Below are 144,179 nucleotides of genomic sequence, written 5' to 3'. Positions count from 1 at the left end.
AGGTTCTGTTTAAACAATTTATGCATAAAATTGACGACACCAAATCACTCCAGCAGTTAGTATATATTTGAACGACGTTCATGATTTACTCATTATCGCATATTACAACATGATGCATTGTAAGCACCGCTCTAATTTTAACAGCCTTTAGATATATCAAATGCTCAATAAAAACCCAAACGTTAGATTCTGCGAAAACTATCCTTGATTAACGCTTTATTCCGGTATCTACGACGTTAAAATGGAAGAGTTCGGACCCTTTCATAAAACTCTTAGTGCCACACATCAATTTAGTGAAAAATCCTAATTTTTGAAGAATTCTTTTTTAATCTCGTCTGATTTTTTGTTATATTTATTTCATTTTTGATTAATGATTGTTATTTTTTGTTTATTTTCTTTTGATTTATGTTAATAAAGTTAATATTACCAATTTGCTTCATGGATACAGCTGTTTATTGAAACCTTAATATAGTATGCCTTTTATGACTGGTTTACCTTTGCGGGTGAAAATCTGCATCATTGAAAGAGACATTCAACCTTTTCAACTGCGAATTGACATGATTACATATAGTTTACAGGGACAAGTCCAGTAGTTTAAAATTTTACCAAAATCCTCTTTAACGTAACAAGGATCAAGGCCACACATATATAAAACAACAGACGCAACACAACATGGCGGCAAATGCTAACCATATAATAAATACATTCGGGGGTATCGCCAGAAGTGAAATCAAAGTAAGAACTCACTTAATTGAATAAACAGGCATCCTCACACTTGTACGTAAAATATGTAGTAATCAAAACATAAAACAAAAAGGTTTCATTGAAATCAGCTTTAATTCGATAACAATTTAACAAGAATATCTTGTTAACTACTGATTTCACATCAGGTATTTCACTCCCTTTAAACAAAAACATGATTCTTGATGAATATAGGCTTAATTTCAAAATTTATTTCACCTAGTCGTTAGGTAAAACAACATGTCAATATACTTTACGATCCAACTACGATATAAAACCAATGTAAACGTCAACTGTTGAAACAGAATGAAAAATGCAATTGTATTTTAATGGTCGCGGTTACAATTTCGCCGTCCCTGGGTCGGGCAAAACACCTCATTAAAAGTCAAATGAAACTGTCAACATCCAGAGTAAAATGACACGGCCCGATCAAATATCGCGGGAAAGGTAGTATGGCCAACAGATAATATGAAGAGAGTTAACTGCTCTTATCGAATTGGTTTTCTTAAGATTAAGCATCCCTCGAAGTTGTATTTGTGTTGTTTCTAGATACGCATATCATTTATATGCTTGAGATGTGTCAAACCCGATCACTCTTAAGAGTAAATTGTTGTGAACTTTGAAATTCAAACCGATAACAAAAGTGTACTAGTAAGTGAGTGTGTTGCAATCAAATATTTAAATACTGTTTCGTCCATTCCTCGTAATTGTATGTATTTGCAATATGCTTTAAAAAGATATGTGTTTACTTTTTACCCACTTTTGCCGAAAAGTTTTAAAATAATAATTCTGTGGGAAATCTCGAGGCTAATGTTTTTATTCGAATCTGACATATTTTATTTTGACCCTTTTCCGAACTAGCTCGACCCTTATGTTTTTATTGCCATCTGACATGTTTCATTCTAACCATTTTTCGGCCTATCTCGACCCTGATATTTTTCATTCCAAACTAAATTGTTTTGTTCTGACCGTTTTCCGACCTGCATATACCGTAATGTATTTCATTGCCATCTGACATGTTTCATTCTAACCATTTTTCGGCTAATCTCGACCTGTATGATTTCATTGCCATCTGACATGTTTCATTCTGACCATTTTTCGGCTAATCTCGACCTGTATGATTTCATTGCCATCTGACATGTTTCATTCTAACCATTTTTCGGCTAATCTCGACCTGTATGATTTCATTGCCATCTGACATGTTTCATTCTGACCATTTTCCGGCCTATCTCGACCCTGATATTTTTCATTCCCAACTAAATTGTTTTGTTCTGACCGTTTTCCGACCTGCCTCTACCCTAATGTATTTCATTGCATCTTACATGTTATATTCTGACCTTTTCCCGAACTATCCGATGCTAAAGTTTATGTTGCCATGTGACATGTTCTGTTCAGACCGTTTTCCGTTCATTCCTGAACCTAATGTCTTATTGTCATCTAACGTGTTTTGTTCTGACTGTTTGTTTCCCGACATTTCTCGTCCTTATTTGCCTTATTTGCCATCTGACATATGTTAATTTTTCTTTTAAAGTACATCTTATTGGTAGTTTCTTGCTTCTTAAAGATGGTTCAATGTTTATTTATATTACGCAAAGGTTCGTGTAATTCAAGACCAATTTGCGCTGTTTTGAAGTAGAAGATGATATTCAGACATAATTTAACTTAATACCTATAACAATAAAGTCAAAGAAACCCCGAACTATCTACCAAATTTCTTGTGGAAACAGTAGGTTTGGAAAAAAATACTTTAGTTGTTTGGTATGACACTGATATACGGTATGTATGCTTTTTTATAATAAACAGCAAAGTATCTTCTAAATAGAAACTACTATTTCCTGCGATATTAACAAAAGCATTTCTGGTATATTCAAAACAATTAAAATATAAGGGCGTACAAACAAGGGGCAAATGTTGGTCATATACACGCGGTATAAACCTTCTACTTTTGTTTAAACTAAATGCACTTAAGAAAAAAATAATTTGTACTCTTGCGTTTTGCAAGGTGTTGTATAAAGTAGTCCGTAAAGTAGGATCCGTTTGAAATCAATCAGAACGTAATTAACATAAGGCGATGTTAAAGAAACTCGATCACGAATTGAAATTATACTGGCGAACAATTTTTTAAAAATGTGTCTTGATTTAGTCATTTGCATTAATATTTTTGAATACTAAGCAGTTGTAGACATATATTCAATTGAACAGAAGTTAAAGTAGATTACGCTCTATATCAGTCAAAGTTTAAACTGCTAAATACTTTTGATGTCGGAGGAAAAGAAGAATTCTTGTACGCTTATTCTAGCATGTATGAACAGTGTGTCGGTTATTTAAACTTCTTATAACAAGTAATCATTGTTTCAAGGACTGGTTTCAGATTATAGAGGAATGTTTACACAATACCAGACCCTATATAACGTGAATAAGTCTTTTTAACATTAGCTGTAAGATAACAAATCTATAAATGCTCTTTCTAGAAATGTATTAAAGCATACACATAAACACTAACACAGAAGTGTCCGGGTTTGCCACTAGAAATATAAGGAGGCTTTCAACTAATCCAAACAAAATCAACAAAACAAAGAAGAACAGAACGGAACGAAATATAACAGGACAGAACGTTCTTTGCTTCGAGTATTCTACAGACAATACGCGATGTAATACAGTCCATTTGTGTTAATTATTTAACATTGGCGTCAGTTTGCTACAAACGATAACATATACAATGATAATTAATGTATGCTGAGAGAAATATAATCATGCGTACGTTGCCATTTAATACACACATTTATGAAACTAAGTTCATGTAATTCCTTAACTCGTTTTTTTATTGTTATGCAAATCATGTAAGATCCTATATACAGACAGACAGCCATTTAACTGAGTCGAATCAAATGCGCAATCAGATAATAAGTATCTTCAATGGGCGGCTAACATATTTACACCTGGAATCTTCTCACCTTCTGACGCATTAATATTTATATGAAAAACTACCGATACAAATCCATAAGACACAAGTTTAAACTTTTTAAGACTTCGACAACCGGTATGAAACGGATAGAGAAGATCGATTGAATTTTGATCTCCTTTAAAGGATATAAAAAACAGTACAGTTTGCAGTATATGAGTATGTATCACATTTCACTTAGCTTTTTTCATGGAAGGAGAAACATAATTTAATATATATGTTTTTGCTGAGTAAAGCAATTTTAACTTATTGTGTATACATGTGATGGATTTGAAGTACGACCGTTTTCAAATATAATATTATCAATATGTTTCTTTATCAACAGCAATGTTACTTGGTGGAAAATAATGGAGTGTATGAAGATCCCTGCGTCGGAACATACAAATGCATTGAAGTGAACTTTTCCTGTATGCAGGCATAAAACAGCCGGCAATTATTAATAATTATCAATGATTTAAATCATGTGTTGTTTCAATGTGTCATCATGGTATTTTTTTTTCTAAGACTTGTATACTTATGACGACGACAGAAGACTTGCCACGAGATATAAGAAAAGCATGTCTTGTTCACCTCCATCAGTTTAAACATCAACGTACATACGGAAAAGTAGAATTTATTACCAGTGACAAGTCTGGCAAAATGAAACCATAATTTAAGTGGTGTTTACTTAAGTTTATTAAAACAGAAGGTTTTTTTTGGTGGCGTAGTAACTTTATTCCTGTAGAACGTATTGTTAAATATCAAATTGAATATGAATTTAAGCAAATTAAGTACGTGTTTACATGTCTTTTCACCTGGATGAGTTCTGATATTTCTATCTTGTCCATTTGGCTTAACATTTAAAACTAATTCATTTTATGTTTCTGCATGATATTCTATCACGTAAATGTCTATATATATATATATATATATTGTTTTCGATTTGAAAATAAAATATTAATAAAGACAACACATTTGTCTAAGTTTTGTGTCAAAGCACTTGTATGAAATAAATATTCGAAAAACAATGTTAAACTTGTTGAACATGTTCTGTATATAGTTTGAAAAAAATGAGTTTCTCATAGTTTTCACACCATCTACGATGGTACTCGGGCATTCGCTTGAGATGATAATGAAGCATAAAATCCTTTTTTGGAAGAACATAAAATGAGGACAATAACAGTTTGTAAAATTTACATTTTACTGACCGTTCCAAGGCGGTACCTAACAATCCTTGCTAAACATACCTAGTCTTTATATATATATATATATATATATATATATATAGTTTACAAAGTGCATATTTATAAGAAAATATTTTTTTCACATTCTCGGTATTATAATTTTTAGATTTGAATTATAAGATTTTTGTGATTTAAAAAAATGATTAAGTTTGAAAATCCGGTGCCAGTGGTTTAAACGTTTGAAAGTTGCCAATACAAATAAGCATATTATACACTGAGTTTTTTTAATAGAAAATGTTTATGACTTCAAATGGTTGTCGCTTCTATTCAAGGCAGCCCGAGCTCGATTCCCGGCCTGGGCGTATGTGAGTTTGGTTGGTGGTCACCTAGCCGGACAATTGGGTTGTCTCCGGGCACTCTAGTTTTCTCCACAATACAAGACCGCACACACGTGTAGCATACTGAGAATAGTGTCAACGCGAGAGACATTGCTTAAGTTAATATATGGCCCTCTTCATAATCCTTGTAAAATGAAAATAACTTAAACTGAATGTGTTTATACAATGAGCATTTGGGTTTTGTAACAGGTCATCTTATGACATCCAAACGGACAAGCTCATAAAGGTAATACATATGACCAACACGGATAAGTGTATCGTTTCACGTTAGTACGGGTTATGGGCAACCAACATACACAATGTACAATTTAAAGCGTATGCACTAGTTTTAAGTTGTGGTTCTATTTTAGTGCCACTTCACTGCATCAAGTATGTGTTTCAAGGTAGCGGTAGACTGAAGTGTCGATACTTATGTTGTGTTGATTCAGTTGTAATGTCTTTTCGTGCATACACTTATTTAGGCAGTCGCATGCGAAGTACTCAAAGGCGTGGTAAAACTTGTACGCAAACATTCCAGCACTTTGGTAAGCCCTAGTAAACAACAAAAACAACTTACGAACGGAAGTAACAAATTAAAAACAGTTATTAATCACCAGCATCATCTCAAAAGCACAAATTGCAACTAACATATCATTTCATTTTTGTAAACTAAAAGTACAAGCTTAGTACAACAACATTAGGTTAGACTAGTATTTTAACAATGAAAGTATGCCATGCTGCGCATAAACAGAATAAGCACTTCATTGCACGATACATAGCACATGAAAAGTTATGACGTTTAACCATTTGATAACATAAAGAAGGATGGTATGTTGAATGTACAATACATGTAGAATTCAGCTCTTGTTTGAGGTGTGTCAAAAAGTGTCAAAATGGGCATCATCTTTTTCTCAATTTAATGTCTAGACGAAACACTCATCACCGAAATGTGAATGTAATTTAAATAACATTGAGTTTCACTCAAACACTTGTTGAGATCACATATATCTAAAAAACCCACTTCGCGGACGAAATTACCTGAGCACACGCCGCCCTAAACCCCAGAGCTCAGCTTCTGCCAAACCTTATAGTTCGTGATTAAAGGTCTGGTAGTCGACCTTCGATTATTTCTGCATTAAATGTCTTTTTTCCGGTCTACTTGTACCCATCATCAAAGAAATTATGGCGTTATATCGCCATGTTAACTAACAACAATCTTTGTATTTTTTATCATTTTGGAACCATAAGTGACACGACGTTGGCTGTCATTTGACCGTAAACCATCAAGGATTACTGTATCGTCAGTGAAAAAAGTACACACACATTTTTTTGTGTAATTTTAAATATTTTCTTTTGTGAGACTATAGGACACATTCCCCAGATATCGGCAATACAACATTCAGTCGAATGGTAATTTGCTGATGTAAGGAATGACTTCGACTTTATAAACCTAGCGAGATACGAAAAAATAATTTCACTTTGACTTTGGAATTCAATGGGAAATCTCAAGAAATAATTTAGACAGAATGATGGATATTGCTACTTATACAGTATGCATCATTTTTCATGATAATACATTGCGCGATTGTATAGTTATTGCTATACTCATGCAATGATTAAAGGTTTAATAGTGTATATTTGGATGGCTTTATGGATTTATTATTGTCTGTCTGGAGGGCATTATGTAAGGTAATGGTTTCTCTGGGTGGTGGGTGTTATATATACGTTAATGATTATTTGGCGGACTTTATGTACAGGTTATATTTATTCGGAGATAGTTATGTTTAGATTATTGTCTATAATGGTTGGGGCTTTATGTAAATGTTATTCTTTATTTGGAGAGCTTTATGTATGGGTTATTGTTAATGGGGAGATCTTTATGTATAGGTTAATGTTTATTTTAAAAGCGTTGTACATATTTAGGGGGCTTTACGTAAATACTAGTATTATTTAGAAGGCTTCACATATAGATTACTGTTTATTTGGAGGACTTAAAGTTTAGCTTTTTACCTATTTCCAATCCTTATATATAGGTTATTGGTAATATAAGTGCTTTTTTAATAAGTTTTGGTTTAAACCCCCAGTAAATTAAAATTTTACTGACCGTTCCAAGGCGGTACCTAACAATCCTTCATAAACACGTCTAGTTTTTTTTAAAATATGAATAGAAAAATGAAAAAAATGAAGAATTCCAATTAAAACGAGATCATGGCAATAACTAGAAGGACAAATGCTGTAAAAAACACCTATAATTTGACGAGTTCAACCATTTACGTTTTTACTTTATTCGGGATTGATTGGATGAGAGTGAGGTTTGTGCATGTAAACTGGTTTAAACCCCCAGAAAATTTACATTTTACTGACCGTTCCAAAGCGGTACCTAACAATTCTTGATCAAATACATTTTTTTATATATATATATGATATGTATGCACTGTGCTGCTTGTGGAATTTTGTGCTGTTCATCCATGTTTCTCGTTTTTGATTTTTGTTTTTGTGTTCTATGTCTTTGGCATTTACCCTGTGCCATTAAACCGGGTTTATGTTTAAACAAACTTTTTACTACTGTGCTTGTTTCTGTAGTTTTTCACATTTGTTTTGGTTATTTGGAGGGCTTATTAGTTTCTGTTTATTTGGTAGACATGTATTTTGTATATTTTAATTACAGGAGTTTACGTATTATGTGTTTATTGAGGGACATGATCTTCAGGTTTTGGTAAGTATTTATTTGGAGGGCTTTATGAATAGGTGATTCGATATTTTGGGGGCTTTATGGAAAATGAACGTTCAAACCCATCGAAACAAGGCAAACGATCTGTTTTTATTTAGACCTTCAAATAAATGCTTACACATTGTTGCATACGACCATGGCTATTGATATGATATATATTGATATTGATAAATATTGTTATACGGTTGTAGATCGAATGCCTGTACAAATTAAATATCGCAAATGAAATATATGATCATAAATCACGATGTTTAATTCAATTTTATGTTTCTGTTTGCTTATGGAATCTGTCATTTGTTTCATTATTTTTCAACCTCGGCTGTTTTAAATACTCACAAGCTATTCACACTGTATTTGAGCACACTTTTATTTACTTACACAAAAAACATTTTATCCTGTCACCTGCATACAAATCGGTCCAATAACAAGGTGCCGTGTAAACTTTAGTTTATTAGGATAGTAGACCACGTGATGTTTATCTACAGTCAGGTGGTCATGTGACCGCGAAAACGAACTTCTTTTATATATTCTGCAATGTCAGAAGAAAAGCAGAACTGCCGTTTCAGTATCTTATCAATGGACCACTAACAGCCGACCTCAGCAATCACTCGCCCATAAAGTCCCATCATTATGCAAAATAATGACACTGGCAAAACAATCGACCTGAAATCTTCATGAGATGTGAAAATCTTACCCCACCCGCAAATGCTGGAAACTGTGAAACAGCATTCAACGATACTCGTCGATAGTTTATTCCATTTCTGTGGTGAATGACAAAATCTCACTTACAACAGAAATGAATGATCTCTTTGCCGGTGCAGTTATGATCATTCAACACTATCAACATCATTTAAATCCATTTAATATGTTGCGATTGTTTGTAAACACTCGTGATCTTGAATTTTGACCTGTGTACTGTACTCTGACTTGCGGAATAATTGTTACATCATCAGATAATGTTCAGAGACTGATCCATGCTTATGCACGTTTAAAAGTATTTTTATGTTTTGAATTGATATTGATGTATTAAAATGCAATGACTTTGAATATAAACGTACTAAAAAAGTTGAACAGTTTTACGAACTATTTTGGGGGCGATTTAAACATGGATACCGAGTGTGATGACGTCAACAGGGAAAAACAGTTGTCCCCCTTACTTTTAAAGATTCTTATTAATTTTAAGGTTTTATAGTGTTTAATTAAACAAAGTAACAGGATAAATAGAATACTAGGTTAGTGCCGTGGGTGGAGAAAGTTTATCTGGCTCGGCTGCGGATTTTATCGGGTTCGCCTTCGGCTCACCCGATAAATTCCTCCGCCTTGCCAGATAAACTTCCTCCATCCACGGCACTAACCTAGTATTCTCTATATCAACGAACAACGAACGTATAATTTTGTTGAATAGAGAAGATTCTAGATCATGAACTAATTAAATAAATATCCGCCTTTTATTGATCCCAATTTTCGAATGTGACAAACAAACATGTTTCATATAGGAAGTAAATGTGGTATGATCGGTGCGGCAATTTTATGTAAATAGAAAGTGAATGCAAAACAGGAATACAACGGTGGTAAGTTAATATTAATATACCTATGGAATGTCCATAATAACATTGAAACGTTGAATACGATAGGAAATATCTGGTTACTTTACCCGCGATCGCAGTCGTGAGATGTTGGCTGAACCCCATACACCTCCTTTTTTGGTACGTGGTCTTCAGGGAGAACGCTATGTGGGGGTAAGACGCGTTATTTCGGCAATTTGAGAAATATCATCACCTCAGTTTGCGAATCGACCCCAGAAAAAATGCTCAATAGCAAATGCTTAGTAAGGCACATCACCAGAGATAATAGAAAATTTTACTTTTCGGGTTCAATGAGATATTTTAAATTTATAAAGACAATCAAATCGCTGTTAAGTTGGTCAAACATTCAATTTTAATTGACATAAAGGTTCGTCCATTTAGCCGACACACACCAGTATTCAACTTGTGATTGCTGTCATTTATTTCATTATTTCGTCTTTAATATAATTTGTGTTTTGTGTCACTAAATAGAGTAAATCTTTTATATTTCGACCACTGGGCATGCCCCTGTATTATTGTATATTATTGTATAAGAAGATATCCTTCGAAAGTGAAAACTACATCCAAAGTTAAAAAAATGCATTTTTTGTTTCATTGAATCTTTTTATTGACAGCAATCAAATATGAATCACTGTAAACAGCCCTACCACCGGCTGAAACTGATAAATGCATTAAAATGTCAGGATAGGGAAATAGCACATAGTGATGATAGGCTTTATTTGACATTTACGGACACGTCGCCTCGAATTGAAGTAAGAACCGTGAATAGAGAACTTTTACAATCCATTGACAATAAAACCCTTCAACAGGCAGTGTTTGATTTTCCGCATTATTTCACCATAAGCCACGACGAAGTCAGCACCATTTGCGTATCAAACAAGTACAACCACACTGTAGTCCAGCTGAGCCTGCAAGGGGAACTGCTTCAAACTTTCTCACACAAAGAGCTGTCTGATCCTAACGGTCTCGTGGACGTAGGCGGTGATCAGATAATCGTATGTTGCTTTAGCAGCAACACAGTGATGGTGATTATTGGGCGCGACGGAAGAATAAAGACCATGCTGAGGACGAACGATAGGATAAGGTTTCCGTATTCTGTGACTTACTCTCCGACACAGAAGACACTTGGCGTTGGAGGGTATGATAATGGCTTGACAGTCTACAAGCGTATATAAACTTTCGCTACGTATTTTACAAGTAGCATTTATTTAAATTAAGTACGAACCAAGAAAAAAGCATTCTTGATTTTATTTATATCACGGAAACTGAAATAATTACGTAAACGAAATCAACAATGCTGTCTATCAAGCCTGAACTAATTTGTTAGTTTATGTATTACATGCATAATTGCCAAACAGAAAAAAAAGTTTCAACTTATTAAACGAACGAATGGTGTTTGTGCTTGTGAAGGGAAATTGATATGCAATTTAACAATACATGTTTCTATACTGTATTATATTATATAATATTTAATATTGCATATTTTTCTATGTTAGAATCTGTATTATAATTGCATGTTTTACTATGATTGCTTCTGTGTTGCATTGCATGTTTTACTAGGATTGTTTCTGTATTATCATTGCATGTTTTACTAGGATTGTTTCTGTATTATCATTGCATGTTTTACTATGTTTGCTTCTGTGTTGCATTGCATGTTTTACTATGTTTGTTTCTGTAGTATCATTGCATGTTTTACTAGGATTGTTTCTGTATTATCATTGCATGTTTTACTAGGATTGTTTCTGTATTATCATTGCATGTTTTACTATGTTTGCTTCTGTATTATCATTGCCTGTCTTACTATGATTGTTTCTGTATTATCATTGCATGTTTTACTATGATTGTTTCTGTATTATCATTGCATATTTTACTATGATTGTTTCTGTATTATCATTGCATGTTTTACTATGATTGTTTCTGTATTATCATTGCATGTTTTACTATGATTGATTCTCTTTTATTGTTGCATGTTTTGCTATAATTAATCATGAAGTATTATTGCATATATTACTATGTTTGTTTCTGCATCATTAGTTTATGCTTACAAACATGTATTTTGTTTGTTTCTGTATTATTATTGTATGTTTCACAACGTTTGGTTCTGTATCGTCATTTAATATTTTGCTTTGTTTGGTCCGGTATTATAATTGCATGTGTTTTTTTGTGTATTTTTTTGCAGGAATAATTCAAGCCCGGAAATCCGTATGTGGGTTTTGCCAATATTTGCGTCACGTGACACCGGTACAAACAAAGTCAATCGATAGCGCCAAATTTAAACGCTGTTTTTAGCAAAACAATCGTATTTTAAGAGTGAATAAACACAACATGGTTACAAAACGCGGCAGTTGGGGAACTTGCAAAAGTGACAGTCGGTATAAAGACAAGCCACACATGAAAGACGTTTATTTTAAGCCATTTCCTAAACCAACAAAGAGCCAAGACCGTTGTTAACAGTGGATCAAAAATTGTGGCAGGCCACATCAGGATCTATCGGTTGAAAAAAACATCATTTCGTATGCTCGAATGTTTGTTTATGTCCTGACGTAAGACTAAATATTAGTTAAATGAAGAATTCGTATCGGAAGTGCAGTATGCAGGCCTATATTATTGACAGTGGTTGCTTGATATTACTTTTTATGAGTATTAACACTGTCTTTAAGTTTATTTGTCAATGTATTTTGGTAAAAACTTAAATACTTTGTAGCTGATACAACAATGAATTTATTTATTTTCAGTACTTCCTTGAGGGAGCCATAGATCCAATACCTGCCATCTACCCCACCCACACCTCAACACCCATTGCCACTTCAAGTCGCAAACGACCTTCAGAGGGGAGAACACCTCAACAGCAGTCGAAAAAGTCTAAATTGACATATTCCAACCGTGATAGTTTTAGCACTGATAACAGCACACATGAAAATATCTTTCCATGCAATTTAAACCTACCTGTGTTTCAGGATATCATTCAGTGCGAAAATAGCCCAGCTGTTAAAATAGAGAGTATTAGTAGCACAAAAGACTTTGGAACACAGACATCTGATAACACATCGGTTGACTTTATTCACCATATTTAAAAAAAACAATGCTACATGTTTTCAATATACTGGTTTCCCAACAGTAGCACTTCTTCTCTGGCTTTTTGACTGGATATTGCCTACAGCTCAAAATACTAAGCTTTGGGATGGTAAATACAAGAACACTCCACGTTCCAACCAAACCCGAGGGAGAAAAAGAACATCACAATCATTATTTATAGAAATGTTACTCTGTTTAGTTAAAATTCAAATGGGATTTGGAAACAAACACATGTCATACCTGTTTGGTGTATCTAATAGTCATGTCAGTAGAATTTGTATCTCTTGGGCCAATTTGTTACACCAGTGTTTAAAGGCTTTAATTATATGGCCTTCAAAAGAAATAGTCAAAGTAAACTTACCCCAATCATTTGCTAGATATCCAAGAACACGTGCAATTATTGATTGTACTGAGTATTTTGTACAAAAGCCATTGAGACCAGCTGCTCAAAAGGCAACCTGGTCAAATTATAAGCATTCAAATACATTCAAACAATTAATTGGTATATCTCCATCTGGGGCTATTACATTTATATCTAACATTTACCCTGGTTCTATAAGTGATGCCAAAATTGTACAAGTTTCAAGATTTACAGACAATATTGAAGAAGGCGATGATATAGTGGCTGATCATGGTTTTAATATAAGGCACTTGTTACTTCCAAAGAAAACTACACTAAATATACCGGCATTTACACATGGAAACTGCCTCAGCAGTAAAGCAATTAAACGTTCAAGATCTATTGCCTCTGTTAGAATTCATGTTGAAAGAGCTATCCGAAGAATGAAGACCTTTAAAATTTTGTCAGGCATAATTCCATTGAAGTTTCGATTTCTGTTGAGGCAAATTACAACAATTGTTGCAGTTGTTAGGAACTTACAGCCATGTCTCGCCTAAAGTATATGCCACATTCTCTTTTTTGCCAAATAGGTTTATGAGTATACAGTCTTTTTATGTATAAAAATTAAGCATTTTATATACATGTGTTCTTATGTCAGGGAATAATGTATACTTCTGTATAAAACCAAAACCCAAAGTGGAAGTATGAAATCAATATGTATGTACCAATACTTGGTAATAAATGTGTGATTACATTCTTGAACCTGAATTTTGAATTTCCACTCAAGCATTAAAACCTACATCTTGTAGGTAAAGTTGGGTACAAGTACACAAAAACAACTGGATCAATTACTCCCTCATTAAATAACTTGCTTTTTTATCATATCATAAGATAGATGGACTATACAATAGATGCAAACATCGAACAATGTTTAATGGTATTTATACATCAATTATGGTACAAAAGCTCATGCAGAGAGAGACTTGTATGTTTCAATATGAATATGTTATTCAATAACACATTAATACAAATATGAATTTTGTTCATTTAAAGATTGCTCCAATTGTACTTGAAATATTGAACAAAACAATATTTAACAATAACTTTGCCAGTGTGTAACATTTGTCATAGATAGCAGGTCAGCATATTGCAATATTGTGATTGTTTTCCTTGGACCATACTATTGAATATTGTAGATATATTGCCTTTCATGGTTTTCATGTTTGAATATCAGGAAAGCAATATACTTGTTGTACAAATTATACCAAATGATTATATAAATATATATATAACTTATTGATTTGGTTTCAGACAGGGGTGAGGGATGTTAATCAAATATTTTATAGCCTTTAATATTTCATTAAAACATGTTACAAAAATCACAGTACATCAGGTTTCTAGTTAATAGGGGAGCAGTTTTTGGTACATGTAGTATTATGCAGATAATTTTGAGTTAATATAAGTATTAGAAAAATAATTTGTGTGTACACATGTTTATCAAAAAACATACAATGCAGGAGAAATTATTTTTTACAATTCTTATATTAACTCAAAATAGATACTTGGCCTGTGCTCATCACTAATACAGACACAGCCTGGTTATTTTTAGAAAACATTTAGTTCACCTATTACCTCTAACTCAATTTCATATGGTGGGTGCTAAATATAGAACTTATCTTAAAGTAAATTAACTAAAGACAAATGAAATATACCTGGGCTCCACCATAATTGAAGTCTCAAGTTGTGAGGCAGGAATAGGTTTGCCTAGTTGATCGGCCTGAGAAGCACGCCGAACTCACTTACATGGCCCTGAAGTACAGCTGGTCTTATTGAAGTCTTGTACAAAGTCAAGGACTTCGAAGAGGGTTGCCACAACATGTCGACAGCATTGATCAATGCTATCAAAAAGCAATGGTATTAAGATGAGCAGCCACAAATCATCCATGCCTAAACAAACTTATAGATAAATATGTGGCATCAAATTATATCTTATAATTTGTAGTGGGTTTATATAAGAGTATCAATAAGTAAGCTATGATAAAATATGATCTAAAATAACAAATTAAATATAAGATTATATCTATGGATGTTTTTGTATAACTCAAGTTCATAGTACTGAACTGTTATACAGATCAGAGAAAACAAGTTATCCAGGGCCGGTTATCTAAGTTGGTAGATAATGTTTTGTGCACAGGATGTCAAACTTTTCTGAGTATGTGAGAAATTGTGCCCAACAAGGGACCGTGGCCAGTACCCTGCATGTCAATGAGACTTGCACTGCAGTTTAACAAATAAAGCCAGTGGATATATGGTCCAGCAAGTTAGAGGGAATCTATGTCACAGTTCTATTAATTGAATATATCAGTTATCCAGGGCTGATTAGCTCAGTTGGTAGAGCATACAACTTCCAAGAACAGGTCCCTGGTCCGATTCCCGGGACAGGCCACACACTTTTCTGCATCTGTGACAAGTATTAAACATGAAGTGTAGCTAAGGAAGAGTAAATTAGACCATTACCCTCCTTTGCAACTGCAATAAGCAGATTGAATGGATCCCTCGTCACTGTTCTTCATCATGATCCAACAGCTGTAGTAGCCTCTCTTGGATATTGGATCTGTATCATTCGCCCGGGGTTTCACATTGGCTTTCATAGCAACAAAGGCTGCAACAAAGAATAAAACATACATTGTATGCATCAATGATTAAATATGCTGCTGAATTGTTTTCTCTTGCAATGATAGCATAACAATTAATTTAGCGTCTGATAAAACAATTGAAAAATAACCTTTCCTATTAAACTTCATGATATAAATTTATATGCACACATGTAATTTGTATGTTATTTAAAACATTATTTGTTTCAAAATGGTGGTAAATGTACATGCATAATGACAAGATTTTTATCATCATCATCATCATCATCATCATCATCATCATCATCATCATCATCATCATCAATATCATTATCAAATTATAGTATATAAAACAACTACATACTGACAGAGTCTTACCAGTATTTGGATATGGCACCGTCTCAATACCTCGTGTATAGCCATCTCGGAACATAGAATATCCCTCAAGCTGGTGATATGCCCTTAGGGAGGCGTGATCATAGTTATTTAAAGTAATTAAGTAATTGTAAATGTCAAAAATTGACAGAACTGGCACGATAGACAGATCGCTAGTCCCAGAGAGCCGTTGTGGAGACACAAGGCACATGTCACTCAGTATCAGCTTTTGACAGACGACTTCAGACCGATCTTCTAATAATCCGTCGGGATCAACCTCAATCCTCAGCTTTTCTGCCAAACTACAGAGTTCTACTTACGCAGGTTTCCTAGAATCACTGAAGGTGACACCCCTTTCTCTCAAATAACGCTGTAAGTTGGCAACAGAACGGCTACGAAACAGAACAGTACTCATTTTGATAATGAAAATTGCGGTTGTATTTGTACCGGCATCACGTGACCAAATTATTAGAAAAACCCCAAGTGAGTCATTTCCGGGTCACGACTATTACTGTGTTTGGTCCTGTACTTTGATTGCAGGAATTACTATGTTTTTGTCATGTATTATTATTGCATGTTTTACTGTTTCTTTTTTAATATAAGTCATGCTTAACTGTGTTTCTTTCTGCATTGTTATTTCAATACTTATGTGAAAAACTCCAGAAACAAGCTCAGTAGCCAAACTTAGTAGTAATATTTTACCATGTTTCTTCATGCTTAACTATGTTTGTTTCTGCATTGTTATTACAAGTTTTACCTTGTTTGGTCGTGTATCTTTTTGCATGTTTAGTATGTTTGATTCTGCATTGTTATTTCAAGTTTTGCTATATTTGTTTTGTGTTGTTATTGCATTTTTCACAATGTTTGTTATCTTGTTATTGTATTATGTGAATGCCTGTATGTATAGGTTATTATATTTGTTTTTTGATTTTGTATCCTAAATACATAGTTCTTTTCTGGTTAATTATACGAATAGACCCTTGTATACTTACAAATTGAGTCTAAGTTCAAGACTCAGATTCAGGAATGCAAAAAATTATATGTAATTATCATATTTTTAACATCTATTAGATAATGAATTTGTTATCAAAACTGACGGTTGTTATTTTGAACATGGAAGCTTTTGCTCATCACTGCTCTAATAGATGTAATGTTTCAATCAAAATTGTACTCTTTAGCCATGATTCATAGACTTAGAGAAATAGAGTTCAGCGAATCAGATGTTTCATCTTTTTGAAGAACCCATAATGTCACAATGACCTTGACTTTGACATTTGACTCAAAATGAAAAATAAGTTATGTTCTAACCATAAGAAATGCGCATACCAAAATTAATAACTCTTTCCCATGACTTTCAATCGAAAACACCCGTATATTGTTTAGTTAATGTCACAATGGTATTTGATATAGTGACTCCAGCATCAATATAGGTTATCTAATTACCATGCGCAATGGGTATATCAAGTGTGTATACTCTACATTAAGTCGTTCATAAGTAATTGAACGATTATCTTCACAGTAAAAGTCACCATGACCTTGAACTTTGACATTTTGGGCGTTTTTAGGGTCATCTACTAACCATGCCTAATGTACATACCAAGTTTAAAGACTCATACTTGTTAAAACGTATCAATTGGAAACGAGTGTGACACCACTGCCGACGACGACGACGGATAAGTTATCAACGACAGGCGAAATGAAAAGTACTCTAGTGAATATAGACCCTTGTTCAACTTCTCGATCAAGTCCCTTTTAACTTTATCTCAGCTCAGCATGGTATTAATTTTTTCATACTTTCACTTTAAAGAGTTTTGAATTATTTTTATCTTTATATATGTCTTTTGTACAATCATGTTTTCTAGCTAATCAAAATAAGGGTTTCCAAAAATTAGGCCTGCTTTCGGACTTCCTTCCAAGGTATCTCTTTTCATTACAATAAGGAAGTATCGCTAATGATTAGCGTTACTTTTTATGAATTTCTGTCACGTGGTTATAAAGATGAAACTTGCCCGCCCAGCAATGTGTGAGCGGTCGCCAAATGGTTACCTGAAGAAAACAGCAGAGTTTGATGGGTTGATGAGATTCCGCTAACGTTTAGTTTTCGTATGCAGTTTCGATGTTTGATAAGTTGCCAAAATTATCAAACATAAATCTGCTTAAGTCTGTCTAAGAGTGTTGAAAACTACTGACTTAATCTGAGATAGGTCCGAACATTGTCGCCAACCGTTGAGCGAAGATGACCATTCAGACCATGCAGTGACCGTTTATTTACCCTTTATCAAACAGCAATTATATTACCTATAAACAAGTGCGGGTTGATGTCGAACAAGCATTTTAGGCAGCCGCATATGTATGTTCGAAAATCATACGAGCAATCGGTCATTACTCTTCGTATTTGGATGATCGAACACCTTTCATATGTTGCGAAATTGAACCCGTAATCGAAAAGAGGTGCTTTTAGACGGGACCATCAATGGCATGATGTGCCACCATTTTAAATGAATGTCTGTAATTTAGTTGATTGATATTTGTAATCAAAACTTATAACACTAGTTATTAACATAATAAACTCATTCATGTTCTAAAGCAAGTTTTTTCCTTCCAGTTTTCTACGAAACATTATATATATACACCTTTGTAGTTAACGTTAATCTATGATTGCCTGTGTTTTGTGTTTTGCTATTGTATTTGTATAATAAAGTTTTTTTATATACTTCCTGAATTGTCTTCGTACGTTTGTTTAAAATATATGCACGTTTAGTAAGGGTTTTGAGACTGTCAATCATTTAATCAATGTTTGATTACCATCATACTTTTTGCGACCCAAATCATTTCCCTATTACTTTTATGTCTGTTCTCGTTTCTGTTTTAGTAGTTTTGTCCGGCGATATAATGATTTGACTAAAAGTTGAACATTTCATTAAAGATAACTTTTGCTGTTTAGTTTTTATCCTTTCTTTATTTAAAACATTTAACCATTTCAATAAAATATAGTTCTCTTCAAAATGTAATTAACTTTCTCAAAATGTATATATCTTCAAATTCTTCCATTGTCAGTCGCAAGGTTTTAATTTTAATATTTTCTTACGGCAAATTCTATGCTACATATAAGTATTACGCTAAAACAGTATTCTTCTTATTTGTTATTATTTTCATTATTGTTATGCAGACCTCTTCACGGCTAAGTGGAACCGCGAGACTGACATGAACATTAAGACCCCAGAAGACACAGATACCTGCAATATAACAGGCTCGGCCTTGCTTTGATCAGATAACCTCCTCCTCGCTGACTGTTACAACCAATAAGTGAAGACCGTTGATCTGACCGCTAGCAAGTTGAAGGCACATGATACAATTTATTAGCACAGGAAATGCACTGGAAACTTTAATAGTTTCGGAATGGTATATGGGAAATAGCTCACACTGATGCTTTATTTGACACGTCAACTCGATAAGAAGTAATAACCGTTATTGGAGAACTTTTACAAACTCTTGACAATACAACCCTTCTACAAGAAATATTTGATATTCCGAATTATTTGACTTGTTCCCGTCACATCCCCAAAAAGATGATATCTTGAGTGGCCACACAGTTGGTATTTCTCGTGCATTTCTTTTTTTAAAGCATCGTGTGGACCTCTGGATTTTATCCGACATTATATGAGACTCTATCATAGGTATATACTCACTTTTTTTTCTCACATTATTTTATCCTATGTGGCACTGGGACTTTAATTGATTCATATTGTGTTTCAATTTGTAAAAGTAATATAATGCTCACCATTTAGCAGTAATGATAAAAACTACGTTACGTAGTTATGTTCAACGGAATCAATAATTTAATGAAATGGTTCGAAAGTGCATGTGCCCATGATGTATTACCTTTGGCTTCATGGGCCTTAATCCTGTGTATTGTCAGTTAAAAGGGTATACATTGTTAATTCAATGTCACGTTATGCTAACTTAGTCTAGTCGTTACCAAAACATCAAATCAGCTTATGCAGAGGCTGACAAAATACCAAAAAAGTTGTTGGACATTTAGCTTTTCAAGACCCTTATTTTAACGTTTTCATTGCAAAGGATATGATCTCCATATTTTTTTAAAAAGGTATCATATACATACAATTTAACTAATAAACTAAATAAAACCTAATAAACTAAATTCATTGTAGTTGTCGTACATCGAGTGTCATACACGGAAAAAACATGAACTTCAAATAACTTTGAGATCGAACAAAAATGCGAAATGGTCATGAAATAATCGTATAACTTCGTAACTACGTCTTCGTTTTTTGTGCCATACCCGACGGCTAGAAATTGCCGATGGGCTATTCCTACCCCTCTGAGATATCGCAACCACAGGGGGAATAAAACTACTATCGTAATAAACGTTGTAAGTGCATTTCACAAGTAATAAAATATTCCCTTTTAATGGATTGTTTCCACGGGAAATAAGACATTTGACAAAAATAAAATGGACTTGTACCGTGATTTCCTGTAAGTTTGGAATTGATGTAATGAGTAATGTAAACGTTAGTTTAGTTAGGTCTTTACTGAATACGGCCCGAAAAGCTTTTCATATTAATTAAACATCACCTTGCGTATCAAAATTATATGTGGGCAAACATGAGCACCGCAATAAAATCTCTTGCAATAAGACGACAGTGGTCTGTTACCATTTGCAGCTTAACTGTTAACCAGGGGTATGTTCTCATGGCCTTTTAAGTAGGACACTAGTAGTTGTTTCTAGCAAGAAAACAGATTCGATGGTGATTTAGATTATATAACTTGGTATTATAAACTATCCATGTGACTTTACATTAATATCAGTCATTAACTAGTAAACCCCAATCTTTATATTTATTTTGAGTACTTTATGCACAGGCATTCTCTTATAATCAATCGGAAAATAAATTTTGCGTTAAAGACACTGTCAACTTGACAATTTGAAATAACCTTAAAACCATACGGGATGGTCTACTGGTCATGCCAAACCTCCATCTTAATATTGAGGAATGTACTCCTTCGTGCTCCCTAGTTATCATTCGGACATTCATTTTTAAGTTAAGGTCGATGTGACCTAGACCACTAACCTGATAAAAATTTTAACAAATCAGAATCATCTAATGGTCGACAGCTGCTTCTCTGTTGAGTTCGACGACTGCAGATCCTGGCGTCATGGTCTCAAGTCTGAGTCCAGATAAAACTTAAAACTGCAAGTAATTATTTCATAAAAAACCTCCTTTTTGAAATTATTTGTGAACAACACTGAATCACTGCCAGTCAGCATTTTACATTGAAAAAACAAATACCAATTTTGTATGAGATGTATGTGAATGATTTTCTGACAGTTAAAAACTTGATCTTCAAAGTCTTAGTTCAATATTGAGACTTTTCGTAAACATGGCCTCAGGCTTCTTTTAGTTATCATTTCAAGAAGCGTTTTTATTCTGGTAATTTCAAACCTCCGAGCCAAGTGTGAGGACCATGGATTGGTGGCGTTATCATGTTATATATCAGACAAGCTTTGGTCTAGTAACAGACAGACATGTGCAAAGCAATTTACCTCGCTTCTGTTAAGGGAGGCATACTATTTTTTTGCGATTATTATCTTAAAAATAGAGAGATGCAAAAAGACAGACTATTACAATGAATGCCAACCGCCTACCAGATGTATGATTACATAATTCACTTAAATTAACAGATTTAACTACGTTGAAAACCTGTTTAAAAGTAACTGTTCACATATGTAATCACACAGCATTTTTAAACACACTGACTCACGGATATTGGACACAACTACAACTAGTGTTTTATTTCACTTTTAAACTACCTTCTAACACTGTCACCAGTTTTTATCATGATTTAGATAAAAAAATAATCTGCAATAGATAGTGCTGCTGAAAACAAGATAATATGGCATAATTTTGATAACCCAAGCATGATTTTTTTTAAAATTTCTTTTCAATATGAAGTTTAAAACCTTAAATGCTTATACAGAAGATAACTTAAACACCATTCTCCAATGATGATTATAACATTCTTATATAAAGCCTAATATAAAAAATAAAAATCCTACCTACCCTACCTATTTTGAAAAGGATGTAACCCTAACCAAATAATGATGAACGTCACATTGAAGACTGATTGTCATTTTGACATGACAATTTTGCAATAGGATGTATGGCCAGGGTGAAGTAAACGTTGCTACTAAATGGAATTTATTGTAGTGCTTGGAGCAAAAGTCCATAAGTAGTTGTCTAAGATATCATGCAGACAAATATTTTAACCAAGAAGATAGGATAAAACTGTTGAATTCATTTAAAAAAGAAATATAATCTTTAATGCATAATTATAAAGATTTGATAAAAACTGTTTACTGTTTACAAAGATTTGGCTTAGTTATCTAACTTTTCAAAAAATGTATAGAAATAGCTTTGAGATCCAACTTGGAGAAGTGGAATCCACCACCAACTCATATATTTTTAACAAATATATTTATACTGTATACATATTGAAATATGCTTCATAAGGGAGGGGTTTATATGTCAAAATTTATTAAACGTGAACTAAATAAGACAAGTTATGGAAAAATTTTGATAATTGTATGGATACTGACGTAATATCTACTTTTTGACAAGTGAAATCAAATAAGAACTTATTTATTTTATTATGTGTTTTTTTTTATTGTACACATTGTTTGATGTGCTTCACACGCGGTTGAGGTGTTAACATCAACTATCCGCGAAAGATGACATAACATTCTCGGTGGTGTAATTAAAGGTCAGTACAAAGCAAGTATCTATTTTATGTAAAAAAGTATGAAAAGATAAATTAAGTGTAAAAATTAAATTAAAAATGGAAATGAAAGTCATTTCTCTTTTTATGACTTATTTTGTATACATGACGTGTTGGATATTCGATGTGTTCAGAATATTTAAACAGATTTTTAAGTGTTTGTGTTTAAAACCCCTTCTATTAATATAATTGTATATTTGTGTTGCATGTGTTCACAAAATGGGGACGTTCCCGTGTAGATTATGTGGTGATGCATGTGCCTTTGACAAATGTAAGTTGTGGTTTCATCGGACATGAGCATGGCTGAGCTTGACTCTTGGAGCCGAAGAATTGAACTTGACTGGAACCGTTCAAATAATGATTGTACTACTTCGTGTAGATCATACTGACAGTGTTTTCCTAGTAGCTATCTCCTAATAAAGCTATTTTTCTTGGCATATTGACAATCATATAGAATGTTCAGTGATTTGTATATGGTTTAGGTCGCTTCATAATCAACGCTTTTGCACTATATGTATATAGTAATATGTGCAAACTAAAGAAAATCGTTTATAACTAATGGATTAATGGAAATATTTGTATAATGTTTTCATTTTTTAATCAATGTCTATAAAATTTAAAATATAAACCTTTTATAAAGAATATCCCAATATGTGAACAATAAATAAAAATTGTTATTACCAAATGAGTGGATTTCACTTTTAACTTTGAATCCTCTATTACCCCGCACGGTTGCTTTTGTTGTCTGCAAAACTAACAATGCTGTTGCTTGTTGTTTTGTCAGTGTAGCTTTAATCGTAACACGTGCTGTAAAAATAATAGTATGTTTTCTTATCCGTTACGGAACTAAAATGACAACACACGCTATTGTTTCATTCATCTGGACTTCCGTTATGGTAGTGAATGCGTTAGGGTCGGAAAAGACCTAGATGGAGGAAGTTATTTTGTTATACTTTTTTAACACGGAGTTACGCGTGTTTATTTATTTATTCATTTATTTTATCACGATCAAAATTAATGTTCACGATAAGTAGATATTTAAATAATTTGTTTTGTTTGCAAAAGGGCAACTTATTGGGACAAATGACAAAGAAAACACGTATTACTTAGGCAGGATAATTTATTTTGTGCTCCATTTTACAAAATTGGCTATTCCTCTACAACTTTTTACCAAACATATCATAGTAAAGAAAGTTTGTTTTAAATTGAGGCTTGTACCTTCATGGCGTAGAACGGTTGTTCATACATGTAGATGTACGATCATCTCCCGTCGACTTAAACGTAGTTTGCAATGTGTCATTGAATGTATTGTCGGTACCTTCTATTGAGTCGGTGGGATTTTTTTTCTCATACACCTGTGCGATGATGCTACGCGTACACCATAGACAGATAGAAAGATTTGTCCTCTAATGACTGAGAATGGTTGGACTTGTAAGTGTTGAATGATTGTAACGGCGTAGCAATTGACACGGTTATATAATAACGATGTTGTAGTACGTGATGACAGCTTATGTGTTTCCAATGACAAAAAGACTGTAACATTTTGAGGCTCGCCGTACGTTTCATATATTCTTTCCTCAGTTCAATTTAATAAGTTTGTTTGTTTCATTGATAGTTCTGACACAGACTTGGTATTAAACATAAGTATGACTGCCTTGTACTGCTTAACAATGTCGATCTGTGTAAACGAAATACTCTGCAAATATTCCGTGTCTTCTTTAAGCCGGGTGAAAAATAAAGGGGTCGAAAATACGACGATACGAAAATACTCCAAGTAACAGGTCAAAAATACGCCGCACCCTACTCCTCCACTCGAAGCATATTCGCATTGTCGCTTTTACGTTCGTTCGCCGCGAAAATGCAAATGCACAAAATGGCATAATTTAGTAGTATAAGGTAGCCCTTGCTTACAGGAAGTAAACTAAGTTTGATCGATGCGGCCATTTCCCTTAAGCAGATAGTTAATTAAACATGGATATAACGGTGGTAAGTTTATATTAACATACTAATTAACTCTTCATAATAATTATTGTCTATCGTCAATCTAAAAACGGACTGGAATGTATTGAGGAAATATATTAAGGCAAAGCGTTAAATAAACAAAATCATCCAACATTGTAACATGTTTTATTTGGTTGAAGCGACCTAGGATGCCAAATGAATTCAAAGAACGGTTTTAAAGTACTGTATTAATTAACTTTAAGAAAATTGCAGATCTGCATGAATATAGTGATAATAAACCAAGCCATTTGAAACAAGTAAACGCGCCTCAAGATTAATTTAACCTTACCGTCTTTGGTTTGTTCGCCGACTCTACGGCCGTTTCTCTTGAATATACTGTCCTTGTCACCTTTATTGGAGACGGTGGAAGCTCCACATGAACAAAGAGAATGCAAAATATTTTGTTAAGTATTCATTACATTAGAAGTAATAATTTTGTAAAACAAGTCTTTCCATTTGGAACAAGAACTAAAGATCAGACCGTACTGTTAACGATTCTCATAATATCTTGTATAAAGCCAAGGCGTTGGTGTTTGTCGTATAAAAAGAGAACAGAAATAATTTTCGCTAAGTAGTCTTTTGGCATTTGCTGAATAATCTAAACAAAATCTGTGCGCACCTTTCAGGTGTAATATTCCACTCGACGAGTAGGTGTTCCATGTTTAACACACATGTATTGAGTCTTTAAGAGTAACGCTGAAATATATATTCTTCTCAAGGTCAGAGGGTTCTACCTTTTCGGATGTTACCCAAAATTCAGCACATTCAAGTACGTTACTCGTAATTTATTATATCATGCCTCCAACATCAATCACGCAACGTCATTGGTGCAGGACTGGTCACGTGTCGACCCCATATTTTTCCAAATTGGGTCACCAAATTTATATCGTACCAAAATGGCGTCTATTTTCCGACTCCGATGAATAGATGAAACATTAAAACATTTAAACAGGTTGTTGACGTGTTATATACGTTACGGGGTTAATAGGTGACCAGATATGGGGTATACGGGGCGCAGGGAAGCATATTCGGGTCCGAGCTACGCTCTCACTCGATATGGTTTCCTTTGCCTCGTATATCCTATATCGGGTCACTTTCTAACCCCGCTACTTATTATATGTTTCGCACATTGCTTGTTTCTATGAGAGTTGTTTGTTCGTTATAACTTGCATGCGGATATAGTGGTCACATAAGTTGATATTGTCTAATTCAAGCTCAAAACAGCGGTCAAATGTGATTTCGTTCAACACAAGGACTTTGCATTTATCCGGGTTATAAAATATCTGCATTCCGTGGAATATTGGCAACACATATTTTACATTTGGTCCATGTCTGATTAAGAGAATGATAATAGTACCATGTCATCTGCTACGTCTATGACGACCATAGATACACAATCACATGACACTTTATTCTGTTTGCCTTATTAGCAAAACGATAAACACCCGGTTCATACTCAGCGATCACTTTTAGCCCTGTCGGTATCCTTGTAACACGGGGATATCATCTGACAGTAGTCCTTGTATTGTCATGGTCAATGGCCAAGCGGCCATCTAAAAAGCAAAACAGCCGTTTTTTTTTGGCAAAATGTAGGCTTTCGCGCATGGCAAACGATGAAATAATACATGCAAGTTCCTTTTAAACCTGCTGTTTACTCAGGGTGTCTAAAAGTGTTCCTTTGCATCTTCACAGATGGACAAGATGAGGACAAGGTAATAGCGCGATAGTTTATAGGTTCAATCGAACGACCCTCACGAGGTGTATGAGCCGTATACTGTTGATTGCATTTGCTAGTAGAATTGTCCTCGAAAAAACGCTAGGTAACTGCACCGAAAGGCCGGACATGGAGTGGTAGCTGCAAATTTTTATCAACTGCAAACACTTGACTGATTTCAATTTGCGTCGTTTGAGTGCCTGATTTTCTGCCTTTCGCAACTTTGCTTCATCATCGGAATCAACGAGAGGTTTACGTGTATAGCAGTTCACATTGTCCAAGCAGCACTCTTGACTATTCCGCAATTCTTAGCAACTTTTGGCGCTGGGAAATCTTTTCAAATGCCTCAGAGACATGCTCCATGCAGTACGCTTGTTGTTGTTTTTATTTTACATTGTCCAGTTGATTTAGAACTTCCTGCACTTCACATACGAAATTGTACTAAATTTACTTTTTCTTTTTTTCAACTCTTAAACTAAGTCAGGCTTTTGTTTTTTTACCGTAATATCAACTAAAGCTAAATAACTGAAATCGGGATTTCCTGACAGATATATAGATAACAAAGATTTCCACATCATCCTGCATTCAAGAAATTTATACAGCTTGAGGTAAAAATATATTCCTGTCACATGATTAAGGTAAAAAAAAAATCCTGTCACATGATTGAGGTAAAAATATATTCCTGTCACATGAGTGTCGCACAAAGCATTAACAATCCACGCCAATACAAATAAAGTGATACAACTGACAACTGCTTTGCGGGTTAAGACCATTTTTTAGACAATTCTTTATAATGGAAATACATTAACTCTAATGAAACTAATGGGCACACCTTTAAACTGATTAACAAGTAATTTATGACTGTGTACAACAATACAGCTTTTTTGGACAAAAAGCCTGAATTGCTAATTATGTGACTTTCCCCAAAAGAACAATTCAAAACTGTTAAAACACTACAAACAATGAGCATTCCAATTGTACTCATTATGCAGATAACTTTTGCATGTAAAATAAAATAATTTTAATTAAAAGGAAAAGTATTTTGAGTGACAAAGTCATTACCCAAAAATAAGCTTTAAACGTGCGGAATACAATTAGTTTAATGAATCAAGAGTCATGCTACATATTCATTACTGTAACAATGAAAACTACAGGGACTTAAAACGTTATTTGCCAGCGTCATGTCAATATCAAATAATTGCTTATTTTTTATAATGATTATGTTGGTCGATTCTAATTTGATTTAATTCGTATTCCGTATTTGACTTTTGCAATGTAATAGCCTGCGTCCATACCTTGTAATAAACGGTGAGATAGGCTGACGAACCAAACATAAGTAGTTTAAATCCAAATTGATTAATTAGTATTATTTCCTATATGACTATGGCAAAGTAAATGCTTACCTGCCTACCTGTCGACCTGCATACTTACATCAAACGAACATCCAGGCAGACGGACCCCACTATAGACTGCTATATTCCCCAATCGTACTGTAGGGGTATAAACATCAACTATTTCTTTCTTTGATATGACGAACAACATGTTATCATGTATACATGTATATCAATGCTAATTAGCATTACGTCTCAAAATGTGCATGAACTAGTATCAGAATAACATTAAGGTGCTTATTTCCACATAAAGGATCTACTACAACAAAAGCAGGTCTCAAGAAATTATAAACCAACAGTTTACCAGCATTTGATGAACAAAGTATTATACATATATATGTGTAAAAAATGCACTAAAACCCGTTCTCGACTCGTATAGGAAATATATCATTTATACTACTTACAATATAATAATATAGCTAAAACATGGTGGTTGCTACATCTTTAAAATTAGATCCAAACTTCTTACCCACATAACGCGTACTCCCCTGATGGTTGGTCCAAAATTATAAATAATCTGAATTAAACTGCATTAATAAACAACAACAAACTTTATGATTGGTTAAAAGAAACACTTTTGTATGTGTATTTGATAAATATTTGACATCTATCTATAAATTATGCTATATAACTTCTTAACAATTAAGCCTTATATTGGAATAACACAAAAAAACAGCAGACAAATTTTACCAATGACTGTGTTGATAAACACAACGGAAATGTGAAAACAAGAGTTTGGATGGGGGAAAGAGAAATGGCATGATGTTGAATAAGGTTTCGAGTAATATGCCTCATGCATTTCCAAATATCTATGAATATGGTGTTTATAAAATATATTTTTTCATGTTTTTGGTCAGAATTACATTTTAAATTGTTTCCTTTTCTGTTTTAGGTACGCCATTTTCTGTAAATGGAAGTTTCAGGCAGAAGAGCCGACACAGATGTAACTGCAGGCTCTGCGGAAGCGACGCCCCTCTGCGAGCCATGTCGGACCGAAGGGAAAGAACAAGAGGCCCATGGATTCTGCAACAACTGTAATGTGTACATATGTCCATCATGCATCAATGTCCATGGGAAACTGACGGTCACGAAACATCACAATATTCTTGGCAAACAGAAAATGCCAACTCATTATCCGTCAAGTAGGAAGGCTGCTGACGTCTCGGGTTTGGATCTTTGCAAAGACCATCAATCAGAAATAATCAAGTTCTACTGCCCAGAACACGAGCAGTTAGGTTGCTGGGATTGCATTTTTCTAACCCACAGGACCTGCAAGGTTTCTTATATACCGAACGTCGCGCATTCTTTTACTGTAAGCAGCGAGTTCAAGGTTATAGTTGACAAGGTGGCAAAGCTTGAAGCAGATTTGAACACCTGGAAAAGAAAACTTCAATCTGATAAACAGTCGGTGCTTGATTTAAATCAAGTCCTATTAAAAAGGTTACAACAGTTTAAAGAAGAAATCAATGAATATCTCGACAAACAAGAAAAATCGCTTGTCGAAGCAATGGACGAAGCAAGAAAGAAAGACACAGACCGTATACAGAGATGGCGGGAAGATATAGATGCCGCGAAATTAACACTAGCTGAGACGAAAGCTAGGCTAGAAGCTCAGGATATGAACGCTAACCACCTGTATGTAACAGCCAGACATGCAGAACAGATACTGGGTGATATGCAAACATTGATAAAGAAAGTTGAGACGGAAAACATGGTGACGCGATATAAGTTTTGTCGAGATAAGAAGACCGAAGAACTGCTGTCCTGGGAAGACGCGATAGGGAAGGTTATTGAAGAAAAAGGTAAGTGCAGAAACTGAAGGAATCAGAGGAATGATCGATATCAAACGAAATACCACTGAAATTGAAGTTTTATTTTAGTGGTAAAGTAGTTAAACTAACTAACTCGTTGTTGCTCTCTGAGCAAACCTTCTGCCTGGATACATAATGTAGTAATACATCGTGGTTCTTTTATATGACCTGACTTCTTATATTGCTTTGTGATATGCCTATTAAGTTTAAAATAAAGATGCCTATAAGACCTTCTTCGTCTTCTTCTTCTTCTTCTTATTCTTCTTTTTATTATTATTATTATTATTATTATTATTATTATTATTATTATTATTATTATTATTATTATTATTATTATTAATAATATTATTATTATTATTATTATTATTCAGACTTCTTTACGACCAAGTGGCACCGTAAGAGTGACATAAACATTATGACTCCGGAAGACACAAAAACATGCTTGATAAGAGGCTCGGCCGTGCTCAGGCCCGGTACCCTCCTCCTTGCTGACCTTTACAACCAATGTCTGAAAACGTTAGACCTGACCACCGGTAAGGTGACGGCCCGTCTGTCGCTATACGAAAAACCCTGGGATGTCTGCGTGCTGCCGGAGGACAGGGCCGCCGTCACTCTATCTTATGGGCATCAGACCAAGGTTCAGTTTATCAACACAGGGAATGCACTGGAAACAGACACATATATTGTAGTGTCGGCATTTTGCAGGGGAATAGCACACCAGGATGGTAGGCTTTACTTGACATTTCCACACACGTCACCTCGAATAGAAGTAAGAACTATGAATGGGGATGTTTTACAAACCATTGGCAATACACCGCTTCAAGACAAAATATTTCATGGTCCGTCTTTCTTGACCATAAGTCGCGACGATATTAGCACAATATATGTATCGGACAAAAACCGAACGTTATTGCAACTGAACCTGCAGGGGGAGGTGCTTCAAAAAAAATCTTACGAGGAACTGGTTGATCTTGGCGGTCTCACGGACGTGGGTGGGGGACAGGTCATCGTTTGTTGCAGCAACACCGTAATGGTGATTTCCGGGCTTGATGGAAGAATGAAGGCTATACTGGAGACGAACGATGGGATGAAGCGTCCGTACACAGTGGCTTACTGTCCGACAAATAAAAAACTCCTCGTTGGAGGGAATTATAATCGTGTAAATGTTTACGACCTTGTATAATTTTTCGCTACGTGTTTCACAGATAGCACCTACAAATCAGTAAACTACAAGAAATACCTTGCATCCTTTACTTCATTTTATATCACAGAGACTTGAATAAATGTTATCCAACTGCAACAAGGACACTGTCGTCCGGATGTGCATAAACTCATTTGTGATTTAATGTTAAACATGTACTATTGCCAAACAGAAAACCGTATACAATGTTCTAACTCTACGCTTATGCTAACAAAAGGTATGCATAAAGTGCCTGCTTGTGAAGGGAAATTTATTGTATTTGACATATTCCTATGCACTTTAGCAATGTATTTTCTCTAAACTATCAACACACGTGTATATATACCTTTACAAGCAGGCACTTTATATACTTTGTGTTGTTTACTTCAGGCAAATTATGCGACAATCCTTTACTGACCAGTATTTGTTTCAATTGATCAAGAAGCAGAATAAATAAAAACAAGATTTTAACTTAGTTTTAAAATGTGAGTGTTATAGCGATATTAGAGAGCGTTTTGTAAATGACGACTCAACAAAAGTTCGAATGAGGACATTGTTAGAGCTGCAATCATTGAGCTATCCGGACATTGCTAGAGCGTCTATCATTGAAATGTGTCGATATTGCTAGAGTTGCTACCAGTGAGTTGTTTAAACAGAGTTTTATTATCGAACTGTGCAGACATTGCTAGAGCTTCTATAATTGAGCTATGTAGACATTGTGAGAGTTTTTATCATTGAACTGTGCATATATTGCTGTAGTTGTCCGTATTGAACTGTGAAGACATTGCTAGAGTTGTCAGTATTGAACAGTGCATGTATTGCTTGAGTTGTCAGTATTCACTGTGCAGCTATTGCTTGAGTTGTCAGTATTGAACTGTGCAGCTATTGCTTGAGTTGTCAGTATTGAACTGTGAAGACATTGCTGGAGTATTGAACTGTGTGGATATTGCTGGAGTTGTTAGTATTAAACTGTGTGGACATTACTGGAGGTGTTGGTGAGAACTGTGTAGATATTGCTGGAGTTGTTAGTATTGAACTGTGTGGACATTGCTGGAGTTGTAAGTATTGAACTGTGTGGATTGCTGGAGTTGTTAGTACTTAACTGTGTGGACATTGCTGGAGCTGTAAGTATTCAACTGTGTGGACATTGCTGGAGTTGTTAGTATTGAACTTTGTGGGCATTGCTGGGGTTGTTAGTGAGAACTGTGTAGATATTGCTGGAGCTGTTAGTATAAAACTGTGTGGACATTGCTGGACTTGTTAGTATTGAACTGTGTAGACATTACTGGAGTTATTAGTATTGAACTGTGCAGACATTGCTGGAGTTATATGTATTGAACTGTGTGGACATTGCTGGAGCTGTTAGTATTGAACTAAGTGGACATTGCTGGAGTTGTAAGTATTGAACTGTGTGGACATTGCTTGAGCTGTTAGTATTGAGCTGAGTGGACATTGCTGGAGTTGTAAGTATTGAACATTGTGGACATTGCTGGAGCTGTTAGTATTGAACTGTGTGGACATTGCTGTATATGTTAGTATTGAACTGAGTGGACATTGCTGAAGTTGTTAGTATTAAACTGTTTGGACATTAGTATTGAACTGAGTGGACATTGCTGGAGTTGTTAATATTGAACTGTGTGGACGTTGTTGGAACTGTAAGTATTGACATGTGTGGATATTGCTGGAGCTGTTAGTATTGAACTGTAAGGTCATTGCTTGAGCTGTAATTATTGAACTATGTAGATATTGCTGGAGTTGTTAGTATTGAACTATGTAGACATTTCTGGAGTTGTTAGTATTGTACTGTGAAGACATTGCCTGAGTTGTTAGTATTGAACTGTGTTGAAATTGCTTGGGCTGTTAGTATTGAACTGTGTGGACATTGCTTGAAATGTTAGAATTGAACTACGTGGCATTTCTGGAGTTGTTAGTATTGAACTGTGTAGACATTGCCGGAGTTGTTAGTATTGAACTGTGTTGAAATTGTTTGAGTTGTTAGCATTGAACATTTGGACATTGCTTGAGCCGTTATTGTTGAACTGTGTGGACATTGCTGGAGTTGTAAGTATTGAACTGTGTGGTCATTGCTTGAGCTGTTAGTGTTGAACTGTGTGGACATTGCTGGAGTTGTTAGTATTGAACTGTGTGGACATTGCTTGAGCTGTTATTATTGAACTGTGTGGACATTGCTTGAGCTGTTAATGTTGAACTGTGTGGACATTGCTTGAGCTGTTAGTATAGAACTGTGTGGACATTTCTTGAGCTGTTAGTATTGAACTATATGGACATTGCTGGGGCTGTTAGTATTGTACTATGTGGACATTGCTGGAGTTGTAAGTATTGAACTGTGTAGTAAATTGCTGGAGTTGTAAGTATTAAACTATGTGGACATTGCTGGGGCTGTTAGTATCGTACTATGTGGACATTGCTGGAGTTGTAAGTATTGAAGTGTTTAGACATTGCTGGAGTTGTAAGTATTAAACTATGTGGACATTGCTGGGGCTGTTAGTATCGTACTATGTGGACATTGCTGGAGTTGTAAGTATTGAACTGTGTAGACATTGCTGGAGTTGTAAGTATTGAACTGTGTTGACATTGCTGGAGTTGTAAGTATTGAACGGTGTAGACATTACTGGAGTTGTAAGTATTAAACTGTGTAGACATTGCTGGAGTTTTAACTATTGAACTGTGTAGACATTGCTGGAGTTGTAAGTATTGAACTGTGTAGACATTGCTGGAGTTGTAAGTATTAAACTATGTGGACATAGCTGGGGCTGTTAGTATCGTACTATGTGGACATTGCTGGAGTTGTAAGTATTGAACTGTGTAGACATTGCTGGAGTTGTAAGTATTGAACTGTGTAGACATTGCTGGAGTTGTAACTATTGAACTGTGTAGACATTGCTGGAGTTGTAAGTATTAAACTGTGTGGACATTGCTGGAGTTGTAAGTATTAAACTGTGTGGACATTGCTGGAGTTGTAAGTATTGAACTGTGTAGACATTGCTGGAGTTGTAAGTATTGAACTGTGTAGACATTGCTGGAGTTGTAAGTATTAAACTGTGTAGACACTGCTGGAGTTGTAAGTATTGAACTGTGTAGACATTGCTGGAGTTGTAAGTATTGAACTGTGTAGACACTGGTGGAGTTGTCTGTATTGAACTGTGTAGACATTGCTGGAGTTGTAAGTATTGAACTGTGTAGACATTGCTAGAGTTGTTAGTATTAAACTGTGTAGACACTGCTGGAGTTGTTAGTATTGAACTGTGTAGACACTGCTGGAGTTGTAAGTATTGAACTGTGTAGACATTGCTAGAGTTGTTAGTATTAAACTGTGTAGACACTGCTGGAGTTGTAAGTATTGAACTGTGTAGACATTGTTAGAGGTGTCAGTATTGAACTGTGTGGACACTGCTGGAGTTATTATTATTAAATGTTTAAATATCTTTGGTTCTGCATTATTATTGCCTGTTTCACCATAAATGGATCTGTATTATTATTGCATGTTTTACAATGTTTGCTTCTGTGTTATTGCATGTTGTACAATGTCTGGTTCTGTATTATTGCATGTTTTACAATGTTTGGTTCTGTATTATTGCATGTTTTACAATGTTTGGTTCTGTATTATTGCATGTTTTACAATGTCTGGTTCTGTATTATTGCATGTTTTACAATGTTTGGTTCTGTATTATTGCATGTTTTACAATGTTTGGTTCTGTGTTATTGCATGTTTTACAATGTTTGGTTCTGTATTATTGCATGTTTTACAATGTTTGGTTCTGTATTATTGCATATTGTACAATGTTTGCTTCTGTATTATTGCATGTTGTACAATGTTTGGTTCTGTATTATTGCAACATTTACTATGTTTGTTGCAGTATTATTTGTTAACAAACATGTATTTGTTAGTAGCATTTGTAATTGTATCTACATTTAAATAAACTATCTTTCCGTTATGTTAATTTTTGTGTCAATGCGCTCTTATTCCATTACAACTTTGGTCCAATTTGGGAATCAGATTTAGAAACGATTTTTTGAAATGTAACTTAACTTGTTTCTATCAAACTTTGGATACTTAATTTGTTGTTTTGTAGAATTGTAGTGTTTCATATACATATTGGATATCAAGGCGAAGGATGTTAGTTTGAACATCTGACGTTTTACTCATCAATGTTTTAGAAATAGTAGCGTTTCAATACTGATCTGAAACAGCAATACATAACACAATTCAGAACATTTTTGTACAATTGTTTTGTTCGTGAAACAAATTATTTTCATTAACATTTTATTCCAATTTCTACGTAACATTGTGACATGATAGAAACAAATGAAATATTATTAATGAAACTTTATTTCTGATGTTTCTATGTCTTTGGCGTTTGCCCATTGCCACTGAACCGGGTTTATGTTTAAACTGTTTGCTACTGAGCATGTTTTTGTAGCTTTTTGCATAATTATTGGAGTGAACCATAAACCATTTGTTTAATAATTTCCCAAAAAAATACCGTTCATTGGAAAGTGGCTTCTGGGACTGAATTACACATCTAGAGGCTGGTATGGGCTGTGCAATTCCGAACAAAAATGTTATTTTGTATTTGTTTAAACGTACAATGTCTGTTGTACTGATATAACGAAATGACGCTTTACAATAACTAGAACATGAGTTCACAACAATTGAGTGCAGAGTATACTTAGTGCTAAATGTTTTTACTTACTTGTTGTTAATTGTTTGAATTAAAGCATGTTTTACCATCACTGACCATTGGCTCCTTTCCATAATTGTAGGTCAGGAAGTTTAATGGTTTGTGATTTATAAAACGTGCTAAAGATGCAATTGTTGACATTTTCATTGCATTGTATGAGATACTGCGCCGGATGAGGTCACTTTATTGAATACACAGTGGTTACGATCAGTATTTTCTTTATAATAATTGTGTGTACACAAGTTGGATTTCATTATATCCTTATATGGTATTGGAGGTCGTGAAACACTAGTCAGTTTTATTTTTCAAATCGGTCAATTGACTATTGAATATATATGAAAACGTTTAAGTGATCTCTCACCTTTACAGAAACGATATTATAAAGCACTACCACAATTCGACTATAACATGACTTCGCATAGTATATTAGTATATTTTACAGATGATCACCTCAAAACCTACAGAATTTCGACAAGTGTTGTTATTTTTAGGAAATATATCGAATAAATAAAACATCTGAATCGAAGGATTTCACAATCATAAGCTCAACTATTTTTATTGTAAGAAATTGCAATGTAACTTTTAAACTGTTAAAGATATGCCCTTAGAAATGTTCACAGTACTGTATTGGGGATAGCCGTATTATGTACTGGGGATAGTTTAAAAGTTGAGAAATGTGTCCTGGTGATAACATGTAAAATAGGACAAAGATTGATAGTAACACTGTTAATATACAATATACATGAATGTCTAATTCGAACTATCAAATAATCTGCAAAAGGTGAGAGTACAATTTGATAAGAAATTATTGAGCAAACTTTAGTTAACAATGAGTTTGATCCATGCTCTCCTAATCAACGTATATATGCAAGCTACTTTTAAAAATATCACGGTTGATCACAATACATACTTTCTCACTGAAGTGAACGAGCAGAGACCATTATTCTGTTCTAAGTACAAGCAACATCGATCAAAGCTTAGAAAAAAGCTTCACGTGTTCCAAATTTAATCACAATATCTCATTCCCTACTGGTGACTTTCTGTGTGCAAAAACGTACCTACTTGATTGACAAAGCAATACTATATATATATAAATAGCAAACACCACATAAATTCTACGGCCATATATTTTGTGTTCCTCAATAAATCAGAAAACCGGCGTATTTCAAATATTTAGATATTTGCGACTCGAACGTTGATGCATGTGAAAACACATCATGGTTAACTAACCTGTATAAATAAAACAGTTTTAAGTGCATACAGATACAAAAAACAGCAACATTTGTTTTGCTCTCATCCCTCGATATGGACAACATCAAACAATTTCCCTCGAGATCGCGGATAGGTAAATGACCGTAATCATTATCACAGTCTCGTTATTCTAAATACATCGTGACTATCCTCAGTCCACTTAATAGCTATCCCCTTTGCAGTTATTTATTTGCTTCATCTATCCCCAGTACACCGCCAGGGCATCAAAAAGTATGATTTTATCCGTAACAACAAAACATATCGTATTGATATCTTACACATTACTAGAAAATGTAACTACATGAAATCGCTTGATTCAGTTTTTATTCTTATTTTCAATTTGTTGATTTATGTTTGAAATCGTACCACATAAATGAACATTTGTGAGCGATCATGCAACTTTCGGCGAGAATTGGCCTATTATATAAAAGAGGAGACACATTTCCATCAAAGTAGTATATTGCACAGGATCAAGTTATTCAAAACTCTTCAATTTTGATAAATATATCACCATAAAATACAAAAAAATGATAGAAAACTTTCCATGTGTCAAAATCAAACGCTTATCGATTTATCACTTTTTGAGCTATATCCGGTGTCCGTTCCCCCACACGGACGTTGACAAAAACGCATATTCATAGTAAAGACATCATTGTCAGTACTTCCTTTTGTTGCAGAAATTTCTGTAGAAAAGGAGAGAATAAGTAGAAAGAGCACATTTACGATAGTACTTCCAAACCAATATGTATAACAATGTTCTTTCAAAGAATAACATACACATATACTGCATATTCAAAAAAATTTCTTCCGAGTGATATTCTCCACAAAAAACTTGTATATATAAAACCTGAAGTAAATTCAACACGCTGGTCATCTCGAGTGGGATTTTATGTGTTGTGATTCATGTTTAGGTAACAGACGTCCAGTTATTTAATCAGGGGCTTCAACGTGTTTTGTGTTTTCCGAATTTTAAGTGAGGGGAATGTGTGATGCGGAATGAAATGGCGGTGTTCGAAGCGATTTTGGTGTCTTGGGAGGTTATTTTCACCTGGTAAGTGAGTTATATAAATTTTCTCGCCACAAAAATACGCCTACTCGGAGGCCACAGGTGTAAGCTTCTCTCAGCTTTTTAATCTATGTTTATAGAGGCCTTAAAAAAGAGGTTATAATGTATAAGCTGAACGATTTCTTGTTTACAAAGTGAAAATAGAAAACTGCGCGACTTGAAACTGTGTTTTAGTCAATGTGTACCATTTTTTTACCTATTATAGCTATTTTTCATTAATATTTTGCATATTGTTTTCTTTTCGACGGCATGTACACTTACATGGGCATTATACGGCCGATTTTTGTATGTTAAAACACCTTTAAAGTTGGGCAAGGAAGTTGTATGCATTTTTGTGTGTGATGCAGAATCAGAATAAGCGTGCGTTAATAAAAGTGTAATTAAGACACGAGCTGTAAGATATGTTTATATTTGTAAAATAAGGCAAATTGTTACCTAATCAGAACGTACCACGTATTTGTTATGCAAAATAACCTACCAGATACACATGTACACTATTTTAGCAATTCATATGTGTGGTCATTAAATTAATACACTTTATATAAATGTACGAACTCTTGATGTAACACGGGCGTCTCGCAATAGGCAAATAAAATGAATGCAAACATTATCAGTCTGATACATTATACCACGGAAATCACAAAAATACGTTTAAAAACAGTGGTAGTCTACCCCCACCCCCACCAACCCCTGCAGTTGTCTGACAATGGAGCATTGGGCACAACGCTAAATTACAAAATATATTCATTAAATAACATAATATAATATAATATAATATAATATAATATAAATGGTAAAATACATCGATTAGAGTAAAGCTGGGAGGAAACACCGGGATACCAGCAGTGCGCCAACACTAAGCTTACCGGGCGGCCGATCAATACTCACACACATTGCAATACTACACACTACACACATCTACCCATTAACCCCACTGTCACTCCTGCCGTTTACGACTGCAAATATTAGAGGAAACCTAGGAGGAAACATGCTTCCTGTGTGGGGGCTCGGACTCACGACCGCCAGAACACCAGCACGGTCCCCAAACCAACCGAGCACCCGGCGGCCGGTTCTTAGCCACTCACATTACACCGACCATATCTTCTGTTACAATCTCTCACACGGATGAGACGGGTTTCTTGGCGGGGATACCCCTTCCGCATCCTCACTAATGAACGTTTAGTATAATTCTTTCACACACGATCGTTTTATTTTTTGCAGGAAGAGAACCCTGCCACATAATTCCCTGACATTTTTTGGCTTAAATTTTTCAATCAGCCATGCTGATGGTTGACAGCTGTTTCTATCAGTTGAATTTTTAAGTCACAATATCTCCCTTAGCCAGGCGGTGGTCCGCAGTCAACCAATCCATCTTTCCAGTCACAATGCGTAAGTCATTGTGATGCACAAACAAATTTAACACGTCTTCATCTCCATCTCAGGTGTCAATCACTTTAAGTAGTGTTTACAAAATAATCATACAGTCCCTATCACGTGTCTGCTATGTGAAGGCAGTGGTCGATACTTTATCGGTTAACAAGGAAGAAAACATTTCAAATAATTTTTTAAATGAATTCTAAAATCCGCAATGACAACATCCGAAGAATACACAAATTCGTGACCTTCGTTTTGAATGGAAAACAGTGAGAATAAATATCTCCAAAATCATATGGAAATATGATTTTTTTCTGTCTTATATTCCCGAGAGTATTTGAATTCTTTGTTCATAACCATAAACCCATTACTAAAGGACTATATTTGGCACCTGGTAGTGTCATTTATATATGAATATGTTTTTTTTCTAAAATGTCCAATTTTGCGATGAATTTTGGGTGTCAAGCATTCACGCGCTCAATATTGTTTGTGAAACGAAAAACACTGGTTCAGTCACAATTATGTCATTTTTAAGGCTCAAAGCCGTTTTGAAAAAAGTAGTGATAACTGTATACGCGCATACATGTAGCCTTAATAGGGCTCTTTTTTAGGGCCCGTATAAGTTTATATACAATACAAGTGTTGATAGCAGCATCGCATATACACTACATTTATGTTAAGACTAAAGTTTCGCGTGTACAAACTTTATTATTGACACGTTTTTATAACAAAATTGTCAAAATTGTGTTTTGATTATGCTTTACACTTGGTCGCATCTAAAAATGTGTTTTGTATACTCATAATTACCAGACTTGAAAAGTGTTGCACCAGAAATGTTGATAAAAATGAACATATTTAAATCATTTGTTACTCATGGGCTAAAGGTTTATAGTTAAATAACATTCTTCTTCATATCAAGTCAAATGGCATAATCGTCGAAATTGTAATAATGATACTTTATACTTTTCAAAATTGTTATTCTTCTTCAAAGGATTATGTAAATATTTGCTGCCATTTTAATTGCAACATTCGAACATTTATATTTTATTAGTTTGGCTTTTACTTATTTCGGCAATGATGACAGCTCGAGTATCAATAAAATGATTAAAGAGCAAGCATAAATATCCATACACTTCATAAATTGTTATCTGATGGCTTTTTTATCGGAAGAAAACAAATGTATAATAAATCAACGAAAAAAAAAACGAATGTATTATTTTATTCAAGTTTAACCACGGTAGAGTATAAAATAGTGCGTGAGACTATTTGATAAGCTATGCCCGCCCTATATCATTCCGAAAAGGATATATCCATTATTTTTCGTAAGAGGTGGCGCCACTTGGCTTTGCAAGTTTTGACATACGCCCCTCCACCCAACATGAGATATGGAAGCTTTGGCTATTTCTAGTGTGAAAGAGGGTAGTTTGATGTTTTGATTTATGTTTTCTCTGCAATATTGACATTAAAAAATAATTTGGCAACTTAGAGGGTAGGGGTTGGGGATGCCATTGTCCCCTTCTCCCAATCCGCTTCTGCCGATTGTCCCGGTAGTCATAAACAAACCTGTGTCGCCCTGAGAGTAAACTTTGTTTGATCGATGCGACCATTTATATGCAAACAGAAAGCGAATTAAACCTGGATTAAACGGTGGTATGTCTATATTGTCAATTTAGCATAGTATAACTCGCTATTTGTTCATTATAAGTATTATCATTGCTGTGTTATCTGGTTGATTTACTTTCTATCGGATTCTCAAGGTATCGTGTAATTTTGAAACTTGCTTGCTTAAGTCAAGCGGGCGTTGTGGAGCTGTTTTAAACACGGTAAAACATAATGTAGTACTTTACTTGTTACATAACGTTAGATAGCTACCCGCGTCAATAACTCAAGCCTGGTATACAGTATTAGGTAGATTCTAATTTGTTACTGTCAACAAGAGCAACAAGGTATATGGCATCCTCATCACTTTAATATCTAATGGAAATTTAAAATTTTGTTGTGAACGAGATATGCTTTGAATATAACACACACTAAATGGGCAAACATTCAGACCGGTAGGGTTTTCTCTGTTGTCTCCAGAGTGTATCATAATGCTTGTTATTACTTGCAGTCATTTGGTTAATTTGTGTTTAAAATAAGTTCTATGCATAAACCTAAATTATCCGTGAACAAATAAAGCTGCTAGACCCTCATCTCAAACACTAACTTTCCGTTGATGATATTGTTCAGCTTTAGGACAATAATCAAAGTAAGAATTGTGCACACCTATATTTTCAAGGCCAAGTTTCTCGAAAATACTCAAGAAAGTCATATATAAAGGAACTAATTCAACTCTTTTAACCTGATTGCAGCCTGGCATCGTTCGAAATATTAATGTTATGTTTTGGTTTTAACCACGTTATCACATTAATTATGTTGATGTACATGGTTGGTGAATATGTAAAAGGTTTTATCTTGTCGATCAAAAACAGTAATTACTAGAAAAATATAGAGAGTCGTCAGAGAGAAAAGAACATTTGTTGTCATCGTTTGAAAATAGTGTCATATAGTTTGGCTATAATGTCGATCGGTCGGTCGGTTGGCCTCTCGGTCAGTTTATGGTATGGGAGACCATGTTTTATATTCACAATTACTCGAGAACAGTTTGACCTAGAACCATAAACGAAATTGGTAGTTTACTCTTTTCTATTATGTTACCCCTGTTATTTTCGAGGTCAAAGTTCAAGGTTGAGCCAACAATTCACAGAAATCATTGTTTGCACAATAAATCAGGGTTTACATAGACCATGGAACATCAGTAGTAGGCTGCCTTTGACCCGTATATTATCTAATTGGTAAGTAGTTTCAAGGTCAAGGTCATGGTCAAATACAAAACGATGATCAAAAGCGATGAAAATTGTTTTGAGGTCAGTAGGTCACAGGTCAATATCATAGTAAACAACCTTCGGAAAATGTGGTCCACACAATTGAATAAAATATTTTGATCCAGAACTATGAAATCTTAGTGGTGATTTTTTTCCTTTTAAAAAGGATTACACTTTTGTTTTTAAGGTGAAAAGTTAAAGACACGATAAGAAGTCTAGGAAACTTTGGCAAGCAAATCAACTCGCAAAAGCTATTACCTAGGACCAGGAAACTTCGGTGGTATGTTGTTTTGACCAGTTATGAAACTCTTTTGTTTTCGACAGTAGTTGAACGTTCGAATGTTTGGCTATATTTTCATGAAAACATTGTGCTGACATTAGTGATCACTAGTAGTACAGACGAAATGAACCCAGAATTTAAGATATACAAACATAAATTCCTTAACAAATATATAGCTTTAAATAGAGTGAATATATTTGAGTAAAAGCCTTTGAATTTTCTAGAAACGGGGGCCGGGTGAACTCCTTTAGCACCGTTCAATATTACCCTTAATGCAAAACGGGCTATAGAGTGGCGTTTTATCTTGTAAACTCATTAATTCAAACAGTGAGAATATCTCAGGATCAAATCCGCCGTTAATTTGTCAATAAACCTCCAAAATGTTGTTGCTTTTATATTATGTATGAGACTATTAGCTTTTGCATCGACGAGCTATATCAACTCGTTTTGAACGTTAAATAATCTACTTATTATGTTTATTAAAGAAAACGCTCATTTGTTAATTAGATTCCATAATTTACAAGTCAAGAGGTGCGGATGGACGTGTGCAAACTTATTTAAATGAACTAGATACAGCCTCCGCCATAATACCATGTCGAATATTATGTTATTAATAAAGATCGGGTAATACAAGTGTGTTGAAAAAACGTTGTGTTTCGATCGTTTCATTTATGTAAGGACTTAGCCTCTCAAAAGGATCGTTCTTTATTTAAAAAAAATAAAATATGTTTGTTTTTTCCTCTTGATTGTAAATGGACAAAACGTTAACTATTCAATTAAACTTAACATTGGAATACTACAACTAAAACTACAATGAAACGCCAAGTTACCATGATTACGAATGAAATTGTTTATAGACACAAGGGAGTCTGTGAAAATATGAGTGGGGTGGATAAACAAGTTTTCTGGAAATCAACCCCACACTTACACAGACACACATTTATAAATAAAGTGTTTGATATGATCTTTTTTGTTAGTTTCGTTCTGTAGATCCCTTCCGAATAGTTTAGTTTGTAATTTAGGTACACCATCTCCGGTAAATGGAAGTTTCCGGCCGAAGAGCCAATCTAGATATAGAAGCAAGTTCGGCTGAAGTGACGCCCCTCTGTGAGCCATGCAGGGCTGAAGGTAAAGAATTGGAGGCCCATGGATTCTGCAACAACTGCAAGGAGTACATGTGTCCATCATGCATCAAAGTCCACGGCAAACTGACGGCCACGAAACATCACAATGTTCTTGCCAAGCAGAAAATGCCAACTCATTATCCGTCAAGTAGAAAGCCTGCAGACGTCTCAGGGTTGGAGCTTTGCAAAGACCATCCATCAGAAGCAATTAAGTTCTTTTGTCATGAACATGGACAGTTAGGTTGCGGGGATTGCATTGTTTTAAACCACAGGCGTTGCAAGGTTGATTACATACCGGAAGTCGCTTCTTCTTTTATAGCGAGCAGTAAGTTTAAGGTTATCGCTGACGAGGTGGCAAAAGTTGAGACAGTTTTAAACACTTGGGAAAGAAAACTTATTTCAGACGAACAGTCGGTGCTTGACATAAGTAAAGTCCAGTTGAAAAAAATAAAATATTTTAGAGCTGAAATCAATGAATATCTTGACAAACGAGAAAAGGCGCTTGTCAAATCCATAGACAATGCACGAAAGAAAGACGCAGACCTTATACGGAGATTGCTGGAAGATATACATGCAGCGAAATCAATGCAAGCTAAAGCGAAAGCTAGGCTCGAAGATCCAAACAAGAACGCTTACCAAATTTATGTAACAGCCAGACATGCACAGAATATGGTAAGCTATATGCAAAATTTGATAAAGAAGGTTGAAACGGAAAAAACCGTGACGCATTATAAGTTTAGAAGAGATAAGGAGACGGAAGACCTACTTTACTCGGAGCACGCGGTAGGAACAATAGTTGAACAAATAGGTAAGTGAAGAAACTGAAAAACTGGGGGATCAGAAAATTAGATCAATAACAAACCAAAAACACATTTAAATTTGAAATTATGTTCAAATAATAAGGTAAGTAAACAAATTTACTCGTATTTGCTATTTTAGAAACCTGTTTCGCATTAATCAATATTATTATTATTATTATTATTATTATTATTATTATTATTATTATTATTATTATTATTATTATTATTTTAATTATTATTATTAAACAGACTTCTTGACCGCTAAGTGGAACAGGACGACTTACATCACCATTACAACACCGGAAGATACAGGCACTTGCCAAATAACATGCTCAGCCTTGCTCCGGCCAGGTATTTTCCTCCTTGCTGACTTAAACAACCTTTGTCTGAAGACCTTAGACCTGAAGACCGCTACGATCATGGACCGTCTGTCGCTGGATGGTGAACCCTGGGGTGCCTGTCTGCTGCCGGGGGACAGGGCCGCAGTCACACTACCTGGTGAGACTCAGTCCAAGATACAGTTCATCAGCACAGGGAATGCATTGGAAACTGATAAATGCATTACAGTTTCGGCATGGTGTAAAGGAATAACACATGATGATGCCAAACTTTATTTGACATTTACGGGCTCGTTGCCTCGACTAGAAGTAAGAACATTGAGCGGAGATGTTTTACAAACCATTAACAATACAACCCTTCGACAAAGTGTATTCCATGATCCGCAATATTTGACTACCAGCCACGACGATATCAGCACGATTTATGTATCAGACAACGACAGTCACACTGTGGTCCAGTTGAGCCTGCAGGGTGAGCTGCTGCAAATATTCTCCGACCAGGATCTAATTAGACCATGCGGTCTTGTGGACGTGGGTGGGGGCCAGGTGCTAGTCTGTAGCCATGACACCGACAATGTGATGGCAATAAACGTACTTGACGGGATAAAGAGGAACATGTTGAAATTTAGAGGTCCGTACTCAGTGGCTTATTGTCCATCATATAATTCAGTTGTCATTGGAGGGTTTCGTGATCAGATGCCAGTTTACATGCTTCAAAAGTAGCAGCTACACGAAAATTAAATTTTGATGCATGTCCGTGTCTAAATGTTTACAAATCTAGTATGTTTTCTTGAATAATCTAAGGAACTTTAAAATAAGTTTAATACGCTTTCTTCATACGTTCACATGTTCATTTAAACGCACAGAAGATTGATTATAATGGAACATGACCACTTAAGAAGTCATTTAAGTGAGGTTTTAAAATACGGATATATCACTTGGAGAATCAAATCACTATTGTGACTGAGAATGCGGGCTTTTTTATAATGTATTTATACGTTTAGATAAATATATATATTAATACAGAAACACTTCACAATCAAAATATATATAATCTTAATAATAGTTTGATGATTGTAAGGTGTATCTGCATTGCTTGTTACATTGTGTGAGTTTGTAAAGATTTTGGGAGGCCTTAATATCGCGCTTTTAAACAGGGTCTTTGTTGAATTTAAGACCCTTGTGTTCATTGTATATTGTATATATTTTTTTTTAAATACATTTAAATTCTTGTGTTTTAGACTCAATACAACACAAGACATAGTACCTGTGGAATGTCTTTGTAACTTTATTACAAGATTGGCTTTTTAAAATTTGGAAATCATGACAAATTAATGTTATGTATTATGTAGTGAGATTATTCGGTTCCATCTTGAGTGATTCGATCATCAGGAGAGTTAAGTCTGAAAATGTTGATCTAACTGTTACAGTTATTGTAAGTGTCTGTAAATGTCTTATTTTACAACATATATATATATTTCGTGTGTATTAATCAGTACTCTGTAACTATTGTATTGTACGAGTTTCTAATAAAACAGTCATGTTTGGAGCCTCACTAATTGTATCAACAGTATTATTGTAAAGTATAAATACGTCAGTAGATTTTACTGCGCATGATTAAAATACAGAAATCACGTCGACCCGAATAAGGTTAAATGAAACTACGAAGTCCTGTTTCCGAAGCCATGTTTCGCTGTCTACCAGTATGCAAAGATGCGATACCGTGCATTTTAGTTCGAATCTTTAGAAATATCATTTTACATATAACACGAACTTTGGACGATAAGTATTGCAAAATTATATCTACATATCTGTCAGAGTCGAGATCTGCAACTTAACTTTGAATTGTTGCCCTTTTCCACTATATATAGTGCGTACTCCTTCGCAACAATGAATCTATCGCGATTAAGGTACCCGATTTTTGATGCCTGGTGACCACATATGAATAAGACAGAATATAATATAACAGCAAGCACCACACTCAAGAAATCGTTGTTTGGCATTTTTCAAATTTTTGATTGAAAAATCGGAGCACTTGCTGAAATATTGTTGTAAAAACGAAAAAAGAACTTTGAATTTTAAAACTAACAATTAAACTATATTGGCTCCGCAAGGTAGTTTGTAGAGATGAATTGAAAAATGTTTTAGTAATGATTATTTCTACCCCGCAACGTAGCATATCTTTTAATAAAATAAAAAGCAAAAAATAATTTCGTTTTATTTTATTTCATTCTATATGACTGTCGTTCATTCGGCATTTATTGTAGCAAATATCACAATTTTTACGCAACCATAACGACAACTTTGGATTTGAAAGGGTCAAACCTGAAATACCTTAACATAGTATTTTTCAATTGGCTGTTTTATCACGCAAAGAATAGCCCGAATAACCATATTTCTTAAGTATTTCATTATAAATGCTGAACATCTGGCTACAGCGTTCTACATAGAAGTAAAGGAATTACCAAACGATTAACGCAATTATCTTCACGTTAATGCATTTATTGTCACTTCATTATTGTTAAAGGGACTATACACCAGATTGGCACCAAAAAAAGTTCTTTTCTTAAACGAATCTCAGGACAATTATTTAATAAAATGTTTTACTCTTTGATAGCATAATTGAAAATAAAAATACCAGAATGTAAAAAAACTATCGGGGAATATTTAAGCTATTTATCTAACTTGGTAATATCACGTTATAACATCGACTAGCCAAGCACGCAGGTAGACATACCTAGTATTCTTTTTAATGGAAAAATACGAAATAAACTGCGAAAATAAATTAATTGTAAACTATGTGGTACTTCAGTTAGTAAGTTTCAATGCATTGTACACATCGATACCAAGTTTATGTCAGTTTTCGATATTTTTTTTCGCTATTTCATCATACTGAGTGCAGCGCCTTTAAGGCATAAGTATTGTATTAGGTCGTCTTCTAAGCAATGTTCATGCATTTGGCAGCTGAATGACGCCACTTGTATCAAAATAGTTTGTTGTTAGATGACGTACGTTTGCCCTCAACATCGTCGCCGAAAATATGTCTATCTCCGTTAAAAATAATTAAAGAACGCCCATTAATATTGATGCTAAATAGATGTTTGTAATAGTTTTTACCATGAATACTGCTGCTTATTAAAGTTTAACTCGTTAAAATTTAAAATACATATCAAATGGACAACATTGTAGAGTACGCTCATTGCACCAATCTCTTAGGATGTCTCTGTGTGTAACTATCCCAATCTTCCCGCTTTTGGTACGAGAGATTAAGTGCCGTTTTGTAATTATGGGGATTCACGGTGTTCCTTCACTGTTTCAAGAGTTTCCAACTCCTGATCCCGAAAGATTCCTTTAAAACGTTAAAAGTCTGTGGATAACGTGCTGTATAAGAGTATTCAAATGATAACAATTATAATTCATCACCTCTCAAGCGTAAATCATCAATGGGAAAAGAATTTATCAATGAATAATAATGTGGACGTATTTCATGTCAAAACAATAATATATATATATTTAGTATAAGCTTATTCTTATTCAGAGGTTAACTTTACTGTTATGTGTGTTCATTCTAATGTTGACATAGTATTATCAGCAGTAATATTGTAATGTTTTACCAGATTTGATGTATAACTATATGTATATGATTTTCACTATTTTCGCATCAGTTGTATTGTATATTCCATATATTTTATTATATGACTGAAAACAAGGTAATTAGGGAGTAAAAGATCCAGTTGTTGTGGTGTTTTCTCACCATAACTGACTCAAGAGGTGCAAGACCCACCTGCAAGTCTTTTTTCTCATGACATAAGTAGTCACATCAATAAAATATGTTGACAAAGAAACATATTGTGTGATTATTTCGTCTAACCAGTTGACCCAGTGTCATTTAATAGGGTTCACTTTCGACTACTGTACTTCTTTCTGTAGATTTTTTTTATATAAATATTACAATCAAACTGGTATTAACTGAACTTGGGCGAAAACAACATTGTATGTTTTAATCAAGATCTGCATAAATCATTAAGTCAGTGTCCACAATAAATAGCCTAAGTATGTAATGCTTGATTAAAAATTCAAAAGTCAGGTTCAAGATCATCATTAAAAAAGTGTTTTTACATATGTAGTAAAATGTGACAAGTACTGCTTTTATTGTTCTAGTTTCGGTTCAAGGTAGAAGTATAAATGATTCACACATGTGTTGTTTTCTTCTTCATGATGCAAATGCTATCTTTTAAGACTTTATCACAAATGTGTACTCTTATTACAAAATCACAAGCGTCTACTGTCATGACAAAAGTACAAATTCATGCTATTATGTCTATTGTTAAGGCAGAATCACACATGCATACTCTTAAGTAAGAATTAGAAATGAATACACACTTTTAAGGAAAAGTCTCTGTCTTTACTGTAGTTTAAAACCAACTTGACAAATACTTAGGACGAGAGATGCCTGTAAGTTGATAACAAAAAATTGCTTCAACAGAAATCAAAACTGGAATTGTACCTGACAAAAAGTTAAACGTCTTCATTTTTCGATTAGCCTTTTCAACATCATTCTTACAGAAGTAATTGCTTTACCGCTCAGGCATTTACATATCTAAATGCTGATATATTAAGATAAGCTTTCTTTGGAATAAACAAGTGCATTATTTCGAAACATTTTGTTGATAAATTATCGACGTTTGAATATAATGAATTAGACGGGTGGTAATTTCCTCTGTGTGATAATTTCATTGGTCATTACAAACTTGTTATAACAGTCACCTGACCAGTGGTCAGTCAATTGATATTGGTGTATATTAGCCATTCAGCGATGGACTCTCGGTATAAACACTTTGGAAAATTGATTCGAATAATGCTCACCGATCTGACGATGAAAATAGCCGTGCACATTTAACTGCACGTGCTTCAGACCAGGAGGCTTCTCAGTCAAACAGAATAGCAAAAACTTTGGACCTAATCGTAGCGGAGTGAAAGGAACACAGAAGTGAGCTCAATGGTATCCGAGAGGACGTTAAGAGAAACCAAGTCGCTGTTGCCTTTGAAGTAAAACGTTTGAAGGAGAAGGGTTAGTCCTGGAAAAGAGATGGTAATAAACAACAGTATAATTTCAATTAATACGAACAATAAATGGGATTACGCACAGGATGCTTTAAAGGGTTGTACAAACAAATTTAAACAGTTTAACACACCACTCATAACAATTGCAGACACTTTTGAGTGCGGTTTGGAAATTGTGAAAAAATATCAGTTCAATCCCGTCGCTAGTGAAAGCGATGATAAATCGAAAATTGTAAAGGCGAAAAATCGTGCTTTGCGTAAAAGAAAGTTTGCGAAGAAAGACAAGCCCTCAAAATCAGTTGAGTGTTCTCCTGCAGGGCCTCCTTCTATTCGTGGGGCTCCTTCATTTCATCATTTGGGAGGTGCTGATTTCCTCGCACCACAAAACAAGGCATTTCCAACACCCTCTACTTTTCGTCCCTACGCTGTAAGACGACCACCGGGCTGCTGCTGCAACTGTGGCGAGTTTTCACACTTCCGGCGCGAGTGCCCATATTCAGTCCACACAACCGCTTTCAGACCGGGCAAGTTCAATTCCAATTAACATTTTTAAAGATGATTATTGTATTTATAGAATTAAGATTTCACAATGACAATTTTACTACTGCTTATTATGAATACGAGCAAAATCAAGGTCAGAAAAACATTGTTAAAGACCGATTAAAAACAAATGTTGAATTTTGGAAAGAGATTGTTGCAAATGACTTTGTTATTGATATTATTGTAAGTGGATATAAAATTCCATTTTATTCTATGCCAAATAGTGTTGATCTTTCTAATAATGTATTTGCTAGAAAAGAAACTTTGATTGTTTGGGAAGCAATTGATGATTTTTTAGTTCGAGGCTTGATCTCGGTTAGCCAAAGCAAACCTTTTGTTGTAGATCCTTTAACAGTGTATATACAAAAAAGTGATAAAAAGAGACGAATATTGGATTTAAAACATGTAATCCGGCATTTGTGGAAGCAGTCAATCAAACTTAAGGTTTTGCGTGTAGTTTTAGACTATGTAAGGCCAGGATGTTTCATGTTTAAGTTTGACATTCATTAAGCTTATCACTATATATCTATAATCGCCCCACATACATATTTGAGATTTGCATGGTATAACGTCAAAGGTGTTCGTACATTCTATAAATGTTTGATTTTACCTTTTGGAATTTCCTCAGCGCCCTATTGTTTTGTTAAGGTTACTCGCCCTTTAATAGCAAAATGGCGCAGTGAGGGAAAAAAGGTTGTGCTATTTCTAGATAATGGATTTGGTTGTAAAGACAGCTGTACTCATTGTACCAAAATGTCCCAGTTTGTTAAACATTTTTTGATTAGTTCTTGTTTTGTTCCGAGATTTGAAAAGTCCTTGTGAGATCCAGTTCCAAAATATCTTGGTGCCAATTCAGACACTCAGGAAGTGATCATATCTATACCTCAGAGACGTATTAACAAATCATTTAATACACTTTCGCATATTGAAGAAGCGCATATTTCACAGGCGCGCTCATGTCAAAACTGTCGCCAGTTTTGTCGGCAATATTAAATCAATGGCAATTGTCATTGGCCCCATATCAGAGTTTGTGACAAGGTATTTAAGTATAGATATTTGTAAGGCAAACTTGGTCTTCGTATGTAAAGTTGTCTGTTGAGAGTATTGAGCGACAAGTCATTAAATTGCATAAATTTGTCTGTGAATTTATGTTATAACATGGTTGTTTACACAAATGCCAGCGGTACTGGATAAGGTGGTTACGAGGTTAACACTGCAAACTCAATTGTTCATCGTATGTGGGAACAAAGTGAGACTCTTAAGTACTCTACATGGAGGGAGCTTGTTGCAGTATATAGAGTATTAAAATCTCTTTCTAATATTTTGACATCATCTTAGGTTAAATGGTCTTCTAATAACAAAGTTGTTTGAAGCATAATAGAGAGAGGTTCAACGACAGAATTACAAGATTGTGTTTTCAAGATCCATAGATCAAATGATCATTTAAATGATCTGGCAGATTATTTGTCTAAAGTCATTGAAATTGCTGATTGGGGCATATCAGTTGATATTTTGAACTCAATTACTGCTAAATGGTGGAAATGTGATGTAGACTGATTTGCATCAGGACATAATACATAATTACATGTTTTTACAGTTGGTTTTTAATGAATTTTCTTCAGGTATTGATGTTTTTTCCTTTGATTGGAAATTTGGTCTATTTGTACCACCAATTGTATTGGTTACTAGGGTTCTTATGATAATTCCATTATGAAAATCTGCCCCATTATGGCCATTGATTGGTTTGATTTGCCAACAGGGAAAGTTTTTACACACCTTGCAGAAATAATTCTGGAATTTCTTGTGTAGAACATTTAAAGTTCAGAATGTTGGCATTACAATTAGTATATTAAAAAGAATACTAAGTCAAAGATATCATATCAGTAGAATTGCTTAGAAATTGAGAGATAAGTTAAACTGTTTTATGTAAGATTCAATGATTCGTTCTGTATTTCCTTATAGATACAGATATTGTACGTATAATTGTCTTTATAAATGTACACGTACATTTTGCCTGGCTGCCATTATAATTGCTAGACAAATTAGTTGTCTATCTGGCAAGACATTATAATATGCTTTCTTTAGAAAATATTCGGATTTGTGGATAGTGTTTAGTTCTGTAACAATTTGATTGCATCTGATCGTTTCTAATGATCTTGTTAAGATGTGTTATTGAAAGCTTATTGTTCACAATTATGATAAGCGTAATAACGATTTCTTTGATTTTACGTTCATATGTTCAGTGCTTTTCTGGTACGATTAAAGCGTTGCCAAATCTATTTGCTTAAAAGGTACCCTTAATCCCGACACTACTGACATCAGGCAGAGCAGACAGTACTTCTAAGTCTTTTTTTTTCTGCGTTTACTCGCTGGAGACTCTGGGCGTTGAGTAATTCGGTTGGAGTAGAGGACTTCCTACCAGCAAAGCCATTCCCATTTGTCATGTATCTGTGTTCATTTGTGATATCTACTAATTCTGCAAGTCCAGTAATTTAAGCATTTTATGAAGGTGCAAAAAGGAAACATGCAAAAGCTATAATTAAAAAGGATCCAATTTTAGTGAAAATGTTAAATGACTTTTATGATAAATATTTCCAGTTTGGCAATGTTAAGAATCAAAGAATTATTTGTGCTTGTTTAATAGCTTAGCAGGTTTCTTAAAAAGTCCTGAATTACTAAAGATTAAATGTTCCGATATTGTTATAGACAGTTCTTGTACAACTATAATTATTGAATCCAGTAAAACTTATCAGTACAGGGACAGAGCTTGGATTGTTTTTGCTCGGATAGGTACTAAGTTGTGCCCTGTTGTTAATTTAGAGATTCATTAATTGGTCTAATATGACAGATAATGACTGGAGTGCTGGAATCTACACATTAGAAACATAAATAGACAAAAGAAAATTACTATTATTCGGACAATTATGCCGTACTGATTACACAAAAAGATTAAAAAACTTATTCCAATTAAGACTATTCAAATTCGCAAGTGAACCAAGTGGAGTAACAGGATTTATTCCAGACATATACAGAATCTTAGGCAAATATAAACTAATACATGTATAATGCTACTTTCAGAGGGACACAATTTTTCAAGATAGCTGGAGATCTACCGTAAATAAATCTATCAATACTCGTGTTGTAACCTTTTACAAAAGATCACAGGAAAACGATATGAAATACGATTGTTTAAGTCTATCCATTGTGAATATGAACCTTGTGTTATGTGGCAATTTAGTAAAATGTATAAAGACCAGCTGAAAAATTTAGGACAGCTATGCTTGTTATTCGTAAATATTTTTCAAGAAATGTTGTGTCCAAATGCCAAGAATGTGATATAGTTATAGAACAAATGGTTTTACACAAAATAATGTTTTGTAAAATCTCGAGCTCTTCTAGAGTTCTGATTATAATAGGTCATGTCACTTCATATCGGAGGAAAAAAAAGAATCTCTCTCTCTCTCTCTCTCTCTCTCTCTCTCTCTCTCTCTTATGAACTAAGGAATACGGACAAACCTGTATCTTACACAACTATACAAGAACTGTTTAGAGATATATGTAACGATATTGTGGTTGACATTAATAAATATAGGTTTCACTCTCTTCGTTCAGCGCTGCTTCACCAGCTGCTAATAATGGAGGAGGGATATACTTTTTAAACGCCTTGGTAGATGGTAAAGCGAAAAAGCCAAAGATGGTTACATAGCGGATTCATTGAAAGAAAGATTAATTGTATCTCTCTCCCTTGGATTATAATTTTACAATTGAACAATAATAGTAATGTTGAATGATTATATAAAAATCAGTTTTAATTATAATTTGATATTGGCTGCTAAAGTTTGCATATCTGATTTGTCTTGTTTATAGTTACCAGTTCTTTTAAATTCAGCATTGTCCAAGCGCTATCTTACAAACTCCTAACTACTCAATTAAACATTGAACTATTTAATAGGTTCGTCTTGTATAGTCAATGAATTCGGAGTGTAATAGGAATTTAAACAACTGTTTAACTGACACATCTATTGTGAAATTTTGTGTTTCTGTTGACTAACAACATCAAAGTGTATCTATTTTATCACCCTTTATCGTCAATTGACAACTTAAACGGCTACAAAACTCTTGAGATTGGTTTTGAAGAACCATTTTGATCTGCGTATACAAATAAATATTATCAACGACCAATGCAGCTATCATTTTATTGAATTTCAAGTACGGCAGAATAAAATCTAGAATGCGAGCTGATAAAAGAAGATAAAATAAAAACGGGTACAAAAAATAAACGTCAGTATCGACATACTAATTAACTATTCATAAAATGTATTGTAATTCGTGTATCTTGGTTAATTATAGGGATTATCTGACTACTTTACCCGTGATCGGATGAGTTATCTTACATTCAAAAAAGGTATATTCACACCGGTCGGTTCATCGACAAAATAGTTTCCTATGATACCGTGTCATATATCATATATAGCATTCTTACATTTTCGTTTTTAACGAGTTTTAGTTCAGGAATAATAAATCACAGTATAGATGCGTATTCATATAAAAAGTAATATTTTAACAGGAATATTTGTCCCTGTGGTGCATGAATTGGATATATCCTCGGAAAAATAGTCTTGCGCCCTTTTCTAAATAAATATAATTTGACACATCTGGGTTTTTTTAGTTTGCGAGTCGTTTATTGTCTTTCTATTAGGACGTAGCCTTGTGCATCTTAACATAGGTGTCCTTATTGACAAAATATATAAGATTATTAAAATCAGAGAAACAGAGATCGTTTATGCCTCTTGCTAAAAAATATGAACTCTGAAAGTAATGAAACAAACGAAATGAACACATGCCTGGACCTGCTTTGTAGAATTTTGATGCACAATCACTTTTTAGAAACTTGTTGAAACTATTAAACGCTTTTGAGAATACAATTTCATCACATTTATTTTTAACAAGCATGTAATCGGATCTAATGAATATGTTTTTGTCTAATTGCATTCTATTTTGCAATAATAATCAAATGTAATTTTTTCTTTGCAAGCACTTTAAAACAAATGTTTTTATGTCATTAAAACGTGAAATAAAATAGATATGTCACTGTATCAAGCAGTGAATATATCGATTTGATACTTTTCACTGTAAAGAAATATAAGCCCGCTCCTACGTCCAAATAAAATGTCAGCGCACACAGGGCTGGGACATATTTCAATGACGTCATTTCCAAAATGTCGTTATGTGCGCAAACAATTTGACCCGTTTTCTAGAAAACTACAGTTCAATTTGATTTAATTTATATCGAACAGAAAATATGCGTGCTTTCATCTGTATACAATTTTCTTTGACAGACAGCCATGCATTTTATTTGGTAACCGAAACAATTGACATGGCTTTACCCTGTAAACCCTTCTAATTTTTCGTTTTCGCCCTTAAGTGGAGTGGGAATGGGACACATTCATTAAAGTTAGACACGTTTGTAATGATAACGATATAATGCATTAGGAAATGTATTACGAAATTTTGCATTATTTGAGTTATTTTGCAAGAAGTTTATAGTATTAATTCCGTTTAGTTATTCCAATGCGTGGATATAGTACATAAGTCTGTGGTCTTTTATGATCTGCTGTTAATAATATGATACAAATATACTAGTTTATAGTTCAATTCATTTATCTATTTTTATGATATGTATGTCAAACTTTATAGGTACAGTTACCATTTATTTGATAAAATTATACTTGTTTATAGTTTACATGTTCGCTATTTGGATGTGTTTACGTAAGCCATTGTATTTTATGAATTTGATCACGGGTCATGTTGGCCTATTTCAAATATATATTGTGTGTTATATTTCCTTGAATTAACTTACTTTCTTTCTATCCATTTTAGGCGTAATGAAAAAAGGGGTTTGTTTCAGTGTTAGATCGCAAACATTTTCACCTCGTGAATACCGAAAGTCAATATATATCACTATGCCATTCTATTATATATATATCTTTTTGGATGTGTACTCGGTGAAATATCCTCTATTTATTCGGCAGGTGGCCCAGTTGATTTCGATACATTTTTCTATAATTTCTTAGAAACATTTATTTTCACAACTTCTGGTCGATACGGCCATCTTATCTATGTCTCAAAAGGGGCCATTGTGAATATTTGGCTACCAGGCTTGTTCATGTAGTTTCCATTGTATACTTGTACTTTACAAGACTTGGTCGTCAATCCAAAACTTAGTCATTGTAACCTTTTATCATTGTACAACATTCCATGGTAGTTTATTTGTGACAACGAAGGGTTAACATGTCAGAGGCTACAAACATTTTGTAATGTATAATGTAAAATGACGAAACTAAGCAATTTAATAATTTAAAAAACACACAAAAGCCTATTTACCAAGAATTAAGATCAGTTATATCATTCACCCAAATATGTGTAGGTCGAGACAATAAAGAATTGCATGCCTTTGACTACGGTAGATCATTTTCATTTAATTAGATCTTAAATGGACAAAACGTTTACTATGCAATATAACTTTTCAATAATACAATTTCCTCTTCAATAAAAAGACATGTAACATAGATTTAAGAATTACCTTGTTGATAGACACGTAGGAATTAAGTGATAAGATCAGATACCGAGGTGGACAACCGTGATTTTGAGTTATCACATTTCACGCTTATCCATTGTCAATGCAGGTTTTAAGACATTTAGTTTCTAGTTTTTGTTCTGCAGGTATATTTCGAAATTAAGATACGTTGTCTTCGGTAAATGGAAGTGTCCGGCCGTAAAGTCGACCCGGGTGTAGCTGCTGGTTCGGCGGAAGTGACGCGCCTCTGTGAGCCATGCCGGGTCGACGGGAAGGAATTGGAGCCCATGGATTCTGCAACAACTGCAAGGAGTACATGTGTCCATCATGCATCAAAGTCCATGGAAAACTTACGGCCACGAAACATCACAATGTTCTAGGAAAACAGAAAATGCTCACTCATTATCCGTCAAGAAGAAAGGCTGCAGACGTCTTAGGATTGGAGCTTTGCAAAGACCATCCAAAGGAAGCAAAAAAGTTCTTCTGCCCAGAACATGAACAGTTAGGTTGCTGGGATTGCTTAATCCTACATCACAGGGCCTGCAAGGTTGATTATATACCGGAAGTCGCGCCTTCTTTTATAGCGAGCAGCGAATACAAGGATATCGTTGACAATATGGCAAAGCTTGAGGCGGGTTTTAAACATTGTGAGAGACTACTTAAATTCGATGAACAGGCGGTGTTTCACAAGATTACCGTTCAGTTGAAGAAATTAGAAGAGTTTAGAATCGAAATCAATGAATATCTTGACAAACGAGAAAAAGCTGTCATCAAATCCATGGAAGATATAACGAAAAAAGACACATACCTTATACGGAGTTTGCAGGAAGATACAACGGCTGCGAAATCAACACTAGCTGGGACGAATGATATACTCAAATCTGAAAACAAGAACGCTAACCACATCTATGTAGCAGCCAGACATATTCAGAAGATGTTTGGCGATATGCAAACTTTGATAAAAAAAAGTTGAGAAGGAAAACACGGTGAAACTTTGGAGTTTTAGTCCGGATAAGAAGACCGGAGACCTGCTGTCTTTGGAATACGCGATAGGGACGATAGTTGATAACGACATAGGTAAGTGCAGAAACTGAAGGAATTAGAGGAATATATCGATAACAAACGACAAAACCCCTTAAATTGAGGTTGTATTTAATTGGTAAGGTAGTTACCTTAATTGACCCGTATTTGCTGTTTGAGGAACCTATTTTCCCTGAGTGAATATATTTAGTTATAAAGCTTAGTTATTTTAGTGACTGGACTATTGATGGTGCTTTTCGCTATGCTAATTAAGCTGAAATAAAAATTCCTATGATACAATTTAAGAATCATTAAAGCCATATTCATCACTGCATCGTGTATTTGACAAAAATATATAATTAAATCCTAAATAACCATCGATAATCGAACACTTGGAATCAATCACACTTTCTATTGATGATCGGAGGAACACAACATCTAACGATAATAAGGCCTTTTATCTTCAACATTTCAGCATGTTGTAGTGTGTGTTCAAAATGTCGTAAGATCAACGTTCCCAGTGTAAAAATGTGTGTTGCTCATTCAAATGTTATTCAAATGGCTTCATATGCTATGGAAAATGGGGCTGTTTCTGACAAATAGAGAATCTTTGGTTGAATGCAATAACTTTAAAAATCGTTTTTATACTATTCTATATCTAGTGTAATCAATATGGAAGAAAAATATCGAAAGGAATATACCAGATTTTTTAAGGTATTCGATGTACAATTATATAGATTTTGGATGCCTGGTGACACAACATTATTTCGTTACTAGTTTAAAATGTCTAATAGTGGAGAAAACATATACAAAGGGAAAACGGAAATATAGTACAAACAAATCTTTTTGGCCTTACCAGACAACTTAATAGTTATTTCAGTTATAAAACAAAACACAACAATATTACAAACTTCAATAATTTTATAAAAATGCTTGCATTTCATTTCATACATTATCAATCAGCAATCAATAGTCTTTCAAAAAGTACCAACAACTGCTTGGGTACAAACGCACATAGAATATCATTATTAAATACGGCACGATGAAATCACTTACGCGTTTTTATATTGGATACCCCAAAACGTGGAGTGTATTTCAGTTCAGTTTAGAATAATTAAAATCTTTATTAAGCTTTATTCATTTCACAGTTTAATGTTAAAGGGAGAGGAATTTTAAACGCGCCAACGGAGTTCATTGTTTTGTTGTTAAAATTTTAAATGTTACTCCCCCTCCCTCGCCGATTCTCGCATCTTCTGCATTTTTTTCTGTTTTATATACCAACCATTTTAGTGAAAGTTAGTTTTGCTTTTGTTTCTCCTAATTTCCTCTGCTTAATGTTCTTCTTGTTTTTGAATTTCTTCTGGAATTGTTTTTGTGCTTTTTTTTGTATGTGTGCACGTTTATAAAGGGTTTTGGTGTTGTGTCTCCTTCCATACTTACTTAACAGCAAGTGGACATTTCATAAAGAAGTTGAAAATACTACTATCATATTGGACAAAGTTTAATTTTGACCATTAACATGTAGTTTCATTTTACTATTTTAATAACTATTGTTATACAGATTTCTTCACGGCTGAATGGGCCCGGATGCCTTACATCCACATCAAGACTAGGGAAGACACAAGCCGTTGCAATATAACAGGCTCTGCATTGTTCCGGCCCGGTATCATCCTCCTTGCTGACTATAGCAACCGATGTGTGAAGACCTTAGACATGACCACCGGCAAGGTGGTGGCCCGTCTGGCGCTGGACGGTACACCTTGGTACTTCTGCGTGCTACCTGGGGACATGGTCGCCGTCACTCTACCTGGTCAAAGTTATTCTAAGATCCAGTTTATCAACGCAGGGAACGGACTTAAAACTGATAAATGCGTTGAAGTGCCGGCAATGTGTAGGGGAATAGCTTACAATAATAATAGGCTTTATTTGGCATTTTTTGACAAGTCTCCTCGAATAGAAGTTACAACCTTGAATGGAGAAAAATTACAAACCATTAACAGTACAACCGTTCAACAAGCAGTATTTGAGTTTCCGCATTATGTAACAATAACCGATGACGATTTCAGCACCATTTACGTATCAAACAGGTACAACCACACGGTGATCAAGCTGAGTCTGCAGGGGGAACTGATTCAAACATTTTCGCACAAGAAACTGTGTTGTCCTCACGATCTCGTGGACGTAGGAGGGAACCAGATGATCGTCTGTAGCTTTGGGAGCAACACCTTGATGTTGATTTCCGGGAGGGACGGAAGAATGGAGACCATACTGGAAGGACCCGATGAAGAGTGGCATCCACCAGCTGTTGCTTACTGTCCAACGCAGAAGAAGCTCCTCGTTGGGTTGAATGATAATCATGTGAAAGTTTACGAGCTGATTTGAAAGTTCGAAACGTTTTTCACAGAAAGCAACTTGAATATTAAGTATAATACAAGAGAGGTTTTAATCCTTGAATTAGTTTTACGGAAGCTGAAGAATACATATCTAACGCCGACAAGGATAGTGTCGTCCAGCTGAGCCTGAATGAATATGTGATTTCATGGATGCATAACTGCCAAACAGAAACCTTGGTGTTTGAACTGATTGGAAATGCGTATAAAAAGTGAAAGTAAAGTGCGTGCAATATAATATTTTTTCTAAGCTATAAATAGAATGATAATAAACTTTTTCCAAATACTTTGTCATTTTACATATATAGAAAAATGTTTAACGACTGCTGTCTGTAACGTCAGCGTACGTAAAAATCTAACATTTGTCCAAGGGGATAGACTTGGTCCTAACTAAAGTCTCATTCTTGCAATCTCATTTCAGATGACTAACTCTTGTCTGTACAAAATAATTTCTATCCTAAGGCATATTCCCAGTGTTCGTTTGATTATAAATTACAGGTTTTCATATAAAATTCCATTATTTTTAAACATTCAGTCCCAAATGCGTATTTAATGTTGTCAGGAATGACTTAGATGACTAACTCTTGTCTGGATATGGAGTTCGACAAGATGGCTTCGACTTTACAAACAAGTGAGATACGAAAAGATCGTTTTAAAACTCTAATACTTTAGAATTCTATGGACAACCTCAAGAAATAACTTTGACAGGCTGATTGATATTGCTGCTCAAACAATATGTTAAATATATTTCTTCATAATAATACCTTGTGGTTGTAAAGTTATGGATATATATTGACTGATGCAATAATGATCGATTTGTCTATATTTGGGCGTTTTGTATAGATTATTATCTGGGGGGGGGGGGCATTGTGAAAGGTTCAGGGTTGTCTGTGTAGGTAAGCCTTATTTATGTTTATTTTGGGGACTTTATGTACAAGTCAATATTTATTCGGAATCCGTCATGTATAGGTAATTGTCTATTGGAGCCTGGGCTTTATGTAAAGGTATTTCTTGATTGGAACGCTTTATGTATTATGCTTTTGTGTATTTGGTTGGCCTTGTGTATAGGGAATTGTGTATTTAGACAACCTTTTGTATGGGTTATTGTTTATTTAGAAAGTATTGTACATGTTTTATTTAGATGGCTATACGAAAATGCAAGTGTTATTTAGAAGTTTAAAATATACGTTACTGTCTATTAAGAGGGCTTCACGTATAGATTATTATATATTTTGAATGATTAAGATATAGGTTTTTGGTAATTTAGGGTTGCTTCATGTATAGATTTTTGTTATTTGGAGGGTTTTCTGAATAGGTTATTGTTCATTTGTGGGAATGTATGTATGGGTATTGTTTAATTATAAGGGTTTATGTTTTTAGGTTGTTTTTTTTATTTAGGGGCATGGGCATTGTGTATTGGTAAATGTTAATTTGGAGGGCTTTATGTATCGGTTATTGTATCTTTGAAGGACTTTACGTATATTTGAATCGTTATTTTGGGGGTTTCATGGAAAATGAACGTTCAAACCTATCGAAACAAGGCGCACGATTCTTTTTTATAAATACCTCTTAATAAACGTTTACTAATAAATAGTTTTTTATGTATTTTACTGACAATGCGTTATCTTTACATGTAAGAAATAAAAGCAAAATCTTTACATGTTTGTATGTTTTGTCATTTCAACATTTTAAAAAAAAATGCATTTAAAATGGTGTTGGCCTTGTTTGTTCGTTTGCTGGGTTTCAAGATCTCCCAATTGCTTGTCATTGATGCGTTGTTGTCGCCATAAAGCAAAAAGGTCAAGATTTGAAAGTGTTTGGTGAATGAATGCATATTAATAAAAGTCAGTTTCCCAACAAACGAAATTTGCGTTTTAAAAATAATGCATTTAAGCAAAAACCCGCTAACTTCTCTGATACACAAATGTGGACCTCACGTCCACAAATTGCTTCATTTCAAAATTGATGGAAATGGCCAATTCATTGTCGACTCAACCAATAAGTATGACACTTAACACTTGTATCAATATATAATTAAAAAGTCAAATATTTTGAAAAAACACTGCTATCTTGTTGGTTCCAAAATGGTTCCATCCATTGTTAAAGTTTTGTAGTTTACAATAAGAATCGACAGTACAGACTACGATACAAAACTATTTTAAATATCTGATGTATAGTTTTTTTTCAAATAAGATACGCATAGAAAAGCTACACGCATTACTAGCGGATTTTGAAACGGTGCATACGGTGCGCATACCCCTAAGTAATGCCCCAGTGAATGTCTCATGTAAATTTGTTTACAAGTATACATAACTTATACCAGAATGCAGCAATTGTGACTAAGATTTTGCTAAATAACTTTAAGGGGACGACCCAAATACCCATTGATATAGCGTTCAAAGCTTAATTATATCGGTTTCTGGTGGAACCGTACAGCGTCAAGTTCCGCAGCGCCTTTGTCGCAAATACTCTGTCATAAAATATTTCCAAATATGAAAAATTAAAATTACATGATTACACAAACTGTATAAAACTATTTTAGGTAGGGTTCCCCATAAATGTAGTTTGCATTGAATCTAAAATAAGCCACTGAAAACTGTTTTGATAATCTACTTGCATTAGATTAAATGTATTCAGGTTAAAATACTAGCAGTACTCGGGACATTTTGGGGTTATACCAACATGTTTAATGAAAAAATAAATAAAGTTAATAAGAATTTGTTTCTACATCATTGTTTGCTGATCTCTATATATCGGAGTCTTAAACTATCCGTGGCTAATGATATTGTCATTTTTGTACGGATGTAGTCCGAATGGTAGAACAGAAAAACGAAATATTGGTCAATAACACATGTAGGTTAATGCAACTTTTTGTTTCTGTTTATTGATAAAATCTGACTATTTCTTTCATAAATTTTCAACGTTGGCTGGTTTGAATACTCAAAATCTATTCACACTGTATTTGAGCACACTTTTATTTACTTATCCAAAAACTATTATTAACGAACAGCGCACGTATAATTTTGTTGAATAGAGAAGAATATAGATCGTAAACTTATTAAATTAGATATCCGCCTTTCATTGATCCCAATATTCCGAATGTGACAAACAAACATGTTTCGTCTAGGAAGTAAATTTGATATGATCGATGCGGCCATTTTATGTTAATAGAAAGTGAATAAAAAACTGGAATACAACGGTGGTAAGTTAATATTAATATACCTATGAAATGTCCACAATAACATTTTTTATCATTGCATTGTTGTAAATTATACGAAATATCTGGTTACTTTACCCGCGATCGGAGTCGTGAGATGTTGGCTGAACCCCATCCACCTCCTTTTTTGGTACGCGGTTTTCCGGGAGAACGCAATGTGGGGGTAAGACGCGTTATTTCGGCAATTTGAGAAATATCGTCACCTCAGTTTGCGAATCGACCCCAGAAAAAATGCTCAATAGCAAATGCTAAGTAAGGCACATCACCAGAGATAATAGAAAATTTTACTTTTCGGGTTCAACGAGATATTCTAAATTTATAAAGACAATCAAATCGCTGTTAAGTTGGTCACACATTTAATTATAATTGACATAAAGGTTCGTCCATTTAGCCGACACACACCAGTATTCAACTTGTGATTGCTGTCATTTTTTTATCATCTTGTCTTTAATGTAACTTGTGCCTTGTGTCCCTAAATAGGGTTAATTTTGATATTTCGACCACTGGGCATGCCCCTGTATTATTGGATGTATAAGGAAATATCATTCGGAAGTTGAAACTATATCCAAAGTTTAAAAGTTGCATTTTTTGTTTCATTGAAACTTATTTTTGACCAAAAAAATATGAAACACTGTAAACTCCCCTACCACCGGCTGAAGCTATATTCTGTTAGTAAACAAGTGCCGTTAACACATATTCACTGATCCCAATGTATTATATTATATTATTATCAGTTTGTATTGGTTGAACGTTTAAGCAGTGCATGTATGATCGTTATCGTACATCTGAGCAAAATTCACTTCAAACGTTGAATCGTTAATACTGTAAAGAATGGTGGAAACACCGTAACAATAAATAAAATAATTATGGACGAAAAATGTGAGTTTCATAAAGCCTTTAAAGTTCAAATTGTAAACACAACTTCCCCTTTATAATTATTTTATTTGGAACAAATATTTTGGGGAGCGAGAATAGCAGAGTAAACAAGGATATTTCTATTTGAATACAGAATTATATTATTTGGTTGTTTATTCAAAAACTGTACAAAAGGTACGGCACAACTTGAGTTATTGGGATTTTACAAAGACCTCTTTAGCGCGAGTATATAATTTTCAATCATGAGGATTGCGGGTATTCGAACTGGGTTGTATTATTTTGTATTGTGATATAAAGAACAGCGTTCAGTGAATACCGTGTGGTAAACGTGAATAGGGTTGTTAAAACATCTTAGACCATATATATATACATATACGTATTTTTTTCCTACTTTGCAAAGCTTATTGTTAAGCAACTAAAATAAGACACATATATTCTTTTCTGTTTAAGATAGGCTGAACCATACGTACTGATAATAAATTATATATAGTTTTGACCAGTTTGACATATTTTAAAGCTGCGCTCTCACAGTTTTCACAACTTTTTATATTTTTTTGCCTTGGAACGAGCCAATTTTTTTTGAGAATATGCATGGAAACCAGTTATATAAGACTGCTGACAAAAATAAGATTACCGATATTTATATTGAAGTACAAACATTAATGTTTTAAGCATTTTTCTTAAACCGTTACTTAAACCGTTAGTAACATTTTAAGCCATAAAACATTAATTTTCGAACGGAAATATGAACATCTGCGATCTGATCTTTTGTCAGCAATATTTTATCATTGGTTTGCAGATATTTACGCAAAAATTTGCTCTTTCCAAGACAAAAATAAAAAAAAGTGAAATGCAGATGTATTTCTTAGTACTATCCTCAGATAAAACCAGTTGAGGCAGTGTCTCATTTTATCTTACTGGGACGAAATTTGGACATTTAATACAGTGAAAGAAATAGACATCAGTAATCTCATTGCCTCATTTATCATACGATTAAAAAAGAAAGGCATACGTTTTTAATCTGACAAAGATTTTGAATGGACAAAACGTAAACTATGCAATTTAACGTAATAGTAGAACAATACGTCAACTAAAATAACAACGAAAAGTCCATGAAACAAGAATAAACCAGATTTCGAGTAATCAACCTCACACTCCAGTACACTATTAAATAAGCTATGTTCAGGTATGCTCTGATGTTTATTTTGTTTTGCATGTACTTTTCGATTTGTTTATTTTGTAATTAAAGTAGGTCCACTCCGCTAAATGGAAGTTTCCGGTCGTAAAGCCGACCCGGATGTAGCTGCTGGTTCGGCGGAGGTTTCGCCCCTCTGCGAGCCATGCTGGGCCGACGGGAAGGAATTGGAGGCCCATGGATTCTGTATCAACTGTAAGGAGTACATGTGTCCGTCTTGCATCAAAGTCCATGGAAAACTATCGGCCACAAAACATCACAATGTTCTAGGAAAGCAGAAAATGCCCAACCACTATCCCTCCAGTAGAAAGACTGCAGACATGACAGGTTTAGAGCTTTGTAATGACCATCCATCAGAAGCAAGCAAGTTTTTCTGCCCAGTACACGCGCAATTATGTTGCGGAGACTGCATTATCCTAAATCACAGGGACTGCAAGGTTGATTACATACCGGAAGTCGCGCCTTCTTTTATAGCGAGTAGCGAGTACAAGGATATCGTTGAAAAGATGGCAAAACTTGAGGCGGGTTTTAAACATTCTGAGAGAAAACTTAAATCCGATGAACAGTTGGTTTTTCACAAGAGTAAAGTTCAGTTAAAGAAGCTACAAGAGTTTAGAATCGAAATCAATGAATACCTTGACAAACGAGAACAGGCGATTGCCAAATCAATAGAATATGCAAGAAAGATGGACAAAGACCTAATACGGAGGTTGCGGGAAGATATAAAAGCTGCGAAATCAACTCTCGCTGAAGCGAAAGCTAAGCTTAAAGCTGAAGACATGAACGCTAATCACATCTATGTAACAGCCAGACATGCACAGAAGCTATTTGGCGATATGCAAACTTTGTTTAAGAAAGTCGAGACTGAAAACACGGTGACTCTTTGTAGGTTTAGTCGAGATAAGAAGACCGAAGACCTGCTGTCCTGGGAAGACGCGATAGGGACGATAGTTGATGAAGACATAGGTAAGTGCATGAACTGATGAAATCAAAGGAATAGATCGATGGCAATCGAAAAAGACAATGAATTTGAGGTTCTATTGTAATGCTTATTGACTCATAATTGCTATCTGGGAAAACCATTTTGCCTGCAATTTATTTTGAATAAAAGCGTAGTTCTTTATATGACTTCACTACTCATGATTTTACGGTATGCTTATTATGCAGAAAGTAAAATTGCCTAGGCGAATGAATTTAAAAATCGGCAAAAAAATATAAACGGATTAACCAGATGTTTAAGGTATCCTATCTACAATTTTGTGAATTGTAGATAATTGGTGACCACATATAATTTAGTTGTGAATGGAACTCTTCTAGTAGTTGAGAAAATTTGTCAAAAATTTGTTAAAGAAATAAATACTATAATGAGGCAATATGTGCCAAAATTTGCCACTTCATAATCGATTTCAATTTAAATAAAAAAACTTATAACAAAATGCAAAAAAGTTTAAATAAAATGCTTTTCGATCTTCCATTTGCGTATGATATTGTTAATCAGCAATTAATATCTTTTCAGATAATATCAACATCTAATGGGTTAACAACATATACCAAATTGAAAAAAAACATTTTAGAAAAAAAAATGTTTTTTTTACTTGTTAATAAAAACATTTCACCATTTCTTGCAATAGCGTTATTTCAGAATCATGTGACTTTAATATCATGACAGAATAATACAAATCCTTAAAACATATTTACAAACCCTCAAGTAATGAATACAGGCTATAGGTATCCTATAGGCATAATTGCCTAATTGCATAAAAATTGTTGTCGTATGCATTTGCAAAAATGAATGATCAATTAAATTTTAAAAAGCGCATACTAGTGAAACTCCTACCGGCTTAATGGTCAATTATTATTATTATTATTATTATTATTATTATTATTATTATTATTACTTGTTTTCATGATTATTACTACTATTATATTTATAATTATTATCATGCAGACTTTTTTTCGGCCAAGTGGAGCCGCTCGACTGACATCAGTATTAAAACTCCGGAAGACACAAGTGATTGCCGGATAACAGGCTCAGCTTTCCTCCGACCCGGTATCCTCCTCCTAGCTGACTATGACAACCAATGTGTGAAGACCGTTGACCTGACCACCGGTAATAGGATGGAGCGCCTTTCGCTGGATGGTCATCCGTGGGATGTTTGCGTTCTCCCGGGGAACAAGGCTGCCGTCACTCTAACTGGTAAAATCTATTCAATGGTCCAATTTATTACCACATGGAATGGACTGGAAACTGATAAATGCATTAAAATGTCGGGATGGTGTAGGGGAATAGCACACAGTGATGGTAGGCTTTATTTGACATTTACGGACAAGTCGCCTCGAATTGAAGTAAGAACCGTGAATGAAGAACACTTACTAACCATTAACAATACCGTTCAACAAGCAGTGTTTGACTTTCCACATTATTCGACAATAAGCCAGGACGATGTCAACACCATCTATGTATCAAACAGGTGCAACCACACGGTGGTCAAGCTGAGCCTGAAAGGAGAACTGCTTCATACGTTCTCACACAAAGAGATGTCTGGTCCTCACGGTCTCGTGGACGTGGGCGGTGATCAGATAATCGTATGTTGCTTTAGCAGCAGCACAGTGATGGTGATTTCTGGGCGGGACGGAAAAATGAAGACCATGCTGGAAAACGACGATGGGATAATGTTTCCTTACACTGCGGCTTACTGTCAGACACAGAATAAACTCGTCGTTGGAGGGATTGACAATCATGTGAATGTTTACAAGGTTATCTAAAGTATGGCTACGACAGGAACTCTGTTGTCTTACTTAGTCTGAACTCAAACTTGTGATTTGATAATTAACAAGCAAAATAGAGAGCAATGCGATATGTTTGAACTGAATTGTTTATGCACTTTATGATTAAAGTGTGTACTTATGATGGAAAATTGATATTCAATTAAGCAAATGTATGTTCCTTGTTATATAGACTTTATATTTATTTACTATGTGTTGTGTATTTCTGCCAAATAATATTACACTCCTTTTCTGCCTTTTTGTTTTTTAGAAACGTGAGCAGAATTAATTAAACAAGTCTTTTATTATTATTGTGCAATTCGTATGTCACCGACTTTTAATGCTCAAGTGAAACTAGATGTCTATCTTTCGGGAACCACATAGTTGGCGCTAAAACACATGCGTACATTTACAACTACAAATACTGAAAATAGGAAATATTTATGCAACCGTTAATAAGTAATTTCATGTCTTACAATGTTTGATTCTGTATCAGTATTGCATGTTTTACAATGGTTGATTCTGTATTAGTTTTGCATGATTTACAATGTTTGATGCTGTATTAGTATTGCATGTTTTACAATGGTTGATTCTGTATCAGTATTGCATGTTTTACAATGGTTGATTCTGTATTAGTATTGCATGTTTTACAATGGTTGATGCTGTATTAGTTTTGCATGATTTACAATGTTTGATGCTGTATTAGTATAGCAAGATTTACATTGTTTGATGCTTTATTAGTATTGCATGTTTTACAATGTTTGATCCTTAGAATTAGATGTTGTACAGTGGTTGATGTTGTATTAGAATTGCATATTTACAGTGTTTGATGCTTTATTAGTATTGCATATTGTACAGTGGTTGATGCTGTAATAGTATTGCATATTTACAGTGTTGATGCTGTATTAGTATTTCATGTTCTCTACAATGTTTGATGCTGTGTTAGTGTTGCATGTTATACTATGTTTGGTGCTGTGTTAGTATTGCATGTTTTACGATGTTTGATGCTGTGTTAGTATTGCGTGTTTTACAATGTTTGGTGCTGTGTTAGTATTGCATGTTTTACAATGCTTGATGGTGCATTAGTATTGGATGTTGTACAACGTTTCATTATGCATTAGTATTGCATATTTTACTATGTTTGATGCTGTATTAGTATTGCATTTTTATATATTTTTTACAAGGTTTGATGCTGTGTTACTATTGTATGTTGTTTTGTTTTTACAATGTTTATACTGTATTAGTATTGTTTGTTTTACAATGCTTGCATAATTTACAATGTCTGATTTTGTAGTAGGATTGCATGTTTTTATAATGTTTGATGCTGTATTTGTATTGTATGTTTTTAAAATGTTTGATGCTGTATTAGTATTGTATGTTTTACAATGTTTGAATCTTTTTTGCTTCTTTAAACACTTTATGTTTTTGTTATTATTTTTATTTATATCCAAATAAATCATCTTTTTTGTCTGTTTAGTTTTGTATGAACTGGCCCTTATTAACTAACGACTTGAGTCTATGTTTTGATTTTCAGATTCGGAAATGCTAATTTTTAAAAGTAATTCAAATATTTTAACATATTTTGGATAATAGATCTGTACTAAATGGTGTTATTTTGAACATGTACTTTGAAATAGTACGTCAGTGAATGAAGGCCCTGGCCCAAACATTTCGAACACTCTAAATTATTCCTGGGTTTACGGTCTCAGTAACCCACAATTCAATAGAGTAATTATTGCTAACTGATTTGCGTAACTTTGTGTAATATTCTGTCAAATGATTGAAGCATCTTTGGCAAGCAAATGGCAAACGGTTTCCTGTACCGGCACGGGTAGTTAAAAGGGATTGATTGGATCTTAACATTAAGCAAAGGGCTAATCTAAATCCTCTTTTTCGATCATTTGGTAAAGGTTTCAACATAAAGTCTGGTTGGGGAGTGCTGGCAACTGCTGATTCTTATCCAACATAGGCATGAATATAAAAAAAAGTAAAAGAAACAAATTTAAAACGTTTGTAGACATGCTGCGTCTATTCAAGAGGAGTTCAGAGCTAATAGTGCCATACAAACGTACCAAATTCAGAATAAGGAACAGAAAACATGAAAACATAAAAAGGTAAAACAAATCAACGTACCGGTTATATAACATTTTGGCCCAAATAGCTACGTTCTTTGTATAAAGTTTGCAGAAATGCGTTGTCTATTCAAGAGAATATAAGCGTTTTAGTGTTTTTTTTTAAAAAACACACCAAAATCGTACCAAAATCCGAATAAGGAACAGAAACGGTAAATTCCTAATACACGTTTTAATCGAAGAAGTTCTTTTACTTAAAAAGGTTGTGCGTAAAGTATTAAAGCAGGATAGCCGGACAGCCATATGATGGTTTTGGGCGGAGCGTATAAGTATATTATAGGTCACTAACCGAGAAAACCACGTTCACTCGTTTAAAGCACTATCAAAGTCAGTCCAAAATCCCCTCAAAGCACGTGTTCCGGTTGGGTCCTGAAAGTTTGTTTATGGTGTTTATGTAGTTGATGTTAACATATTTGTGTCTAAAGTTGCCCTTTGCCTTACGCCCCTGAACAGGGTTGTATTTTGATTTTTCGACTATTGGGCTTTTCCCTGTATTTTTCATTGTATGAGTGTACTTACTAGAAGGTGAAGACAAAGAATCGATACCCTTATGATCGAAGTTCTAATAAAGGTGTTCTATATATACGCAAATTCGTGGAATAACGCTTGAAAATAAACTTCCTATCTGTATTTAGAATATTTTCATTTTAAATAATTTCCTTCCATTGTTATATTTCTCAGATTTTATTTTGTATCTCTTAAAGATTTTAGTGTTATAAGAATATCTTAGACGCAAAATTACAGTTGTAATTGTGTGATAAAGGTTTCGATTACACGATTGTTAGTATTTCCGTTTTTTCATAAGTTTAATTTATTGTCCATTAGCATCTTCTAGCGAAGTTTGTGACTAAGTTTCGGAGAACTTAAAACTACTTCAGATATACTTCTACAAGAAATATTTAACAAGATCAACCTCTGTCGTTCTGTGAAACACAAAGTAACTGTTCGTAAATCCATTGTGCACTTGAAGCCGTTGCAGAAGCATCGTAACTTGCTTTGCGCTTCAGCCTGTATAGTTTCTCACACAACAGAAAAATTAGTGAATTGTGCTTACAAGTGTGCTTATAAAATACACAAAACGGTTAAAAGGTTCAAATGTGTTTACTACCAATTCAGGCAATTTGTGAGATCCACCAATTATTAGATATGTTGATTTGTTTGTATAAACAGTAAAGTTATCTTATTCAGTATAGTCACGATATGGGAATTAATTTATCACTTAACGAGTTAAGCTGGTTCTGAATACACCCTTAAACGACACGTCAACCTACCACATCATATAGGTCACAACTTCGGGTATAGTTGTTAACTCGTTCAAATCTCTCGTAAACACGGCCCACGAGATCCGTTTTCCGGCAGGGTCTTGTTCTCACAAGAATGAAGTAGGCGGAACACCACCTATTAGGCATTGTAGGGGACACGGCCATCTGCCACCCCATAAGTCACCAGTCTTTTGCATCTATGCAATAAAGTACTTTGAATAAGGAATGAATAATTGGTTCCTTACTTAATTAATTCAGACTAATAACAGTTTTTTAATTTAAATTCTGACATAGATTTAATATCGGCTATTAGTGTTGTTGCCGTGTATTCTTTAACGACGTAGCCTTTTATAAAGTGAATGTTCTGCGACTGTTCCTGCAATCTTCAAGCAGGTCGAAAATGCGAAAATGCGCCGTATAGTGGGTCATACCTCAAAGGGACAACTCCAAGAGGCCGTGCGAAAATGCGAAATGATATTCTCACTCAGCCACTGTGAGCATTGTCGCATTTTTGCCCCTCCACTTGGCGCCTTTTGCACTATCGCATTTACGCCTGACACTTCTCCACGAATATATTTAATGCATGTACAAGCAAGTGTTTTACTTTTCATTTATGTGTGGTATGTTTTGTCATTTGAAAGGTACATACATGCACAAGTTTGAACATGTAACGTTATGAGTAATATTGATACCATTTGTACGCATGCCTATCGGTTGGCAAAATGCGAAAACGAAAGTAACACAAGTGGCGTGGCGAAAAAGGAAGTTAACTAAGTTTGATCGATGCGGCAATTTTGTGTAAAACAGAAGGCAGATAAAACGTTGGTAAGTTTATCTTAACATACAATTTAATAATTTATAATATTTATTGTTATCGTTATATCTAGGTTAACTGTAGGAAATCTCGTGAAACTTTAAAAATGGTCGGATTAGTGAGGTGGCGTTCAAATTTAGTTTAAACATATATTATTCATCAGCGTATACACACATAACATAAAGACAAACAGAAAACACATGTACAATCTAGAAAAGGATTAGAACGAAAGATAAATATATCTAAAAAATTTCTTCTCCAAACCTTAGCAAAAGTACATATTTAATGACGGACAATGTAGATGACACAATGATATTGATATTGTTGAATTGAATCAAGTGGTAGTGTTAAACGTGATTTGGCTTTATTTAATATTATTAAATATTTAAAAAAAAATACAGACAACGTACACAGACAAGATAGTAGCTAAAAACATTTTGTGTGATTAACAATGCTACAGTAAGCTTAGTTTATTTGTACTTATCAATTACAAAAGTCGTTAATTCTGTTTATTCGTTAATTCGTTCAAATTTGGGTACCAAGCTCTGACACCGAAAAGAAAGGGAATTATTTCACCGGTCGTTTCTTCACTGTGGCCTCAAAAGGGTAGGTTGTTTTTTTTCGGCGCAGCAGTTTTGTTATTGAAAAAGCATACTGGTCTAATTGAATCGTAGACACTTTAATGTTTGTCCCTACCCGTGAACTTGTGTGTCCCTACCCGTTTCACGTGTATGAAATTACAAACAAATAAATATATGATAGTAGTAGCATATGTGTTTAGGTATTGTCTCATTCTAAGGTAATTAGACATTTACATATTCTTTTCTTCGTGGTTATATTAAGGCTTATATGTTGTTATTGTAATGATGTGTTGTTATAATACACTCGCGCCTCGGTTTTCAAAGCAGCCTTAGCCCCAGCCAGGTACACTTCACTTAAAGGAGGGTAATTATTGTTCTAAATGATAAATATAATCTATGTACGTGAAGTTAGCGGCCTAACGGCCTAGCGGCCTAAAATGGTTTCCTATTTCAAAGCATGTATACATGCATTTTCTTCTAAAACAATGACATATTAACTGTTTGAATGCACAAATTAACACTTTGAAGCTATTAGCGATTATCAACAGTTTTTTTTTCAAAAGCGTCGATAAAGCAGTCAGCTATTTCAAAGCATTAAACATGCCTTTTCTTCTATAACAATGATATATTTACTGTTTTATGCACAAATTATCATAAGAATGATAATTTGTGCATAAAACAGTAAATATATCATTGTTTTAGAAGAACAGACATGTTTAATGCTTTGAAATAGCTGACTGCTTAATCGACTTTTTTGGAAAAAAATATGTTGATTATCGCTAATAGCTTCAAAGTGTTAATTTGTGCATTCAAACAGTTAATATGTCATTGTTTTAGAAGAAAATGCATGTATACATGCTTTGAAATAGGATACCATTTTAGGCCGCTAGGCCGCCAGGCCGCTAACTTCACGCCGCTAGGCCGCTAGGCCGCTGAAGTGCTCGATCGACTTTTTTGAAAAAAAGTTGAAAAACGCTTCAGAGTGATAATTTGTGCATATAAACAGTAAATATATCATTGATTCTGAAGTTCACGCATGTTTAATGCTTTGAAATAGCTGACTGCTTAATCGACTTTTTTGGAAAAAAAATATGTTGATTATCGCTTATAGCTTCAAAGTGTTAATTTGTGCATTCAAACAGTTAATATGTCATTGTTTTAGAAGAAAATGCATGTATACATGGTTTGAAATAGGAAACCATTTTAGGCCGCTAGGCCGCTAGGCCGCCAGGCCGCTAACTTCACGCCGCTAGGCCGCTGAAGTGCTCGATCGACTTTTTTGAAAAAAAGTTGAAAAACGCTTCAGAGTGATAATTTGTGCATAAAAACAGTAAATATGTCATTGATTAAGAAGATCAGGCATGTTTAATGCTTTGAAATAGCTGACTGCTTAATCGACTTTTTTGGAAAAAAATATGTTAATTATCGCTAATTGCTTCAAAGTGTTAATTTGTGCATTCAAACAGTTAATATGTCATTGTTTTAGAAGAAAATGCATGTATACATGCTTTGAAATAGGAAACAATTTTAGGCCGCTAGGCCGCTAGGCCGCCAGGCCGCTAACTTCACGCCGCTAGGCCGCTAGGCCGCTGAAGTGCTCGATCGACTTTTTTGGGAAAAAAATGAAAAACGCTTCAGAGTGATAATTTGTGCATAAAAACAGTAGATACATCATTGTTTTAGAAGAACAGGCATGTTTAATGCTTTGAATTAGCTGACTGCTTTATCGACGTTTTTGGAAAAAAAAACTGTTGATAATCGCTTCATTGTGTTAATTTGTGCATACAAACAGTTAAAATGTCATTGTTTTAGAAGAAAATGCATGTATACATGCTTTGAAATAGGATTCAATTTCGGCCGCTAGGCCGGTAATTTCACGCCGCTATGCCGCTAGGTCGCTGAAGTGCTTGATCGACTTTTTTGAAAAAAAGTTGAAAAACGCTTCAGAGTGATAATTTGTGCATAAAACATTTAATTCAAAATTGTTTTAGAATAAAAGGTAAAGAAAAATATTCTGAATATATAACAATTTAAGGCCGCTATGTAACTATATGAATAAAAAACCTTGATTTATCATTGTTTTAAAAAAAACGCATTAACAATTGCTTGGAAATAGAAAAAAATAATTAGGCCGCCAGGCCGCTAGGCCGCCAACTTCACGCCGCTAGGCCGCTAGGCCGCCAGGCCGCTAACTTCACGCCGCTAGACCGCTAGGCCGCTAACTTCACGCCGCTAGGCCGCTAGGCCGCTAGGCCGCTAACTTCACGCCGCTAGGCCGCTAGGCCGCTAACTTCACGTTCATATATAATCTGGCTATAAACCAAGAACCTTTCAAAATAACACATGAAAAGGAAAAATTGTATGTAAATATTGCATTGGATTTTGACATTTTAAGTCACATTTGTTGCATATAACGTGAATGAAGAGTTGTGCATACTTCGTTAATATTTTATTTTGAATACATAGAATCCGCGTTGCATATACACATCTGATTCAATTTAGCGCATTACTACAATACAAGCTCAACAATAGATGATTAAGGTATGAATATCACCAAAAAGCATCTAATCTACATTTATTTTTGTCACAAGAACATCGCTTTGAAATTGCACCGAAAGTTGCATAATCGCCTCAGTTTAACAGAACCACCGGTGAAACTTGATGTCAGACTTCGTGGTTTTTAGAAGAAAATAACATTGAACATGTTCAATTTAATCTGTAATACTATGAAAGAAAAAGTAGCTTTAAACATTTTATCTACGTAGTGGATTTATTGATAGATCACCGTAAGGCGAGGCCACAAACTCACCACCTCCCATTTTCTCCTGTTAGTAATCTTGCGAAGTGTACCGTTGTTCAGTCATTGGTGTTGTCGGTCGTAATTAATTTTTATGGATGTTTCTTGCGAAGGGTCCCAGTGAAACGAATGTGTGTCGTACTTTATGTTATTTTGACTCATGGTAGTTCAGGTTCATTGCGTTACATTCGAGTATTGCTTCTGGACATTAGTTGTTTTAGTTAACAGTATTTTTTGTTATCCAAAGTACTTTATTCGAAAGATAAAAGGCATATTAAGCATGTTATGCATGCTTTTCCTTGAAATAGTCCTTGTCTAATAGCAATATATATAGCTTACTGTGTACATTTTGTTATTGAGATAGTTTTCTAAAAGCGAAATTCGTAAATGGGGAATCCCGACTGACATGTATATACGAATGATTGCCACAACATTCGACGTTCAAGCAGTGTATATGGCGTGAGGTTACAATAATTTCCTGTCCCATTGTTTTCGCAAAAAGCATATATACTCCACTCTAATACTTTATAAAACTGCTACAACTATGATATTAAATTCCATTACGATATTTCGAAAACCCTGACTATTTTGACTACCATCCCCCCTCCAGTAAACATACGTTGTACTGACCGTTCAAAGGCGGTACCAAACAATCCCCCCCAGTCAACATACGTTGTACTGACCGTTCAAAGGCTGTACCCACCCCCCAGTAAACATACGTTGTACTGACCGTTCAAAGGCGGTACCCCCCCCCCCCCCAGTAAACATACGTTGTACTGACCGTTCAAAGGCGGTACCAAACAATCCCCCAGTAAACATACGTTGTACTGACCGTTCAAAGGCGGTACCCCCCCCCCCCTCCGAGTAAACATACGTTATACTGACCGTTCAAAGGCGGTACCAAACGATCCCCCCGGTAAACATACGTTGTACTGACCGTTCAAAGGCGGTACCAAACGATCCCCCCCCCCCTGTAAACATACGTTGTACTGACCGTTCAAAGGCGGTACCAAACGATCCCCCCGGTAAACATACGTTATACTGACCGTTCAAAGGCGGTACCAAACGATCCCCCCCCCGGTAAACATACGTTGTACTGAGCGTTCAAAGGCGGTACCAAACAATCCCCCCGGTAAACATACGTTGTACTGACCGTTCAAAGGCGGTACCAAACGATCCCCCCCCCCGGTAAACATACGTTGTACTGACCGTTCAAAGGCGGTACCAAACGATCCCCCCGGTAAACATACGTTATACTGACCGTTCAAAGGCGGTACCAAACAATCTCCCCCCCGGTAAACATACGTTGTACTGACCGTTCAAAGGCGGTACCAAACGATCCCCCCGGTAAACATACGTTGTACTGACCGTTTAAAGGCGGTACCAAACAATCCCCGCCGGTAAACATAAGTTGTACTGACCGTTCAAAGGCGGTACCAAACAGCCCCCCCCCCCCCCCGGTAAACATTAGTTGTACTGACCCTTCAAAGGCTACCAAACACCCCCCCCCGGTAAACATACGTTATACTGACCGTTCAAAGGCTGTATCAAACAATCCCCCCCCCCCAGTAAACATACGTTGTACTGACCGTTCAAAGGCGGTACCAAACAATCCCCCCCCAGTAAACATACGTTGTACTGACCGTTTAAAGGCGGTACCAAACAATCCCCGCCGGTAAACATACGTTGTACTGACCGTTCAAAGGCGGTACCAAACAATCCCCCCCGGTAAACATACGTTGTACTGACCGTTCAAAGGCGGTACCAAACAATCCCCCCCAGTAAACATACGTTGTACTGACCGTTCAAAGGCGGTACCAAACAATCCCCCTCCCCAGTAAACATACGTTGTACTGACCGTTCAAAGGCGGTACCAAACAATCCCCCCCAGTAAACATACGTTGTACTGACCGTTCAAAGGCGGTACCAAACAATCCCCCCCCCCCAGTAAACATACGTTGTACTGACCGTTCAAAGGCGGTACCAAACAATCCCCCCCCCCCCAGTAAACATACGTTGTACTGACCGTTCAAAGGCGGTACCAAACAACCCCCCCCCCCCCGGTAAACATACGTTGTACTGACCGTTCAAAGGCGGTACCAAAGATTCCCCCGGTAAACATACGTTGTACTGACCGTTCAAAGACGGTACCAAACAATCCTTGATAAACACTCATCTCATATACATTAAAAATGTAGTGTGCTGTTTGTGGAGTTTCGTGTTGTTGTACTGTGTTTCCGGTTTGTGAATATTTGTTTTTCTGCTCTGTGTCATTGACGTCGCACCTCTGCGAGTGAACGGGGTTTAATTTTACACTTTCGACTGCTAAATTTGTTTCTGTTGTTTTAAACAAAACTATTGAATAGCTTGAAACTACTTAGTTACAAGCCGGGCAATTTCTTTAAAACAAAGTAATTATTACTTAATATCAAACATATTTACAAGAAACTATTGCAATACATTTCAATGCGGTTTCCGATTGTTGTTTGCTTGTCAATTTCTTAGTAATATGATTTTGATGTGGTCTTCAAATCCGCATGCTGAACCTTCTTCATTTAATAAAATTGAAATTAGAGAGATCTAGTATGCCACTTAAACACAATCTACTTATCAATCAGCACTTTAATCACATAACATAATCACAACAATAAGGAGTGTATTACCATACTTCACTATGTAATTAGGTATACTTCACTTTCATTGTCAAGTTCAAGAGGACACTTTAAACGCCATTCTTCTCTTTCTCCGTTTCGGAATTAAACAATATCACTAGGACCACAACAAAACAACAATAGATGAATGGCAAGGATGAAAATATGTAAAATGATCTGAACAAGAATGACGTGAAATTAAAGTCGAAAGGACAACATGTTCTAAAGATGAGGTGAAATCAAAAGTCATGTTATTATGTGTTATGTCAGTTCTTTCCTTAGATAGTCAACATTGTTTTCCATAATGCAACGTGGAATCTCGACCTTTTTCAGTTCGGACAATTCGGAAAACCATTGATGAAACTTATGTTTTATTTCTTCGCCAACTTTATTATCCCAGTCATTTCCATTCAACCAAATGTTTTGCATTGGAATTTTTCCTCTCCTAGTTATGGCTTTTATTTACCAGTTACTGCTTTTGTTATGTTGACTTAAATAGTCATTGCAAGTGTTGTTTTTTTAACTATTTAATTCAAACTTGACATTAGTCGTTTCAATCGTTTCAACCCATTGATGACATTCACGTCGACATTGACATGTTCCTTTATCAGTGTGTGTATACCACGTGATAAATTGCATCATAAATGCTACGTCGGAAGGCAATATTTTGCTTCGATTGAAGACTTAAAACAATGATAACTTATCATTTTCTTTACCATTTTAAATGAAACATAGCGCAGTCTATGCCGCTTACGGAGCCCCGCCTCGGTCTTTTACCAAATTTTGATTGAGGGGATAGTTTCTTATAACACTTCGACAAACCTTTTCACGATACAGCCGTCTGACGGAGCACTGTCAAAACATTGTTTTGAGAACAGTTTTGTCGAAGTGTTTGATGAAACTAATCACCTTATCAAACTCCGGTTATAAAACAAAGGTGGGGCTCTTTAAGCGGAATAGACTGGCCTTTGTTTCATTTAAAATGGTGTAGTAAGCGAAAAGTTATCTTTGATTTAAGTCTTTATTATAAGCAAAATATTCCCTTCCGACGTGGCATATATGACGTAATTTATCACGTGGTATACACACACTGTTCACGCCTTCTAATCCAAATTCAGAAGCTACATGCTCAGTAGTGTAAGCTTTTTTTCTTCCATTATCTTTATTTTTATTTATCTTTCAAGTGCTCGTACAATCACTGGTATGGTTGGTTTAAGTAATATAATAACAATATCAGTCATGTGTTTCCGCTCCGGATAGAAAAATCCGACCCGAGGTTACCTGCGTTGCTAGGTAACGAGTCTTGCCGAGTTACCGGCAACGTAGCGCGCCCGAGGGTCGGATTTTTCTATCCGAAACGGACACACATGTTAGATATTTTTTCTAGCATACATTTAATAACATATTTTGTGAAGAAAATATATATATAAAGGCGCATTTTTGTACATATCACCAAAAAGCGCGTGCGATGATGTTTACTGACGTCATGACGCACAGTATTTTGTATTCACTGCACACGTCAATAAGTTCCTTCGACATAACGTCTTTTAAGGGTTATTTTGTTTTTAAAGTTTATTTTTGTAAAGTTAATGTTAATGGAACTCATCTATTCAAAATTCATAAAAATGATTACATAACGTGTATTATAAAAGAAATTGAAATTATTACGTCACAGAGCGTGACTCATCTGGCATGGGGGTATGCCAGATGGAGTTTTCCAGCACGGCTGAATTCACCGGAAATGCCTATCCGGTGTGCTAGAAAACGATTATCTCTACTAGAAGTAGTTAATGTCCTTGTTTCAGCGTCCATTCACTGACTTTGCTGAAAGCTATTTGCATACACCATTCAATTGTGTTTTCCCCACCCTTGCTGTACTAACATGTATTTGAATGCTTGGCTCATAAGTACATACTTTGCACAATTAATTCGAGCTGTAAATCGGTGTTCATTTGCGATTTTTTTTTATTCACTATAGGTTTATCTACACATAGTACACACTTATCTCCCTAGCGATTAATTTGATCCCTGTCTCCAACAATATCCATTCGTTCACAACTTCTATCGTTTTTGTCCTCTTGCCTCCCTAGACCCATCTTTCAAACTTTTTAATCCAATGTTAAACCAGATGTGTTTTGCGCCTACATTTATAGCTTTCAAATATTAATTCAGTAAATGACGACCAATGTATTCTGGTCAATATTTGTATGCCCCGTTCTATTTAAGAACAAAATGTGCATTAACTGATATTATTTTCAACATAAATGCATTAATACAAGTTAATTGATGATTGCTTATAAAATGTTTGCACTGAAACACGAGTAAATAATAGGTATTAGAAAATAGTTGAGAACTATTTCTCCACAAGACGGCATAGGAACAACAATCGGCTATCAACACTTTAGGGGCGTCCCACGGGTACCAAAGGAATATTTCAAAAAGAGGGTGTATTTTAATATGAATTAAAATACCAATAAATCTCTGAAAAGAATAAGCATAAACTAACTATATTTTTATTTAGTTGAGTGTAAGATGGTATTTGATATTAATATTTTCACTCGTGGCTCACCACTTTCACTCGAGAAAATGTAGTTTTTCTATGACACTCGTAATACTTTACGACATAACACTAAAAAAAACAAATATCCCGACACATATCTTTTCAACAATTTAACATCTAACACTAACCTAACTTATTTTGCAATATAACAAAATATACACCTACAATGAAGAGCACAGTACAAAAACAATAACAATAGCATTGTTGACAGACACAAGAGAGTAAGTGTTAACAGAAAGTAACGTTGTGACGGGGATGGGTTTATTTCATATTTATTTTCCCGTTTTACATTTCAAATTTTTTCCTTTTGTTTTTAGGTACGTCATTTCCCGTAAATGGAAGTTTCCGACCGAAGCGTCGATCCGGGTATAGCTGAAAATAGCGGGCCCCTCTGTGTGCCGTGTTTGGCCAAAGGGAAAACATTGAAGGCCCATGGATTCTGCAATAGCTGTAAGGAGTACATGTGTCCATCATGCGTTATACACCACGGAAAACAGCCGGCCTCGGAACAACACGATATCCTTGGCAAGCAGAAAATGCCCACTCATTATCCGCCAAGTAGAAAGGCTGAAGAAGTCACAGGGTTGGAGCATTGCAAAGAACATCCACAGGAAGCAATCAATTTCTTCTGTCGAGCACATAGGCAATTATTTTGTGGGAATTGCATTGCTTTAAAGCACAAGGACTGCAAGATTGATTATATACCAGACGTCGCGCATTCTTTCACTGCAAGCAACGAATTCAAGGTTATCGTTGACAAGGTGGCAAAGCTTGAGACAGATTTAAATTCTTGGGAAAGAAAACTTCAATCCAATGAACAGTCGGTGATTGAAATTAATAAAGTCCAGTTGAAGAAGTTGGAAGACTTTAGAGTCGAAATCAATGAATATCTTAACAAACGAGAAATGGCTCTCATCAAATCCATGGAGAAGGCAAAAGAGAAAGACACAGATCTTACACGGAAATTCATGGAAGATATAAACGCTGCGAAATCAACACTAGCTGAGATGAAAGAAAGGCTCAAAGTTCAGGACAAGAACGCTGACCACGCCTATGTAGCAGCCAGGCATGCACTAACGATTATGGGCGATATGCAAACATTGATAAAGAAAGTTGAGACAGAAAATACGGTGACGCGTTACCACTTTATTCGAGATACGAAAACCGAATGCCTGCTTCTCTGGAAGGATGCAATTGGGAAGATTGAGGGACAAACAGGTAAGGGCAGAAACTGTAGGATCCAGGGGTGCGTTTCATAGACGATCGTTAAGTCGTTTTGGTAGTAAATTACCGATCAGCACCGTTTCAGAGACGCAACGTGCACCTGCTTTATCGTTAATTTTGATCGTAAACCTACCATCGGCTGTAGGCACTCGTAAACTAAACGATCAAGATGACGGATGAAGATTTTCTCCATATCAAAGTATTACTATCTGAAACGCACCCCAGAACAAAATGGATTACAAAAGAAATCTAAAATTTGAAGTATGTTCTTAAGTGGTCAGGTAGTTATTGACTGTGAGAAAATTATTCTGCCTGAATTAGTATATTTTGGGATAACGGGTAGTTCATCATGTGGCTTGACCACTCATAGTGCTTTTCGGTTTTATGTATCAAAGTCAGGTTAAGTAAGACTCTTTTCTAAATAAATTAAGCGACTTAAGTCTGTTAGGCTTAAGAAATTTCGAGAAATTTAGTAGTAGTAGTAGTAGTAGTAGTATAAGTATTGGTAATTTTATTATCGATACCATTATTATTACTTTTATTATTATTATTATTATTACTATTATTATTACTATTATTATTATTATTATTATTATTACAGACTTTTTCACGGCTAAGCGAAACCCCAAGGATAACATGAACATCAAGCACCCGGATGACAAAGAAGATTGCCATATATCAGGCTCGGCCTTCATCAGGCCCGGTACCCTCCTCCTTGCTGACTGCAACAATCGATGTGTGAAAACCTTAGACCTGACAACCGGCAAGGTGAGCGCCCGTCTGGATGTGGACGGTTCACCCTGGGATGTCTTCGTGCAGCCGGATGACATGGCCGCCGTTACTCTAATGGGACTGAATTTTTCCACGATCAAGTTCATCAGCACAAGGAACGCACTGACAATTGCATCAATATCATGCATCTTTGTTGATGGGTGGTGTAAGGGAATAGCTCTCAGTGATGGTAGGCTTTACTTGATATTTAAGGAACCGACGCCTCGAATAGAAGTAAGAACCGTGAATGGGGATATTTTACAAACCTTCGACAATACAACCCTCCAAAAAGAAGTTTTTCGTGATCCGCAGTGCTTGATCATAAGCCGTGACGATGTCAGCACAATATACGTAGCAGATAACGACAGTAAAACGGTGTCCCAGCTGAGCCTACAAGGTGAGCTGCTACACACTTTTTCACACAATGCGCTGTCTCAAGCTCTCGTGGACGTCGACGGGAGCCAGGTGATCGTCGTTTGCCATGACAGCAACACGGTGATTGTGATTTCCGGGCGTGACGGAAGAATTAAGACTATGCTGGGGACAAACGATGGGATAAAGTGTCCACTTACTGTGGCTTTCTGTCCGACACAGAAGACACTCGTCGTTGGAGGGGAGAATGATCATGTGTGTGTTTACAAGCTTATATAATTTTTCGTACTTCACAGCCAGAAACTTAAAAACAAGTATAATACAATGGAGGTGTATCACGGAAGCTCAATGTAAATACATATTCAAAGCCAACCAGGACACTGTCGTCCAGCTGAGCCTGAACTAATTTGTGATTTCATGGATGCATAACTGCCAAACTTGGAATATTTTTGAACTAATATGAGTGCTTGTAAAACCTAAACATTGAGGGCGTGCAATTTAGCAATGCATTTTTTCTTCTTCTAAAATAAACATACTATGATAACCAACTTCTGCCTGTTATTTGTTTGTGTTTTGCTAAATTGAAGCAGATGTAATGAAAACAGAACAGTCAATGTGTCCCTGTCTAATATTATTATGCTGAAGTAAAAAACAAGTATGTACGGCCCCAATTTCCAATTTAACCGGATTAAGTTAAGCTCATTTTTTTTCGTTTTATTATGGTTTGTTTGATGTTGACATGTTTAAGAGATTGTGGATTTTTATAGAAAGTTATCATTATAATCAATATTTATTCTTATTTTTAATAAAGCCAAGACTTAGTATGACCTTTGGCTCAATGCTTTAGATGTGTGTTTTTTTTACACATTGAAGATATTGTTGAATTCAAAAGGAAGTTATAATTATGATTTTCAAAACAAGATTAAGTATGAAATTTGCCTCAATGAAATAAGCCACTTAATGCTGCGCTTAAGAAAGAAAGTGGAACATGGCTTTCGGGAACCATATGTGGCTGCGACTCATAACAACCAATGACATAAAATTAATAAACTAAATGCGCAGGTTTCATTTTTAAGGCAATCGATAAAGTGTGTGTGTTGTACTATGTATGGAAACTGGATGTATGAAACGCAACGTGGTTAGACGAAAAACATTGTTTAATATGTGTGTTAATATCTTACGAGCCATTGAATCAGAGTTTAATTAAGAGTTTTAAAGATTTTTTATTAGGAAATTAGATGGCGTTTTATACCAATACTCGACATGACATTCAACTGTATGGACATTGCTAGAGGTGTTTTCGTTTAAGCACGATTGGTGGAAAAACACGCCAGTACATTTATCATTCGGAGCTCCTCGGCCATTTTTATCGAAAACAACCTCGGATGTATGCCGGTACATCAGTTGAAGTATATCATTAATTAAATGTTGTGTTTTATAGTTGTATTTATTGATCTAAGTTTAAATTGATTGTCAGTGAAGTGAATTATTGCAAACATCATTAAGATTTCCAAGAGTTACGTCATAAAGTTTAACTGCTAAAATAAAATTACTACGCGATCTACTTTCAGCGGGCTTAAACGTACCTCTTTTTGAGTATGTAAACCGTCCAAATACATCCGAGGTTGTTTTCTATAAAAATGGCCGAGGAGTTCCGAATGTACATTTATAACTAAAACTAATGAAATAAGAAATTTGAACATTAATGCTTATGTTGATTTGATAAAACATGTTTGAATATGTTTGCTTCTGTATTATAACTGCTTGTTTCATTCTGCATTATTTGTATACCTGAAGGTATGTGTTATTATTATTTGTATTTATATTTATATTCAATAAATCGTATCTCTGTTCTGTTTTCTTTTGTAAGATGGGCCTAAGTGATTCCAAACTCAATTTGATCATCTAATAACCATGCGCTATTAACTTCGATGACTATATACTCAAGTTGTGCAAAATGTATTTGATCGGAAACGTCAGCATTTCGTTCAAGCTACGATAACCTGCTACTAGAAATAGTAGTAGTAGAAGTAGTAGTAGTAGTAGTAGTAGTAGTAGTAGTAGTAGTAGTAGTAGTAGTAGTAGTAGTAGTAGTAGTAGTAGTAGAAGTAGTAGTAGTAGTAGTAGTAGTAGTAGTAGTAGTAGTAGTAGTAGTAGTAGTCGTAATAGTCGTAAAAGTAGTAGTAGTAGTAGTAGTAGTAGTAGTAGTAGTAGTAGTAGTAGTCGTAGTCGTAGTCGTAGTCGTAGTAGTAGTAGTAGTAATAGTAGTAATAGTAATAGTAGTAGTAGAAGAGGTAGTGGAAGTGGCAGTGGCAGTAGCAGTAGCAGTAGCAGCAGCATTAGTAGTAGTAGTAATAGTGGTAGTGGCAGTGGCAGTGCAAGCGGCAGCTGCAGCGGAAGTAGCAGTTGAATTGGCAGTAGCAGTGGCGGTAGCAGTAATACTATGCAGAATGATTAACAGGTAAATTGAACCGAAAGACTGACATCAAGATTTAGACTCCAGAGTAGACACTCACTTGCGTCATAACAGGTTCGGCCTTGCTCAAGCAAGGTCCTTTTCCTGGCTGACAGCAACAACTGTACAATGTAATCAACGCCTAAATACTAAACATGTATTTTGATAACACCCTTAGTACAGTGTAATTAATTAATTCAGTATACGTATATGTATTTATATGCCAGCACTGGTCCAGTGTAAATAACGGCTGAACAGCATATATGTATTTATATGCAAGCCCTGGTCCGGTGTAATTAACGGCTGAACAGCATATATGTATTTATATGACAGCACTGGTCCAGTGTAATTAACGGCTGAACAGCATATATGTATTTATATGCCAGCACTGGTCCAGTGTAATTAACGGCTGAACAGCATATATGTATTTATATGACAGCACTGGTCCGGTGTAATTAACGGCTGAACAGCATATATGTATTTATATGCCAGCCCTGGTCCGGTGTAATTAACGGTTGAACAGCATATATGTATTTATATGCCAGCCCTGGTCCGGTGTAATTAACGGTTGAACAGCATATATGTATTTATAAGCCAGCCCTGGTCCAGTGTAATTAACGGCTGAACAGCATATATGTACTTATATGCCAGCACTGGTCCAGTGTAATTAACGGCTGAACAGCATATATGTATTTATATGCCAGCCCTGGTCCAGTGTAATTAACGGCTGAACAGCATATATGTACTTATATGCCAGCACTGGTCCAGTGTAATTAACGGCTGAACAGCATATATGTACTTATATGCCAGCCTTGGTCCAGAGTTATGAACGGCTGAACAGCAGCACTGGTCCAGTGTAGTGAACGGCTGAACAGCATATATGTATTTATATGCCAGCACTGGTCCGGTGTAATGAACGGCTGAACAGCATATATGTATTTATATGCCAGCACTGGTCCAGTGTAGTGAACGGCTGAACAGCATATATGTATTTATATGCCAGCACTGGTCCAGTGTAATTAACGGCTGAACAGCATATATGTACTTATATGCCAGCACTGGTCCAGTGTAATGAACGGCTGAACAGCATATATGTATTTATATGCCAGCACTGGTCCAGTGTAGTGAACGGCTGAACAGCATATATGTATTTATATGCCAGCACTGGTCCAGTGTAGTGAACGGCTGAACAGCATATATGTACTTATATGCCAGCACTGGTCCAGTGTAGTGAACGGCTGAACAGCATATATGTATTTATATGCCAGCACTGGTCCAGTGTAGTGAACGGCTGAACAGCATATATGTATTTATATGCCAACACTGGTCCGGTGTAATGAACGGCTGAACAGCATATATGTATTTATATGCCAGCACTGGTCCGGTGTAATGAACGGCTGAACAGCATATATGTATTTATATGCCAGCACTGGTCCAGTGTAATGAACGGCTGAAAAGCATATATGTACTTATATGCCAGCACTGGTCCAGTGTAATTAACGGCTGAACAGCATATATGTACTTATATGCCAGCACTGGTCCAGTGTAATTAACGGCTGAACAGCATATATGTATTTATATGTCAACCCTGGTCCAGTGTAATTAACGGCTGAACAGCATATATGTATTTATATGCCAGCACTGGTCCGGTGTAGTGAACGGCTGAACAGCATATATGTATTTATATGCCAGCACTGGTCCGGTGTAATGAACGGCTGAAAAGCATATATGTATTTATATGCCAGCACTGGTCCAGTGTAATTAACGGCTGAACAGCATATATGTATTTATATGCCAGCACTGGTCCGGTGTAGTGAACGGCTGAACAGCATATATGTATTTACATGCCAGCACTGGTCCGGTGTAATTAACGGCTGAACAGCATATATGTATTTATATGCCAGCACTGGTCCAGTGTAATTAACGGCTGAACAGCATATATATATTTATATGCCAGCACTGGTCCGGTGAAATGAACGGCTGAAAAGCATATATGTATTTATATGCCAGCACTGGTCCAGTGTAATTAACGGCTGAACAGCATATATGTATTTATATGCCAGCACTGGTCCGGTGTAGTGAACGGCTGAACAGCATATATGTATTTATATGCCAGCACTGGTCCGGTGTAATGAACGGCTGAAAAGCATATATATATTTATATGCCAGCACTGGTCCAGTGTAATTAACGGCTGAACAGCATATATGTATTTATATGCCAGTCCTGGTCCAGTGTAATTAACGGCTGAACAGCATATATGTATTTATATGCCAGCACTCGTCCGGTGTTATTAACGGTTGAACAGCATATATGTATTTATATGCCAGCACTCGTCCGGTGTAATTAACGGCTGAACAGCATATATGTATTTATGTGCCAGCACTGGTCCGGTGTAATTAACGGTTGAACAGCATATATGTATTTATATGCCAGTCCTGGTCCAGTGTAATTAACGGCAGAACAGCATATATGTATTTATATGCCAGTCCTGGTCCAGTGTAATTAACGGCAGAACAGCATATATGTATTTATATGCCAGTCCTGGTCCGGTGTAATTAACGGCTGAACAGCATATATGTATTTATATGCCAGCACTCGTCCGGTGTAATTAACGGTTGAACAGCATATATGTATTTATATGCCAGCACTCGTCCGGTGTAATTAACGGCTGAACAGCATATATGTATTTATATGCCAGCACTGGTCCGGTGTAATTAACGGCAGAACAGCATGTATGTATTTATATGCCAGCACTCGTCCGGTGTAATTAACGGTTGAACAGCATATATGTATTTATATGCCAGCCCTGGTCCGGTGTAGTGAACGGCTGAACAGCATATATGTATTTATATGCCATCCCATGTCCGGTGTAATTAACGGCTGAACAGCATATATGTGCTTATATGCCATCCCTGGTCCGGTGTAATTAACGGTTGAACAGCATATATGTATTTATATGCCAGCACTCGTCCGGTGTAATTAACGGCTGAACAGCATATATGTATTTATATGCCAGCACTGGTCCGGTGTAATTAACGGCTGAACAGCATGTATGTATTTATATGCCAGCACTCGTCCGGTGTAATTAACGGTTGAACAGCATATATGTATTTATATGCCAGCACTGGTCCGGTGTAGTGAACGGCTGAACAGCATATATGTATTTATATGCCATCCCTGGTCCGGTGTAATTAACGGCTGAACAGCATATATGTACTTATATGCCATCCCTGGTCCGGTGTAATTAACGGTTGAACAGCATATATGTATTTATATGCCAGCACTGGTCCGGTGTAATTAACGGCTGAACAGCATATATGTACTTATATGCCATCCCTGGTCCGGTGTAATTAACGGTTGAACAGCATATATGTATTTATATGCCAGCACTGGTCCGGTGTAATGAACGGCTGAACAGCATATATGTATTTATATGCCAGCACTGGTCCGGTGTAATGAACGGTTGAACAGCATATATGTATTTATATGCCAGCACTGGTCCGGTGTAGTGAACGGCTGAACAGCATATATGTATTTATATGCCAGTCCTGGTCCAGTGTAGTGAACGGCTGAACAGCATATATGTATTTATATGCCAGTCCTGGTCCAGTGTAATTAACGGCAGAACAGCATATATGTATTTATATGCCAGCACTGGTCCGGTGTAATTAACGGCAGAACAGCATATATGTATTTATATGCCAGCACTGGTCCGGTGTAATGAACGGCTGAAAAGCATATATGTATTTATATGCCAGCACTGGTCCGGTTTAATTAACGGCTGAACATCATATATATATATTTATATGCCAGCACTGGTCCAGTGTAATTAACGGTTGAACAGCATATATGTATTTATATGCCAGTCCTGGTCCAGTGTAATTAACGGCTGAACAGCATATATGTTTTTATATGCCAGCACTGGTCCGGTGTAATTAACGGCTGAACAGCATATATGTTTTTATATGCCAGCACTGGTCCGGTGTAATTAACGGCTGAACAGCATATATGTACTTATATGCCAGCACTGGTCCGGTGTAATTAACGGCTGAACAGCATATATGTTTTTATATGCCAGCACTGGTCCGGTGTAATTAACGGCTGAACAGCATATATGTTTTTATATGCCAGCACTGGTCCGGTGTAATTAACGGCTGAACAGCATATATGTTTTTATATGCCAGCACTGGTCCTGTGTAAGTAACGGCTGAACAGCATATATGTACTTATATGCCAGCACTGGTCCTGTGTAAGTAACGGCTGAACAGCATATATGTATTTATATGCCAGTCCTGGTCCAGTGTAATTAACGGCTGAACAGCATATATGTACTTATATGCCAGCACTGGTCCGGTGTAATTAACGGTTGAACAGCATATATGTATTTATATGCCAGCACTGGTCCAGTGTAATTAACGGTTGAAATGCATATATGTATTTATATGCCAGTCCTGGTCCAGTGTAATTAACGGCAGAACAGCATATATGTATTTATATGCCAGTCCTGGTCCAGTGTAGTGAACGGCTGAACAGCATATATGTATTTATATGCCAGTCCTGGTCCAGTGTAATTAACGGCAGAAAAGCATATATGTATTTATATGCCAGCACTGGTCCGGTGTAATTAACGGCAGAACAGCATATATGTATTTATATGCCAGCACTGGTCCGGTGTAATGAACGGCTGAAAAGCATATATGTATTTATATGCCAGCACTGGTCCGGTTTAATTAACGGCTGAACATCATATATATATATTTATATGCCAGCACTGGTCCAGTGTAATTAACGGTTGAACAGCATATATGTATTTATATGCCAGTCCTGGTCCAGTGTAATTAACGGCTGAACAGCATATATGTTTTTATATGCCAGCACTGGTCCGGTGTAATTAACGGCTGAACAGCATATATGTTTTTATATGCCAGCACTGGTCCGGTGTAATTAACGGCTGAACAGCATATATGTACTTATATGCCAGCACTGGTCCGGTGTAATTAACGGCTGAACAGCATATATGTTTTTATATGCCAGCACTGGTCCGGTGTAATTAACGGCTGAACAGCATATATGTTTTTATATGCCAGCACTGGTCCGGTGTAATTAACGGCTGAACAGCATATATGTTTTTATATGCCAGCACTGGTCCTGTGTAAGTAACGGCTGAACAGCATATATGTACTTATATGCCAGCACTGGTCCTGTGTAAGTAACGGCTGAACAGCATATATGTATTTATATGCCAGTCCTGGTCCAGTGTAATTAACGGCTGAACAGCATATATGTACTTATATGCCAGCACTGGTCCGGTGTAATTAACGGTTGAACAGCATATATGTATTTATATGCCAGCACTGGTCCAGTGTAATTAACGGCTGAACAGCATATATGTATTTATATGCCAGTCCTGGTCCGGTGTAATTAACGGTTGAACAGCATATATGTATTTATATGCCAGCACTGGTCCAGTGTAATTAACGGTTGAACAGCATATATGTATTTATATGCCAGCACTGGTCCAGTGTAATTAACGGCTGAACAGCATATATGTATTTATATGCCAGCACTGGTCCAGTGTAATTAACGGCTGAACAGCATATATGTATTTATATGCCAGTCCTGGTCCAGTGTAATTAACGGCTGAACAGCATATATGTATTTATATGCCAGCACTGGTCCAGTGTAATTAACGGCTGAACAGCATATATGTATTTATATGCCAGCACTGGTCCAGTGTAATTAACGGCTGAACAGCATATATGTATTTATATGCCAGTCCTGGTCCAGTGTAATTAACGGCTGAACAGCATATATGTATTTATATGCCAGTCCTGGTCCAGTGTAATTAACGGCTGAACAGCATATATGTTTTTATATGCCAGCACTGGTCCGGTGTAATGAACGGCTGAACAGCATATATGTTTTTATATGCCAGTCCTGGTCCAGTGTAATTAACGGCTGAACAGCATATATGTAATTATATGCCATTCCTGGTCCGGTGTAATTAACGGTTGAACAGCATATATGTATTTATATGCCAGTCCTGGTCCAGTGTAATTAACGGCTGAACAGCATATATGTTTTTATATGCCAGCACTGGTCCGGTGTAATGAACGGCTGAACAGCATATATGTTTTTATATGCCAGCACTGGTCCGGTGTAATTAACGGCTGAACAGCATATATGTATTTATATGCCAGTCCTGGTCCAGTGTAATTAACGGCTGAACAGCATATATGTTTTTATATGCCAGCACTGGTCCAGTGTAATTAACGGCTGAACAGCATATATGTATTTATATGCCAGCACTGGTCCAGTGTAATTAACGGCTGAACAGCATATATGTTTTTATATGCCAGTCCTGGTCCAGTGTAATTAACGGCTGAACAGCATATATGTTTTTATATGCCAGCACTCGTCCGGTGTAATGAACGGCTGAACAGCATATATGTATTTATATGCCAGCACTGGTCCAGTGTAATTAACGGTTGAACAGCATATATGTATTTATATGCCAGTCCTGGTCCAGTGTAATTAACGGCTGAACAGCATATATGTATTTATATGCCAGTCCTGGTCCAGTGTAATTAACGGCTGAACAGCATATATGTTTTTATATGCCAGCACTGGTCCGGTGTAATGAACGGCTGAACAGCATATATGTATTTATATGCCAGCCCTGGTCCAGTGTAATTAACGGCTGAACAGCATATATGTATTTATATGCCAGTCCTGGTCCAGTGTAATTAACGGCTGAACAGCATATATGTATTTATATGCCAGTCCTGGTCTAGTGTAATTAACGGCTGAACAGCATATATGTTTTTATATGCCAGTCCTGGTCCAGTGTAATTAACGGCTGAACAGCATATATGTATTTATATGCCAGCCCTGGTCCAGTGTAATTAACGGCAGAACAGCATATATGTATTTATATGCCAGTCCTGGTCCAGTGTAATTAACGGCAGAACAGCATATATGTTTTTATATGCCAGCACTGGTCCGGTGTAATGAACGGCTGAAAAGCATATATGTATTTATATGCCAGCCTTGGTCCGGTTTAATTAACGGCTGAACATCATATATATATATTTATATGCCAGCACTGGTCCAGTGTAATTAATGGCTGAACAGCATATATGTATTTATATGCCAGCACTGGTCCAGTGTAATTAACGGCTGAATAATATAAATGTAATGTATATGCATTTTTTTCGCGTACAGTACATAATCTTGAATTATCTCAGACTACTTTAAAAACAGTTGTTTCACGTTTCGTTTTTGTCTTTACCGTTACCTTAAGGGCCGGCAGCGATGCAAAAGTGAGTGGGGAAGGTCAACATTTTAAACGTGTAAAATATACATGTTTAATTTAGCTTTCATGATCGATTTTTTTTTGGGAGCGAAACATTTATTCTTGGCGACATGTTTTGGGTTAGTTATCAGTTAAACAGGAGTAAAAGCTTTCACATTGTTACGGAAAGGTCTGTCGCCATTAGTACGTTTTTATATCAAAATTCCCAAGACTACATATTCAACGATGTCTTGAGAGATATTGATGATATCTTGTCAAATAAGATAGTTATTCAGCAAAGTAATGAAATGTCGTGGATGAAATTCATTTCCGGTTTACAAAAATGCATAAATCTTTTTTTTAAAATAGCTGCATTCAACATAAAGCCACAAGACATTGTTAAATGGGCAGTTTCGATAAATTTGACCCACAAATATATTCTTTTTGTATTAATACATTTCCGGGAAAACGTAAATGTTTTTTGATTGGAAATCTGATAAAAAATTCTTTCGTAAAATAATGCTCAACTCCCGTTTTTTAAAACATTTAAAATTTTGGTCCCTCAATCGACTTTGCATCGCTGCCGGCCCTTAAATAAATTGAGAAAATCACAAGTTCACATTATCTGATAATAACCATGGTGTATGAATTCTTTGTGCAATGCGTATAAATTGCAAAAGTTAATTAATAGACTAAAAAAAGAAAGGCAGGCTCTTTTTTCGTTTAATGAACCTAGTGTTTTTATCAAATAAAGACCCTATTTATATCAACAATTGATACGGAACATACACATCCCAAAATGACGAACTACAATTGACGAATCGATATAAATACTGAAATTTTCTAAGAATATCGGAGAAAACATCCCCTGGATTTCTAATGAGGTGGAATTGTCGTCTGATGTTGCTTCTCGTAAATGTCACAGCGCGTGCTTCACACACTGCGCATGCGTAGTACAGATCGATATTGATCATGGAATGGCGTGCCGAGGAATTCCCCGAGTATCAGGAATACTTGACACTGGCACTGGGACATACGTGAATATTGGAAATTATTCAGGATTTCAGCGAGACATTTCCAGGGAGCAGACGACTTGGAATTATTTGGCATGTAAAATATCAGGTATGAAATCTCAACATATTGTAGTATATAAATCAGATTGTTTTATCAATAATGTGGTAATATTCACTCATTTACTCATATCTGGTATAAACTATTGTAGATTGATATGAAAATCGTATTTCATATCTGAATTAGTACGAGCCATATGGTAACTCGTTTTCTCATCTGTTCGCGTGGGCTATTCTGTATGTATTGTAAATTACTTAGGCAGCATTTAACATTCCAGTGTGCTAACTGGTTTATCATGTACATCTAAAAGTAATGATAGTATATGTATCAAAGATGGAGTGATTTATCGCGAAACAGTTTTCCATATGGCATTGTATAATAATTATTTTTTTATCTAAATACTTTTAGTAGTTAACTATCGGTACATATTAGCTTAAAAACTTGACATATGTTAGATTGCACGGGACATTCCAGTGTATTAGTTAGTTAAACATGTACATTCATTTTTTTTTTATCTTTATCAAAGCTTTATAGTTACCAAATATGGAGTGATTTGTCGCGAAACAGTTTACCATATAGCATCGTATAATGATACTACATTATCAGTTAACTATTGTAGCGTACTTTACAAATTTTGAACCATTTCTGTATAATATCGTATCGTATTCCCAACTGGTTGCTAGGCGAATCAATTGATCAACCCAAATATTAAAGTTGCAATGTCTAGATAGAATGCACAAAAAATATATATTCAGTTTAATGCATTATTTTGTTTAACATATTCGAATGTAATGATCAAAATAAAAAAAAATCGTATGATTTATGTATCGATAAAAAGAACATTATCGTAAATAATAGGGTTTTCATTCAATAGCTACGTGGCCACAAATAACGTGTTTAAAAACGCGCCAAAATATCGCGTATATTTTTTATAAATAAAAGTTAAATGAAAAACATGCTTTTTTATCATTCAAGTCAAAATAGTTAAACATTATAATACGTTAAAATTACAAAAACTCATATGCACCTATCAAGTGTAACTCATATTGTGTCCCTATAATATGATCTAGGTCTTGTATATATCCCGTTGATTATTTCTCGTTGCCTGTATGCTGCGTTTTGACGATTTGTTAATGCAAACCCATAGTAAAATTAATTCGGAACTCTTCGGCCATTTTCCAATATTTACACCTCAACTTCCATTCCTTAAATGAACTGCCTTTCGGCAACTGCGTTTATCAATCGATGAACGCAACATCGTCCGATATGTTCGGATCGCAATTCATCGCATAACAGTATACAGTACATGAACAATATTGGTCTTGTTATTGTTTGTATTGTGTCAGCAGGTCCCGTAAAATATATATCAACATTTAAGAAAATGTTAAGTTATTATATTTTAAATGTAGTGTTGCCAAAAGTGTTTCAATTTTACATTTAAAAGTGACTTTCAAGTGGTTGATCTTTTCCCGCGTTATTGTGACGTCATTTGAAAAAAAATGTTTCCTGTTATAGTCGGGTCGTCCTATTTACAGAATGGGTAAGAAAGGATTACAGAAAGGTTATCCTAAATGAAATGAAGATTTTTATTTAACGTTTCTTGAATGAAATAATGAACCATTTGTGTAAATATAAGGAATGAATTGCGGGGTTGATGTCATTATCGGGGATATGAACGCAATTGGGCTGGTCAAAGTACGCGTGGACTCCACACACTTAGACCAGCCCAATTGCGTTCATACCCCGATAATGACATCAACCCCGCAATTAATTCGTTAATTGAAATAAATCACGGGTGTATATGGACGGTTTATAATGTCAGAAATCTTAACATTTAACTACGCTGCAGGTTATTCGCGTAGTAATTTCAATTTAGCAATTAAACTTGATGATCTTACACCTGGGAATCATAATTATTTATTCAGTAAGACTCTTCAATGGAAATCAATTTAGACGTAGTAATACACAAGACACGTTTAAACACTACAATTAATTAATACTATTATTTATTTTTACGCACTACTTCTACTGATGTATCAGTATACAACCGAGGTTGGTTTCGATGGAAAATGGCCGAGGTGTTCTGAAGAAGTTTACTTTTGAGCTACTGTGCTCGTCCGCATTGTTTGAAGGTTATTGGATGTCATACAATACCAGCCAACTGAATACAATGAATAAATGCAAAAAGGGGCCTAAATAGTGAAATAATATTTTTGTTATTTTATTCATATGGCAGAGAACTTTCACTAGCACTTTATACTTTCGGCACAGGCAAACGTCAAGGGCGTAGCTCCCAGTAGGCCTATAGATCTCGGCCTGTGAATGATTTAAAAAAAATGTAAACAGTAAAAGAATGCATTTCAAACCTTAAATCGATCTTTGTTTTTATATAAGAAGATATTGGGAAACGCTACTAATCGTATATTTCATTAAAAATATTGCAGGGGGTGGGGACGGGGGCGGGGCATGCCTAGAACATAGAAAATAGGACCTGCAAATCTAGTCTGTTCTAGCTACACCCATGAACGCTAAATAGTTAAAAAAACTACTACGCGCATGATTTATAAAATGAGGGAAGATAGAAGTCATCGATATGCTCTACACCATGAGAAACATTACAATTTAATTTACTGAAAATCAGCATTTCAACGCTTGAAAAATTTAATTATCCTCCCACGTACAACTGCAAATGATATCTTAATTATATACATATTTGTTGATATCATCGCAGCAAATATGTATCTTTAATGTATCAATCTTTTTACATGTGTATTTATATGCAACATACTACACTTCCCTTTTATCTTATGGTGTAATTTTTAACTGAATATCATTGACCTTTTTTGTTTTCTCAGAAAAGCCATGTCAAGGATTCTGGGTTCTTTCGTCTCGTTCTGGGGAACTGTCAACCGGAAGAAGACAATTACAGATAATTTTCACGAGACGCCGCTGAAGAAATGCTTGAGCACGTTCGATATGACGCTGCTGGGGGTTGGGCAGATGGTCGGAGCTGGAATATACGTCCTTACCGGTATGATTTCCCAATGCACCCATAAAGAAACATTTTTGTAGCGTAAAGCTGCACTCTCACAGATTTAAAGTAGCGAATGTGTTTTTAAAAAATATTTTGTTTGTCTTGGAACGAGCCAATTTTTGCGAAAATCCATAGAGACTAGTCATAAAAGACTGCTGACAAAAAATTAGATCGCAGATTTTCATATTTAAGTTCAAAAATTGATGTTTTAAGCCATAAAACATTGATTTTCGAACGAAAATATGAAAATCTACGATCTGATTAATGTCAGTAATCTTAAACCATTGGTTTGCAGATATTTACGCCAAAAAAATGCCCTTTCAAAGACAAAAATAAAAAAGTTGTAAAATGGTAAATCTGTGCAAGTGCAGCTTTAAATTAAAACTTATACTATAACAAGATACGCCCATGCCTTACAATCACACAATATAGGACGATGCAAAATATAGTCCTATAATTCCAATGAATTGTGATATGTAACTCATTTGCCTTAAGTGATAAAAGCAAAAAAAACAACATATTATTTGTGTACAGGTAAAATAAAAGACACGTATTTGTTATTTTTTAACTAGTAGCTACGTTGTAATAAAGTCCCCAGCAAAATGTAGCATAATGTGTTTTTACCTGTAAACAACTCTTACGCTTTTTTTTTGTTTTACCATTAAAGTCAAAAATAATAATGCAATAAGATTGCATCTGCCCATATTGTGCACCTTTAATGTCATGACGGACTCTGAAAGTGTTTTTTTTTTATATTTATATATGTTTAAAGTTTAGCTTGGTCATTTTTACGCACACATAAAACTAATAAAAACTCATTGACTTTTGCAAATATATGTATACAACTAAGGTAAACACAATGCACAAAGAAACCCTTATTTTCAATGGCATATATTGGCAGTACATTGAATTTTTATCTGCAAATGCCATTCTCCCTCTCTTAAGTAATTTACAAAACTCTCTCTTCCGGTCGCCTGAGACAACAAATCTAATCAAGTCACGCACTGTTCTTAAACAAGACAACGCGTGTGATGCAAATTGTTTTCCGTAATTGTGGTTAACATGCAAGGTCATTTCTAGCTCCTATTTATAGTTAGCAACGTTCAACATGTACAAGCACTGTTTATAGGCCTGGGAGTTGGTTCAACGACCATTCCAAACATATCCCCGTGTTGCAGGTCCTCCCGAAGCACAACACGCATTCAAGTTTGGAATAGCTAAGCGTCTGAAACCGTCAGTTTGCAGTTTCGCAGATTATTAATTTAAAACGAGTACATGTATTAAAATCAAGGTTATTAGACAGATACTGCACATAAACACTCAGTACAACACAAATACATAGTAAAGACATATGCTTAGTACAACACAAATACATAGTAAAGACATATGCTTAGTACAACACAAAAGCATAGTAAAGACATATGCTTAGTACAACACAAAAGCAAAGTAAAGACATATGCTTAGTACAACACAAAAGCATAGTAAAGACATATGCTTAGTACAACACAAAAGCAAAGTAATGACATATGCTTAGTACAACACAAATACATAGTAAAGACATATGCTTAGTACAACACAAAAGCATAGTAAAGACATATGCTTAGTACAACACAAATACATAGTAAAGACATATGCTTAGTACAACACAAAAGCATAGTAAAGACATATGCTTAGTACAACACAAATACATAGTAAAGACATATGCTTAGTACAACACAAAAGCATAGTAAAGACATATGCTTAGTACAACACAAATACATAGTAAAGACATATGCTTAGTACAACACAAAAGCATAGTAAAGACATATGCTTAGTACAACACAAATACATAGTAAAGACATATGCTTAGTACAACACAAAAGCATAGTAAAGACATATGCTTAGTACAACACAAATACATAGTAAAGACATATGCTTAGTACAACACAAATACATAGTACACATATATGTTTAGTACAACACAAAAACATAATAAAGACATATGCTTAGTACAACACAAAAACATAATAAAGACATATGCTTAGTACAACACAAATACATCATAAAGACATATGCTTAGTACAACACAAAAACATAGTAAACATATATGCTTAGTACAACACAAAAACATAATAAACACATATGCTTAGTACAACACAAAAACATAATAAAGACATATGCTTAGTACAACACAAATACCTAGTAAAGACATATGCTTAGTACAACACAAATACCTAGTAAACATATATGCTTAGTACAACACAAATACATAATAAAGACATATGCTTAGTACAACACAAATGCATAGCAAACATATATACTTAGTACAACACAAATACATAGCAAACAAATATACTTAGTACAACACAAATACATAGCAAACATATATACTTAGTACAACACAAATACATAGTAAACATATATGCTTAGTACAACACAAATACATAGTAAACATATATACTTAGTACAACACAAATACATAGTCAACATATATGCTTAGTACAACACAAATACATAGTAAACATATATACTTAGTACAACACAAATACATAGTAAACATATATACTTAGTACAACACAAATACATAGTAAACATATATACTTAGTACAACACAAATACATAGTAAACAAATATACTTAGTACAACACAAATACATAGTAAACATATATGCTTAGTACAACACAAATACCTAGTAAACATATATGCTTAGTACAACACAAATACCTAGTAAACATATATACTTAGTACAACACAAATACCTAGTAAACATATATACTTAGTACAACACAAATACATAGTAAACAAATATACTTAGTACAACACAAATACATAGTAAACATATATACTTAGTACAACACAAATACATAGTAAACATATATGCTTAGTACAACACAAATACCTAGTAAACATATATGCTTAGTACAACACAAATATCTAGTAAACATATATACTTAGTACAACACAAATACATAGTAAACATATATACTTAGTACAACACAAATACATAGTAAACATATATACTTAGTACAACACAAATACATAGTAAACATATATGCTTAGTACAACACAAATACCTAGTAAACATATATGCTTAGTACAACACAAATACATAGTAAACATATATACTTAGTACAACACAAATACATAGTAATCATATATACTTAGTACAACACAAATACATAGTAAACATATATACTTAGTACAACACAAATACATAGTAAACATATATATTTAGTACAACACAAATACATAGTAAACATATATACTTAGTACAACACAAATACATAGTAAACATATATACTTAGTACAACACAAATACATAGTAAACATATATACTTAGTACAACACAAATACATAGTAAACAAATATACTTAGTACAACACAAATACATAGTAAACATATATGCTTAGTTCAACACAAATACCTAGTAAACATATATGCTTAGTACAACACAAATACCTAGTAAACATATATACTGAGTACAACACAAATACCTAGTAAACATATATACTTAGTACAACACAAATACATAGTAAACAAATATACTTAGTACAACACAAATACATAGTAAACATATATACTTAGTACAACACAAATACATACTAGTAAACAAATATACTTAGTACAACACAAATACATAGTAAACAAATATACTGAGTACAACACAAATACCTAGTAAACAAATATACTTAGTACAACACAAATACCTAGTAAACATATATACTTAGTACAACACAAATACATACTAGTAAACATATATACTTAGTACAACACAAATACCTAGTAAACAAATATACTGAGTACAACACAAATACCTAGTAAACATATATACTTAGTACAACACAAATACATACTAGTAAACATATATACTTAGTACAACACAAATACCTAGTAAACAAATATACTGAGTACAACACAAATACCTAGTAAACAAATATACTTAGTACAACACAAATACATAGTAAACAAATATACTTAGTACAACACAAATACATAGTAAACATATATACTTAGTACAACACAAATACATACTAGTAAACAAATATACTTAGTACAACACAAATACATAGTAAACATATATGCTTAGTACAACACAAATACATACTAGTAAACAAATATACTTAGTACAACACAAGTACATAGTAAACATATATACTTAGTACAACACAAATACATACTAGTAAACAAATATACTTAGTACAACACAAATACATAGTAAACATATATGCTTAGTACAACACAAGTACATAGTAAACATATATACTTAGTACAACACAAATACATACTAGTAAACAAATATACTTAGTACAACACAAATACATAGTAAACATATATACTTATTACAACACAAGTACATAGTAACATATACACTAATTACAATACAAGTACAAAGTACGATATATACGTCGTACAAAACAAGTACATGGTAATATATATATATATATTTAGTACAACTCAAGTACATAGTTTACATATATACTTAGTACAACACAAGTACATAATAACATACACACTTATTACAATACAAGTAAAAAATACCATATATACGTCGTACAAAACAAGTACATGGTAATATATATACTTAGTACAACACAATAACATAACACATATTATTGTAATTACTTACGAATAGGGCATGGACGGGTATAATTTTAGTACCCGGTTTCCACCAGTACAGCACAATCATGGAATATATGGTCCTTTTGGGCTGCCACACGTCAACCCTATCGCCTTCTGCTTGTTAAAGCGAATTAATAAGGTATTTGCTTTTCATTGTGCGTTGCCTCCCCCACCCACCCTATTGTGACGGAGCTGACTTGAACATACATTCATATGACAAACTATTAAAATTTTCAAACAATACTTGTTTTTGTTTCAGATGACATTGTTACTGTTACATGACGTGTTTATTCTGTGGCATGAACTGCATTTACAGGTTCCTGGGTACCCGCGGGTAATTTAAGATCGATACCCGGGTACATGTCCTACTCAGGAACAAAGAGAAACAATCTTACATTAATGTTTTCCAGGCACTGTTGTTAGGGACTTGGCCGGACCGTCCGCCATATTGTCGTACGTGTTTGCTGGATTCGCTGCCATCTTGTCTGCTCTGTGTTATGCTGAGTTCGGGGCCCGTGTTCCTAAAGCTGGCTCCGCCTACTCGTATACGTACATAGCAATCGGCGAGCTATGGGCGTTCTTGATTGGTTGGAACATTGTGCTGGAGCACATCCTCGGTTCTGCTTCAGTTGCCAGGGCGTGGAGCGGAGCAATAGATTCGCTGTTCGACGGAGCAATACGGAAAGGTACATTGGAATCTATCGGATACCTCAGCCATGATTCGCCATGGATATCAGACTACCCAGACTTTATCGCAATGACAATTACCATACTTATATTTCTAGTGATTGCTAGTGGGGCTAAATTTACTGTCCACTTTAATACAGTGTTTACCATGATCAACTGCCTGGTAATCTTGTTCTTGATCTGCGCCGGTTTTGCGTTCGCTGACGGCCGCACGTGGTCGGAACATGGAGGTTTCTTTCCGTACGGATTTGGAGGCTCGCTAGCGGGGGCCGCCACGTGTTTCTACGCCTATATTGGCTTTGAAGGTATCGCTGTGTCCGGTGAAGAGGCCAAGGACCCGGAGAAGTCCATTCCGATTGCCACAGTAACGTCACTGCTGATAGTATCGTTCATCTATGTCCTGGCAACAACAGCGCTGACTTTGATTGTTCCTTATACAGACATTGATCCGTCGGCAGCTTTTCCAATGGCTTTTGCAGAAAGGGGGATAACATGGGCGAAATATTTAGTTGGAATTGGAACACTCTTTGGTATCACTACGTCATTGCTCGGAAGCGCTTATTCTCTTCCGCGGGCGGTTTACGCCATGGCGCAAGACGGTCTACTTTTCAAATCTTTAGCGTACGTACATCCTCGATTTCAAACTCCAGTTGTTGCAATAGCGGTGTTTGGAGCAGTCTCTGCCCTGATGGCATTCTTGTTTGAAATTACAACTCTGGTAGAGTTTATGTCTATAGGGACTTTAACCGCCTACACAATAGTTTCAGCATGCGTCATTGTCCTGCGATACCTCCCTGTGTATAAATGCCAATTCAAACTGAAACCGGAAGATGACGTCATCAACCCTGAATCTACCTCCATCGGCGAAGAATCTTCAATTATCAAAAAGTCAAAAAGCCAAGATGAATTTGGACGATTAAAACAAAATCTTAAGGCATTCCCAATTCTGAATAAGTTTGAACCAGGAAACGCCGTCATGTTGGCGACCTTCCTTTTGATAGTGAGTATAATATGTCTGAATGCCACGGTTATCTTTGGCTACGAGTATGTGAGCGGAGGATCCTGGTGGGCCATACTGTTGATTATAATCTTTGCTGCCATGGTGATCGTCTGTTACCTTGCGATGGTGGCGCACGAGAAAAATGACGCTTTCCTGACCTTCCAGGTAAATTTTCTTTTGGTTTATCTAATATAATATGTAATAATAAGATATGTTGTTATGTAATTTGCAGCAATTTAAAGGGACCCGTTTTGATTAGACATAAAACAAAGTGTCGCATCCCTTAACTGAATAGTACAAACTTGAAAATGCCAGGCGGTGGATTCTCTTTATCGTTCATTTAATGATGAAACGATCATATAGTGCAATCGATAAATCTTCGCTGACAATGTTATGTTGGCAAAACTGATAGTTGTAGTCCAAAATAGATATCGCTTAATGCTACTTCCGGTAATTACGTATCTTTTTTGTTGCGGTTACCAACATGTACTTGATGCGTTGTGCATCATTTTGCAACTGATGTCAAAATATTTTGTATGTGTTTTGTTGTTCATTTCATTCATTAAAACATTAAAAACAGTATAAAGTTATGGAAATTAACTAACTGTTCCCAAAAGCATGACTATAGTATCACACTTCCTGATTCCTGGTTAAATCATTTAAATGATCATAATGATACTATGTATAAAGAATGTATTCCCAAATGATATTATGAGCTTCAATTGTTGTCCGATTGTAAATCGAAATGCTTGGTCCGAATCGATTATCGATAGCAAATGAAGTCCGATTTTCAAACATGGATAACTATAGCTACGTATGTATTAGTTATTTGTTGATTTTGTTTGTGTTTATTCAACGTCTTTTATCTCCCTTTTTTCAGATTCCGTTGGTCCCCCTTATTCCTGCGCTGAGTATAGCCTGCAACACTGCCCTCATGATGAAGCTGGGTCCACTGACATGGTTACGTCTAGGGATATGGTTACTAATCGGTATGTGATTCAAATCCAGCAAGGTCATTTTATAGTACTTAACTGAGTTCAAGTGTAACATGTATAGTAATATTTAAAACTAATGAATGTCATCAAAGGCGCTATTTAACATGATATCCGTTGACATGCTATGTTCCATCGCCGGCAACCACGGTACTTTCTTCTGATACACTTCATACATACCGTGGGGAAAATGACTGAAAAAAAATGTTGTTTGACATGAATATTTATGAGGCAGGGGAGACATCTCTTCATCTAATAAAATCGCATGTTACAATGATAAAATCATAGTCTTATATCACCCAGTTGTGTCAGTTGTCTCCGCAGGCGAGTGGTCTAGGTTGCCGTTTTAAAATGTTTATTGATCAGTCGTACGGAGTTAAATTCGAGTTTTCGCCAGAATACTTCCTCTTCGGGGATATATAAGCATGCGTGTCTGTACAAATGTGAGAGTCATATTTCCGCATTGGTGCTTTGCGGAACTAAGGAAACTGCATTATGAATTCATTATTCATGGTTACAAGATTGTTCTAACCAAATCGCCCAAGGTACACAACGAAGCAGTAGTGTATCGGGGGTATCCGACGATGGCTATATTTAGAAATATTGATAAATATTACGAGTCGATTTCAAACATGATCTCAAGGGATCGCGGCAGTGCTTAATTGTGATAGAAGGACCAATAAACAAATTTCCTTTTTTAAGTCCTTTTAAGATTTAATGTAGCAAGCAAAATATATGTATAATTTCATTCAGGTTTAAGTATTGAATGTAATGAAAGAACAATTTAACTGAATGTAGTTCAACCAAGGTTTACATTCAACGTTTAAGGTCGATACAATTCAAACACCAGCTTGTGGCTTTTGGCTTTCGAAGATGATTTTATTTTTGAAACCATTAATGAAATTTATTCACTTTTCTGAAATTACATTCTCTAGAAGTAAGAAGGCATTGTTGATTGGATCGTCTGGAATATTTTGGCGCAGAAACATATTCATATTGTCTTAAGGCTTTTCCGTGATCGCTAGAATTTCAACAAATCTATAATATATATTTTCGTAAAATGTGCCTTATTCTTGAACACAAAACATGGAGCGACAATGTATGTTTTACCCTTAAAAATCATACCTGGAAACTAAACGATATACATGTATATAGAAGTTTGAACCATTGTATTTTTCATCTGCTCATGATGAGCTTGTCATGCTTAAATTAAAAAACATATTCTGTTCCGTTCTGTATCGGTCTGTTTTGTTCTGTTCCATTCTGTTTTATTTTGTTCTGTTCTGTTCCGGTCTGTTTCGTTATGTTCTTTTCCGTTTTGTTTTGTTCTGTTCTTCATTATTCGAGACCCTTTTCATGAACACAGGTACACAAGAATATACTTACAGTTCACGTTTTTGAATACAAAGTTGTGCTCAGTTATACTCGAATGCGATACACCACTTCATTGCGAGACACATTGCCATGAGAGAGTATGTCATGGTGTAATAAATGTTACCTGTTTTCCAGGTTTCGTTCTGTATTTCACGTACGGCTTGTGGAACAGCGTAGAGGGTCGATCGACAAACTACGGTCCAATGGTTACGTATGAAGGCGAGGCTGACATATCACGTGGTACTCTCGCGCGACTTGACGAGGAGGTGGTTCAGCAGCAACCAATCAACAAAGACCAACAACCTACCTATGGCAACATGTGACATGCGCATATCCTAAGTCACAAAAAACTAACTTCCGCGCTATGTATTGTGCTTGTAAATAGCAGTGACAGTTTGGAAAACCAGCATGTGTTTCAAAATTATTTTTCCGATTTGAATGGTCATGTAAAAGGGAATTTAGAAGTTGCTTTTTCAAATCTTATTAAATGCAAGGATTGCATAAAAAATATTTCTGGATTTTTCCGAATCAAGAATGGCGGAAATTGGGCGGGCGTCGGTTCGGGTGTCGTTATTTTTGCGTTTTAAGTGTCATCATTAGCAGATTGAATTCGATCGTCATGAAACTGTCAGAATATTTCTCAACATGGTATTTTAGACCTTTGTGAATGTAAGTCACCTCTGGTGAAGAAAACTAGGTCACTAGATCAAATATTGAGGCAAAGATTTGTGCTTTAGTTCCTTATTTCTTCACAAATTCACCAGTGTTCTTACAACCTTCTTACAACCTTCAAGCATCTCTCAAATAACAGGTGTCATGGGCATTTTCTGGAGTGACCATATTAAATCTGTGTGGAATAAATGGTAGTGAAAACCAGCATTTTCTTCCCTTCATTAAACCGAAATGCTCAATCCGACTTGAATGCCGTATCCGCATTGACCCCTTGCCAAACAGTTTGATTTTCAAGAAAATTTAAAAAGTATTATGAAAGACATGTTTAATATGAAACAAAAGAAAAGTTCGTTTAATATAATACACTTTATCACATGATAAGCCATTGTCCCGGTTAATTATAGACATCACTTATTTTTATCTGTATAACACATGTAATATAACATATTTTATATCTATTGGTCAGAAAATATATAACTCTGCATGTGTGTAAACAAATCAATCAATTGGCAATAGGCTTACGTTACTTTTTCATTTTGTATTTTATGATGAAGATTTATTTGAATACTGGTGTACATTTTCCATTTTAACATTAAGAGGAAAGCTTAGTATTTCGTATTGATTTCGTGAGAACATTTTAAAGACATTCAGTACTTAGTGTGTTTGAACAAGAAATTACGTTTTGACATATCAAAATTATGAAGTCATCTTACCGGACATGACGTCACAACCTCGTTACCGCCAAACACCCTACGCTCGGATTGGGATGACCCTATCTTATACGATCGGCCATGGAAGATGCTTATACTCTACCGAAATCACGTTAACATAATTTGCAACTGTATTTAGGCATTTATTATAATTGATTTTGGACACATAAAATGAAAGGTTTGTATGTTTTTACACAGTCAGCATAACGAAAGTAAGGAGTCTGTACCAGGTAAACCTTTCATTTGCTTGATTTAATTTCAAGTTTAATATCACTGTAAATGAAATAAGCATGTGTTCACCATAATGGACACTAACAGGCTTTGTTCACAATACTGTTTTAGGTAGGTCAAAATAGCAGGGTGGGTGGCATCTTGTTGCCCTTTTCCGGCACCCTTTTTCATTTTACTATACCCTGCTTTGCCCTTTTGTTAGACAGAGTCCACTTTGATAACAATGAACTCGTATATTTGATATTTATTGAACATACTGTCAAGTTATTTTTAGAAATAAGTACAAAAACAATAACTATACATAATTTGGCATAAAAGTAAAGGAATCAGCTACAAAACCATAACAAATTACTAGTATTGAAAGTAGTTTCAACACAAACACAATATGAATTGATCATTAACTGTTGCAAATGCCACATTAAGGCCAATTCATTGCGCACCAAAAGTGCCCTTTCTGGCCTAGCAGAATGCCCTTGTCAAGTCCATGCTAGAGACAATGTTATGGTCAGCGAATTGTTTTATAAATCCTAGAACAAACAAACCAATTATCAAAGTAGGCTGACCTATTTTTAGGAGTGTCCGAACAATAAAAAGCGTTCAGGGATACTTTTTCATTACTTTGACATTTCTCCCTGTAACTGCCATAATTATTAAATCGTCATTAGACTAGTTGATGGCCATTAACATTAAGGTGGACTAGTCCGAACATGTTGTTTTGTCAACATTTGGTCAAAAATGACTTTCAACCATTATTTCAGACCAATAAAAAATGAAACCATATTCTTGCAAAGTGAACGCTAACTTCTACATCATCGACGCCATCAAATCAAATTCTAGTCATTTGTGTCAGAAATTGAATCAGACAATAGCCTTTTGAAAAAACACATACTCTAAAACACAGTAAAAAGCTTGAACAAGCGACAATTTGTGTTTTTTTATCATCACGACAAACATTTCATAGTTAAATGATAGGCATTCTTCGAGAGAACTGGTGTCTTTTGAAAATAAATCTCCGAAGTGAAGTATTCATTTCAGTGAGAAACACATTTTACCTCAGTTTGAAAATTACAAAACATGTTTACAGGAAGCCGCAATTTTATTTGAAATAATTAATACCAGTTAATATATTAAACTCCGCGCATAGGTAACCTCCCTTTACAAAACAATTCGGAAAATTATAACCCATAACATTGCAGCTTTCAAAAAAGCTAATTTCCACAAAACAATCTGATTTCCTAAAGTCGCACAAAAACATTATTTTGACATTTTCCATAAGAAAGGTGCGGTAAATCTGCGGAACGAATCATAAACTTCTTGTGGCCTAAAGGCAACTTATATGTGGCAGATGAACCAATGCCATAAACCGTGTTATATTAGTACAGTACTAAAGCTAACTAACTCTTATCTATCCACATAAACATACATTGAGTCGAGGCCCAAATGGAAACATGTTGGATACCATTGAGAATTGACTTATGAGAAGGTAAATTACACGATTTGAAGTTTTGGCGTCTGTCTTATGCATGAATTTCAGAGTCTTGTGCTTTAAAGGGTTGTTCTAGGCCAAATTTACAAAGCGCTATTTTGTGTACACGTCTATCAACATGAACAATCGTAGTATCTGCTAGTACGCATTTAGTTTAATCTTCAAACTTCAAAAAACAAAACAAGCTTTTTGTACATTGTTTCCTTCATTAACTCGCATATCGGAACCGTAACTAGTAGGCGGAGCTTAACCGTTCAGCAACAAGCAACCCATTAAAATACACAGGTATTCACTTAAACCGCATGCTAGTTATTTTGATCAATATATTTGACAACGTACTACAAAACAGTAACGTCAGCGACTACTCTGATTGACGTGTATAATACAGTCCCACGCTGAAGCGCCCTGTACATTTTCAATTACACGGGTTGATGGTGAAATAATTGTTGTTGCGTTTATATGACAGTACTTACCCTTGCGTAGTGGTTAAGTTATTTTGACAGGTTTTTACAGTAAATAAAACCCCATGAAATTTCCCCCTTGAGACTTTCATGTTATATAAACGTTCGATTTCATCCAGGGGATATTTCGATATTGGCAGGGTATTACAGTAGAAAAAAATGTTGTTTGAAAAGTTATGTTTATGTCTAAATTACCTATTTTGCTCTTTTACATGTATTTAATATCGCTAAGTAAATAAGATTAGTGTTCAATACAGATGATGATATCATACTGTAGCGTTTAGCTGCATCATAATGTCTACCGTAAATTATACAGTACTAAAAATATTTCATCTTCGCAATTGCCATATAAACGCATACAAAAATTCCTCAGGGGAATATTTGCCCCAAATTGTTATATTTGCTCAAGCACAAATGTTTGACATATAAACGCGACAAATAACCTATTAAGTTATGCACCAGTCAATTGTAACCCCCCCCCCCCCCCCAGGTACGGGGGTATACCGGGGATAGCCGGGGAAATGGGTCGTTTTTAACCTTCCAGATGGCCCCGCAGTGCCGGGTGAATGCGGTGGTTTTGTCTTCGTGCCAAATAATATAGCGGAGACATGGGCCTTACCTAGCTAAACCGGGGTGCGGGGGGCGTTTGGCGGGGAATTTACCATCAGTTCGTCTCCGCCGGGCAGGGATTTTACCCGGGCTTTGCTGGACCGAAAGTCCAAGTCTCCGCTTTTCAACGAACCTGGGGGTGGGGGGGGGGGCGTGGTTACAATTGACGGGTGCATTATTTTCGAAGGTAACATCACCAAATGTCAATACATTTTCAAAAGCTGTTCAAAACACCAATAATGAAAACATTAAGCCACTACAATTAATTAAACATTCCACGTTTGCTTTTCAGATCATTTCGGTGTACAATGGCACCAATTGTGTTTGTCCTTGCCCTTCTCCTCGGATTTGCAAAGGGAGACTACCCATGCCTGTGCTCTTACCAGGTTAAATCATACTAAATGTCTTAACCGAATTTCTCAAAATGTTACGCGGTGAAAAATCTAGGTAGAATTGTTTCGCTTCGTTGTCTACGTTTGGTACGGAAACGTAACTTGATGAACGTTAAGTTCGTAAATAAAATATGCGGTTACGTTCAAGCCGTATTTTACCGTTAGGAAAGGCGAGAAACATTTGGAAAAACATTTACATTGGATTATTGCGATCGTTCGTACGAAGCGATACCGAAGGCATTTGTATATAACGAACGCTTTGAATCTGTTAAAAAATATCACTATATGCTCTGACTTTTGACTGACAGAAAGTTCATTTATATTGGAAGCAACAATGGTATAGCATGAAAGTCAATAAAAGAACTCCTACTTTAGTATGTTCATTTTATAATTGCCTTCGGACAAAACGTTAAAATTCATAAAAGAACCCCAAAACGAAATACATGATCTGTGTTTAACAATTAGGTGCAGACGGCAATTTACGCGAGACCAGACGAGAATTCGAATGTGGATGGATACCTATTAGAATCTGACTGTAAACCGTTCTATGATCTACCAGGGATTGACGAGAAATTTGCAGCCATTGGAATCGAAAATAGGGTCAGGCCACTGTAGTTGTTGACAATACGTATTAACACTAAAGGACTACCGCCCGTAAAATATAGCTCTTTTGTTCTGCAATTAAAATACAAAATGTAATGATTTCCTTATTTCATCAAAAAGAATGAAAAGCTATTTTTTATTTCAAGCTTTTCTATGAAATATGGAATGTGTCAGTGAAATAATAGAAATATGACTTTGATATTTAATTTGCAAACTAAGGAGTGAAAATATCAACTTTCAGACCTACTTTTGTAAGTCCATTGTAGTTACTTCCCTTTGATAAAAACACACAAACAAGTCACTTCTGAACAAGAAAATGTTGCCAACAATATTTTAAAATTTAAAAAGGTTGTATCAGTCCAAATAGAGATAAATGGTTATCCCGTTTTTTCTTCAATTTTGAAGCTGATTGTTCGAACAATAGCTTTCATACAAAACAAATAACGGACAAAAACAACTGCTCGAACATAAATATGATGTTAAATCAGCGTTCAAAAATCCTTTTGAACTATTTGTCGTTATAATACGTAATACGAACTTCCCGCAAAATTCACACAAAAATTAATAGATAGACTGGTGATTTTTACCACACCCACTAGTGTAGCAAATATTGTCGTCGTTCTAAATGAATAGCGTTGAAAACTTTACGCAGTCTAGCGACACTTTCTATGTTAAGCGCTGTAAATCAACATGTTAAAATCTATGATTTAAAGATAATATTTTATATTTCGTTTTCATTTTCAGTACGGCTACATCGTGAGGAATTCAGATATACAAATTCAAAAATGCCAGGGAAACATTCCAGCAATATATCTAGGTATCTGCGGACATTGTGATTTAAGTATAAGGGACTGATACAGCATAACGAATTTTATGGCGTTTTTATTGGTAATAAACTAGTTTTTTTCTTGATTTCGCGAACTGTGTATCTGTTGTGAATGAGTTTCAAATGATATGAAAACCAGTTTTATTATTGTTTTACGAAAGCCGGAACTTGTTTTTGAAACTATCGAAACCTCCTCCTGAGGCGGTTTCTTCAGTTCGTTCCACCCGAAAATTAGCTTACTTTGAAATAATAACAACAGTGATACAACACATGTGTTGAAACACCATATAGTTGAAGCATTCAAACGAACACCTGGAGTATCATTGTTTTGTGGAAATTTAGAAATAATGGCTTCATGCAGATGCTCCAGAATGTTATTAAAGCTGTACACATCTCCAAGCATTAATTAATTCAAGCAATCTTTCGAAACAGATTTGTAAATTCCCGAACAAAATCTGAAACGGGTTTGGTATCAACCAAAGCGCGTTAATTCATTACTATGACCACCTCTGAGAAACAACCTCCTTCAAGTGACAAGGCAGAGCGAGGCTCCAGATCGCGTCTGCCTAATTGCTGTAATGGGTGTACCATTAGTTCAATGATGTCTGTTTATTTAATCATATTACTTCTCAGTATGCTTCCTTATGTGTGTCTGTGCTTCTGAATCAAATCCTGTAACAAAGCTGTATTGGCTCATTCAGTAATACCATCACCACCACCAACAACACCGACGTCCACTACAACAACACCGTCCTCCACGCCGACCTCTAAACCGACCTCCATTACAACAACACCAACCTCCATTACAACAGCACCGACCACTGTTGCAAAAACAACTTCTATGCCAACAACAAGCCCGTTACGTACTTCTACAGGTGAAATATTTAAACTGTGATCTATAATTATCCCGTAAAACTATGGACATACATATTCAAATACTGCTAGTCAGACTTGAACACAAGGCTGAAACTCATAATGTGATCCAGTCATTAATGGTTGATGGTGCTTAAAAATTAGAGTCCTGTTTACAAACTTAACATATCTATCTTTTCAATGTAGTTTGTGTCTTTTTAATGTACATCTTAGCTGCTATGTCACTGATGGGGAAATGCCTGTTGCGACTTGGTCACCCCAACTCCACACACGTGTCCACCGACGGATTGTACTGCTTCCAGTTCATAGACACCAAACAGTCTTGGATGCACGCCAAAGAAGACTGTGCAAGAAGGAATGGACATTTGTTGTCCATTGAAAGCGAGAGAAAAACTAACTTCATATACAAGATGCTAACGAAAATTCCGTACGTGCAGCCAATCTGGATAGGACTACATGACAGGACCTCGGAGGAGAAGTGGCAATGGGACTCCGGTTAGTGATAACCGTAGTATTCAAATCAAAATGGCCGACTAATAATAACGGCTTAAACCTAAGGGTGTCATGTAAGGGAGAAATTGTCTCCGCGCTACCGTTGCCATAAGTATAACAACCGTATATCATGGGTTTTGTTTCTGCAATAATAACTCATTCATGTCTATGTAGCTGGAAAGGTAGCTCACTCGATTTTCTGTAGATCGTCAAAATTAGGCTTTATTTGTGGGTGCATTCGTTAGAATCTATCTACGTAAATAGTGAACATATAATTTGAAAACTCCTCGATTGTGATTGGCCCAAACGAAATGCAAACACCAAATAATGTTACTGTTACGTATGTGTTTCAATGTATATAGTGTAAGCAGCTAGCAATACCCTTTCAAATGCGTAAGCAGCTGGCAATACCCTTTCAAATGAGTAAGCAGCTAGCAATACCCTTTCAAATGAGTAAGCAGCTGGCAATACCCTTTCAAATGAGTAAGCAGCTGGCAATACCCTTTTGAAATAATACCAGAAATTGTATAAGGTCATTATTCAACATAATGGAGTATAGTAATGTTTGGGGTCTGATTCCTTGAATAAGGAAAGACGATAGATACACGAAAGATATGTATCCTCAAAGATATGAATAACCATCAACACATTCCATTTCCCAAGGTATTCCTGCTACATACTTTAACTGGATGCCGGGCCGTTTCGTCGACCAGTACCATAGCACCGAGGATTGGGTAGTGTTCGTCCATGCACGTCATGGCCAATGGGACGATATGGACTGTGACGGAATATCCTACGAGATAGTCCTGTCCTTCCCCTACATCTGTCAATTCCGTAAGTGCAATATCTCTTAATACCACAGACTTTTTATTCAGATAGAACATCAACCTCAGCTATCAGTAAATCGCATTTGAGCTTAATTATTGATAATAAAACATTATGATAGTGTGATGTTGATATAACGAAAGCCGGAATAATTGCCGGGGAACAGTTCTGTGCTCGCTGACCGTCCTAAGTCGATAACCCCAGCATAGAGTGAAACAAAATACTTTAATATTCATTCCTCATGACCCCTTTTACTGCATAGCACTGGGCAGCCTTGTAATGGTCAGTCTAATTGCATGACCAATTCTTTATTATATTCATTACTACCATTGCATTTACAGGAATAAAGTCCAGTAATTAAAATAGCGAATACCCCGTTAGTAGTCGCCGCTTCATCCGTGTGTCCATAAGTCTGTCGTCTGTCCCACTATTCGTGTCCGGACTATTTCCTAGCAACCACCGGCTTATGTTTAAGGGAAGTTTCACAAACAAAAGGAATTGCGCATATCATCAGCACGTTCCGGCTCGGTGATTTTCACAGGGTAATGGCCCTTGCAATGTTATATATCATATATATATATGACCAGGTTTGAATGCAATGAAACTTTATTGGAAGCTTTGCTTACATGAAGAGATGCGCATACTGTCAGCACATTCCGGCACGGTGTTTTATTCACAGAGTGATGATCTTTTTTTATTAAGTATGATATAGGACCAGGGACGATCTCACTATCCGTTATAGTTATTTTTTTTGGCCCTCCATTTACTCTAAAGCGTTATACATATTATCAACACGTTAAGATTCGATGATTGTTCACAGAGTTATGGAACTTGCAATAAAGATATAGTGAAATGTTGAATGCAATGAAACTTTGTGGCAAGCTTTGGCTTCATGAGGAGATGCGCATATTATCAGCACGTTCCGGGTCGAGCTTTTAGTTATTTTTTAGTTATGGCCCTTCTGTCTACTCTTAAGTGTTATACTCGACGTATAGGGCCATACGTGTCCTGGTTAATACTCAGCAATACCAGGCTTGAATTCAATGAAACTTTTTACCAATTTATACGATTACAATATTCTAATTGCTTGTATTATTCTTGAGTTTGATTTGTTGCTTACAATTACATAATATATTCGGGTTAGAAAAGTCCAAAGTCTGTAACTCGTGGAGCGTTCTTTTAGATTTATGTATTGTCTGAAACGCAGATTTTTCGTATAATATAAAACCTCTGACATTGCTCTTGTTTATTTTTAGGTCTTTAGAGGAGTTCCTTGCCGTGTTTGTATTTAGTCGACAATAAATCAATAAATTATGTTGTCGTGTTCGATAAAACAACATATGATGGTGTGATATATGGAAATTGTTCTACCGTATCGAAACGGAGCCCTTCTGTTGAACTCGGTTTAATATAAAGATGATTATTTAATAAACCGGCTTGTTGAACCGTAATGTTTACACATACGAATATGTTACACGTATGACACATTCGTACACTTTACTCACATGTGTGTGACAAATTCGCATGAGTATGTCGCACAAACGTGAACATTATGTTGTGTACCTAAACTCCTACCCTCAAAGCAAATTTTTTTATGTCACGTGTCAAAAAAACAACATTTGTTTAAATATTGTTCATACGAATACGTCACACATTCCAAAAAACGTCTTTGCCACTTACATAGATCAGGGGTCATATTGCTTTGTTATGTCCGATATAGCCATCATTATTTACAGGATGCTAATTAATAACTTATTTTGATTAAATGACCCAGACACAATTTTAGGTTATTTGGACCAAAGGTCAAAGTCACAGGGGGTAAAATGACAAATTCTTTGGCACTCAAGAGTTTGATTACCTTTCGAAACTGACACTTCATATTATTAGTAGAAGTACCATGAAGCTTTAATGTGTCACTTGGTCAAAGATCAAGATCACAGGCTTATTAGTTTAAGGTCAAGGTCACCATTTATAGACAACGCAAATTGTATAAGACTGGTTAATCCTTTGATTTGGTCAATGTTTACTCAATTATAACTATTATCCAATAACGTTATTAAATTTTGCATTTTTTCCCAAAAATAACCTACGGACAGCAAAGTCAACGTTTATAGACTTGGCTGCAGGTTTCTGGCAAACACCCGACGTTGGATATTGATCACATCGTCGCCTTTCATAATTTAACTTCGGTTATAGTCGGAGCCTTGACGTTGTACGGACTTAAAATATCTGTCATGTGATTCCGGTCCAGATTCCGACCCGAGCGCACTTGCGTTGCCGGGTAACGAGGCTTGCCGAGTTACCGGCTACGTGGCGAGTTACCGGCTATGTGGCGAGTTACCGGCTACGCAGCGTGCCCGAGGCTCGGATTTATCTATTCGGAGCGGACACACATGATTGATATTTTTATTTATTTCGGTAAAGGTAATTCCACAGAGCAAAAGTGGGTTGGGAAGGCCAAGCATTGAAACGTTTCACACGTCCATGCTTTATTTAGGTTTGAGGAACGATCTTTTTGGGTGGTGAAACATATACTTTTGTGATATGTTTCGGGGTAGTAACATACCTTAAATAACATCATAAATGCTACGTCGGAAGGCAATATGTTACTTCGAATAAAGACTTGAAACAAAGAAAATTATTATTTTCCTTCACCATTTGAAATTAAACAAAGGTAAGTCTGTGCCGCTTAATGAGCCTCGCCTTCGTTTTATTACCGGAGTTTGATAAGGTGATTAGTTTCCTAAAACACTTCGACAAACAATGCTCCATCAGTAGGCAGTTTTGTGAAAAGGTTTGTCGAGGTGTTTAGAAACTGACCTCTTGTATAAGACCGCTCTGTAAGCGGCGGAGACTGCGCTATGTTTCATTTAAAATGGTGGAGAAATAGTAATGATATCTTTGTCTTTATTCGAAGCAGAATTCTACCTTCCGACTAACACTTTATGACGCATTTTAACAACTGGTATACATACACTATAGCTGACCAGGATATTTCTTTTCCAATAAATACTTCATAGGAAACACTTCCCAATAAACACTTCCCAGTAAACCCTCCCCAATAATCACTTTCCACTCAACATTTCACAATAAACATTTCTTTCCTGGACCCAGTCTATCCCCTTATCAAATTTTTATTTCAATCTAGTTCAATACTGACTTTTGTTATTCGGAAGACGAAAACCAAACTGGGGATGACGCTAAACATTGAGATAATACATTTAGTATTGTCTTAATAAGTAAGACAATGCAATGAAGTTAATTGTATATAAATTTATCTTAATCCTTTAGATATGATGGTGACATAAGCATAATTGGCCTACACATAAATTAGGTTCTGCACATTTTCGGTTAATGTTTTTTTTTCGTTCACCAGGATTATCTGAACTTAGTGGCTTCAGGTCCAGTGCGAGTGTACTTATATATACATGGATATAATGTTTGGTTCAGCTTAATTTCTTTTCACATGCAAAAAAGTTCAACTAATTTCGTGTTTTAAAACTTGTTTTCATCAGTTCCGTTCGACCAAGTAAGGGAACGTAACTCTAGCGCTATCAATGGTATCTTGTTCAACGATGGTCTAAGCTTCAAAGCCCGTACGCAATGTTCTCGAGTTTCAATCAGCTACATTGACCTGTGTGCAAGAATGAAGGTGGAACAGAGATATTAAGGTTTATTTTTACTTAAAAGGCCAAAACCTCTAAGGTTTGAAATGAATATCTCTAATATAATTAAAATCCTTCTAGATTTCATTCTTATTTATGATTATTTTAATATGCAATGAGATACATGGACTGTTCGCAATTTTGAAGGCATATTGTCAATATAAGCAAAATGACAAACTTCACCAAAATTTATCTAGAAAGTGTGTCAAAATAACTACATGTTAAATTAACTCATTACCTGCACTGGTGTTGATTGCACGCAACTTCCGGTCTAATGTCGCGGTTGTAGAAGAAGTTCGAAAAATGTAAAAGAAATGAAGAGAATCCATTTCAGCTTCGCAAAATTGTATTTCATTTATTAGGTAAAGGGTTAAGGAATGGTGCTGCATTATGTCCTCTTTTGGAAGCACCCATCTGTCCTCATGGATACCAGAACGGGTACCCTTATAACTTCATAGAATTATGTACCCTTTTCTCATGTAATAACTTTTCATTTTTAAAACCTTCAGATATATTCTAACATCATTAAACAGTTTAGTAATCAACACATTGCATTGTGGTCACATTCAAATTTATCGACGTCAACTTTTGCCTGTTCAAACGGTTGTGTGAGGGTGGTCTACTAGTATATGTGTCCGCCCACCAGGGGTACTTTCTTATGGTCTCAATTGTGTGTAGAGGCACATATGGTGCCAATATTACATAAATAATTGTAAAAATAAGAATGTCATTTCTTTGTTGCTCTAATGACGACGTTTTCGTGATATTATCCCCGCCCCCAACACCTCCACCCCACCCCACCCCCCCCCCAAAAAAAAAATAATAATAAAAAAAATAAATGCCATTTTAATGTTCCCTTCTTACTGTAAATATTGATGACCGACGCCAGTGATTTTACGCCGTCAGGAAATATTTTATTGTCTACCCCGTCGTGCTAGGACTTTAGGTTTCAAGTTTCAATGACTTTTTGAATCATAATACCTTCATTCTCCGAAAAATAACCGAAATATAATATACAAACAGTATGGATATTTGTATCAGTATTGAGTCTAACATATATATCCCTCATCGTGTATTAAACTGTGGGTTATTGAACTTTTGACCTCGTGACCTACATTAGTTGACCCAGAGATGACCCATAGTCAACCAGGTTGAGTAACATAATTTAACCAACACTTGTGTTATCTGCATTGTTGACAAAGGTTTTTTTCAACACTAGGATATGGGACCTTGTTGTTTATTCATGAAACGTAAAAAATACAAAACATGGCCTTGATTACTAAAACAATCCTTCTCCGTATCTAATTGTTATTTTTAAGAACATGCACCATCATTGATAAAAACTGTTTCCTCCTGTGACTAAGATTTCAACTAAGAATAGTCCACAAAAAAAATCGAGTATGTTTACTAAGCTTCGCGGAAAACAGATTCAAGTGTCAAGTGTTGAAAGGTATTTCTTATTATGAATGGCCCAGTGAAAAACGCTTATAAATCGGCATGACTTAGAATATGTAGCATGAGAAGATTGTCATAAAGAATGTTGTCATAAACAAATTAGTCTTTAAACAAGATTTCATGGATCCGTGAACAAACGACATGGGAATAAGGTTGGAAACCAGGTTACACGTAATTAAGGTAACAAGAAAATAAGGTTATATTTTATATTTAAATTATATTGCATGTATATAAGGTTACACAAAAATAACGCGACGAAGTGTTGACGATAGCCGAAACGCGACAAGATAAGTTTTATTTTGAGTCGGCAAGATGCAATCAATACAATTTGACGAACAACGACCGATTGATCAGAGAGCCTGACCAAGACCACTTCAACAGGGATTTATGATAAGCCCAGACATGACAGCATTTTTCATTATTCGGCAGATCCTTATCAAATATCTGTTAACACTGAATTTTAACTATGACCTACAAAACACTTACCCTAGTCAAATCAACGCTCTGTGGATTCCAGTGAAGCTCTCATTTATCTTGCCTAATAGTAGTCTATTCCCAGCCTCCCCGTCATTGATAAATAGTCTGCCCCGCCTAAGCCGCAACCATCTCCGTACCTGGATACCGGCATCTGAAAGGAAAGAGTACAAAACCTCGAGTAATATCCATACACCATAGATATCTAGGCTGATGAATACTTTATATTCAATATTTTCTTGGTCGATCTGTGTTAAGACAGCTTGTATCATGTGCAACCATCGTGGGTTCGATTCCTGGCTTGCCGGCTTTGCAATGGTCAGTTATGGCTCAAATTGTAGAGGGCAAGTTCGAAACCGCATTTTACTTTTATCGAAAAAATAAAGCATACAGTAACACGTCTAGCCTACAGTACAGATGTTTATTGCTACTGTTTGTTCTTTATAAATGTTTCACTTCCATAAAGTATCGAAACGGTATTCTTACACAGATCCTGCATGTGATGATATTATTAGTTATGATATGGTGGACATTTGCTGTAATAAGATGTCAATTAAAAATATTTTTAAATGACAAGGCGGGGGGGGGGGGGGGCGAAAAACAGCTGGAAACTAATGCAGTATTAGCCAAAGTTTGAACAACTGATTCATCGTTTAAGCCTTGTTTAATGAGCATATAAACGCTTCTATTTATTGACATTACATTTAAATAAATGCAGAAACGAAAATCGGTAAATGCGACAATAATAACATTGCGATCTACGAAAATGCAGTTGCCAATTAATGTTGCACTTAACCAAAGTTGGATTAACTGATTTGTCGCCTGGTCTTTATATACTCTACCACAACAGCATAGTGATCTAGATCTGATAAGCGCTTGCGGGGGCAGCCCCGCTCATAAAAGTCCCTCTAAGCCACCTAGGTCCCTGTCGCTACCTGCACATAGAGTTCTGGAGAATATTCGGCTCAGATTTCTAGAAGGCGTCGAGCGCGTGTACACCAAGGTTGAGCATCAGAGTTATTCCACTTACAAGAAAACCCGAACAAGCGCTACCAAATCTAGACAACCGTACCATCGTTATAGTTAACATAAAAGTGATGTAATTCATCTCATTATTGTGTTTGATTACTAGTGCGATAACACATTACAATTTAGTTAACATGAAAAGTCCACCGATATCTCGTATATGCTTTGAATTCGCGTGTTTTATAATGGTTTTGAATCACAAGAGCCAACAGTTGCTTTGTGAAATGTTTGCAATAGAATTTGACAATTTTTTGTTCTATAAGCATATGGCTTCAAGAACGGCAGCACTAGCGCTTACAATAACTTACAGAAAAACACTACAGTAACAATGCATATTAGAAACTATACAACTTAGCTGGTTTCCACCATTTCTGTTGCATCCAAGTAATATACCAAAACTACTGGTACTTAACATTTTAACCCTATGTGTTATGTAAATGTATAAATCGTAAAGATTGACTAATCCTTAACTGACGGCTTCCCCTCTAGGTATATTATACGCTATTGCGAAACACCTATAGTATTTTATTTCTTACTGCTTGAAAGGAAAATCGATTGATTCGCACATTGGATAAAATCGCTCACTATTGGATTATTGTGGTGATAATTGCTCAACAGTGTGTTACATTCGTACTTACAGTAGGAAATAACGCCTCTACGTTACCTTCCTACCAACGCCATATGTTCATAACGTTTTCCTTTCAATCAAAACCGTTTTTCCCTTGATGAAAGTCTAGGCCGTGATAACGAACAGTATCATGTCCGATTTCAGGCTCAAAAGGCCAAACTGCAAAACTTCTTTTCATTGCAATTTTCTTTCTAGTTGAATATTGATGTCAGTCTATTTGTTAAGGTGTTACGATTTAATGTTGTTACAAAGGGATAGATGATGATATTGTCAGGACGGTGACCGGGCAGATATTTGGTTGGTTACCTGTAGGTTGACCCATAGGAGCAACCACGCCTGTGTACGCTACTGTTTCTAATAATATCAACCAAATCTAGTAGTATTTTAGATTACATGATACATTAAGTATCTCCTCTTAGCAATACTAAAGATTGTTATCTAGCAAGCTGTATTATTTTTTTACCAACTTTTCATGTACATAATGCTGCTCACACCTTTGCTGCTTTAAATGTATACGATCCATTAACTTATATTCTTGAAAGAACTAACCATTTTACAGTGATATGCCAATTAGAGGAACCGTGCGCGTGTGGATTGCCCGCGCAGCCAGGAAACATGCAACCCCGTAACTTAAAATATCGTTCTAGTCATTCGAGAAAGATCACCCTTTAATTAAATTAATTAGTCGGCGCCCAGAAATGCGCCGACTATATTTGATATTACTTTAGAAATATTCCAACTTAGGGACTAGTTCATAAATTGCAGAATAATGCTTTCAATAGTTTCCACGTTGCATGATAAAATATGAATTTTAGTATGTTTTATATAAGTTTACACTTTAATTGATAATGAAACCTTAAATCATAATAGCCCTGCCTATCATTTTGAAAATTTTAATTTTTAATACCAACTCAATCATAACAACTCGTCCATCTCCGAGATAGATACAGGCCGAGGTGTTCCGATTGATATCAACTTCCGCCCAAATAGATGAAGGTTACACGGTACTATTACAATATCCTTTATGTTTGTAAACCTCATTCGCAGTAATATCCCTTGGTGACAGCAAAAATGCCGAGTTTTGAAAAATTAACCTTGAGCTTTATTGCTGTTTTGAAAATGTCATTCGCAAGAATGAACTTCAGATAATTCCCTCTTGATGTATAGTATTTTTTCCCCGTTCTATATACTCATATGAGTGAAACGTGTTACAAAAACTTAAACAAAATATAAACAGGGTGGGGAATCACGTGACTTCAACGGGGTTCTCACATGTGTCACCACGGTTCAAAACCGATGTAAACAAGCAAGAAAGTGACAGTAATTTCTAAATAACTTTTTTGAGAGAAAAGATAAGAACAGTTCTTTGCCAATAAAAGACTCTGCTATTTACCGCTTCAATAAGTGTAAAATATTTTGGATTTACTTGTATATTTACGATGGAAACCTTGGCCAAAATTTCGATTCGACGGGATTTTGTAGAACGATGCAACGCTTTGTGCGCCGTGAGTCTTTGTTTTGTATACATTTCTTAGTAATTAGTAATATTTAAGAACTCATACCTATGTTAAAATGTTCATTTTACTCATTTCATTCATTAAACGAATTGTTTGTAAAATTTATTTTAGTTCTTTTAATGAGTATCGATATTTCAAGAAACGCTGTTGTTAACGTAAATTTTATATTTGCTGTTGTTTCATGATATCTTCTCATAACATGCTTATTTTATTTGATAAGTAGTTTGAACTACTCTCTCATCTGTGATGATAATGCATTCAACATTGAACTATTATTCCAAATGATATTACTTTCATGAAATGAATATATATCCATCCATTTGATCGATTTAAAAATGTTAAATTTATGTTCCAGGTAGGCCGTCATGGTGATACGTCCAAATTATCCATTGTCCCTCTGTAAGAAAAGGAGTCAACCCTCATATATTTCACCAAATGTTGAAAAAAGATGGATAAATTCAATTGATGCAGTGATGGAACATTCAAATGGAAGACCAGATATACTCCAGCCAACTCCGTTCCATGTACATTCCCCGGTAAAAGAAAGTTAACAGTCAAGAAGTGATTGAAGTACGTTTAAATGCACAATTAATCATTAAACTATTGAAAAAAATAAATAGTGATTACATGTGTTGCTGATTGGATCCATTTTATTTGTATATGACGTCATTATAAACTATTTATTTCTTTTCATGATATAAGACAAACCCTTTGAGTGAAATGATTCAAAACGTCGCGCTCATAATGTAAAAATTCAACCCTTCTAAGTTACGTATGTACTGGATGCAATAACAATTTCTTTGATATATGTTTGCATATTACATAAGTAAAGTCATGTTGTTGTTTACAGAAATATAATCATATACATGTACCATTGTTGTTTGGCACGGCCTTGCCCTTCGTACATATTTGAATACATTTTACATCGGAAATGTGTACACAAATGTCAAAACTATCTGAGTTTTTTAGTAGGTATAGTGTTTTTTTCAAAAAGGAAACGTATTTAGGGCACTCGTTTTTATCAGAATCTGAAAGTGAGTTACAAGATAACCTGTTGTTGTTAAAGATTGCTGTTATAGCTATACATTTTACAGAAATGTTAGTGTAAATGCAAATAAAACAAAGGTAATATTTTTTTAAAAAGGCTGAAACGTTAGGCGAAATTTAATATTTTTGTATCATTGACTTGAGTTAGAAATTGTGAATAAAATTACTTATCTAGGAATAGTATTTAGCACTGGTCATTTAGCACAACGTTGGACACTTGGCTATGAAGACTTTTTACAAGCTTAATTCAGACCTAGTTAAATTTCCTGGTATAGCAACATGCCATTATTTATCTTTGTTTGATAAATACATGTATCTTGTTTTAAACTATAGTTGTGAAGTTGTGGGTCTACAATATAGCATTAAGTAAGAACGAGTTTATTCCAAGTTCTGTAAAGAATTACTGGGTTTTAGAACCCAAACTGAGAGCAAGTTTGTGCATAGAGAACTTGGTAGAATACCATTACTAATTATAGGAATTGTAAATGTTATTAATTATTTGTTAAAGATTTTACAATGTGATGATATTAAATCGTATAGAGATTTAGAAAGATTGCCAAATTGCTAATCATGGGCAAACGTTATTATAGATATATTACAATCACTAGGTATTCATGATGCATGGTTATTTCAAAATGTTGGTGATTTTAATATGTATGTATATGTGAACTATAACAGAGACTAACATGTAAATGTTCAAAAATGGTTTGCCGAATTTATTAATTCATCTGGATCCAAAACGTTTGTATTGTTCGCAGACTTTAAGTTACAGCCAATTTTTGCTGTTAATAGAGTTAAATTTAGGAAAGCATTGACGAGACATAGACTTTCGTCACACAGGTAAGAAACTGAGGCCGGAAGATGGCACAAACCTACTCCTATATCTGAATATGAAAGGAAAAGTCAAGTTTGCCATAAATAGTAGTTGAATGTCATTTCTAGTTTGAATGTACTTTATTTAGTTATTTTAGAAGACATTACATACATAAATACTATATAAATAGACCAAATATAACCAAATTTGTTGAACTCTTACAAATACCAATAAGACTATTCAAAGGAAAATAGCAATGTTTATCCACTAAACATTTAATTGAGAGTCCCTGTTGTATTTATGATGATGTTAAATAACTCATTTAAATGAGGTGTGCAACCACTGTCACCTCATTATGGTTATATTATATTTTATGTGTACTGTCTATGTTTAATTTGTGTTTCGAAAGTACCTTGTTAGTATTGATAAGTACACGTGTACTAAAATATATTGTGACCTACGATCGATAGATAGAAGTGCATTTAGTTCTATATATTATGAATTCCACTGGTGTATGTTCATGGGCCTATGGCCTTTATGCATTTGAATAAACTATGAAACTTTATTATCACAACTCGAGGCTTGTGATTCTATTTAAGGTGTCTGGTTGGTTACATTTTCTTCTATGGCGTTAAAGCTATCTATTTCTCTCTCTCTCTCTCTCTCTCTCTCTCTCTCCCCCCCCCTCTCCAGATAAGTAGATTCAAATATTTGGCCACGCTGGAAATCCTTATCGTTCTCATGGCTAAAGATAAAAACATACCCGTAATGAACTATCATTCTATTGTCATCACAAACTTGTATCCCTTGTTGAAGACCGTCGCCTGCAGCACAATGGAAACATTGTCATATGGTATTATTTGAAAAGTGAAAACTTTGTAACCTTGTTTCCGAATAACACGCTTGGCTCGGGTTGTGATGAACATTTTTACACGAAAGGCATTGCAAGATACAAATTATCATCTTACGAGGGAAGGTCAGTTTCATGGTAATCAATTTCTTTGTCAGTGCTTCTTATTATTTTCTGATTTCTTATGGATAATGATATTTTGATCATTTGGAGCGTGGGCAGTTTTACAATTAACCTCTAGGAATGGCAATTTTGTTACTGTATTGTGATTGTTATTTGTCGTTTCTTGGCTGTTGAATTTCTTTCACTTTGGATCGTACATGAGACGGGTTTGGCTGAAGTGTATTTTACCTTCCATTTTAGTGTATCTATTACTTCATCCATTTAATTTATCCATCTTTGCAAACATTTGGTGAAACGAGAGAGGGATACTGAGTATTTGGAAGTCTCCTTTTGATGACCTTCAGGCAACATAAATTTTCAAATCGATCAAATTGGTGTAAATTCATACCATGAATCAGAGTTTTAGGTTTTATACATTCTCGACACAAATGAGAGGGCAATGCAAACCATAAAATAGAATAAACTGAGCATGTTATGATAAGTTTGTTAAGCATACCGATTTAGTCAGCTTTATTTAGATGGGAAGTAGTTCACGTTAACGACAGCATATACAACATTCACGTTTACAACAGCACTTCTTGAAAATTTGATATTTATTGAAAAAACTAAAATAACATTAAACGAACAATTTGTTTTATGAAAGTAATGAGCAAAACAAACTTTTTAACGCATGTCTAATTTTTTAACTATTACTAACAACTAAGAAATATGTACAAAACAAAGAATCACGGCGCACACAGCGTAGCATCCTTTTACAAAATTCCGTCGAGTTAAAATTTTGGCCAAGGATTGCATCGTTAAGATACAAGCAAATCTTAAATATTTTACAAGTGTAGAAGTAGAAAATATAGTCTTTTATAGGCTAAGAAATATTTTCCTATCTTTTCTCTAAAAAAGTAATTTAGGAATTACTATCACTTTCTTGCTTGTTTACATCGGTTTTGAACCGTGGTGACACATGTGAGAACCCCGTTGAAGTCACGTGATTCCTCACCCTGATAAAGCAAGGAACTCACATAACATGCCGGTACAAGTAAAAGGTGAATTTCATGCTATTGAAATCTTTGTATTAGACCATTGACTCTATTTCTTCCGAAGAAACGTATGTATATTTTTGTTGTACTTTAGTTTTAACCGAAGGATTAGCTTGGAAAAAAACAACAGAATATATATAATTCCGGGCTCAAACTATTGTAACAATATTATTAACCATAATGTCATTCGAGCATACGTACACCCAACATAAAAAAATATTATCATTGAAATAATAACCATTTTTGGTTATCTGCATGCACGTTTTTCTTCTTTTTTCATTGCGCCGACTTGATGCTATGCATCAACTATTTTCTTGTGTGTACGTGAAGTTAGCGGCCTAGCGGTGTGAAGATAGCAGTCTAGCGGCCTAGCAGCGTGAAGTTAGCGGCATGGCGGCCTAGCGGCGTGAAGTTAGCGGCATGGCGGCCTATTTTTTCTCTATTTCGAAGGAATTGTTCATACATTTTCTTGGATAACAATGGTAAATTAATATTTTTTATTCATACATAAACAAGGCGGCCGTATAGATGTGCTATTTCAGAGCATTTTTATATGCGTTTTTTTTTCTAAAGCAATGATATTTTTTTGATATGTTATGTATGTTTGTTATTAATGTCGGAAAATAGCTCATTGAGCTATGGTTACTTGTTAGCATATACCCGACTTTAAATAAAGATTTATGTATTTTGCATCTTGTATCTTGTACTGAAATATCGCAGGTCTTCTACATACTAATTAAAAAAAAGAATATATATATATAACAACCGTTAACATTTAAAGCTGCACTCTCACGGATTGAACGTTTGGACAGCTTTTCATTTTTTGTCTTTGAACAAGCCTTTTTTGGCGAAAATGCATAGAAACCAGTGATATAAGATTGCTGACAAAAACAAATCGCAGATTTTCATATTTATGTCCATGTTCTCTTAAAGCTTAGTAAGGCTTCATCATATTATCATTTTCAAATTAGATATGAAAAACTGCAATCTGATATTTTATCAGCAGTCTTATACCACTTGTTTTCAGATATGTACGCAAAATTTGGCTCATTCTAAGATGAAGAATAAAACAATTTGTCGAAACAGTAAATCTGTGAGAGTGCGGCTTCAAAACCTAGTTCTATTTAAGTACTGTTCCAACTTGACGTCTTATCTCTTAACACAAATATAGATAGCGCCGATGCTTAAGTGGAGTTATGTAGGATAACATTGAGAATTGACTTATAAGAAGGTAATTGTTTTTGAATTTTGCCGTCAGTAATATATATACATGCATTTTAACTTGTTAATTTTAATTCTTAAGCATGGTTCTTTCTTGTTGCTAAAAAAGGTCGGTTAAAACCAATTCAATTTAATGAAGAGATATTTTGCATACACGTTTATACGTATCGCGGACTTAGTGCTGGACGGTTTTAAGTCTTTAGACCCGGTGGCTCGATATCGTTTGGTTCGATTTCCTCGTTGGCTCGAACTTAATGTAAACGACCGATTATGTTTTACTCTTTGTAAGCATTCCCGTTTGGCTCGATATTCGAATGGCTCGAAGTATTTTGTCCGGTTCCTTGGATATTGAGGTTGTCAACTCTATAAAGCAAAAGGAGGCGATACAACAGCCTTCCTCTAGGCCATCGATTTGATCAATGGTGATATCTAACATTATGAAATTCTCTTGAATCCATGAAACGTCAGCTGACACTGGTTTCAAACAACTACTGAAAAGACTTCGCTCATGTTGTTGGAAAAATATTTTTTTTCCGAAAATGCATCTTAAAACACTAAATTTATAATTATTTCACTCTTTGATATCGAAATTGCAAGGTGATCAAACCACAAACAAGTATCAACATTAAGCCACTATAATTTATATCTATTCCACGTTTCCTTTTCAGATCATTTTGGTGTACAATGGGACCAATTGTGTTTGTCCTTGCCCTTCTCCTCGGGTCTGCAAAGGGAGACTACCCATGTCTTTGCTCTTACCAGGTTAAACTTTACTAAATGTTTAAACCGAGTTTCTCAAAATGTGATGCGGTGAATAACATACTTAATAGTAAATGGTTGAACGCCACTTGTACAGATAGCATAGCAAAACATAACTTGATAAGCATTGATCAGTAAGTTATGTCAGAACCCATATTCTTGACCCTGACTGAGAGATTCAGACTCAGAAATGCTAATTTTTGAATGTCATAAATAAATAAAGGGGGCCTTTTTAATAATATGAAGGAGAAGAAGTTTCTAACGATTAAGAGACGTATGAAACTGAATAGAATACGGACTCTAGATAACTCTTGATAATCAATAACAATTCGGATCACCTCGGCTATTTTACATCGAAAACCACAGTGGCTTGATGACAAAGGCTCTCATCTCATCTCATTTTATGTTTATGGCAATGTATAATATTGATGATATACATGTTCAAGTATGCATAAAATATAATTTTGGCTAGTTGAATTTTTTTATTGTGACTTTAATGAGCCTTTGTCATCAAGCCACTGTGTCGAAAACAACATCGAATGTACATGGACGGTTTACAATATCCGAAATATTAACATTTTAGTACGCTGCAAATAGATCGCGTAGTAATTTCAATCCAGTGGTTAAGCTTAATGAGTTTTCCTGGGATCTTTATTATTCATGCATTCATACACTTTACTACAGTTTACGAACTACTTCTACTGATGTACCGGCATATATCCGAAGTTGTTTCCGATGGAAAATGGCCGAAATGTTCCGAGTGTAATGACAAAAATACATTAGTCGTGTTTAACCTTTAGGTGGAGGCGGCAATTCACGCGACACCAGACGAGAGTTCGACTGTGGACGGGTATATGTACGAATTCGACTGTAAACCGTTCTATGACCTGCCAGGAATCGACCCGAAGTTTGCAGTCATTGGAAACGAAAATAAGGTCAGTACAGAGACACTTTAACCTTTCTTCTATGGTGATTAAACATCTGTATAAAAAAGGAAGAATCTATATATAGATGATATTCATGAGAGGTAATGCAATACGATTTTTATCATACACGTTTGTTTTTAATTGATGCAATCGAGCCTTAGTTTAAACATAACATTTAATATTTTACAATGATTGTGAAGAAAGTCGCGCGAGAGTGTGGTCTTGTGTGGTGGGGGAAACCGGAGAACCAAGAGAAAACCAACGTGTCCGGCTTAGTGACCACCAACCAAAATCACATGAACCCAAGCCGGGAATGGAACCCGGGTCGCCCTGGTGAGAAGCGAGTGGGCAACAACTGCGCTAACCGGACAACCAAGCTTTGCCTTGGAGATTGTTATTAATTCTAGTAAACAAAATTAAAAATAAAATCCAAATTAATTGCCACAGACCTGATTTTAATGAAATTTAATATCGTTAGTCTGGTGCAGGCTACAACAACGTATTTTAATAGCTGAGTTTTGACGTTTATTAGAAACACTGAACTTTTTCAAAAACGAAAGAAAATGGAAATCACATATACATCCTCAAAAAAGCCCTTCGACAACTCATTTGTTTTTAAATATTTCAAAGAAAATATCCACCAGTTAAAATTATTATTGAAACATATATGGCCAAATTATTACATAAGTTACTATTCATTACGTATATTCAGCGTCAAAGCCCTATTTGATGCAGGTACAAAAGTCATAAAAATAAAAACAAAATCATGTATGGGTAAATAATCATGTTAAGAATTGTGTTGCATTAGGAGAATGTGGCAGTTGAATTTATATATTGATCATCAGGTCAATTGTGTCTGATACTGATGCAATTAATATTCATCTCTAAGAAATTGCTACTTCATGTATAAAGACATTTTGAAGAAATAATTGAGTTACCTCTGTGAAGATCTTTGGATTTGTTGGGTTTAGCCAGGGAGTTAAAAATGACTGTGTTGTCAAAGAACTTTTAATATATTTGAAGTTTTGAACTATAAAAGGCTCTTAGATTCTTAAAGGCTCATTAATATTAGATGTTCACTCGGCTCTGACGCATATAAACATTTTAAATCCGTGTTTAATCCAGGAGAATACTAAGAAATGTTGCATGTCAGGAAATCGTTAGCGAGATTTCAATTTTCTGTCCATAAATTGTTTATTGAAACTCTGGGCTGATATTCAATATTGGTCTTTTGGACCTAAGAACGATGAAGCTAATCGGATTACTTGTTATTAAATACTGACCAATAGAGTAAATAAAGTCAATGATATATGACCATAAGATTAACGTAAGTTCAATGCTGAATACCAGCCCTGGTCGTCATTTGGAGACTCCATGAGAGGATACAATATGTAGACATTGTTTTGTAAATTTTGAAATTAAAACTGTGAAACAAGAACACCACGTTTTTTCAATGTCAACACTTAAGACAGGAATCACAATTTTGTATCTGTTCATCGTACAATGGTGAAAATGAATTCCAAAATATATGCCATTTAGTTCATGAAATGTTTGAAATAAAAAACAACAACTATATATGTTATTGATATTATTATGAAACAAAATGTTGAGGAATAATTATTAATTAATCGATAGAAAGCTGAACTCATATCTTCTGATGTTTTTGTTTGTTTTATTCTTGCGTTGTATTATGGGTCGGAACCCCTTTCTTGGAAAATTATTTTGAAACTCAAACTGAATTACAGGATCCAGCCGAAGTTTAAAAACTCAATTTAAACCCATGTCCAAGGTCTTTCTTTTCCAAGTATATATACAATAGATGGAATACAGCTAAGTAGCTTAAGTTACCGGTTACAGATAACAGATGACAATCGCTAATAAATAGACACTGCACATTCTCATTCAACCATGAATACATTATTATCAACTTATGTTTGTATTCATTTTCAGTACGGCTACATCGTGAAGAACACTGACATACAGATACAAACATGCCAGGGAAACATTCCAGCAATAGATCTAGGTAGTCCCGAGTACATTAGGGTTCACATATAAGGGTTTTCATATTAAATGTTTACATTAAAGGGTTTACATATAATGGTTGTCATATAAGGGTTTAATATAAGGGTTACATATAAGGGTTACATATAAGGGTTAACATATAAGGGTTACATATAAGGGTTAACATATAAGGGTTACATATAAGGGTTTACATATAAGGCTTTGCATATAAGGGTTAACATATAAGGGTTAACATATAAGGGTTAACATATAAGGGTTAACATATAAGGGTTACATATAAGGGTTACATATAAGGGTTTACATATAAGGGTTTACATATAAGGGTTACATATAAGCGTTTACATATAAGGGTTAACATATAAGGGTTAACATATAAGGGTTAACATATAAGGGTTACATATAAGGGTTACATATAAGGGTTACATATAAGGGCTAACATATAAGGGTTTGCATATTAGATGTTTGCATATAAGGGTTAACATTTAAGGGTTACATATAAGGGCTTACATATAAGGGTTACATATAAGGGCTTACATATAAGGGTTTACATATAATGGTTACATATGAGGGTTTGCATATTAGATGTTTGCATATAAGGGTTAACATATAAGGGTTACATATAAGGGTTACCTATAAGGGTTACATATAAGGGCTTACATATAAGGGTTTACATATAATGGTTACATAATTATAAGGGTTTGCATATTAGATGTTTGCATATAAGGGTTGACATTTAAGAGTTTACATATAAGGGTTTGCATTTAAGATTTTACATATAAGTGTTACATATACGTGCTTACATATGAGGGTTTAAATATAAATGTTAACATATAAGTGTTTACATATAAGGGTTTACATATAAGGGTTGTCATATAAGGGTTAACATATAAGGGTTACATATAAGGGCTTATATATAAGGGTTTACATATAATGGTTACATATAAGGGTTTGCATATTAGATGTTTGCATATAAGGGTTAACATATAAGGGTTACATATAAGGGTTTACATATAAGGGTTTACATATAAGGGATAACATATAAGGGTTAACATATAAGGGTTAAAATATAAGCGTTTACATATAAAGGTTTACATACAAGGGTTTACATATAAGGGTTAACATATAAGGGTTAAAATATAAGCGTTTACATATAAGGGTTAAGATATAAGGGTTAACATATAAGGGTTAACATATAAGGGTTAACATATAAGGGTTTACATTTAAGGGTTTACATATAAGGGTTTACATTTAAGGGTTTACATATAAGGGTTACATATAAGGGTTACATATAAGGGCTTACAAATATAAACTTATTTACGTATAAGGGTTTACAATTTATTTGACAGAGCTATACGATCAGATATGGCTTTACTTTTAGTATTAAAAAAGTAAGTTTTAGGAATAAACCTAGCATGTACATGTTATGATAAGATAAAACTAAAAAATTACAATTCGCGGTCTTACTGTCTATAAAGAGACATCGACGGAATAAAAAGACGCCTTAACCGGGGGGGGGGGGTAGACTTTCAGCTATATGACTTGTCCCTGTACTTTCCATTCTATTATTTAACACTCATTTTTATTTAAAGTTTCATCCTGCATACAAGTCGACCCGAAAAAAAGGATGATAATACAGTTCAACTTAAGTTGTTCACGTGTTGTTTTATATCCAGTTAGTTAGTCATTTGACCTGAATGCACAGATTTTTTGAAATGTCAGTGAGTTGATTCATGGCCCTAAACCGGGAACCTGAAATGGCGTTATTTATATTGAAAACACGTGAATCTGTAAATGGACTACATTCAGTTGAACTATGTTAAGAAAAGTATGTTAAAAGCATGCAAGATACGTGACTTATTTATATAGTGATCAATCTTACATTTTGTTTGTCAAAGTTGCCAAGTTGTATCATTTCATATGTTTAGTGATATTAATATATTTAAAATGTGAGGTTTTTTTGGAATTTTGTTGAAATGACTTTTTATATATGAAACATGTATGTGACAGGATAAATATAATAACTGTTTAGTGCCATGGATGGCACAAGTCCATCTTGATCGGCTGCAGAATTTATCAGGTTGGCCTTTTTGCTCACCCGATAAATGCTTACGCTTTGCAAGATGAACTTTCTTCGTCCACGGCACTAACCCATATTTTATATTAACGTTAACTAAATAAAGATAACTGCTACTGTATGATGTATTATTTGTTCCAACTTTAATTTATGTTTATCATAAAAGTACTAAATTCGCCATTCGCTTAATTCGTTCGCGTTGCAAGAATAAAGTCCCAATTAACAATACTCAACAGTTAGTTTCTGTTGATCGAAAACTAACAATATAATATTGTCTCCTACAGTAAAGACGACATCAGCAGCAATACCAACAACACCAAAGACACCAATGCCAACAACGCCACTACCAACAAAAAACAACAACGCCACTACCAACAACGAAAACAACAACGCCACAACCAACAACGCCAACAACACAATGTGAGAGAAATAAAGAGTGAAAAGTATCTGATCAGTAACCATCGTGTTTCTACTAAAATAATTAGAATCCAAAATAAAATGCATGTTTTGCAGAATTACTGTTTTGAAAATAACAAAAACAGCATTCACTTTGCTCGTTATAAAAATGAAATTGAAACATAAGTTAATTTCTCACTTTCTTAACATTTTTTATAAATATTCGAACGTACAATTCAAAAGACTACAATGAATTGGTAATGATATTAGGAGCTCGAAACCATATTTAGGTTCATTTCTATACTATAGCCACAGCCCCGATTGTGTCTACCAAGACCACTGGTAGTCACTCGACCAAGCCACACACAAGTCATCACTCAACCACTACCATTCCTTCCACAGCTTCGCCAACAACTGTCACACAAAAACAAACGTCTGCCGCAACAAAACCCAGAACGACAACTCGACAACAAACAACCCCAACAACAGCGAAAACAACACAACAACCAATAACAACAACAAGACGAACGACGATCACAACACAAGGTCCAACAACTACAAAGACAACGACACCAAGACCGACAACAATACCCCCAACAACAACCACAATGCTAACAACATCAACTCGGCGGACTACTACTGCAGGTAAAATATTGAAATTGGTAGGAATTTATTCATTGTATATGCATCTTAAATTCGGAAAGTGTAGCCACACAGTTGAAACAATTGCTTGTGCTAAAGATATACGATACTTACAAACCTTAAAACTCTTGGGGTCAAATACAATTGTATTTTAAACATGTGGTGATATATCCGCAATTTTGTATATTTTTAAGATTTTCAAACCGTATTATTTCCTCCAGGTATTCCTATAAGACTAACAAAATATTGTTTGTCCGACACAAGAAACACATAACAACACATTTGTGTTGTTTTTAAAAACCGGGTTAATCCAATATTGTACAAGAACCATGGTAGAATATCTTTGGAAATATAACAGTTAAAGTATCGTTTTGTTTAAAGACAACGCTATTTCAGAACAAATATAAATCAGTTGGAAATAACCTGTCTTAAACCTTTATTTGAGTTTTATTTGACTACTAAGCTTGTCCCTGTAGTTTTCATAGAGTTATAAATACCTTGTTTTAACAACCACTTTTCTATTCACGTCTTGTCTTTATAATCCTAGACTGATGTTTGAAGAAGATAAGCTATTACTTTATACATTGAAACTGTGTTATTTGCTATATTAATGTGTTAGCTATGTCATCGATGGGGAAATGCCTGGTGCGTCTTGGCCACCCCGACCCTACGCACGTCTCCACCGACGGAGTGTACTGCTACCAGTTCATAGACACCAAACAGTCCTGGATGCACGCCAAACAAGACTGTGCAAGAAGGAACGGCCATTTGTTGTCAATTGATAGTCAGAGCAAAAACGACTTCACGTACAAGATGCTGACGAAAATTCCATACGTTCAACCAGTTTGGATCGGACTTCATGACCGGACCTCGGAGGAGAGTGGCAATGGGACTCCGGTGGGTGATGACTGTAGTTTATTTATTTTAAATGGCCGATTGATGATAATGGCCATAACGATATCGTGTGTGGAAGGATTATTTCCGCGCTACCCTTCTCATCAGTAAAATATCCACAATGATTGTTTTTATGTATTAAAGATGAATCATCAAATATCCTATAGGGCAAATTACACCAATTCGAAAGTGCCTACTCATTGTTGCATGCCTTATTTATTTTAATCGAAACATGACAGTGAGTCAAAGCACGGTTATTCCATCTCAGACCATTGGCTACCTTCCATATTTATAGGTTCTGAAGCTAAATGGACTGTGATTTAAAAAAACACGCTGAACATGCAAGATCTACTTTATCTACCTTTTATTATTAACATTTTCATCCTTTTGTTTGTCCTTGTATACCGGATATTGTCATTTTACTGAAAACACAGTGGTTACGTTCAACCAATTTTATTTTTCTTGCGAGAAACTTTACTTTTTTATCGCTGTTCCACGTTAATAACACAAGTGGAGCCTTCTTTCGATATAAAGTGTTGGGGTCGTGAAGTACTAGAAATCAGTGTTATCTTGTATGCAAATTGGTTAACTGACTATAGAATACATCGAAAAATAGTTCGTGATGTCTGACCTTAAGCAATCAACTGATGAAGTTTACATTAAGGAAAGGACGAAGTTTCGGCTGACGAAGGTTTGGCGGACCATTAACATACCTAACGATCTAATTAACAATCAACACTTTCCATTTACCCAGGTATCCCTGCTACATACTTTAACCGGATGCCGGGCCGTTTCATCGACCAGTACCACAGCACGGAAGATTGTGGAGTGTTCGTCCAAGCACGTCAAGGCCAATGGGACGATATGGACTGTGACGGAATATCCTACGACATAGTCCTGTCTTTCCCCTACATCTGTCAATTCCGTAAGTTTGATATGTGTGTAAAGATTTGTTTTACTTTGATTATTCATTTGTACTTGATCTTTCTAGACATATTAATATAATGATGAATGTGAGTTTAGTTTAAACATTATATATTTTACAACGATTGTGAAGAAAGTTATAATAACCTATACTAAGTCATTCTCGTTGGCACGATGTTGCTAGAGAGTGTGAACTTGTGTTGTGGAGGAAACTGGAGTACCCGGAGAAGACCTACTTGTCCGGCTTTGGAGATATCAACCCATTAACCTCACATGCGCTCAGGCCGGGAATTGAACCCGGGTCGCCTTGGCCAGAAGCGAGTGTGGCAACCACTGCGCGAACCGGACAACCGTGTTAGGTTGATGGGTTGATATCTCCAAAACCATGTATGAGCCCCAGTGGTCTCTTCTGTTTTCGCTGACCGTTCTAAGGCGGTTATCCGAAACATGTTTTGCAAAAATAGTTATTAAGTATTATTTTCTGAATAGTGTTATGACAGTATGTCAATGGGTTGGTGTGCAGAGGTCAGACGTATGGCTTGACCAATGCTGTATTGATTACTACAAATGGAAAATACAGGGACAAGTCCAGTAGCCAAAAGATTCAAGGCCTAACACATATGGAACAAGTCACACATTGACACAAACCAAGAGAGATAAACTAACATTAAGCAACACATCTTGATCAAATCATGTTGGAGTACCGCCTCGAACTGGTCAACGAAATTGGACGTATTCGCGTCGGGAAACTCATTGTTGGGGCTACTGCCTCGAAACGGTCGGCGAAAACAGGCGTATTCGCTTCTAGTAACTCATTGTTGGCTCAAAGCGGTCGGCGAAAACAGGCGTATTCGCTTCTAGTAACTCATTGTTGGGGCTACTGCCTCGAAACGGTCGGCGAAAACAGGCGTATTCGCTTCTAGTAACTCATTGTTGGGGCTACTGCCTCGAAACGGTCGGCGAAAACAGGCGTATTCGCTTCTAGTAACTCATTGTTGGGGCTACTGCCTCGAAACGGTCGGCGAAAACAGGCGTATTCGCTTCTAGTAACTCATTTTTGGGGTAACTGCCTCAAAGTGGTCAAAGAAAACAGGCGTATTCGCTTCTAGTAACTCATTTTTGGGGTAACTGCCTCAAAGTGGTCAAAGAAAACAGGCGTATTCGCTTCTAGTAACTCATTTTTGGGGTAACTGCCTCAAAGTGGTCAAAGAAAACAGGCGTATTCGCTTCTAGTAACTCATTTTTGGGGTAACTGCCTCAAAGTGGTCGGCGAAAACAGGCGTATTCGCTTCTAGTAACTCATTTTTGGGGTAACTGCCTCAAAGTGGTCAAAGAAAACAGGCGTATTCGCTTCTAGTAACTCATTTTTGGGGTAACTGCCTCAAAGTGGTCAAAGAAAACAGGCGTATTCGCGTCGGGTAAATCATTGTTGGAGTTATCGCCTCGAAGCGGTCTGCAAAAATAGACGTATTCGCGTCTGGTAACTCATTGTTGGGGTAACCGCCTCGAAGCAGTCAGCAAAAAACAGACGTATTGGCCTTGGGTAACTCATTGTTGGGGTAACCGCCTCGAACCGGTGAACGTAACTGAGTTTTTTGATTGGACCAATTTAATCCTTATCTGGAGTATAATTAAGGTTTGCCATAGTGTTGGCAAATCCCGAAAAATGATCTTAACTCTGTTTTATAATGAATTAGGGACGAAAACAAATCTAAAAAAGAAACAATACCCCTTAACCGAACATGTTTGAAATAATTATCCCTACATCCGAGACACGTGGAACGTTATCATGTATAGCCTTAAATGCAGAATTTGCGTTGGTTATAATTTACATATCTAAATTGTGTTGTTTTTTCTTTTTCAGGTCTGTAGAGGAATTCTTGACATGATTTGTACATAGTCATCAATAAATCGATGAAAGAAAGTTGATGTTTGCTCTAACATGACTATATTGAACGAAGATACAAAAACACACATACAGTAAGACCCCGTTGACTAGGCACCGGCGAAAATACTTCGAGCCTCGGAAAATTTAGCCAAGCGGGAACGATTATATTAAATATAAAGAAATCGGTCCTTTACATCCAGTTCGAGCCAAAGTGGAATTCGACCCAAGCGAGTTCGAACCAACGGGGTTTGACTATAGCTACAAATTCATTATTGCACGTGCATTTTCTTGTTTTGTTATACATATATAACTTCATTCAAATGATAATAGTACAATATTATCTTAATATAAAACATACAGTCGGAACTCGCCATGTCGAACTCGGTTATCTCGATTTTCTGATGATGTATGATACTGTTCGATGTGTTGGGTTAGATAAAATATGTTTTATTTTTCGGTTATCAAATGTTTCCCTTCTCGAAGTATTTCCAGAGATGCGAACGACTTCGACAGCCAACCTTAGTAAAATACAGATCTATATGTTGACAGGAACAGCCAACGTTAGTAAAATACATATATTTCTGTTGACATTAGCAGCCAACGCTAGTAAAATACAGATATTTCTGTTGACATTAGCAGCCAACGCTAGTAAAATACAGATATTTCTGTTGACATTAGCAGCCAACACGCCAGAATAATACAGATATTTCTGTTGACATTAGCAGCCAACGCCAGTAAAATATATATGTTGACATAAGCAGCCAACGCCAGTAAAATACAAATATTTCTGTTAACATTAGCAGCCAACGGCAGTAAAATACAGATATTTCTGTTGAAATTAGCAGCCAACGCCAGTAAAATACAGATATTTCTGTTGACATTAGCAGCCAACGCCAGTAAAATACAGATATTTCTATTGACATTAGCTGTTGGATTGTGTTTTGGGAATTTTAGCCCGCTAGGCCATCAGGCTGCTAACTTCACGCCGCTAGGCCGCTGGACTGCTTGATCGACTTTTGAAAAAAAAATCGCTCTAGCGTGATAAATTTTGCATAGAAAAACAATTATTTTAGCATTGTTTTAGAAGAAAACTCATATATAAATGCTTTGAAGTAGAAAACAATTTAAGGCCGCTATGTCAATGTACGAATACAAACACATTGTGTACCTGTTCATTTGCGATTTGAGTACCTAATTGCTAGATATGGCGACAAACGAATGACAATAATTGTTTTTCTGAAACTTAAAGCTGCACTCTCACAGATTGAACGTTTGACAACTTTTTATTTTTTGTATTGGAACGAGCCAATTTTAGCGAAAATCAATGGGCCGAATTCAGAACATCCACTCTCACTCACACTCCAACCACATTTCCGTACGGGACACTCAAGTGGTCACTTGAGTGAAATAGGGGGAGTGACACTCAAGTGATCTGTTCGTATTCACACGCCTCGCTAACACTCCACTTCATCAAGTGACCAATACAGTACAAATACATGTTTTCATGATCATAGCAGATTATCTGTTCGACTATGGTGATGTTTACAGTAAACATATGTTTATTTGCGATTTGAGTGCCGTATTGGTAGATATGGCGACAAACAAATGACAATAATTGTTATTCTGAAACTGAAACATTTTAAAACATTTGGTTAATGAATACAAATTTGTAAATTACTGTTGCAAAATGAGTTTAAATGCATGTTAGTGTTTTTTTTGTTTTTGTTTTTTAAATATGTAGCCGTTTTCCATTGTATCACATGATTTAAATATGTACTGGTATAAATTATAATCTTGCTTTTGTAGTCTGCATAAAGCGGTATTTGACGTTCTCGGATTGAAAAACAACTTAGAAATTTAGGGGAAAATGGATGAAGATGACGATAATAATAATAATAATAATAATAATAATAATAATAATAACAATATATAATAATAATAATAATAATAATAATAATAATAATTATTATTATTATTATTATTATTATTATAATAATGTTGGTGGTGATGATGATGATGATGATGATGATCCGGCCGAATATAGGCTGCAAAATACATATTAATTCTCTGACCACGCTCTTAAATGAACATGAGCATTGCGTAAAACCGTGTACATAAAATCTAGCGGCCTAGCGGCGTATATTTAACGGCCTGGCGGCCTAGCTGCCTCATGTGCATAGCGGCCTAAAATTGTTGCCTATCTCAAAGCATTTCATATAAGTTCTTTTCCAAAACAATGATAAATTAAATATTATATACATAAATCCACATCCTTTAGCGAATATCAGCATTTTCCCCTTTTGGGGGGCTGCTGGATTGAGGTTTTGGGAATCGTAGGCCACTAGGCCGCTTACTACACGGCACTCGGCCACTGGAATGCTTGATTGACTTTTTGGGGGGAAAAATGCTCCAGCGTGATGAATTTTGCATTGAAAACCATTATTTTAGCATTGTTTTAGAGGAAAACTCAATAAAAAACATTGATTTATCATATTTCCCAATTTAACGCTTGAACAATAACTTTGAAATAGAGAACAAATTTAGGCCGCTAAGTCCGCCAAGTTCACGCCGCTAGGCCGCTAACTTCATGCCGCTAGGCTGCTTACTTCGAGTACATTTAGCTGCATGTTCTTGCAGCCATCGATGAAACGCAACCATCAAGTTTGCTGGGCGTTTAAGATCATTACGAAACAAAACAAATATATGATTGGCGCATCTCTTTGAAAAAATGATTTTTATAGAATGTAACGTTTTTGAAGCACACATACTTCAATGGATTATCCCGGCCTCTTAAATATGTTCTGGGAACGAGGATGTCCCTTATTTGTTCCAAAATCTGATATGTTTCACCTTTTCTACTTGTCGTGTACATTTATCCCTCACACTCGTTCAAATCGTATTCACAACCAATCCTTGAGGGCGGTTCAAGTGGCCTAGCCGAGCACTCACAAATGTCCCACTCACGCAAAACACTTGAGTCTCACTCACACCTGTGAATACGGATATACTTTTCACTCGAAAATACCTGGACCGTTATGTGATGACAGAGGATTAACTCATTGAGTGTGAGTGAGAGTGGTTGTTCTGAATTCGGCCCAATGGAAACCAGTTATATAAGACTGCTGACAAAAAATCAGATCGCAGATTTTTATATTTAAGTTCAAAAATTGATGTTTTATGCATTTTTCTTAAACCGTTTGTAACGGTTTAAGACATAAAACAGAATCTGAGATCTGATCTTTTGTAAGCAATCTTTTATCATTGGTTTGCAGATATTTAAGCAAATGTTTGCTCTTTCCAAGACAAAAAATAAAAAAATGTGTAAAAACGGTAAATTTGTGAGAGTGCAGCTTTAACATTTTAAAACATTTGGTTAACAAAAATAAACGTTTTGGATTGTAAATAACTGTTGCAAAATGCGTTTAAATGCATGGGTTTTTTTTGTTGTTGTTGTTTTAAATATGTATCCGCTTTCAATTGTATCACATGATTGAAATATATTTTGGTATATAATCTTGCTTTTGTAGTCTGCATAAAGCGGTATTTGACGTTCTCGGATTGAAAAACAACTTAGAAATTTAGGGGAAAATGGATGAAGATGACGATAATAATAATAATAATAATATAATAATAATAATAACAATAATAATAATAATAATATAATAATAATAATAATAATAATTATTATTATTATTATTATTATTATTATTATTATTATTATAATAATGTTGGTGGTGATGATGATGATGATGATGATGATGATGATCCGGCCGAATATAGGCTGCAAAATACATATCAATTCTCTGACCACGCTCTTAAATGAACATGAGCATTGCGTAAAACCGTGTACATAAAATCTAGCGGCCTAGCGGCGTATATTTAACGGCCTGGCGGCCTAGCTGCCTCATGTGCATAGCGGCCTAAAATTGTTGCCTATCTCAAAGCATTTCATATAAGTTCTTTTCCAAAACAATGATAAATTAAATATTATATACATAAATCCACATCCTTTAGCGAATATCAGCATTTTCCCCTTTTGGGGGGCTGCTGGATTGAGGTTTTGGGAATCGTAGGCCACTAGGCCGCTTACTACACGGCACTCGGCCACTGGAATGCTTGATTGACTTTTTGGGGGGAAAAATGCTCCAGCGTGATGAATTTTGCATTGAAAACCATTATTTTAGCATTGTTTTAGAGGAAAACTCAATAAAAAACATTGATTTATCATATTTCCCAATTTAACGCTTGAACAATAACTTTGAAATAGAGAACAAATTTAGGCCGCTAAGTCCGCCAAGTTCACGCCGCTAGGCCGCTAACTTCATGCCGCTAGGCTGCTTACTTCGAGTACTTTTAGCTGCATGTTCTTGCAGCCATCGATGAAACGCAACCATCAAGTTTGCTGGGCGTTTAAGATCATTACGAAACAAAACAAATATATGATTGGCGCATCTCTTTGAAAAAATGATTTTTATAGAATGTAACGTTTTTGAAGCACACATACTTCAATGGATTATCCCGGCCTCTTAAATATGTTCTGGGAACGAGGATGTCCCTTATTTGTTCCAAAATCTGATATGTTTCACCTTTTCTACTTGTCGTGTACATTTATCCCTCACACTCGTTCAAATCGTATTCACAACCAATCCTGAGGGCGGTTCAAGTGGCCTAGCCGAGCACTCACAAATGTCCCACTCACGCAAAACACTTGAGTCTCACTCACACCTGTGAATACGGATATACTTTTCACTCGAAAATACCTGGACCGTTATGTGATGACAGAGGATTAACTCATTGAGTGTGAGTGAGAGTGGTTGTTCTGAATTCGGCCCAATGGAAACCAGTTATTATAAGACTGCTGACAAAAAATCAGATCGCAGATTTTTATATTTAAGTTCAAAAATTGATGTTTTATGCATTTTTCTTAAACCGTTTGAACGGTTTAAGACATAAAACGAATCTGAGATCTGATCTTTTGTAAGCAATCTTTATCATTGGTTTGCAGATATTTAAGCAAATGTTTGCTCTTTCCAAGACAAAAATAAAAAATGTGTAAAAACGGTAAATTTGTGAGAGTGCAGCTTTAACATTTTAAAACATTTGGTTAACAAAATAAACGTTTTGGATTGTAAATAACTGTTGCAAAATGCGTTTAAATGCATGTTTTTTTTTGTTGTTGTTGTTTTAAATATGTATCCGCTTTCAATTGTATCACATGATTGAAATATATTTTGGTATATAATCTTGCTTTTGTAGTCTGCATAAAGCGGTATTTGACGTTTAAAAAGTAAAATATGAAAGTTGAAAACCCTTAATTTAAAATATCACATGGATAAAATTAGCGAATGAATCTACCTCTTATGGGGAAATTACACCTCGGAGTGAAAAACAAATAAGTTATTATAATAATATATATAATAAATAATAAAAATAACAATAATAATGATGATAATAATAAAAATGATGTTTTTTGTTGTTGTTGTTGTTGTTGTTGTGTGGTGGTGGTGGTGGTGGTGGTGGTGGTGATGATGATGATGATGATGATGATGATGATGATGATGATGATGATGAATGATGATGATGATGATGATGATGATGATCCAATGAGTATCGGCTGGAAAATACA

General features: G+C 35.3%; 7 protein-coding genes, 1 long non-coding RNA gene and 1 pseudogene across 8 annotated transcripts; 8 read left to right on the top strand and 1 right to left on the bottom strand.

Moving 5' to 3' along the window:
* Positions 1 to 12,502: 12,502 nt before the first annotated feature.
* Positions 12,503 to 16,398, bottom strand: LOC128202775 (uncharacterized; annotated as a pseudogene).
* Positions 16,399 to 24,751: 8,353 nt separating this feature from the next.
* Positions 24,752 to 31,345, top strand: LOC128245362 (uncharacterized). Its single transcript, XM_052963495.1, has 3 exons — positions 24,752 to 24,767; positions 28,780 to 29,689; positions 30,070 to 31,345. The coding sequence occupies exons 2-3, from the start codon at positions 28,798 to 28,800 to the stop codon at positions 30,879 to 30,881; spliced, it is 1,704 nt and encodes a 567-aa protein (XP_052819455.1). The 5' UTR covers positions 24,752 to 24,767; positions 28,780 to 28,797; the 3' UTR covers positions 30,882 to 31,345.
* Positions 31,346 to 43,456: 12,111 nt separating this feature from the next.
* Positions 43,457 to 45,401, top strand: LOC128202774 (uncharacterized). The gene is made up of 2 exons (XM_052903912.1): positions 43,457 to 44,348; positions 44,590 to 45,401. The coding sequence occupies exons 1-2, from the start codon at positions 43,457 to 43,459 to the stop codon at positions 45,399 to 45,401; spliced, it is 1,704 nt and encodes a 567-aa protein (XP_052759872.1).
* Positions 45,402 to 57,115: 11,714 nt separating this feature from the next.
* LOC128202773 (uncharacterized) lies at positions 57,116 to 60,261 on the top strand. Its single transcript, XM_052903911.1, has 2 exons — positions 57,116 to 57,827; positions 59,441 to 60,261. Exons 1-2 carry the CDS (start codon positions 57,116 to 57,118, stop codon positions 60,259 to 60,261), a joined length of 1,533 nt encoding a protein of 510 aa, XP_052759871.1.
* A 5,367-nt stretch (positions 60,262 to 65,628) lies between these two features.
* Positions 65,629 to 68,323, top strand: LOC128202772 (uncharacterized). Its single transcript, XM_052903910.1, has 2 exons — positions 65,629 to 66,523; positions 67,506 to 68,323. The coding sequence occupies exons 1-2, from the start codon at positions 65,629 to 65,631 to the stop codon at positions 68,321 to 68,323; spliced, it is 1,713 nt and encodes a 570-aa protein (XP_052759870.1).
* Positions 68,324 to 72,268: 3,945 nt separating this feature from the next.
* LOC128202938 (uncharacterized) lies at positions 72,269 to 85,334 on the top strand. Its single transcript, XM_052904135.1, has 3 exons — positions 72,269 to 72,542; positions 81,438 to 82,338; positions 82,946 to 85,334. Exons 2-3 carry the CDS (start codon positions 81,456 to 81,458, stop codon positions 83,764 to 83,766), a joined length of 1,704 nt encoding a protein of 567 aa, XP_052760095.1. The 5' UTR covers positions 72,269 to 72,542; positions 81,438 to 81,455; the 3' UTR covers positions 83,767 to 85,334.
* An 8,900-nt stretch (positions 85,335 to 94,234) lies between these two features.
* Positions 94,235 to 106,809, top strand: LOC128203430 (cationic amino acid transporter 4-like). Its single transcript, XM_052904842.1, has 5 exons — positions 94,235 to 94,359; positions 97,164 to 97,339; positions 102,352 to 103,793; positions 104,509 to 104,617; positions 106,130 to 106,809. The coding sequence occupies exons 2-5, from the start codon at positions 97,171 to 97,173 to the stop codon at positions 106,315 to 106,317; spliced, it is 1,908 nt and encodes a 635-aa protein (XP_052760802.1). The 5' UTR covers positions 94,235 to 94,359; positions 97,164 to 97,170; the 3' UTR covers positions 106,318 to 106,809.
* A 3,650-nt stretch (positions 106,810 to 110,459) lies between these two features.
* On the top strand, positions 110,460 to 115,471 carry LOC128245338 (brevican core protein-like). The gene is made up of 7 exons (XM_052963465.1): positions 110,460 to 110,549; positions 111,021 to 111,155; positions 111,903 to 111,975; positions 112,686 to 112,859; positions 113,071 to 113,352; positions 114,013 to 114,183; positions 115,431 to 115,471. Exons 1-7 carry the CDS (start codon positions 110,472 to 110,474, stop codon positions 115,436 to 115,438), a joined length of 921 nt encoding a protein of 306 aa, XP_052819425.1. The 5' UTR covers positions 110,460 to 110,471; the 3' UTR covers positions 115,439 to 115,471.
* Positions 115,472 to 127,977: 12,506 nt separating this feature from the next.
* Positions 127,978 to 129,676, top strand: LOC128245339 (uncharacterized). Its single transcript, XR_008263125.1, has 3 exons — positions 127,978 to 128,038; positions 128,697 to 128,790; positions 129,588 to 129,676. It is a non-coding gene; the product is annotated as an uncharacterized LOC128245339 (long non-coding RNA).
* The last annotated feature ends 14,503 nt before the right edge of the window (positions 129,677 to 144,179 follow it).

Source organism: Mya arenaria, chromosome 9 (genome assembly GCF_026914265.1).
Source record: "Mya arenaria isolate MELC-2E11 chromosome 9, ASM2691426v1".
Lineage (NCBI taxonomy): Eukaryota > Metazoa > Mollusca > Bivalvia > Myida > Myidae > Mya > Mya arenaria.
The sequence above is the reverse complement of the archived record's forward strand: the minus strand, read 5'-3'. Positions and strand labels throughout refer to the sequence as shown.

Coding starts and splice junctions, on each gene's coding strand:
- LOC128245362 (XM_052963495.1), top strand. CDS start 28,798: ATGGAAGTTTCAGGCAGAAGAGCCGACACAGATGTAACTGCAGGCTCT. Junction 29,690..30,069: donor GAAGGTTATTGAAGAAAAAG/GTAAGTGCAGAA, acceptor ATTATTATTCAG/ACTTCTTTACGACCAAGTGG.
- LOC128202774 (XM_052903912.1), top strand. CDS start 43,457: ATGGAAGTTTCCGGCCGAAGAGCCAATCTAGATATAGAAGCAAGTTCG. Junction 44,349..44,589: donor AACAATAGTTGAACAAATAG/GTAAGTGAAGAA, acceptor ATTATTAAACAG/ACTTCTTGACCGCTAAGTGG.
- LOC128202773 (XM_052903911.1), top strand. CDS start 57,116: ATGCCGGGTCGACGGGAAGGAATTGGAGCCCATGGATTCTGCAACAAC. Junction 57,828..59,440: donor GCAAACTTTGATAAAAAAAA/GTTGAGAAGGAA, acceptor ATTGTTATACAG/ATTTCTTCACGGCTGAATGG.
- LOC128202772 (XM_052903910.1), top strand. CDS start 65,629: ATGGAAGTTTCCGGTCGTAAAGCCGACCCGGATGTAGCTGCTGGTTCG. Junction 66,524..67,505: donor GATAGTTGATGAAGACATAG/GTAAGTGCATGA, acceptor ATTATCATGCAG/ACTTTTTTTCGGCCAAGTGG.
- LOC128202938 (XM_052904135.1), top strand. CDS start 81,456: ATGGAAGTTTCCGACCGAAGCGTCGATCCGGGTATAGCTGAAAATAGC. Junction 82,339..82,945: donor GAAGATTGAGGGACAAACAG/GTAAGGGCAGAA, acceptor TTATTATTACAG/ACTTTTTCACGGCTAAGCGA.
- LOC128203430 (XM_052904842.1), top strand. CDS start 97,171: ATGTCAAGGATTCTGGGTTCTTTCGTCTCGTTCTGGGGAACTGTCAAC. Junction 97,340..102,351: donor TGGAATATACGTCCTTACCG/GTATGATTTCCC, acceptor AATGTTTTCCAG/GCACTGTTGTTAGGGACTTG. Junction 103,794..104,508: donor ACGCTTTCCTGACCTTCCAG/GTAAATTTTCTT, acceptor CCCTTTTTTCAG/ATTCCGTTGGTCCCCCTTAT.
- LOC128245338 (XM_052963465.1), top strand. CDS start 110,472: ATGGCACCAATTGTGTTTGTCCTTGCCCTTCTCCTCGGATTTGCAAAG. Junction 111,976..112,685: donor CATTCCAGCAATATATCTAG/GTATCTGCGGAC, acceptor TGGCTCATTCAG/TAATACCATCACCACCACCA. Junction 113,353..114,012: donor GAAGTGGCAATGGGACTCCG/GTTAGTGATAAC, acceptor CCATTTCCCAAG/GTATTCCTGCTACATACTTT.